This window comes from Lagenorhynchus albirostris, chromosome 11 (assembly GCF_949774975.1).
Source record: "Lagenorhynchus albirostris chromosome 11, mLagAlb1.1, whole genome shotgun sequence".
Classification (NCBI taxonomy): domain Eukaryota; kingdom Metazoa; phylum Chordata; class Mammalia; order Artiodactyla; family Delphinidae; genus Lagenorhynchus; species Lagenorhynchus albirostris.
This window is the reverse complement of record NC_083105.1, coordinates 63,808,357-63,930,252: the sequence shown is the minus strand read 5'-3', so window position 1 is coordinate 63,930,252 and position 121,896 is coordinate 63,808,357. Positions and strand designations below refer to the sequence as shown.

Below are 121,896 nucleotides of genomic sequence, written 5' to 3'. Positions count from 1 at the left end.
GGGCCCTTCTGTGGATCCACCTTCATGTCCCTGTAGCCTCCAGAGCTCTAGGGTATTAGGAGGCCCCATCCCATGCCAGGTGTACTTTAGGGGGGTCCCAGGGCTGGCAGAGTAGTGTGGGTATGATGGGGGAGGCGGGGAGAAAGAATAGGAAAGGGCTCGAGCGGGAGCTCAGGGGAAGAGGAAGAGGAGCCATCCCAGGAAGGAGCATCCAGGGCTCACGCTAATGTGGCCATGCACTAACCTTGGGGAGAAACTTGGATTTGAAGGGGTGAACAGTGTCAAAGAGTAGATTTCACATGGAGATGGCCTCCCAGGTCAAGGGGATTGGCCGTGGGGAACAGGTGTGTGTGTGTGTCTGTGTGTGTGTAAAAGAGAGAGATAGAGAAAGATAGCAAAGGAAGATTTGGACAGGACTGGATGGTGAGCTCCTGGAGGGCAGAGACTGTGTCTTTGTCACTGTTGTTTTCCGAGAGCCTGACATTGTACCTGGCACATAGTAGATCCTGTCAGATGAATGGATGGGTGAGGCCTGTCCTTTCATTGGGGTTAAGATCTGTCGACTCTTCTCTTCCATAGCTGCACGCAGACTCTTCATTCTGCCTCAGGACTTGCTGAAAAGAAGTTCTGACCATCCCCGGACAGTTCTTGAATGGGCACTTCACCAGCTGCCTGTGTCAAGGACCTTGGCAGAACTCGGTGCTACAGTTGGAACAGCGCCACCTTGTGGTGCCTCTTGGGAGAGCTCCTGCGAGACCCCAGCAAAGGAAGCCGGGTCATCCCTCCCAGCAGGGGGATGGGGGCAGGGGGTGGTCACATCAGGCAGCAGCCACCCCTCCCCCTATATGTTGACCCTGAATTGCTGTGCCAGTGTTCCTGTGACACAGTTTTATCATTTGTTCCTTCCTTCTGCCAGCATTTGCTGAGAACCTGCTCCAGGCCAAGCTTGTAGGTGATATGGAGCTAAATCAAAGGCGCTACTCTTGAGTAACTCATGTTCCAGTGGGGAATTCTACAAAAACTCTCTGCCCCTCACCTCTCCGTCAATTCCTCTCACTAAAGCTCAAACGTTTTATCCTTGCTTCCCAGGGACACTTCATGATCTGTCTCCCACACATCATTCCAGGATCCCATCCCTCTGCAGCTCTGCCTTCCCCAGTGCCTTTGCTCCCAGTGAAATCTGTGTGCGTTCCCACCTCTCTACCTTCACCCACATCCTGGAATGAACCTCTTCCCCATCTCCCGCTGCTGAAATCCACCTCAAAGCTTCCTTCCTCTTGGAGCTCTTCTAATTTCCCTTGGCAAAGGGGCCCCGCCTCCTGAAGCACCTCCTTGGCAGGGCTTTCATTAACAGCACATACTGGCTGTTCCATGGGTGGTGATCTGTGTATGTTATTCATGTTCCTATTGGCTTCTAGATTTCTGAGGACATGGACTCTGTGTTTTGTTCATCTTGGCATCTCTTGCAACACTGAGCTAGGCACATCATATGCCCTCATTAAGATAGATGGATGGATGGATAGATGAATGAATGGATAGATGGATAAATGGATGGAAGGATGACATGAGTTTGGTGGATGAATGGATAAATGGATGCGTGGGATGTATAGATGGACGCGTGCGTTCACGGATACATGAATGAATGAACAAAAGGATGGATGCATGCATGCATAGATAGATGGATGGAGGAAGCAAGTCTTCTCTAAAAAAGATTCACAAAAGGCTATGTAGTACCAGGGGCTTCAAGGGAGGGAGGCTACCCCATGCCAGGACACACAGAGGAGAGAAGAGTGTCCAGGCCGAGACTTCCTTCACTAACAGGTGCACCCTCAGTGACTGGTCTCCCAGAGGCCTGGGTATATTCTGACTCCCCAGTAGTTATAGTTTGGGAGCTGTTCCTTCCGTCATGCTCACGTAGACCCTCTGGAATGTCTTCATCAGCATATATTATATTGTACCGCCTGCACGGTGATGACTCTGTAGTTTCCTCTTCCACATCCCGTACCCTGTCTCACACACACCCTAGATTTGTGAGCTCCCTGAAGATAGGTAACATGTCTGAGTCTCTTGTGTGTCCCTAGGGCCTGGCATACAGGTTTAATGGGTGTGTGAACAAATGAATAACTGAGTGAAAGCCGACTCTCTTCCCCACAGACACATTTTGCACACTACCAGTACTATTCATGTTCAGCCATCTTTGCTTGTCCTCTCCTCCTCACACACTTCCACACACGCCAGAGTTATGGCCTGGTTCTTTGTGTCATTACCCATTTGTGGCTGATCTAGGGAAGTCCCAGGGCTCTCCTGAAAGTCTGAAGGGGGAGGGGGCTCTTAGCTCCTATAAGGTCATATTAACTGGGACCCGTTCAGAAAAGGGCTTCCCTGAGAAGAACCTGGCTATTGGGAGGGTAGGAGCATCCTGTGCTAACCTGAGGGCTTCTGCCCCTACCTGACCACACCCTCCAGCTTTGCCTTTCCCTACTCCTGACCTGTGAGGCTGTCCCAAGGTGGGGGTGGGAGGAGAGAGGTAGTTGTGGCCTCTGTCTTGAGGCTGGCTGGCTGGCAGACACAGCCAGATTTAGAAGTCATTTTCACAGCAGGGAGTCTCCAGCCTTCCACCCACAGGGCCCTGCAGGGCCAGTCTGAGATATGGCTCACCAAGGGCTGGCCCTGAGACCTGCACTAGCTCCTCCTCTTCTCCTCTCTCTGCCTTTCTCCCCAGATCTTTAGCAGCTGGTGCTGATTCCACCCTTAGGCAAAGATAAATGGAGTCTTGGTGGGGGGGGGGGGCGGCTAGTGCACTGGCATCTTAACCACCCAAATGATCCCAGTACACCATTCACCCGTTCAAGGGGCTGTTTGTCTCCACCCCTCTTCTCTCCGCCTCTGCTGCCTGTTCCTCCTCTTCCCTTACCTCTACTTCTCTCTTCCCATCTCCTAGCCCGATACCCCAACACTAATGACATAGCCCTAGAGAGGAATAATAATCAGAGCTTAACACTTATGTGTCACTTACTGTGTACCAGGCATTGTTCTAAGTGCTTTACATATTGAATCATTTCATCCTCCCAACAAGCCTATGAAAAAGCACTATTAATAACCTCATTTTATAACTCAGGATACCAAGGCACAGAGAGGTTGAGTAATTGCCCAAGGTCACACAGCTAGTATGAGGTAGGTACAAGATTTAAACGCAGGCTGCCAGGTCCCAGAGTCCGTGTTCTGAACACAACACTACCATAGTTCTCTAACAATGATAGCAGTGTGGGTAAGCTCTTAGAAACTGGCCTCCTGTGTGCTCACCCTCAAAGAGGCCCAGGCAGCATAGTGGAGCCCACCTCCACAAGGCCAGCCCCTCCACTTTCCCATGCAGCTCACCTCTCCTGCCAGCCCCAGAGCCCTGGAGCCCCTGGGCTACAGCAAAATCCAGGCAGATGCTCTCACCACTGCCCTGGTCTTCCTCAGTCTTCCTCCTAGCCTGAAGTCCATCCTCTTCTCAGGCCCAGAGGTCGGAGGCACACACCCCTCAGCTGGAGCAGGCTCACCCCAGCCTGGCCTCAGTTTTCACTCCTGCCTTTATCTTCCACAACTCCTCTGAACGTATCCTCAACTCCGGGCAAACCAGACCATTTGATAATTTCGTAAACATACCCTGTTTCCCTATATCCATGCCTCTATTTTTGCTCTCCCCTCTACCTGCAACCCCTTTCCCCGAATTCTATCTCAGATGCCACCTCCTCCATGCAGGCTTTCCTGGTCTCATAAAATCCATACATTCTGCCTTGTTTGATTCCTTAGAGTACTTAACACCCGCTGCTCAATCTATCATTATTTGTGTGTTTTCCTCTTCACCCCATTGTCAGGCAGGTCTTACTCATCTCTTTCCTGGAGCCCAGCTTAGTGCCTGGTTCCCCTCAGGTGCTCAGTAAATGCTCAGTAGTTATAATCGGTAGAAGTTAGAATTGTAGGTGGAAGGGAGACAGAACTCAGGAACCTTTGATCTCTGCCCAAGGTGAACCCCAATTACTTTACTTCCTCCAGTAAGAGCTAACTTGAAACCTGGCAGTGTGGGTTCCAGGCAGCTTCTGGGATGGAAGGACCTTCCCGGGTGACTGACCAAGGTTCTCCATTTAGGTTCAAAGCCCAAAGAGGACACCCCCCACCCCGTGCCCCATTCCACAGAACCAAGGCCCGGCTTAGGGTCCAGTCCAGCGGCCTCCCTACCCTGCCCCCTCCCCGTCCTGCCCAGCCTCTCCTGGTGCGGGTGGGGAGTGACACTGAGATAATTGGAGACCAAAACTATACGCGGTTTGAGAGCGGGCCTGGGGATCTGAACGCTGAGCCTGAGTTGGAGTTGGCAGGACTCCGTGGGGTTGGGGGGCAGAGGCGGGGCCGAGGGCCGGGCCAGGACTCGGAGACTGAGTCTGAGCGAAGCCCCCGCGCCTGCCGAGCCGGCGGCTAAATTTACCCAGGCTGACTCAGCCCTTGCCCGGAATGGGGGGTGGGGGGAGGGCATCGGGGCAATGGGAAGAGCCAGCGGGGGTGGGGTGGGGGGCAAGGAACAGAGAGTCCGGCCTGGGGGAGACAGGGGTGGGCAGGGAGTTTCCATCCAGTAAAGGAGTCTCCTCCACCGCCCACCAGGCGGGAAGGAGCGCCGGAGCCCTGGGGAAGGGACACTATGGGGAGTGGGTCGGTGAAAGGAAGAAGATGCCAAGGCTGGACAAAGGGAAGCTTAGATTTATTGAGCGCCTGCTGTGTACCAGGCACTGTGCAAGGCGCTTTACATACATTATCGCATTAAGTCCTCACAACAACCCTGCGAGGTAGGTGTTTATAAACCCCCATTTGACGGATGAGGAAACTGAGGCTCAGGGAGGTGAAGTGATTTGGCCAAGTTCACATGGCTAGTAAATAGAGACAGAAGAGGTGCCCGAGATCGAAGAAAAAAAAATACTTCAGTGTCTGGGTCCCAAGCCGTTTGGTGTGGATAGTAGTACAAAGAGGGGCTCCGCGCGCTCCAGAGGTCTGCAAGGCCAGAGGCCTGCTCCCGATCTCGCAAGACTGGAGACAGCAAGGCGGGGGACCCGCGCGCAGTAACTAGGGAGCAATTGATTAACTGGCAGTGCCGGGGTTGGAGGGACTCGCGGACTAGCTACCAGGGAAATCCGCGACCTGCGCGCGCCCCGTAGTGGCTACAGCGAGTATCACACCCCACACCTACAGGCTTTTGGGGACCAGCCTCCCTCTTCCTTCCCTGGCTGGTTTCTGGAAGAGGCAGACATGCAAGACATTCTCAGGGTTCTTTCAGATGGGTGATACCACCTGAGTGGGAAATCGTGGTAACTATTCAGAGCATCACTAAGGAACACTGGGGAGGAGGAAAAGGGGAAGGCCTAAAAAAGTCCCAAGCTGCTCAGCTCAGACCACCACAAACCAGGGACAGTGACAAGGCCACCACCCTGCACTGCCTTGGGGATCCTACGCCTAAACCTGAGACTGGAATAGGAGCCCTTGCCCACTTACTCGGCTCTTCTGCAAACACTGCACAGTCTCTTGAATTGAGAGTGAATGCAGGTGTCAAAGAAGCCACCCAGGGACGCTCAGACTCTGTTCACTTATTCCTAACTGTCTTGGCTTGGGCAGGGGAGGAGTAGATAAATGCCTCCCCAAGGACTCCAAAACATCAGGGATGGACGTTAGAACTCCCTTGTTTTACATATTACAGGGCCTGGAGAGGGGAGGCGACTTGCCGAAGGTCACCCAGCCAACCAGTGTCAGAGTTGGGATTGGAAGCCAAAACCTGTGACACCAAAGTGAGTCCTCTTCCTGCTTTGCTGGCGGCTTCTGCCAAGAGCCCCTCCTCTTCTGCCAAGGGCCTCCCCGTCACCTGGTCACCTCAGTCCGAAGCCTCTCCATCACCTTCCCCCTCCTGCCCAGAGGCCCTGCCCTGAAGTTGCCCTATGACTATCCCATCCCTGTCCTCCTGCCTTATCCTGCCTAGGCCTCTCTGCTCAGTTCCATGCCTAGTGCGTCGGCCCCTGCTGAGACCTTACCCGAGTGCCCTGAAGACCCTACCAAACGTTAAAGTCTACTGCGCACCCTCACCTCTCCTGAAAAAAAAAAAATCATGAATTGACATATGCTCCCTTTCCTTTCATCTGTGCGCCTTCTATTTTGAGTATGGGAACGGGTATAGGTAAGAGGTACAGGGAAGTCTGTGAGGAAGAAAGGGGACACAAATACAATAAAGGGCCTCTCACTGTCGCTCCCTATTTCCCTGTGGGGTCCCCTTAGTGTCCCTCGCCCCCGAAGAGGACCTCCTCGGTTCGGCTGATGACATCTAGAATCTCTCCGATATTGTCGCTCAGCTCGGCTGCCTTCCCGCCTTCCGGGGGCCCGGTCCGCTTGTTCCGCCAGGAGGCGCCCGAGGCTTCTGTGTCGCTTCCATCAGAAGAGCTGCTATGGACGCTGAGCTCCGCAGCTTCGTCCGAGTCGGAGTCCGGGGCGGTGTGGCGGCGGATGCGAGACACGGCTTCCCGCAGGGCCCCGGCATAGGGCCCCGGGGTCCGCGCCCAGCCCCGGCCTGCGCGCCGCAGGACCGCAGCCACTTCCTCCGAGCCCTCGGCACGGCGCGCGCCTCCCGAAGCCGCTGGGCCTAAGGCTGAGTGCTCTGGGCTACCTGGCTGCGTGGGGGCATCCTGCAGGTTTACTTCGCCGACCGGGAGCCCCAAGATGCGGGAGGCGCGCTCCTCCAGTGAGGAGTCCGCGGACGTCCCGCCCTCAGCTTCGAGCCCACGTCCCCCACCGGGCTGCTGTGAAGGGCGACTGCTCAACAGCAGCTTTCGGCAAGGGGAGGGAAGGACCGCGGCCCCCTCTCCCTCCTCCTTGTTGGGCTTCAGTTGGGTGGGGGCATTCCCCACAAGGCGCGGCACCCCAGCGGGCAAAAGCTGCACATGCTGGTTTCGAGGGGTCGGAACATACTGGGACCGTATCACCACGCAAGTGGCGTCAATGACAAAGACACCTTCCCCACGAGCCGGGCCACGGGAACTTCGTGGCAGGGTGTGGGGGCGGCGGGTCGCCTTCCAACCCTCCAAGGTCTCGGGTCCGGCCTCCTCTCTATGACCCAGGGACTCCCTCCATCCCGTGCCTCCCGGAGCCCAGGGTCTGGGGAGGGTCTGGCTATGTCGGGGAGGCTGCTTTTTAACGGAGGGCATCCAGCACTTGGGGAGCCAGCTCTGTTCTCTCCCTTCTCTCCCTTCCCCGGAGCCCTTGGGATGGGGCCTGGACCTGGGAGCAGGACGCGGGGGGCTGGGAGTGGCAGGTGCAGACCCCGCAGGAACTGTCTCCGTGCCTGGGTTCCCAGCAGCTTTGGCTTGGGGATGTCCGTCGCTACCACTCTTCAGGCCAGCAGCAGCCAGCCTCAGGCTTCTCTCCGCGGCCACCTTACCGGACTCCAGCCTTGGCCTGGCTGTTCCACAGCCTGGGGATCCCCCCAGGAGACCCCGGCCCTGACGGAGACCCCAGGCCCCTAGGACGTCCCGGTAGATCCGAGGATCTAGCCTCTTCTTTGTGCACCCTCCCTCTGTCCTGGTCGGAGCAGAGGTTGAAGAGGCGGGCGCCTGCGAGGGCTCGGGTCCTCGCTTAGTCCCCAGGGTCCTGTGGGGGCCTTCGTAAGAGGGTGGAGCCACGTAGGGTGGCGGCCGGTCCCAGCGGCGTCGCGGGGCCATTCCGGCAGCACCTCTCAGCAGCAGGTGAGCTTCGTAGCTGGGAGGCCCTGGCCGCCGACCTCCCCAGGGCCCCGCCCACGCCGCCCCTGGATTGCTCTGCGGCTGCGCGGATGGACGGGGCGGTCGCCCCACGGACCCCAGGCGCTCCGGCCGTGAGGGAGCTGGGAGCCCTGCAGGCTGGGCCACCCGAGGGGCGTTCCGAGGCTCCGGGCGGGGCCGACCAGGGGGACTCCTTCGGGCCCCACCAGCCTTGCGCCTTTTTCGCTCAGTCTCCTTGGCCTCCCGCTCCTGCGATGCCGCTTTCCTTTTCTCTTGCTCCCGGGCTCGGGCCTCGGCCGGGGGCCCCGCCCGCCAGTTGGTCGCCTCCTGCAGCACCCTGGAGGCCCAGGGCCGGCGGGGCGGCGGCTCAGGGGATCCCAGGCGCGGCCCACACCTGGGACAATGAGCAGGAACCCAGGTGAGCAGTTTGTGGGGGAAGGGAGCCGAGGTCCGGGGAGCTGGGAGCGTTGCAGCCCACTTGGGGCCGCCTTGTGGAGGGGAGTGTGTGAGTGTGTGCGCGTGTGCACGTGCGTATATGTTAGGGTTGAAGTCGAAGCGGGACTCCTCACCATCTCTCCATACACACTTTAATAGCGTCTGCCCCATCTCACCTGCCCTTTCTCACGCCCACTCCTGTCCCCCCAAACAAACGGGATGAGTCAAGCCCCAGCCCTCGGGATGGAGTGGGGGGAGGCGTGGGAAAGAGAAGGGGGAACAGCAGCCCTGGCTGGTGCCCACGGTAAGGTCCGGACCCCAATCCCTGCCCCACCACTCTCTTCCCCTTACCCCTCCTTCACTCACGTGCGGCTCTGGGGCCCGCGGGCCCAGTGGCTGGCCTGGAAGTCCATGAGCTGTCGAGGAGGGGCGCGGCGACTATAATGACAGGAAATAGTCTTCACTTCGATCACCAGCAGCTTTGATTTCTGCACCCAGAGGCAGCTGCCAGACTCCTCATCCTGGAGCTCCCGGGGGCTATCGGGCCCCTCGGAGAAGAGCTGGCCATCCAGCATCCTGCCCCACCCCACCCCGGCCCCCCACCCTCCCACCCGCCCCGAAAGCCCCCTCCCAGCCCGGGGAGCCGGCGCCCACTGCAGAGCGGCGGGCCCAGCGACTGGGGACTATATATACCCAGGCACACGTGTGTGCCTGTCTGTGTGTGTGCGCGCGCATGTGACACGGCGCGGACGGCTCCGCGCTGCTACCTCCCCCACGTGCACGACCGCCTCCTGGGGCCCGGGATTGGGCGCCCCTTCCCACTGCTCTTGTCCCCCAAGCCTGATGGGACCTGCACGAGTGGGCAGGGGATTTCTTATTCTTGCCAAGCTGACAGCGCCTGCACCCCCGCCCCCATTTCTTCAACCTTCCCGCCGTTTTAACCCTTCATTCTCCTGCTTGTCAGGGTGCCTGACCAGCAGCGTTCTGCCCCTGACTTCCTGCCTCGGACTTCGTTTTCTCCGACAGGGAGGTGATGGGAATGGAACTCAAGGTCCCCGCCTGCCACTCTCTGCTGGTTTCCATGGGGTTGGGGTGCAGGAGGGGCTGGCCCAGGCTGGGGGGGTTATTTTTAGCGGCAGTGGCGTTCGGGCGCAGAGAGGAGATGAGTAACCAGCTTCCACGCGGTGGAGGGAGGAGGCGGTGGCTTTCACGCAGCCTTTGTGCGACTCTGGGGGAGAGCTGCCTCCAAGCTCAAAAAGGGTCACCCCCCCCACACACACCCTTAACTCCTTACCCTCTCAGTGCTGTGCTCAGGGCTGCTGGTGCAGCAGGACGGGAGTCTGTCTTAGCCATCGAAGCTGCCCACACTCTCATTCTAAGATGTTTGTCCTTGGGCACCCGTGGAGCCCTCTCCCTGAGGCAGGCTCTCTCCCCTAGTCCAGAAGCGTGGATTTGGGGGGTCATAATGTTCTCAGCCTGAGCTCTGCTCAGCTTTATGGAGGACAGACTAGGGTGCGTACCCACTTGCACCCTCTCAGAGGGTACAGAGGAGGAATGGCGTGCTCCCTTGGCAAAACTAATCCCCTAGCAACTGAAATGATAAAAGTGGGCCCTATTTCCCAGCGTAGATCTCTCCATCACCACTACCACAATGCCTGGCTGACTCAACCCCCACCTGAAGTGGTGCTCAAGATCATCACCTTTTAGGCTCATTCTGTCCCGGGGGAGGGGGTCGTTGCTTACATCTACATGATCCCTCCCCCCAAGCCTATACCAGGTGTCCCCTGATTCACCATGGTAATGTTAGTGGCAGCACAGCCCACGCCAACCCTTCCATGCAGAGACTTAGCAACCATGCCTGGCAACCATGGCAGCAGTTCCAGTGGAGAGGAGGGGTGCGGGGAGGTGGGAGAAGAGTGTGTATGGCAGTGGTTCCTGAAGAAGGGAAAATTCGCCTCTCCTGAGAGGAACAGGTAAGAATAGAAAGCTTTGAGGCTCCCAAATTTTGTCCCTTGCCTTTCTTTCTGCTCCATCCTCAGACTCTGAGACTGACTGGTTGGGTTTTTAGGGGGCAACGGGAGACGCAGATCCCCATTTGTTTTCCACCAAAGCATATGCAGCCCTTAGGCACAGACCCTTCCTTTTAAGGTGATGAGCCAGGAGGGTTGTTTTAGGACAGAGACTGACTTACTGAGAACCAGAGAAACAAAACCCAGGCCTCCTGCTCCCTAACATGGACCTTTAGAGTGAACCCAAACATCCCCTATCCCATCCAGTCGACCCCACTTTACACCTACCAGGTGCACCGATGTCTCTTTGCTTGAAGGTGCTTCCTTCCACCCAGGTCCCAACAGAGCCCTAAGGCTTTAAAAGTCCTTGCCTCCTCCCTAGACACGATGGAATGTGACATAAGGAGACATCTGTCCTTTCCACCATTCACCCACCCCCACACAAACATACCCTAATTCTAATAACTTGGAAGCCTCCCTCCCTCAAGGCTGGGAATGTGCTATGAGAGCTGTGAAGGGATGAATGCAGAAGCAGGGGCTTCTCCAAAGCCATGATGCAGCACTGAAAGCTGACCTCTGACCAGTGCCCTGATGCTTCTCTGTGTTCCATCAAGAAGCCTGGTTTGGAGGAACAAGTATGGTATGGCTGGGTTCATCCGAGTTCTTAGGCACAGTGTGGGTAGGGATACACACAGGAGTTACTCTGAAGTTCTTTCAAATCTTGGATAGGAAATGGTTATCATACCTGTAAGGCAGTGGTGAGATGGTACCCAGAATTTGGTTCATAGCCAACAATCTAGCAGTCCTTACAGTGCTCGGTGCTGACTACTGTTTTGGTCCACATGGTTTCAGCACAGGGAAAGGGTCTGATGGGGTGACCATAATCCTGCTGCTCCCCACCCCCCACTCTCCGGCTCATATCTACCTTGGAAGAAAGGGATTTGTGAGTTCAAAGACAGTGCCAGCTCAGCAAAATCCAGAGTCCCACCTTCTCTAAGAAAAGTTGAGAGTGGCAGGTCTCTCTGCCTACCTAAAGGAGATCCTCAGTCTGTGATGGGATTTTCCTTGGTCCAGGCAGAGGAGAAAGTGAGGTGGTAAGGAGACTGCAGGGAATAGTTATGAAGAGTGAATTAGAAAGGCAGTAAATCTAGTGTAGTGGTGAAGTGCATGAGCTCTAAAGCAAGACTATTTCGGCTCAAATCCTAGCTCTACTTTTCATTAACGGTGTGGCCCTAGGCTAGTTACTTAGCCTCTCTGTGCCTCAGTTAAAAGAAAAAAAAATCTGTAAAACTGAAATAGTATCTACTATTGTTCTGAGGATTAGGTGAAGTAATATATGTAAAGCACTGAGAATGGTGCCTGGCACACAGCTTTATATATATGTGTGTGTGCTATTATTGTTGTTATTAATGATGAGCTGGAGAAGCCATATGAAGTAGGAAGGCTGGAGTAGTAGTGTCTATCAACTACAAAAATCAAACACTGAAATACCATGAAGAGGCTCCTGTCATTTTAATTAGGTTTGCCACAAAAAGCAATAACCTCAGCTAACCGCTCTGCCCTCCCCCTCCACCTGAGTCTCATCTCCCTTCATATGCATACAGCACAGGAACCCAAAGGCCCTCCTCCCCATGATCCTCCCCACTCCCATTATGGGAAGAAATGCCATTAAATGGACTCAGCCTCCTCCATACAGCGTGAAACAGGATGAATAAAAATATCTTTATGAAGAGTTTTGTTGTGTCCATTATCTTAGGGTGGAGTCAGGGACAGAGATAGAGGCAAAGGCTGGGTGAGGTCTGGGGATCTCTCAGAGATCAGAATTTGCCTGAGAAGCACAGAAAGGGGGCTATGTCTAAGTGGGCAGGGACCAGGCTGAAAGATTTCCTCAAGGGTGAGGAATAAGGACAGCTAAAAATCCATTCTCCTTCCTCCCCCACACCTTCCCTCACTCCCATGTAGAAGGGTAGGGAGCTCCCGGGCAGGGAACAGAGTCCCAATTCTCTAAAGTTCTCGTCTCTGGTTCCCAGAGCTTTGGGCAGGCAGTGAGTGGGGCATAACCCCCGGTGCAGCATGAGCCCTTCCCCCGGCTCAGGGCTTCTCTCCGCCTGTGAGCACCAGGGCCTGCAAGATGTCAGACAGTGATACAATTCCCTTGACCACATCATTCTCATCCACCACTACAAGTCGGTGAACCTGCACAGAGCAATAAGGAAGGGAGAAAGGGATGTTTAGTGTCAGCCTCAGTTAAGGTGAGCCCTTCAGCCCCTACCCTCCATGCCAAACCGAAGCTGCTACCCCCAGCACCTTTTGGGTTGCTGGCTCCCCTACCTCTGCTTCTACCAGCCTGTTGATGATGGTTTCCAGAGTCTCATGCAGGTAGCACTTGAGGACACCCTCAAAGTGATGCGATCGATGTTGCAGGGCTTTGGTCACTGACACATCTAGGTTGTTGTAGGTCTTTTCTGCTGCCAGATTCTGGGGAGAGAGAGAAACATTCATGCAGGGAAGCAAGGGAGCCGGCCCGCAAACTCCGAGCCCACCCAACCTCACCAGAGTGATTTAGGGTAGCTGTCAGCCATGCCCACAAGCCATACCCAGCTCATTCAATTCCTTTTCAAACAGGATTTGAAAGCTTGGAAGCTTCTAAAACCCTCAGGTCCCAGAAGAGACTCTCTTCTTCTCCCTCTCCACATCCAACACCCCACCCCTTTCCCTGCCTCCCAGCACCTCCACAATCACTCACGATAACATCAAACTTGGAGTAGATGTCCACCACACGCCCTAGGGGGACAGAGGCAGCTCAGCAAGGAGGATCTGGCATCCAAGGCTCCCCCTGCCTATAGGATCACCCTCCGGGCTGAGCTGAGGGGACAGCAGATTTTCCCACAGCCTCCCTGGCTTCCCTGGAGCCCTCCCTCTCCTTTTGCCCAATCTCTCACCTTTCTCATCCACCACTGGCAGGGCTGAGACTCGGTGCTGTACAAAGATGCCCAGAGCCACGTAGACGGGGGTAGTAGTGCGGACCATAGCAATGTTAGCATAGGTGCCAATCTGTAGCTCTTCCAGAGACTTAGACATGAACTCTGGCTTGGGGAACTCAGTGATCTGAGGAAATAACCATCATCTTGATTTTTTTCAAGGCCCCTCAAACCACCTTTGGAGACCCCTCCGACAAGCATGTAAGAAGTAAAAACTGGGCCGAGGAGCACTTACAAACAACTTGAGGAATTTGAGGATGCGCTTGTGGGTAAGGATGTACAAGGTGTTGCCTGATTCCGGGTCAATAACTGGCAGCCTGTGGATCTTGTTTCGAATTAATGAAGAGACAGCATCAAACAAGCTGTGGGAAGGTAGGGGATAATGATAAGTTCCACAGTGCTGGGCCTGAGGGTGGTTAAATAGCTCCTTAGAGGTTGTTTATAAACAGGTGGTTGGGGGAGAGGAGCAGTGTTCAGACTAGATCTAAATAAATATGTGTGTGTGTGTAGTGTCTTGCCTCTCTTCTGCCCTTGGATCTTTGGGTATCTACGGCCTTAGCTATGATGATGGCAAGGCTCTTTCCCCTCTGGACAAATGGTTAGCTGGAACTCACCTGGCATTAGGAGAAATGCAGACAAGTGGTTTAAAGGAGTCCTGTAGGTACACCTCTGAAGGGAAAAGGGAGGTTCACAAAATACCACCATGAAAAACTGTTTCCCAGGAAACTTTCCATTCCTTTATCCTTTTACAACCCCCAGTTCTCTACATACCTCTCCAAGTTTCTATCTTGTGTTCTTCTAGCTCATAGATCTGTACCTGAAAGCAGAAGCAACAGAACTTGAGACTTGATCTCCCTGCTTCACTAACCCCTTGTAGTTTGTTTGGAAGAAAGGAACTGAGAATGAGGGACTCTGGGCAGGGAAAGTGGTTTTGGTCATTGAGCTAAGGCTCCTTACCAGGGCTGATTTATAGTAGCGGTGCAGAATATTGATGAAATCAGTGATGGTCAGCATGCCTAGAGGCCAAGATAAGAGCCCTCAGCACTGCTCAAAGCTTCTCTCCCTGCCCAGCACAAGATGCCAGTAAAACTGTGTTCCAACAACTTCTGCTTACCCACAAAACTTTGCTTCTTACTATCCCACAAAGGGGCAGCTCGGACACCATTAGTCACCAAAGCAAAGAAAGCTTTCTTCACCTGTAGTGAAAGAGCAACAGTCACAAAGGAAAATTCCCAGGGGGCAGGATTTTAACAGAATAGGAATTGGGTATGCTGGGGAAAACATGAGCCCAACCCCATAGAAGGACAAGGGTATTAGCCTTGGGATGAGGTAGGATGAGAGGTATTGAACCAGAGGCTCCAAGGAAGGGGGAAGGGAAAAGAGGATTTCACCTACCTGAAGGGAAGTATCAAATACAACCAATTTTGAGCTTGTGGGAATCAGGTCATAGCAGCGATGAGACTTCATGAAGGAAGTATACACGCTATTGTTGGATTCTGGAGTCTCTGCATAGGGTGGGAAAGTTAGTAGCTTCCTTCCATGCAACAACTCACAATCAAAAGAGGCAGAAAATAAAAGTATTGTAGTTGCTCAAGTATTTACAGCATGATTTTATAAGGCCCCCTATTCTGTTTTGTTCCTATTGTTCCCACAAAACCTGGATAAACCCCTTCGAAACCATTTCATCCAACCCCACCCCCAGGTAGAACTATATAATCTACTGGCTCCTTAGCCAAAAGATGGCTGACTAAAACAGAAAGTCTGTAATACTTTCACTAACCTATTCTAGTCTAAAAGCTTTTTTTCTCATCCTTAACTCATTTTCCTTTTCATATATTTAGCACATTTTCACTTGTTCTCTTTTCTCAATTAAGATGTAATTAAGCTTCTTAAAATCCAAGTAAACTTCTTAAAATTCTTCTAAGACCCACAGATGAGAAAGTCATGGTCCAAGTTGGGCTATTTCAGAACAACACTAAGATAAAGCCCAGTGCTCAATCAACCTGGCCCAAAACAACCTGAGAGTCCATCTTGGGATGGCCGTGTGAATCAGAAATCATCCCACCTACTCTAGACAAATGAGAGACCCTGGCTGGGTTTACCTTTCCATTCCCCTGATTTTAACTGCTTGCTCTCAACTGGAGAAGCAAGCCCCAAAATAATAGCCCAAATGTGCTACATAGTATGCTATGTGTACTTAAAAATATTACACCATCTAATCTGCAAGGCAAATAAATATTGCCCTCATTTTTCAGCTGAGAAAACAGGTGGAAAGCAGCAAAAAAAAAAAAAAACTGCTCCAGGTCATACCATTAGTAACAAGAAAGACTCAAACATGGATCTACCTGATTCCAAAGTTCACGCTCTTAAATCCTATGCCAGTTGTTTGTTTTTAATTTTTTACGAAAGTTATACAGGTACACAGTTTAAAGAGTCAAATACTTCTACAAATTTTGTTAAGAAAAACTGCAGTCCCTAGCACCCACCTCCCTGTACGACCCCTCCCCAGAGATGAGGCGTCTTTTAGCTGAGTATTTTGGTACTTATTTCTACGTCTATAAATAACACGCTTATAGTGCTACTTTTTTTGTTCACTTTTAGGCATTAACTATTATCATGCAAGGAAGATGAGAGGCATTATCTATTATCATGCAAGGAAGATGAGAATTCTCAATTCTCTTTACTACCAGGACCCCATTATAAACATGCACCTCCCATCACTCCATTCTCCCAGAAGTTAAACTGTACGGTTGGTTACATCAGTATTTAAATAATTTTGACTAAATATTCATTATTCAGAGCTAAGTCAAGTAGTAAAGTCTGATTTTTTTTTTCTTTCACAACTTTTTGTTTTCCTTGGAGTTAATAACTGTCTTGTCTTTTTGTTTGCTTAGTTCTCTATGCATAATACTTATAACTAATTCAATCCCCAAACTCTTTACCAATTGTTTAAATCTCCTTTCAAGAAGTTCAGAAGCATGAGATAGTCTAACAATTTAAACTACCCAAAGAAGTCTCTCTGGAGCCTTCTGACCTGCTCAGATCTGGGCTGGTGTGCCTGGTGTGCACTGCTGTCATCCTTAGATCTTCCTTCATCACCATCCAGGGGAGCCAGCCCTTTCACGTCTCTCCTGTACTGGCACTCCTGTGTCCTGTATCCCATGTTTTCATCTTTTTTGATTACTCCCTTGTTTTGGTGGAGCACATCTTCCAGTAGCTTCCTGAGAAAGGGTGCATGGGAAGTAAATTTTTTGAGACCTTGTAGCCTGCAGATATCTTTATTTTACCCTCATCTTTGAATTATAATTTGGCTGGATATAGAATTCTAGGTTGGAATTTATTTTCCTGCAGAATATTGAAGGCACTGCTTCATTGCCTTCCAGCTTCTGGTGCTGTTGAGAGTCCGGAGTCCCAGGCAATTCTGATTCTTTGTGTGTGACTTGTTTTTTTCTCTTTGGAAACTCAGGATCTTCTCTTTGTTCCCAGTGTTCTGAAATCTCATGATGATTGTGCTTTGGGTGGGACAGTTTCACCCATTGTGCTGAATATTCAATGAGTCCTTTCAACATGAAAACTAATGTTCTGCAGTTCCAGGAAATGTTCTTGAATTGCTTCCTTGATTGTTTCCTTCCCTCTGTGTTGTCATTTTTCTCTTTCTGTAACTCCTATTATTTAGATATTGGACTTCCAAAAACTGATCCTTTAAGGTTTGTTTTTGTTGTTGTTGTTATTGTTTTTAAAATACAGTAGTCCCCCCCTTATCCAAGGTTTCACTTTCCACAGTCTCAGTTACCCGTGGTCAACCCTAGTCTGAATATTAAATGGGAAATTCCAGAAATAAACAATTCATAAGTTTTAAATTGCACGGCATTCTGAGCAACATGATGAAATCTCTTGCCATTAAGCTCAATTCCAGCCCTGGGCGTCAATCGTCCCTTTGTCCAGCATATCCCGCCCGTTAGTCACTTAGTAGCCATCTCAGTTATCAGATTGTCGCTGTATCACAGTGTTTGTGTTCAAGTAACCTTTATTTTACTTAATAATGGCCACAGAGCACAAGAATAGTGATGCTGGCAATTCGGATATGTAAAACTGAAGCCCCAAAGTGTTTCCTATAAGTGAAAAGGTGAAAGTTCTTGACTTAATAAGGGAAAGAAAAAAAATCATATGCTGAGATCTATGATAAAAATGAACCTTCTGGACTTCCCTGGTGGCGCAGTGGTTAAGAATCCGCCTGCCAAGGCAGGGACATGGGTTCAATCCCTGGTCTGGGAAGATCCCGCATGCCACAGAGCAACTAAGTCGGTGTGCCACAACTACTGAGCCTGCGCTCTACAGCCTGTGAGCCACAACTACCAAGCCCATGTACCACAACTACTGAAGCCCGCACGCCTAGAGCCTGTGCTCAGCACCAAGACAAGCCACCGCAATGAGAAGCCCGCATACTGCAACGAAGAGTAGCCCCCGCTCGCCGCAACTAGAGAAAGTCTGCGTGCAGCAACGAAGACCCAACGCAGCCAAAAATAAATAAATAAAGATAGAATGTTAAAAAAAAAAAAAAAGAATCAGCATAAACACAATTCACTGATAAAAAAAAAAAGGATGAATCTTCTATCTGTGAAACTGTGAAGAATGAAAAAGGAATTCATGCTAGTTTTGCTGTCGCACCTCCAACTGCAAAAGTTGTGGGGTCAGTGTGTGATAAGGGCTTAGTCAAGATGGAAAAGGCATTAAATTTGTACAGTAAGATATTTAGAGGCAGACAGACCGACCAACCCCATTCACATAACTCTTAATATATGTTATAACTGTTCTATTTGATTATTAGTTACTGTTGTTAATCTCTTACTGTGCCTAATTTGTAAATTAAACTTTCATAGGTATGTATGTATGTATAGGACAAAAACATAATATATACAGGGTTTCATAGTATCTGCTGTTTCAGGTATCCACTGGGAGTCCTGGAATGTATACCCCGAGGACAAGGAGGTACTAACTACTGTATCTTTTCTCTCCTACTTTCCTCTTCTTTGATTTTTTCTTTTCCTTTATAGTTTATTACAAGATATTGAATACAGTTCCTTGTGCTATACAGTAGAACTCTGTTGTTTATTTTATATATAGTAGTTTATATCTGTTAATCCCATACTCCTAATTTATCCCCCTCCTTTCTCCTTTGGTAACCATAAGTTTGTTTTCTATGTCTGTGAGTCCACTTCTTTGATTTCTAATTCTGCTTTATGAGAGATTTCTTCACCTTGATTTTCCACACCTCCTACTTAGTTTAAAATTTTTGCTATTGTATTTTTAATTTCCAAGAGCTCCTTTTTTGTTTTCTGAAAACTGCTTTTCTTAAAAAAATTACTTCCTATACTTGTTTCATGGTGGAAATATTCTTCATCTGAGTATGCATTAGTGTTAATTTTTTAAATTTATTTTTAATAAATTTATTTATTTACTTTTGGCTGCATTGGGTCTTTGTTGCTGCATGCGGGCTTTCTCTAGTCGTGGTGAGCAAGGGCTACTCTTCATTACGGTGCGCAGGCTTCTCATTGTAGTGGCTTCTCTTGTTGCGAAGCATGGACTCTAGACACGTGGACTTCAGTAGTTGTGGCACGCCGGCTCAGTAGTTGTGGCTCACAGGCTCTAGAGCGCAGGCTCAATAGTTGTGGTGCACGGGCTTATCTGCTCTGCAGCATGTGGGATCTTCCCGGACCAGGGATTGAACCCGTGTCCCCTGCACTGGCAGGCAGATTCGTAATCACTGTGCCACCAGGGAAGTCCATTAACATTAATTTTTAAAGTTCTCGTCTCTATGCATTGACTTTTCCCTTCTGTTGCTTTTTTTCCTGTTTGTTTGTTTTTTTCCATTTGTGGGGGGCAGTTTGGATCACTTTTTTCAAGTTACAGGGTTTCTTTAGATGTCTGGTAATCCTTGGTTTAAAGGAGGATTCAAACCATATTTTAAGAGTGGAGTCTTTTTTTTTTTTTTTTTTTTTTTTTTTTTGCGGTACGCGGGCCTCTCTACGCAGGCCTCTCACTGTTGTGGCCTCTCCCGTTGCGGAGCACAGGCTCCAGATGCGCAGGTTCAGCGGCCATGGCTCATGGGCCCAGCCACTCCGTGGCATGTGGGATCTTCCCGGACCGGGGCACGCACCCGTGTCCCCTGCATCAGCAGGCGGACTCTCAACCACTGCACCACCAGGGAAGCCCAAGAGTGGAGTCTTTAGAGCTGATTAAAAGCTCTATGTCTGTAAATGAACCTTGTTGACGGTGAACCATTTAGATGGGGAACACTCAATACTTACATTTATAGGGCTTTCCCCTCAATGGGATTCTGAAGAGAAGGATTATTCATGCAATTTTGTGCTTGGAGGATGAAGTCTTTTCTATTAGCACTCTGAAAACCGAATGGGGGAAAAGGGCTGGGGTCTCAGCATCCAGTATGGTTCACTTCATGCTCCTGTTTTCAGCGCAGTACCTCTGCCTTCAACTGGGCCGGCGCCCCTTTCCATACCTCCAGTCTTTGCCAAAGTTGGGATGGGAGTTTCCCAGCTGCACTCAGTGGGGGAGGGAGTCTTGGGATCTGACTGCTTCTCAGACCTTCAATGCTTTTGGGCTTTCCTCACTGCTAGTTTATAATTCAGTTTTCTCAGGTCTGCTAAGTCACTTACGACACTTCTGTCTGCTTTCCAGCTTCCAAAAATTCATTGCTATTATCTCCTCTCTTGTTCTCCCTATTCTGATGGTTTTGTACCTTTTAAAAAAAATTCCTTCATGGTTTTAGTGGCTTTTTGTGAAGGAGCAAAAGTAGATGCATGTATTCAATCCACCATCTTTAACTGGAAGGCCACCATTGTTCCTCAAATTTGAAAACTCACAGACTCCCAAGAAGACTCCCATGTCTTTTGACACCAGTTTAAGACATGCTACACTGACAGTTAAATACCACCATTCCAGGCTACAGGCCTACAAACATATTTGACTTGGTTTTCCCAGGATTTTTAAAATAATTTAAATCAGTTGCCCAATTTAAAAAAATCTGGAGATTTACATAAAAATCCAAACTCTCAGTTTCTTTTCATAATCAGAAGATCTTACAAAAGTAGGTTGTGAATTCCCAAATAGTAGCAATTGACCAGACCTGGATAGTTGCCGCCTCCTTTTAGATGCAACGAGATCTACAGGTTATTGTAGTCATACGCAGCTCACGTCACTGCTTGATCCATGGAGACAATTTGAGTGTCTTACCCCTGCCTCAGTTGGTGCTAATGTGAATGCACTCAGAAACACAAAATGAGCACTGATATCATGGGGCAGTACTCAATTATGAAGAATCATCTAGGTAATTCAAAATATGACTATATTAACTTTTTTGGATACCAACAACATGAAAACAGAACATTTAAAAAATTCTTGTGGAGAACTCACGGACCTTTAATAATATGTCCTAGGATCTCATCCCATATTTCAATCCTCTGAGAAAGTGTGTACTCCTAATGCCAATAAACATGTCCTAGGAAGACTAGGAGTGTTCCTGGGCAAAATTCTTTACCAGAGACGCCTATAAATTTTGCTTCTTTCTAGATGACCTAGGGTTGGACCATGCCATTCTAACCAAGTATTTGGGCAGGTGCTGGAATTGCCTTCTCCTGTGCCCTGAATTTTAGGGTTTAGTGCCTCTATTTCTAGATTAGTTCTAAGGGTTTCAAGTCCCTTCTATAATTTCTTGTGTATACTCAGTGGTTTTAGTGAGATCGCTGTATGATGAAATCCTAGTGGCTTTGTTTCTGGGCTACTCAGAACATACCAGGGACTTTTTTTTTTTTTTTTTTTTTGCAGTATCAAGTCATTTATTCATTCACTATTCTTTCTTTCTTTCTTTCTTTTTTGGCCGCACGGCATGTGGGACCTTAGTCCCCCAACCAGGGATGGAACCTGCACCCCCTGCATTGGAAGCACAGAGTCTTAATCACTGGAGCACCAGGGAAGTCCCTACCAGGGACTTCTAAACCATGGTTAGCCAGCCCAGAGTTGCCTATAGAGGTTTTCCCTGTACCTCAAAAGTTTCTCTCAGGTGGTATGCCAACTGAGGCTATTAATCATCCTCACCCTGCCCAAGATTTATTCCTAGGTGATCTTGCCAAATCATTGTTCCTGATTTATGTGGTTTGGCACATTATCTGGCCCAGCTTTGATCTTCCCAGGGAAGACTCCGGGAGAAATTCAAAAGCACTGCTGAAGACAAATTAGGATGGGGCTACTGGTATGAAACTGGTTCTCATACCAGTTTCCTTTCTTCAGTAAACTTACCTTGAGGATGCTCATTTTCCAGAGCTGAGTAGTTATCTGAAGAAGTGACCTGGAGAGACAGAGGAACAAAGATTCAGCGTATCTTAGGCTCCATCCATTTGAGCCTAGCAATATTAGGGAAACGGCTGGTTAACTAATGACTTCCTTGTCCTTCAGAAATATTATCTCATTTAGTCTTTATAATAACCCTGAGGTGAATACTATTATTAGCCTTATTTTCACAGATTAGGAAACTTAGGTTCAAGAAATATTAAGCAACCTGCCCAAGGTCGCATGGCTGGCAAAGGGTGGAATGGGGATTTGAATACAGATCTGTGCTGTTCCAAAGCTCATGCCCATATATACTACCTTGCCTAATGAAACATTAGGTCTTAAAAGCTGAGACTAGAAAATATGAGCTTAAGGTTGGCCCCACAACACTCTCACAGACCTATTTTATAAAAATATGGAAGCCAGAGAGACAATACTGCTTTCCCCCAAACAGTCACTAAGCGTAGTTGTGGGCACCTGAGTCACTGACGTACCCCTTACCATGAGAGGGGGCCACATCTGGGGAGGATCCCAGCAGCTGACTACCAGAGAGAGTCAAAGTTTGAATGACTGAGGGGTAGATAAGAAGGATAAACGTTCTGAGTCCTCTCAGCACCCTTGTGAGTCAAAGGCTGCTATAGCCCAGAGGGTGCTGGTTTTCCAAATTTCCTTGTTCATGACAGTCTGAGATTAGAAAGTGCTTTGAATATAGAGAAACCTTCAGAACCATCTCTGTGCTCCCTCAAGTGGGAACATTTGGAAATTTCATTGTTATCTAGGAACCGAGGAGAGATCATGATAATTTTTGTTGGCTGGAATCAACAGTTTTGCCTCTATTTTGCTCTGTCTGGGTAATATCCCCAAACTAACTTAAAGTCATACTTTACCTCCACAGCTGCTGTAGTGACATGAAGTTAAAGGCCTTGGCTTGAAGCTGGGAGGTTGGCTGGTAAACAGGGTCGAGTTGGCAGGACAGCCCTAAACTTCCCTCCTCTAATGGGCCAGGGTGTGGGCAGGGGATAATCTCCCTCTCTTCTGTCTGGGCAGCATAAGGCTATCAGCATGGCCCGGCATTTTGGCAAGACTGTCGGAACAACAGCCTCATCACTTCTAAGTGGGAAAGAGGTCTGTTTAGCAGTAAAGCAGTCTTACAAAGATCTATACAGAGACAGAGAAACAGCTACTTCTGTAGAAATTATTGTACCCAGCGTATGATACCTATTTACTGCACTGTGCTACAGTTATTTTGTTCGTTATCTATCCAAACAGACTGTAAATTCCTGGAAGCCTGGAACTATCATATAGTTCTTTGTATCACTCCCTCATACCACGTAGCATGGGGGTTTGCATATAACTCTCAACTGTTTTGTTTTTTAACTCTCAAATTGATAATGATACACACTGATATGAACAGAGAGACCTAAGATTAAGTTACAGAGAGAGAAAAGAGACATACAGCTAAACAGAGACACAGATACCTACATAAGAGAGTCAGACACAATTGAATATGACTTTATCTTTCTGCCTGTTTCTCCACACAGGAGTGGGATAATTATGTCCACTCTCTCTACATTTAATAACATAGGGGACTTGTGCAAAATACTATTTTCAGAGACACACCCTAGATCTGACACACAGACTCACAATTTCTTCCAAACTCCTGATCCACATTCTCAGTTGTTTGCTGGACCACCACAGATGTCACAGAGACTCCTCAAATGCTTCAATACAAAACAGAACAGCATCTGTCTCTCCAATCCTATTATTCTTACTGTGGGTCCCACCTTTGTTTTTGCACTGCTGTCTTCCCTGATGCCTAGAACTGTGGTCTTGATTCCTCCAAGAACAAGCTATGCCAACATGTCTGCTTAGAATGACAGAGCAGGGCAGGACCTAAACTCGTCCTTAACATCTATCAGCTAAGCTGCTATGTTAGAAATGCCTCAAAGCCATCTCTCTCCTTTCCACTTTCACAGCTTTAACTTAGCCTTTTACACCCCACTTCTATAGCATTCTCTAAGCTGGTCTCCCTGCCAGTTTAGAGAAGAGGAAGTCTATTTCCTCTTCAATTTGTCTTTCATGCTGTCACCAAGTTCTCTCACCAAGCATCTCAGGTTTGGAAGGGACTTTCAACTCCAGCAACCAAGAACTCACTACTTTCTGAAGCAGCTTCATCCATTTACAGAAAGCCGTTAGGAATATTCCTAAAGTACACTCACTACCTTGCTCATGAATCTTCCATGGGTCCTCTTATTACAAAATAAAGTTCAAACTTAATGTGGTATGCAATATCTTCAACCTGACCCCAGCCTACTTTTCCATTTTCCAGTCATTTCTCCAACTGTGACCAAAATCCAAAGCTCCGGCAACATCAAGCCACTGGCTCACCCCAATTAATCTCTACATGCCCCAGTTTCTATGCCCTTGCTCACACTGTTCTCTCAACCTGCAATGCCCTCTCGTGGGCTGACAGCAATTTCTCCCTCCTCTATGCTGCCACGGTCCTTTTTCTGCATCTTGATGCTAGCATTTATTACAGTCTACCTTAAATAACAGCTGTCACTGACTTGCCCTCACCCCCACTCCAGTTAGGCTAAGCATTTTCAAAGCAGGAGTTTTCCTTTTTCTTTATTTTATTCAATTAATTAATTTATTTATTGGCCAAGACACGTGGCCTGCGGTATCTTAGTCCCCCCACCAGGGATCAAACCCAGACCTGGCAGTGAAAAGGCTGAGTCCTAACCACTGGACTGCCAGGGAACTCCCTTTTTTTTTTTCTTTTCAAAACTATTTCTATTCCAAGAACCTAATCCAGTACATAAAGTATGAGGGCTAAATCAGAAAACCTATATTAAAATGCTTTGTAAACCATAATATATTTATAAGTAAGTAAAAAATAATGTTATTTTGAATTTAATGGAATCAGAACTTTCATTCTTGTTCAAAATTCTCTTAATCTGTAAGAACTTACTCCCTTGCCTGGGTGACCAGCTGCAAATCACTTTACCACTTTGGTCTGGTTTCTTCTTTATAACCTTAGGGACATGACCTCTCCGCAGGCAAACAAAGGGTACAGTAAGGGAATGACCCTGGGCGTGTAACTGATCTAAAGAAAGGTGAACCTGCAGCCCTCACACAACTACAGTAGCAGATGATAAAAACCAAGGTAGTTAGAGTTACTCTGCCTGACAAAGGATACATGGAGGGAAGTGAATGGGCAGGGTTCCAGAGTACTAGACAAAGGCTCCTGAGAGTGAGGATGGGTCCAAACAGGTAGTAGGCAACCTGCAGCAACTCTGGGAGGATGACAGGGACCTGCCACAATCCGTCAGTGCGTGCCTGCCAAGAAGGAGCTACGCCAACACACCTGCTTAGAATCGCAGAGCAGGGCGTGACCTAAACTAGATCAGGGACACAGTGGCCTCTAACACTGAAAGGGTCCCTCCTTCGGGGAAACCCCACTTTTCAGTCTCATTAAGGGTATGTTACCTCGCTGGACACCTCAATGCAGTATAAAAGTCTTTCAGACGTCCGTCCTGCCAAGGACTGCATGAATCACACTCACACAACTGGGGACCAGGTGCTACCTGCAAGCGGGGGTCCCTGGGAACCCCCTGCTTCACCCAGGAAAGCTGGCTCACAACCCTTCTCTCTCAGGCAAACCTCTGAAGGGCCCGAGGCGCTAAAAGGAAAGGAGGCCCGATATCGCCAAGGCGTGCGTAGGTTCCAAGGAGGGAGCTAGGAGTCACTGCCCGCGCGGGCTAAAAGTACCACGGACCGAAGGCAGGCACGGGCGCGGCCCAGTCCTAGGAGATGCACTCAGCGAAGGAGCGGAGGAGCAGGGTCACGGGATAGGACTGACACCCTGCTTCTCGGTTACTGGGCACCAGAGCCGGCCCCGGCCTCCCCGTCCCCTGACGGGGGGGTCTCAAGCTCCACGGCGCCCTCCCGCAGCCCTCCCGCGCTCCTCACCGCTTCCATCGCGACAGACGCCGGCTGGGTTCGTTCGCTTTAGGAAGCTTGCCCGGGGAGGGAGGCGGGGAAGGTCCCGCCCCACGTCCGGTACCGCGACGCCACTTCCGTCTACGTCAGGACTGACGCAAGCCAAGGGCGGAAGGCCAGGAGCTGACCCTTCCGGCGTGGCCTGGCCTCCGAAACCGCCCTCCCCCCAGTCCTCCCGCACCTCACGGATCCCATCGACGGCGAGGGTGACGGGACGGAGCCGCTTGTATTTAAAATGTTCTTTTTTTATTTGTCGTTTAAAAACAAACTTGGAAGAAGCAAAATCCAAAACTTGCCCTTTGCCTCTTGCAACATAAATTATGTACAGTTCAGAATGATCGCTGATACAAAACATGCCAAGGACAGGGGCGCTGGGGGTGGAGGGAGAGAGGGCGCTTTAAAAAAGGGAATCATTTCATCCGTTGTTACGAAGGACCAACCTTGCTGTACAGGATACACACAACACAAAATAAAGTCTTCACGGGATTCACACTTGTCAGAGATTTATTTTTTAAAAAGGGGGAGGGAGGGTCCTGGAGGTGAGGGGAGAAGACCGTAAAGGGGAAAAACTGAAAATTGAATATGTGCAAGTGTAAACCAACCCAAAATACAAACATGGGGCACGGGGAAGGGCGGGGCGGGGGAGAGGGAATTCTGATGCAATTATACAGGCGGGGTACTTTAAAAAAAAAAAAAAAAAAAAAAAAAAAAAAACCAACAACCAAAATTCCAACCTTGTAGCTTGGGTCTGAGTTAGTTTATATAAAAATTAAAAACTGTATAAGGTTTCTTCACTAAATTCTACAGGACTATCAGATACCTAGCATATGCTTACAAAGTCTGCCCCATCCCCTTTTCCCAATCCCAGGGCCCAAGCCCCAACCAGAGCCTGACTCGCAGGAGCCAATCTCCCCCTCCCTGTAGCCTAGACCTTCTTTGCTCTTGGAAAAGGAACATCCAATGGCTTTGGGGGCAGCAGCCCAGTCTCCCCACTGTCTGATTTAACTACAGTGGTTTCCGTGGGGGTAAGGGGATGTTATTCTCTTAAACATTTGCAGCTTGAAACAGTTGAGGAAGCAGCTTAAAAAAAAAAAAATCTCCCTACCCCCATCAATCCGCAACCCCCCAAATTCGAAAACAAACAAAAATAAACCTAAAATCACAACAGCAACCGTGCTCCCCCTCCAGCAGGCCCGCCCATACACCACCACCAAGCCCACCCCTACACTCCAGACATTTGATTCTTGAAAATATTAATTACAAAATGCCCTTTGCCCACAGCCCCTAGGAGAGAACTGCATATAAGCTTCATCTTCATCCCCATGGCTCCCTACCAGAGAGGGGTCTGGGGCCTCACCCGCCCCCTGACCTAACCCTACCCCCAGGAAGAGGTTCAACTGCAGCACAAGCTTGGGCAGAAAGGGGAAGGACAAGGGAGGAGGCAGGGGAACCCATTACCCTCTGGCTCCCCCTGGGGCCAGCTCACTTTTGTGCGTTATAACATAGTCCAACTATACAAAAGGGGGTGGGAATCGCCCAGCCTCTATACCCCCCCCTTACAGCAGTCACAGCCAGGGGGTGGGGAGGAGGGGGTGAGGAAAAGGGCGGTAGGTTGGGTAATGGAGGGGGCTCCCCCACAAGGGGAGCTCCATGTGTCCGCCCCACGCCCCCCTACCATTTATAAACTGGTTTTGTAAAAAGAAAATAGATATATTTATATAGAATATATAAAGCACAAAAATTAGTAGTTTTACATTTGCTCTCCCCGGGGGTGGGGGGAGAGGGGAGGGTTCTCACCTCCAGCCGGCTCCCCCATGCCCCACAAGACTATGTACAATCCCATGTATAAATAGATAAATACCCCCCACCCTCCCCGCGCTGACACTAAGCTCCCCCAGCCCCACATCACCACCCCTTCCCACCAGACCAGCAGCAGTTTGGTGACGGAGGGAAAGTGGGAGCTCCGGGCCACACCCTGCCTCACTGGGTATGGGCATGCCACTCAGGGATAGCCCTCACCCTACCACCCACCCACCCTATCCAGGGGCTGGAGGGCAAATGGGCTCATGATGGGGTTGGGAAAACCGGAGGGAGATATCCTGGTCCTAAGTTTAGCACACCCCTCCTGCCCCCATGTCCAGATGGAGAAGGAAGTCCTAGAGCAACTAGGGGCCAGTCATCCCCAATCTTCATCATCATTAGTCTCAACCACCATCCCATGCCCGTAATTAAAAACAAAGATGGATTTTTTGTTGTTGTTTTTTCTTCTTCCTCCTACCCCCCTTCCACCCACTCAGAAGAGGGCAGTGAGGTGGGGGAGAGGGTTGGGGCAGTAGGGGGCTTGGAGAGGGTCTCACATTTCAAAACAGCAAAAAATCCAACACTTAAATGAGGTAGGTGTGGGTGCGGGGTCTCCTTGCCCGGCTTGCCCGGCTTGCCCTCCTGGGCAGCGGGGCGCCTCTTTCCCGTTCATGTTGCATTTGTCAGAGTGGAAAACAAGGAAACACAACCCATAGAGAGACAGAAACACAGAGGAGAAGAGGGAGACAGAGACAGATTGAGAGGGAAGGGGATGGGGGTGAGGGTGGGGGCAGGACCCGGCAGGCAGGGCCAGGTGTGGGACCCGGCCTTTGGGATTGTCAAGCTTAGTCAAGTCTCTTTGCAGCCTCGAGTTGGGCCAGAGAGGTCGGTGGGAGCAGCAGGGCTGTGAGGCCCGGCCACACATCCTCCTCCCCCCTCCCTGCTGCCTCCCAGATGCTTCTGGGTAGTTCCCAGCCCATATCCCCCTCAAACCTGAGATGCCCAATGGCTGCTTCTGTCTGACCCCTCCTGGAGCTGGGGGCAGAGATGCCAGCCTGGGGGCCAGTGGCGGGGAAGAGGGTCATCCCTGGTGCCCAGGGTGGGCGTGGCCTAGGGCCCTCTGCCCCAGCCTCCTGCTCCAGGGGCTCCGGTCAGCCGGCAGCCCCAGCCCTGGGTCCTGGCTCTGGCTGCTACCTCTCTTCCCCCTCATCCCTTTCAGGGAAGAGGTTGGGGTGGGGGACTCCCCTGCCTGGTAGCCTCAAAGCTTCTTAGTTCATCCATTTCCGACAATTCCAGGCTCCACAGTGGCAGGGGATCTTGTGCTGATCGTCCTCAAAATCAAACTGATAGTCATATGTCAGCTGGAAAGAGAAGAGGGCAGAATCAATGCCAGTCCCCCAGAGGAAGTGGGGGAGGGCAGTGGCCTTGGATTTTGACTTGTGGCAAATGGCAGAGAAGAGGGAGCTGCTTTGTCACTCACTGAGGGATGCTTCCTCTTACCTCCTCTCCTTTGGGGATTCGCCGGCTGGAGATGATGATGATTTTGTCCTCCTTGTCAAATGTCACAACTTCCGCCACACAGTTAGGGGCACAGGAATGGTTAATGTACCTAGGCAGTGGGACAAAGTCAGAAACGCCGAGCAACTGGGTTGGATGGTTCTGGTTCCCTGTTGGCCCACCCCCAGAATGCCACCCCAGGGGACTCTTAAATCCCTTCTTACTCATCCCTCTCTCACCTGGCAGGGCCTCCGGTCAACGTAGCATCAATGACATGTTCGTTGTTTATTCGAAACATGTAGATGCCTCGATTCTAGAAAGGCAGAGGTTGCAGAGGAAGGGGCAAGAATATCAGAGAATGGCAGCGGCGGTGGCGAGATCAAGGAGTGGACTTGGGCAGTGGGCTTATCTTCATTTCCTATTCTTCCGTTCTCCTGCCTCTCCCCTCCTCTTCCCACAGCTTTCCACCTGCTCCTCTGGCCCCAATCCTGCCCCTTGCCCCTTGGCTAAGTGTGGACCACGCACCATGATGGCCCCTCTGCCAGCCCATACCTGCTCCTCATAGATTTTCTCCCGCCGGTTGGCCACCTCATTGCGAATGATGGTGCCAATGTACTCAATGACCATTGTGTGCTTTTCTAGGTCCTTGGCCGCATAGAGCCCCAGGCCCTGGATACGGGAGCGAGCCAGATATACATTGTTCTTCCACTCAGTGCGGAGCCGCCGGTACTGAGATGACTTCGAGTGCACAAACTGTTTGCTGTACGGGGTGTTGGTCTCGCCTGTGAAGGTGCTCTGATATGCCTTGGACATGCTGGTGCTGTTCAGAGTGTGGGGCCTGAGAGGTGATATAGTCCATGACAAGACAGCTCTCCCCCAGACCAGGCACACGCCACCCGCTTCCTCCCTGGGATGTGCAACGCTCCAGTTAGGGGCATGTGCTGCCTCGGGAATGGAGTAGAGGCATCTGAGTCTTGGCTTTGGTGAGGCAGCAACTAGCTATGGGGACCCTTCCAACAGCCTGGGTGGCAAAGAAAGCCCAGGATGGGGGGTGGGGTGGGGCATGGAGGAAGGGAAGGGGCACTGATTCCCCTACACTGAGCCCGCTCTCCCATCTCCCCACCTTCTACCACCCTCCTGCCAAACCAGACTCAAGGCCATGCTCAAGACCTCTGGGAGGTCTTCCCCAAGCAGCCCAGGCCTGGAATTTAAGCTCATCATTTGTTCAAATATCTGAGTCCTACTTCCTGCTCATACTGGAAGCTCTGAAAATGGGGGCCATGTCTACCACATTGGGCTGGATTTTAATTAAAATTGGCTCTGAATTCATAGCCAAAAGGTAGTATCCTTTCCTTTCTTTAGACTGTCCTCTTCTCTGATGTAACATTGGGCTCTGTGCAGATGGCTCAGTGCAGGGGAATGACTGCTGCCTAGGAGGATGCCTTTTCACCACCCTAGGGCACCAGCCAAATTCTTGCCCATCCCAGAGCAGTGGTTTTCAAACTGGTTCTTTTTTTATACAGAAGAAATCTTTTTTGTTTTTTTCTTTAACAAAACATTACCGGAACTCCCATACATAAACTAGATGGAAAAGGAACTCTTCTGGTTGAATCCAATTTGGGGAAGGGGGAGTTATGCATGGAGAGGGCCAAGTTCTGCCTACTCAGTTTATGTGTTCCAGGGCTTTCTGGAACACACACAGTTTGAAAACCACTGTTGTAGAGCATCAAGGACCAGGGCTGGCTGGGGTAGAGTTTGACGCTCTACGACAGCCTGAGGAGCAACCGAAGGCCTTCAAGAAAGCCCTCCTCGCGTGGATTTTGCCTCCCTCTACCCAGGGACCAAGGTCAGCCTACTGCGGTACACAGCAAGAACAGTGGACCACAAGTCAAGAGATAAGGCTCTGGTCCCAGCTGTGACCTTTGTCTAGTCACTTAATCTTTCTGGGTCTCAGTTTTCTCAGCTGTAAAATGGGGATCATACCACCTGCCCTACCTACCTCATAAGGTTGTTGTGAGGATCAAATGAGATAATGGATGTGAAAACGCTTTGAAAAAAAAAGTATAAAGTGCTATACAAATGTAAGGTTTTATTATTTTTCCTATTATATTCCTAATTATTTATTTTTGACACCAACTCAGTCTGGGGAAGGGAAGGTGAACCTAGCACTCAGGGGGCGTCTGTCTGAGGTTTGGGAGAATCACAGGCCCCCTGGAAGCAAAACAGGAAAGGAAGGTGGTGACTGGGTCGTTTATACATTTCATATGATTTCACCACTGTCTACCCAGAACCTCCCCAACGGCCATTCCCAGGGTGCCCAAGATAAGTCTATGTCTAGACTGCAGGTCAACCCAGAATACCTGAGCAGGCTCGGGGAGGAAATGGATACCCTAGTGATACCTGCGCACCCTCTAATCAGGAGGCCTAGAGTGAACCCCCAGTCTCTCCAAGGGAACTCTGATCTGTAACCCCAAACACTTGTAATTGGCCAGAGGGTCCCTACCAACCCCCCACAAGCTCACCGTTTGTAGTGTGTGAGGATTTTAGGCTCTGATCGAGCACAACCAGTGGGGTTGATCATGAGTGGCAGCTCCATCAGGGGGTGGCGTCCATAGCGGAATAAATAATTTTGACAGCTTTCCACTCCAGGCAGCTGTGGGCACAGGTCATGCTCACTCTAGCCCGAGCACTTCTGGGGCAGAACCAACCTTCCCCACGCCCACCTGCCCCCACCCCTGGCCCCTTCCTTACTGATTCAGCTATGCGCAGCACGGCGTGCACTGTCAGCCCAAAGAGCTCCTCGCCTTTCAGGTACTCGGGGAAGAGCCGCAGCATGTCAGCCTCTTTCCTCATGGCAGCCACAGGCTCAATGATGCGATTCCACACAGCTGAGAGGCAAGGAAAGAGAGCAGCCCTCAGAGGCAACTTCTGCTCACCGACCTCAGCCCTAACCTCCACCTGAAGCTACGTTTGTTTTCTGTAGCCTGCCCACCTTGCTGTCAGGAGGGTGCGTGGTTCTTCAGGAGCCCCTCTTGGCCTCCCAATCTCAGTCTCCCTCAACAAGCCAGGAGGCTTCCCACCCTGGAGGGGCATCCGAGAGCCTTGTGACACAGAAACATGAACCCAGGGCCCAGGATACCCAGCACAGGCATGTTTTGGAGTTGAGGAGACTTGGGTTCAAGTTCTCATACTGGCCGTGGGACCTTAAGGCAAATACTTAAATCTCTCCACTACTCAGTTTCTCTATGTGTAAAACTTGGCATAATAAGAGTACTCGGCTTGCAGGGTTTTGTGTGAACAAAATAACCTGTATAAATCACTCAGCTTAGTTTATGGCACACAGCACATGCTCACTACAATGTAACTCTTACTGTTACTTTTATCAGTAACACTGAAACTAAGATCAAGATCTTATCCAGCGAAAAGCAACCATAAGGAACTCAAGGCTAGAATCAGATTGGGTGAGCTGGAAGACGGAGTCTCAGAACTGTATCCTTTAGATCCACTGAGTTAGGAGAAGGAGCTGACATACGTGTAGTCAGACAAGCAAAATACCCTCTATCACAGGGGAATTCAAGGTGACTGAGCGGTCAAAACACTTTCTCTGGAGATCTTCAAGAGACCTCTGCCTGCCCTAAGTGGGGGAGAAAGATCACTCATGAGGAGCCTGCAGGTGTCTTCTCAACACCGTAAAGGGGACGCTGGGAGACACTTGCCCAATTCCGTATTACCACTTCAAGGGCCCCGTGCTCACCCTGGGGAGAGGCGTCAGTGAAGACCAGGTCCTCCAGGCCCTGCTCCATGACTTTGATCACAAACTCCGGCCGCCCGTTGTTCTCGCCGATGGAGCAGCGGTAGCAGCAGCGGCGATTGTTAGTACGGAGGCTCCAGTAGATGCGTGTGGCCTCGTAGCCCACGGGATAGAGGGCGGTGGCACTGTGGAAGTCGGCCATCTGGTGGGGCAGCAGCTGTCCGATGGCGTGGAACACAAGGCCCCCTACACGGAACATGTGCAGCCGCTCCCCCCGCTGGATGATGCTGGCGATTTGCTTCACCTCATCTCGCTCAATGTAGACCCGCCGGAAGACAGCAAAAGAGCTCAGCTCCTGCTCGCAGGGCCCCTTGATCTTATGCATCGGACACAGCATGGTCTTGTCCTTGAAGAACATGCACTTGGCGCGGATGGCGCAGGCAAAATGGTAGACGTTGGGGCAACGCATGCGATTGCAGCTGCTGGTGGCCCCAGTGCGCTGGCACAGGGAGCACTTGGTGAGCAGTCCTCGGTGCAGGGCAACCTCCACGTTCATCAGTGCCCCACCCTGGGTCTCATATACCTCCGTGGACCACAGGGCACAGTTGAGGTGCACCCACAAGTCCAGGTCCAGGTTCAGCAGGCGAGCGGGCCCATCTGTGGCCCCATCCCCCTCCTCATGACAGAAGCAGCAGCGCCGCATGTCTCGAGGCACCTTGTCAGGACGCAGGGCTGTGCCAAGCTGCTCCATGAACTCTGCCACTTCCCGCTCGTCCTCCTGCCGCACACCACCCTTCTGGATGGTCAGCAGCAGCCGGAGACGCTTCCAGCGCACCCCCTTCCACTTCTTGAGGCGAGGGGGCCGGGAATCTTCGCCTTCCTCAGACGGCCGGGCTCGGGGCTTGGGCCGGGCTGATTCAGGGGACGAGGCAAGTGGCAGAGGCGAGGGGACTGGCGGCTCAGCTGAGGGCTCAGCTGGAAGTTCAGCCAAGGGTTCAGCAGGGGGGCTGGCAGGGGAGGGTGCCAAAGGGGACGGGGGTGGCGAGGGCGCTTCAGGAGGCGGGGCCGAGAGCTGCCGCACGTCCAGGTTGGAGACGTTGTAGGTGTAGCTGTGCTGGGTGGGTGGCTCTGGGGCAGGGCTCTCCTATATGGGAAGACACCCTGTACCATTAGTGCCAGCTCCTCGCTGAACCAGTCACCTCTCTCCTCCCACCCAGATTCCACTCGCCCAAAAGCCCTGTGCCTTCTCGGTCCTAGCCAGACACCCACCCCTTTCCCGTCAACAGACCCACCTGTTTGAGGAGGCTCAAGATGTCTAACTGGCTCTTGAGGGTATAGCCGGGCAACACAGCATCAAACTGCTTCAGCCAATCAGGGCCAGCTTCTGGGCTCTTGCCTCCCAGACCCTTTTCTTTCCCACCTGCAGGAAGGAAGGGGTCAGAGCCTCCCACCAGAATCATTCCCTGCAGGTCCCAAGGAGTTTTCCTGCCAAACTCACCAGGGCCCTCAGCTTCCCCCTTCTTAGGCTCAATGCCTGCCCGGGCAGGGCTCTCTGGGAACAGCACCTCATAGGAGTTGGGGATCTTCATGCTTAGTAGCTCTGCCACTGCCACCATCACACCATTCAGGTTCTGCCAGGGCAGGAAAGGGGATGGGACAGCCGTGTCAGCAGAGTGCGTGGAGTGAGAACTACCACCAGCTTGGTAGGGACAAGGACACTCAGAAGGCAGCTCCCCAGGTGGCCATGTGCCATCAGTCTTGCCCCTGTGCCATCCAGCTCTTCTCATACGTTTCCTTTATGGGCAGCCTCTCCCTAACCGCTGTGGGTACTAACGGGAGCTCCACAGAAAGAGACCTGTGTCTGCTGGGTTTGGGAAATGACACACACTACATCCACTACCTGGAAATTCACAATACACACTAGCAAAGTAAAGGATCTGAAGAGTCTTGTAATAAAGAAACCCGTTTTGCTATTTTAACTGGGATTTCCAGTTTCCTTTGACCACAAAACCCTGATAACATTTTCAAAAAACCAGAATTCCACCCAGTGTGACTGGGGACACGCCGTTTTGTAGCACTCGTCGCATTATACACACTCTCCTATTTGTTGACTTGTGTCTTTACCACTGAACTGTGAGCCCCTTGAGGGCAGGGACCCCTTGTGCTACATTTTTCCTAATCCCACAGTCCAGCTCAGGCTTTCATACACAGTAGGTCCTCAATACAGTTTTAAATGATTGCATTTATCCAGAGAAGCTCCCGGGACTGCCCACTGACCAGCATCCCCTTGGCCTCCGAGGCACCCCCAGGAACATACCTTGGCAGCAGCGGCAGAAACTGTCAGCATGACTGACACCTCGCTTCCTTTGCCCTTCTCCCAAGTTGTGGCAGGCAGCTTCCCAGGGGCCTCCAGGTCCAGGGCCCCATAAGGTTTGCTGTCTGGGAAGACTGAAGGAGAAAGAGGGACCTGTGTAAGCTCCTGCTGCCTCTCTCCCCAACCTCTGACAATGCAGCCCGGCCTGGCCAGGACCGGTCCATGCCCAGAGCAACCTCTACCTGGGATGCTGGCCCGAGGAATGATGGGGATGACGGGGGAGAGAGCCCGGTCGTCCTGCTCCCACCGGCCTGAGCCCAGCTGAGGGAAACGAGGGGCTTCCTCCCCCAGGATGCTCTCGGGGGACGAAGCTGGCACAATGCTGTCAGGAGAATCGCTGTCCTCGTCACTCTCCATCCTGTGGGCCAAAAGCAGACATCCATTGCTAAGGCCCTACAGATGCCACCTCCCAAATCTAGAGATTAGTAGATGTCACAGCCCTGCTTGAAATCTGCCACTGTCCAAGGGAAAAATAAGGCGACCTGCCCGCACCCCCATTCCTCACCCCCATTTCTGGTCCCGCCCGCACCTGACATCCTCGGTCTGATTGTGAGGGGGCGTAGGCAAGGCGGCCAGCAGGTCTAGACTCTTCACCTCTGAAGCATCTGAGGGGTAGGTGGGAGAAGAAAAGTCAGGCTGAGGGTGGCCAGAGCCCATGGTGCTTTCTCCCACATGGTTCAGGCCTAACTAGTACAAGACCTAGCTTAGCTATCATGACCACTGTCTACCCATCCACCCACCTACCAGTTTAGGGCAGACAACCTATATTTACTGAGCCTTTCTAAAGAGGTACTCTGTAAGTACCTTCTTTGTTTGTAGTCTTTTAGCGACTCCATTAGGCGAGCACTATTTTTATTCCATAGTGAGAAAACTGAGCCTCACACAAGTCAATCAATTTGGCTGCAGTAACACAGCTAAATCGATGCAGGAGCCAGGATTCAAATCCAGATCTGACTGTAGTTCGTACCCACTGGGTAAGGAAGCTGGGCTATTCCCTGTAAGTGAAAGCCTCATAAATACGCTCCCTGTCCTGTTGCCTCTGCTCTAGACTCCAGAAACCAGCCACTGCCTCCAACAAATCAGTCCTGAAGAGGCCCTTCTTATCTCAAGGACCCTGTAGTGTAGGCACACAGAGCAACACACAGCCCACTCCTATCTTCAACTGTACCACATGACCCCAGCCACCCAGACCCAGCAGAGAAGGAGAAGCTCACTCCGTTCCTGACTTACCCCTCAGCGTCCCTTCAGTATCCCGGGCAGAGGTGGCATCCTTGGGGTGCTCCCCCAGCTCTTCAGATGGAGTGACGCCATTCACCATCTTCTGCTGCACCGATGGGGGTGGGGTGGGGGGCAGCGACGAGGGTGGTGTCGGCGGGTTACTCAGGTTATTCTGGGGGTGGGGGTGGGGTGTTGTGTGCAAGATGGCATAGGGAGACTGACATGATCTCCTGGCCCTACACTATACCAGCAATTTCCACAAGTCTGCCATCCCCATCTCCACCTCCCCAGGAACCTCACCGTCCCCAAAAGGTATTGCCATTTTTCTGACCTTGGTAAGCAGCTGGGAATAGTAGTCAGGGCCTGTGGGCAGCGTCCCACTTCCAAAGGCCCCCCTCAGCTGGCACTGCCCGTTGACTGGGCAGCCGCTGCCGAAGGGAGCAAAGAGGCTAAAATTGGCGGTGATGGCGGGCTCCGCGAGGGGCAGCAGGGACAGCTCCTAGGAGGGGCGAGACGACAAGGCTGGAAACCTGCAGCGTGTACATCTCTGCTACTGCACAGGTGGGGGCCAGGCTGCCCCCTATCCTGGGACGGGACCAGGGGACTGGCTCCTGGGGGTCACCTGTTTCAGCTGTTTCAGCAGGGCCTCGCTGGCCCTGACCCCGTCCTCCTTCCGCAGCTTCTTTCGGGAGCTCACCAACCTGTCGCTTGCCTTCTGTACCCTCTTGGGCTTCGGTGTCAAAGGCTTCCTTGCTGCTGTATCCTAAGCCAGATAAACCCACAGTGAAGGCCGCCGTCCCCCTCGGAGCCCTCACCTCATTCCACCCAGACCTGTTCACTCTGCCCCCCGGCTCCAGGCCCCGCACCGTCTGCTCCACTCCAGCTAGAGTACTCACCTCCTTGTTGCTGGGGGTACCCTGTAGTTTCTGCTCCAGCCCAGCCAGCTTGCTGTCAATGTGCCCGTTGATCTCAGCTCGCAGCCCCTCGGGCCCCCGCCCAGTGCTGAGTTGCACATTCTTTGCTCGTAGAAGCTTCTGCAAGAGCAGATGCCCGGCCTCTGAGCGAGGGCCTGCCAGCAGGAGGTGGTTGCTGGTACCTGGTGCCCCTATTGGCTCTCCGTTGGCCTCCCTCTTCACTGCCTGGGCTCCCAGGGCACATGGCTCTTCCCGAGGCTCCTGCTTGATGCTGAGATGGGGTGGCTCGGGTACCACCTGCCCATTCACCTGCTCCAGATGCCCAGGTACCAGGCTGCTTTGGTCCGGCTTCTGGGCTTCCGCTAGGTTGTCTGGGGGGTCCCAAGGTCCCAGCCCCTTGCCAAAGAAGGTATCTGCAAGCTGGGCAGCAGCAGGTGAGACTCTCCCAGGAGGCAGCTCCAAGGGTGGCCCCTGGGGTTTTGGGGTTCCTGGTTGGGTGGTAGGGAGCTGGGCCTCAGAGGGAAGCTGGGAGCTGGGGGAAGGTAACTGTGAGGAAGGTCTCTTTGGCTCTTGGGGGCTGGACGGTGGAGGCGTGGGAAGGACAGGGCCAAGGACTGGTCCTGTGGATAAGGCTCCTTGTGGGGCGGGGAGCCGGGGTGGGCCCTGAGGTCGAAGCCCTGCCCCCAGCTCCTGAAGAGGGCCTGTCTGGGATCCAGGGAAGCCCCCAAGTTGGGGTTGGCGGCCCAGGAGGCCCTGGAGGGGAGAAGGCTGGGTCCCAGGCTCCTGGTAGGGCAGGGCCTGGCGTACTGCCTGACTCTGCTGTAGCTGCCGCTGCATGAGGAGTGCCTGTAGCTGCTGCTGCTGCTGAGGACTCAAGTGCCGCAGCTGCGGGTTTTTGGCCAGGACTCCTTGAAGCTGTGCTCGAAGCTGACCCACTGTAGGCATGACCCCAGCCCCAGGCAGGCTCTGCCCAGGCTGGGGGACAGATCCTGGTTTGGCAGGCTGTGGCCCTGCATTATTTTGCATGGGCCGCTCTAGTCCAAGGGGCTGCTGGGAGCTCAGAAGGTTCTGGGTCATGGGTCCAGGCTGTTCCCCTAAGGAAACAGAGGATTGGGCCAGCACGTGGGGCATAGATGAGGCCTCAGAAGATGATCCACTGCCTGGTTGCCCGTGGCTTCCCACACCCGCTGTGTGGAGCAAGTTAACTTGCTGCTGCTGTTGTCCTGGGAGCCTCAGAGGTGGCTGCAGCTGCACAGAGTTGGGCTGAGGCTGGGCCTGGGGCTGGACAAGGAGGAGTTGTGAGTCCCCGGAGAGTGAGGGCTTTACCTCCCCTGGTTCAGTGGCCACTGACTCTGGTACAGTCCCTACTGCTAACGGCCCTCCCTGATGCGTGGAGGGCCCCTCAGTGGCCTCCGGAGGAAGAGCCGCCTCTACAATGTTTTGTTCCTTGCCCGTTAGGATGAGGGTTGGGCCCAGGGCTCCGGGGCTAGAAAAGTGTTGCAGAGGCTTGGCTGGCAGGCCAGGGCCGAGTGTCACTTGCTGCTGCTGCTGCTGCTGCTGCTGCTGCTGCTGCTGCTGCTGTTGAGGGGACAGTAAAGTTCGACTCTGGCTCAAGAGGCCCATCTGCTGCTGCTGCTGTTGTAGCTGCTGCTGCTGCTGCTGCTGCTGCTGCTGCTGCTGCTGTTGTAGCTGCTGCTGCTGCTGCTGCTGCTGTAGCTGCTGCTGCTGCTGCTGCTGCTGTAGCTGCTGCTGCTGCTGTAGCTGCTGCTGCTGCTGCTGCTGCTGCTGTAGCTGCTGCTGCTGTAGCTGCTGCTGCTGCAGCTGTTGCTGTTGCAAGGAGGCCATGGGCTGAGCACTCAGTTTGGGCTGCCCACTGTGTGGCATCAGACCCTGCTGAAGATGGGAAAGCCCCGCCATGGATCCCTGCTGTTGGTGCTGCTGCTGCTGCTGCTGCTGCTGCTGGGATGTGACCAGCCGGTGTCCCATAAGGCCCTGACCCTGCTGTGCCAGCTGGGGGGAACTTAGCACCCGGGGCTGGGTCAGGATCACCTGTCTGTGAGGGCCCTGGGGGCCCAGAGCTCCAGGGTGCTGTTGCTGCTGCTGCTGCTGCAACACTGCCACCTGCGCAGGGCCCAGCATGCCCTGGGGCCCCTGGGGTGGCTGCGGGGACAGCTGCTGGACCAGGAGGCCCTGATGGCTGCTGGGAGGCAGAAGCCCTTGGGGCTTGGGACCCAGACCCTGGTTTGCCGGTACCCCTGGGCCCTGCTGCTGTTGCTGCTGGATTGCCACCTGTCCTAAGAGGTGCTGCTGCTGCTGTTGCAGTTTCTGGGCAAGCTGCAGGCGTTGCTGCTGTAGCTGCAGCTGCCTCTCCTGTAAAAGTCTCGAGTCAGGTCCTAGGCCTCGAAGAGCAAGGTTGCCAGGGAAAAAGCCCCCTGAGGGGCCGGCGAGGGCCCCAGCCCCACCAGAATGTTGCTGTTGCTGCTGCTGGGCCAGGGTGGTGTTGAGGAAGGGGCCACCAGGCTGTCCAGGTAGTGCCATGCCCCCGGGGGGCAGGCGAAGACCTGCAGCTTGCCCACCGGGGGGCCCCTGCGGTGGCTGCAGCCCATGGCCAGGGAGCAGCTGACCAGGAAGCTTGGTGAGCAGCCGGGGACTCTGGGAAGGGCTAAGGGCCAATACAGCCGAGTGCTGCTGCTGCTGCTGCTGCTGCTGCTGCTGCTGCTGCTGCTGCTGCTTATTCCGATATTCTGCCATGAGGTTAGTGTGCTCCTTCTGCTGCTTCCGGACCTAACACGGGAGGGTCAGGAAGGTCAGCCTGGAGCCTGCCCACCCATGCCACCCCTCTTCCCAGGCTCCCGGTTGCTAGGCCGAAGTCTGCCTTCCCCACCTGATCCAGCTGTTTCTGGATCTTGCTCTGTTGTTCTGTAACCAGCTTGAGCTTCTCAGCATCAGCCTCTGGGAACTCACGGCCGGCCTTTTTGGCAGTGCGCTGCTTGGCGCACAGAGCTTTCCGGGACTTGCGGTGCACCCCAATCTGCTCCTCTAGCACCTTCAGTTGCATCTGTAGGAGCTGCTGGGTATGGAACAGCCACTCCTCATACTGCCGCTGGTCAGCCTCATCTGGGAAAGGATGCGGGCGGGTGTCAGGTGATCCAAGTCCCTCTTTCCCCACATAGCCCAAGCCCCTTCCTTGCACTCTCCTCCCCAGCCCCATACTCACTGATCACTCCCTGGGCAAAAGTGGGTGGATTGGGACGAGGCTGGGAGGGGTCACCGGCACTCCGCTCCTGTGACGAGAGAGACAGCTAAAGGGTCACTGTTCTGTACCAGGCCCTAAGAAGGGTGGCCTGATGGCACAGGACCCAAGCTCCCATTCCCACCTGACCATTTATTTACCTGGCCACTCCCAGCTGCCACGTGGTTCTGCAGGTCACTGCCGGGCCCCCCTGAGAGTCTCTGGGCTAGCAGGGACACTTGCTGCCTGGAGTCCGCCAAAGCAAAGAGGATGTGTCGGTGATGGGGAAAGTTGAAGGGCAAAGAGGTGGGACAAGAAGGAAGCAGGATCAGGAAGAACAGGGGAAGGACTGGAAAAAGGAAGGGCCAACACTCCCACCCTGCAAGCCTTACCTGTTCATACCAGGTGCCACTCCAATGCTGCCCTGAGCCATCACCTTCTTGATGCCTTTCAAAGCAACCATCTTGGCCTTTGCAATAGGATCAATGATATCTTCTGCAGCAAATTTGTCCAGGTCTGGAGAGGGAGGAGCCAAGTGAGCTGGGCACTGAGGTCAATGCCCCATTCCATGTCTGCTGTTCCAACACCTTGACCTCACTAAGCCAACCAGAACAACGGCACAGCATGGTGGAAAGACCACTGGACTAGGAGCCCGGCAGCATAGGTGACTCAGTTCTATTATTCACAGAACATGTGGCTCCATTTTTACGCGCACAATGCTAGGAAAAAGTACTCAGTAAATATCTGTTGAGCCAATATATCAATGTCATTTCACCTCTTTGGGCCTCAGTTTACTCTTCTATTTTGTAGAAATCATGATTCCTTATTCTGCTCACCTCATAGAGCTACTGAGAGGATCAAATGTGACCAGAATACGAGTACACTTTATGACCTAGAAAGCATTCTTCAAAAGTAGTGTTCTTAGGGCAACTAAGCGCAGCCCAAGAACCCAAGATGCGGGCACTGTGCCAAAGCCCAACGCCAGAGCTGTTTTGGGCACAACACGCATCACCTACAGACCACTCTTCTGCCTGTCCAGGATGCTGGGCAGGAAAAGAGAAACCAGCAGCCACCAAAAACTTAAATCTTCCTGAAATCCTGTACATTATGTATTTCTCCACTGCTCAGAGAGCTTAACTGACTCCCTACTTTTTTTTTTCTTTTTTTGGCCCCGCCGCGCGGCATGTGGGGTCTTAGTTCCCCCATCAGGGATCGAACCCTCGCGCCCTGTATTGGAAGCACAGTCTTAACCACTGGACTGCCAGGGAAGTCCCCTGACCCCCTACTTTTAAGAGGACTAACCCAACCCCCTCTCCTGGTTATTTTGAGGCAGTAAAACAGTTAAGGGGATATGAGGGCCAGGGTTCAAATTCCAGTTCTGTTAGTTGTGTGACCTTGGGCAAGTTAACTTAACCTCTCTGCCTCAGTTTCCTTTTCTACACTCCAAGGTAATAATAGTACCTACTTAACGTGTTTGTTGTGATGATTAAATTACACAATGAATGTAAAGCGCTCAGCACAGTGTTTGGCATGGCAAACCACCATTATTCAATAGATGCTATTATAATTTGAGGTCTTCTTCAATCTGGGCCCTCTTCTTACCTCTCCATAGCTACGGTAGCGCCCCCTCACTTCCCTCCGCAAAGCCGGCTCCAGGCTAACCATTGTCTCCACTCGTTGTCTCCAAATATACCCCATCGGCTTTCCTGCTGCTAAGTCTCACTAAGTCTTTTCACCAACCCGGTTGCTTTTTCTTGCACCACTCCTCTCCAAGTCCTAATCTTTGGGTCTCACCCCAGCTACAAAGCCTTTGCTAATCAGACGTCATGTGTCTGTTCCATTCATTCATTCCACATCTGAATGCCTGCTGTGCGCCGGGCACTATTCTCCCTTAAAAGCTACAGTGCTTCTGCTTACACCACTCGTATGGGATTTGGCCAAAGCTCTTTGTGTCCCATCCCCTTTAACTAGGGAGGCTCTTGGGTCTGCAGCCTCAGTGAGCATTTAGTGGTAACGGCGATAAGCCAGCGCCCCCACATGAGGTTACCTGTATCCGGGAAGAAGCTGTTAGCCAGCTGCTGCTGCATCGCCAGCTGCTGCGGTTTCATGCACATGGAAGGTGGCATACTACCCATGGGCTTCTGTGCCAGCACTGGCTGTGGGCTCTGCTGGGGCACCAAGCCTGCCTGTCCCCCATGCTGCCCACTTAGCATATGCCCTTGGTTGGACACCATGGTCATGGATGGGGCCAGGCGCTGCTGGAGGGCGTGAGCTGGTGGCTGGGTGGGCATCAGTGGCTGGGCCAAGCCCGGCTGTCGGGAACCTCCAAGTCCCAGGGCAAGCTGCTGCTGGGCGCCAGCCAAACTGGGAGAAGAGCCCTCATGTGACAAAGACACAGCCTGGGCAGGGCCCGGGGTGGACAGTAGGGAATGCTGCTGTTGCTGCTGCTGCTGGGCAGGCTGCAGCTGTGCTGAGAGCTGCTGCTTCTTCTGCAGCTCCTTCTTCTCATGTTCCAACAGGTCCTCGATGAGCAGGGGCAACTCACTGGCTACCAGTGAGCTCTCCATCTTGTCCAGCTCATCCCCAGATGCATGTCCACCGGGCAAGGTCAGGGCCCCACTCTCTAGCTCAAACTTCTCCAGCAGGGAGGACCCTCCTGGGCCACTCAGTGGGCTGGGGGTCAGCAGGTGAGCTGGTGGTCCTCCTGTGGTCCCAAAGGGGACCTTCTCAGCTGGGTGCCCACTACTGGAAAAAGGTCCTGTGCCCATTCGAGTGTCCCGGCTGCCCACCACACTCTGTCCTGGCTTCAGCCCCAGGCCTAGGGAAGTGGTGGCTGGAGATGGCTCTACCTTGGGGGTGGTAATGGTAAACTGGCAAGGGGAAGGGTGGCGCCCACCCTCCTCCAACTTGGGCTTCACCTCGGGGAGCACTGACGCCAGACGGGGCTCAGAGGCATCAGCAGCGGGGGGAGGGCGCTCCTCAGGGCCCAAGGGTCCTGGCTCCACCCCCCGCAACAGAGCCTCCCGCTCAGCCTTTTCATTGGCCGACTCCACCAGTCTCAGATGCTCATTGAAGATGTCCTTCTTGTCCCCGGTGTCCAGCTCAGGGTCAGTGTAGGCCAACAGGTCAAACTCATCCCCGTTGAGCAGGTCGTCCAGGTGGGGATCATTGGTCTCCAGGTTTTCCAGGGTGCCCAGCTCATCATCTCCCTTGGCCACGTCCACACCCAGGCCCAGGTGAGCAAGCTCCTCATCATCCTCCAGGGCCTTGTGGGCATCAAAGTCGTCATCCAACTCAGGATCCTCACAGGGTAACTTCCCCGCTTCCAGGGCCAGAGGAGGGCGGCCAAGCTCAGCGCCTGAGGGGGGCCGGCTGACTAGCTCCAAGCCAGCAGGCGCGTTGGGACCCTTGGTATGGGGCGTTGGATGGAGGCCGTTGTTCAGTTCAGGGGCCGGCGGGGCTGAGGGTTTCTGAGGCGGAAGGCCTGACACTGCTAGGCCACGAAGCCCTTCAGGGGCCAGTCGGTGAGAATCCTCAGTTACAGGGAAAAAACGGGGTCTCTGAGGGGGGCCCTGACCAGGAAACGGAGGCACCCCCGGTCCGAGTCCTTTCTGTACATTGTGCCGCAACTCAATGAACTGGGCAGGACCAGCCGGACCAGGCACTGGCTCACCAGGGCCAGGCAGGCGGGTGGGAATTCCCGCCAAGGGGGAACCTATGGCTTGGCGGCCAAGTTCAGGCCCAGGAGTTGACGGAAAGCGTGTCGACATGGCAAGTCGCATGGAAGTTGCTGCTGTTGCCTGTTGTTGCTGCTGCTGCCACAGTTGCTGCTGCTGCTGCTGCTGCTGCTGCTGCAAGGGCAGGGACCCAGGATACGGTGCTCGCTGATAGAAGGCTTGGGAGCCTCCCACCAATTGCCTGGAAGAATATGCAGTAGCCAGTGAGACAGAAGCAGGATGAAAAAGAGCTAGAACACGGGCTGCCCTAAGGAAGGAAGGATGGAGTTAATGCAGTGAGGGGGAAGGAATGGGGAAGCGAAGTTAAGTGATGCTGAAGAAGGATTAGAGAGACGGGAAAATCAGAGGCAGCACACAATGGAGGTACAATATGTTCCCTTGATTTTCCCCCAGGGCACCCCCTGGAGCCTCACCGGCTGTTCACATCCATAGAGGAAGGGGTGGCTGGTGGAGGTGGCCGGGAGAGTCGGTCATCACTGGGGAAAGCCCCTGGCCCCAGGATGGGGCCACCCAGCTTGCTTGGGGGCAGCCCCACAAGGCTGCTCTTGTCCTAGGAGAGATGAGGGTAGATGAAGGTGGGGGCCACCTTCAGCATCTTGGATCCACTACCCCTTGCCACTCTACCTACCTGGGTGCCGGCAAAGGGGGTCTGGCCTCGACCCAGCTGCTCAAAGGCAGGGCTACTAGGCTCAGCACCCCAGCTGCCCGGGGGCCCCACTGCTCCGGCAGCTGCCGCGGTTTCCTTCTCCTGCCGAAGGGTGTTGCGCTGGATCTGCTGCCGAATCAGCAGCTCCCGTAGTCGTTGGCGCTGCGCAGGGAACAGAGAAGAGGGGTGAGTCCATTCTACTCAAACCAAAGGGCTGGCACAGAAACAGAGGAGACGTGGAGGGTGCTCAGGTCCAGGATGTCGACTCACCTGTCGCTGCTTCTCCAGCTCGGTCTGACTGAGGCTGGACATGCCTGGGTCCTGGGTACCTGGAAGTTCAGGTGCCGCCAAAGAGCTGCCCATCCCAGCCCCTGGGTCTTCTCGCTTCTCAACTGGAGAGGTGATACCTGCCCGCTGTGAGGCTCCATGGGACAGGTAGGGGAGGGATCCATCGGGTGCAGGTGGTGGAAGGACTGATGGGGGGCGTAGTGGGGACAGCCCATAGCCCTCTCCTGTGGACCCACTGCTGGGTCCCAGAGGGCTGCCCGATGGGTGGAAGTTCCCTGTGGCTACTGTGTAGTTTGTGCTTTGAGGCTTGCCCAAGGTAGGGCCGGGCCCAAAATGGCTGTTGATCCCATGGGGTGGAGGGAGACCAGGCTGAGGGACAGGGGGCTTTAGCGAAGGCTCCCCTACTGCCTGAGGGAAAGTGAAACGCATGGGAGAAGGGGTGCCTACAAATGCACCAGTCCCAGGGGACCGGGCAAAATTGGGGGGCTGCACACTTGGGACCTTGGCATGGAGCTCACCTGCCGGCCCTGAGGGCAGGGCTGCTGGGAAACCCCCAGCCCCCAACGGAGTGTGGGCTAGAGGCCCAGCCTTGAAGGCAACTTCAGGGGGCTGGGGGCGGGGCGGCTTATGCAGTGGGGCAAACGGGTCCCGGGACTGAGGGCGTGAGGGTGGGCGGGAATAAGGGTCAGGGGACTGGAAGCGAGGGGTAACAGGGGATGGGCAGAAAGCCTCAGCAGACAGAGGACGGGGTGTCAACGGGGACTGGGAGCTGGACTGGGACTGGGGACTGGCGGGCACTCGGGAGAAAGGGTCAGAAGGCAGTGAGCGAGGAGGCAGGGCACAGCAGCTCTCAGGGGGTGGGGGTGGGGGCCGAGGGGTCAACGGGGGTTGGGCATAGGGGTCAGGGTAGGGGCCAGGGCGAAAGATGTCCGAGTGGCTGGGAGGAGAAGGGGCCAAAGCCTGGGCAGGGGGCGGCTCCTGGGGCCTTAGGCCCAAGCCTGGGCTCTGGGGCTCTACCTGAGATGCCCGAGGGGTCAGGGGGGCTTTGAAGACATCGGGTGCCTTTAACTCCAGGCCACCCAGATGGGGGCCTGAGGAGGGTGAGTCAACAAAGCCCAGGTTTGGGGGCCCATAGCTGGGAGACGATGCCCCAAGCTCTTCCTTCTTCACCTCTAGGGCCTTCCGAGACTCCACGAAAGGCAGGGGCGACAGCAGAGGCTCAGAAGCCTTGCCTCCCCCTACCCCTGGGCTCTCAGGCACAGCCAGGTTGTCCAGTGAGGGGCAGCGGGGTTTGAGGAAGGGGTCAGGTGTGGAGGGCTGGTGTCGGGGGGTGCCAGGTGGGGTGGTGTGGAACTCCCCTGGCTGGCCGGTCCCAGGACGAGATGAGGCGCCCAGCGTCGCGGGCTGCGCGGGGGCCCCGGTCGGACTAGGATAGGGAGGATAGGTGGGTGGTGCCGTGGGGAAGCGGGGCTCCAGAGCGTAGGCGGGGGCCAGTCCAAAGGGGTCCTGCGAAGGCACTTGGGCGGGCACCTGGGGTGGGAGCTTGAGGAAGAGCTCACCGGGCGAGTCGGGGCCGGGCACCGTGCCCGCCGGCGGCTTCAGAAACCCATCCGCAGAGGTAGACAAGCCGGCGGGGGGAGTGGGGCTGCCAATGAAAATGGTGGGGGCAGCAGCAGGAGGCGGGCTGCCCAGTGCCCCTGGCTGGGGGGGAATGCGGAGATGTAGGGCCGGTCGGTCAGTCTTACGGGCCATGTCGCCCACCTTGGTCTGCTTGTTGATCTGGCTCTCAGCCTGCTACAGGGGGAGACCAGGCACAGAGCAGTCAGTCAGGCTGCTGTAGGCAGGTCCTACGTCCCCCCTACCCTTAGAGAGCCCGCCCCACTACAGGCCTTGGACGGCACGGCCCAGCCTGGCCCCCACTCACCTTTTGCACCTTGTTGATGCGGTGAGCTGCCCGGTTATCTTTGGCCTTTTGCTGAGGAATAGAGGACACAACCTTAGGCTAGGACGCAATCTCACGCTGAGCCCCCAGCCCTCGCAATGTCACTCACACTGCCTACCCAGAAGCTGATCCCTACTGGCCCAGCTGCTTTGGGAGTGGGGAATGGAAAAAACTGAGGCGACCTTCCCAAAGTCACCCCACACCCTCAGTTCCCACGCTGACCCAGGCTCCCTCTGTCTCACCAGGTAGGGGGCTTTATCAGCAGCTGGAACTTTTCTCCAGAGCTTCATGATTTGTTTGCAGCGGCTAGACCAGTCTGGAGGGCAGACAGAATGTGTTAGAGGAGACCTGGCAGGTGACCCCCTGCACGTGCCATGTTACAGGTTGTCTCCCTTGCCCTCATCCCACGGGTACCTGGGTAATCTTGCTTGAGATTGGGAAAGTTAATGTTGGCATAGAGCACAGGTGAGATGGTAGAGAGCTGGCCCAACTCCTCGTCCTTCTCCCAGCGCTGAAGACTCCGCTGGTTGTAGGAGAGCCCGTCGCCCTCACCCTCTGTGGTGGGCGTGGTCGGGGTGGAGGGCGTGGTGCCCCCCGAGCCTGTCCAGGGGCTGTCTGGCTCACCGGGCTCCGGGCTAAAGAAGCCCCCGCGCTCCCTGGGGCGCAGGGGCGGAGAGTCACAGAGGGCAGGGACGCCAAGTCCCACCCCAGACAAACTGCCCAGAGTCCCCAGGCCACTGCCCTGCCCCAACAGAGGACAGTCACTAACAAAGGAGCAGAGGGAGGTGTTGCTACAGCAGCACCCAAGAGTCCAAGGTTCCCTCCCTTGGCATGGCCCCAGTTGGAAGGAAGAGACTGCCCACGGGGGTTAAGCATAAATACCAACCTAGAATCCAGGAATGGGGACTGGCAAAGGCCCGGGTAGGAGTCCATTGGGCTGCTGGAGGGGAGATTGCCCAAAGGGAGTCCACCTACAAGAGGCACAGGATCAGCGAAAGGAGTAAGTGGCCCATCCTGGAGGCAGGCTTGGCCACACCTGCCCACCCAGTTTTCAAACCACTCCTATCCAGATCACCTTGAAGAAAGGGCCTCTGTAGCGGTGTACGGCTGCCGTCGAGGCCAGGGGTTCCACAACCCAGATGTTGCTCTCGCTCAGAACCCAGAACATCCTTGAAAAGCTGCTGCAGGTCCTTGGATTCCATCTTGGGCAGTTCTGTGAGGGATCGATGAAGGATGCTGCTGAGGAAGACTGGGGAGTTGAAGGGACACCACAGGGCTACAAATGGTCACGGCCAGGGAAGGTGCCCACGACTCCCCACTAGAGAAGCTGTAGAGATGAGAGTCTCACAGGTAGGATGCTCTCCTTCTCCCACAGAGGACCCTTATAGGCAAGGAGTGTGGGTCACAGCCTCACCTTCTGTGGGAATCCTGTCTAAGTCAGAGCTAAGCATCCCTTCCCCCGGGGTGCCTGGCTTCTCAGGGTCACTAGGCACTGGGGATGCCTTTACGCCGCCATCCTCAGGTCCTGCAATTGCCAGGAGAAACCCATCAGCCAAGGCCAGTATGGAGGTACCACACTGGCCACCCTGAACCGCAGAAGGCATGGAACACTTTCCAGCCTCCATCCCTGATAGTGCTCAGCGGCAGAACAGACTGACATAAGCAAAACCAAGATGGCACACAGTCCTCCCAGCAGCCCTCACCTGATGTGTCAGCCTTGCCCTCAGGACCACGGGATTCTTCATCTGCAACATCGGGACCATCATCTCCTATGAGCAACAGTCGCCATTCCAATCAGAGATGCCCTACATGTGATGCCCCGAATAGGACCCCAGCTCCAAGGCCAGGGCCCTTGGCCCACCCTCAACTCCTGGAGACCAGCCCATTTCCCACTAAAATCTCTTACCAGCTTCTAAGCACAGAGCGAAATTGGACCCCTTCAGACCACCTTACCCCCACACAACTGACCTTTCTGTGAGGTCGGGAGCTCCTTCCTATCTGAGCCTCCATCCCCCTTGGCTTTTGGGGTTCCTAGTCCAAAGCTTGGCCGGCCCACCCCAACTGCAAAAAGGGCCTTCCGGCTCAGGTCCAGCAGCTCCTTCCCAAAGAAGGCTTCCTGTGGGAGGAGTCAGGGAGAAACAGGCTTCTTCATGCCCTGCAGGACCGACACTGCCCTTGCCCCTCGGAGCCTAAGACCCACCTGCAGATAAGCAGGGAACATGTCCTCTAGTTTGCTCTTCTTGCGCCCTCGCCGCTGCTGCTTCTTCTTCTCATCCCCATCAGCTAAGCTCTGGTCCACAGAGCCCTCTGCAGGCAGGTCGGCAGGCAACACTGGGGACCGAATGGGAGGTGTCTGCCTCTCTGGGGACAGCGGGCATGCTGCTCCCAACTTGGCCTGGGGACGCTTTCTGCCTACTCTCTCCCCAGCGCCAGTAGTGGGCCCACTACTCCCCTGGCCCTCTGAGTGAACTCCCCTGCCCCAGGCCTCCCTGGCAGTGTCCCACAGGTCCTGTGATCCCCACCTTCTCCCAGGCCCCACTGGAGCCCTCACCCGTCTCACCCTCGTCGGGCTGCCCATCCCCACTCAACACCTCCGCCTGTGCAGCAGGCCCCTTTTTCACACGTGTGTGGGATTTCCGCTGTCGCACCATGAAACCACCGATGCCTATAAGGAGACAGAGCTGAGGCTGAGAAGCCGCTGGGGACCTGGTGAGCTGCCCCTCACCACCCCCACCTCTGCATCGCAGGGCCTCACCAGGCCGATAGGGTTTGCGTTTGCGTTTTTTGCTTTCCTCGGTCTCCTCTTTGCCAGGCTCTCCATCAGGGCTGACGGGGCCCTCTAGTTTAATTTCGCATTCCATGTGTTCCACACCACCTGTGTACGGGGACAGACGAGATGGAAGCAGGTCAGAGGCATGGACCCTTTTAACCCTGTCATCCTGCCACCTAAGAACAGAGCTGAGTGCCCTGCCACAGAGCCATCTGGGCAAGACCAACAGTGCCTTGAGGGTGACTGGGAGTGATAATGCAGCTCCTACCCAACATTCAACTCTCACAGGCATGCTCCCATTACTTTGGCACTCCCTGAGACTCCCCAGCCTGACCTTCACCCTTGAGCAGCTCATCAGTGTCCAGGTCTCCATCCTTCTTGTCATCAGGGCCAAGGGCATCAGAAGGCTCAGGACCCTCCAGCCCTGCCTCGCCTGGGAGGCCAAGCCGTCCTCGCCGCTGGCGCCGCTTGTGCAGGGGCGACATGGTCAGGTTACGCAGCACAGCCATGCCAGTTTCTGTCAGCCACACACCCTCGAAGCGGAAGTACTGGGGCTCTGCACAAGGGGGAAGAGCGTGTGACCCCTGATGGAGGCCCCAAGGAGCGCAGAACTCCAAGTTTCGGCCTAAGTCCCTAGCTGGGACAAAAGCAGCGAGAGAGAGACAGACTGAAGTCCAGACTGGGGTCTGAGGGCTGGAGAGGAGAGACCACCAGCGGGCGCCAGCTGAGGCCTGGGCGCTCCCTCAGGTAACCAGGGGGATCAGAGAGACCGCTCCTGCTGAAGCCGGACTTTGCTCAAGATTCACCCTCAGTTCACCCAATATATTCTCCAGTTGTCTGAGGCCAGGAGGGCCCCTCCTTGCCGAATGCCAGCTCACAGTGCCCCAGATGCCAGGAGCAGTGCCCACATCACGATGGAGGTGGGAGAGCCCCAGCTCCTTCATTAAGGAGAAAGCTGTGTTCCGTGCTCTCTGGAGGTGAGATTCTAGCCGTACAAAGGCCGCGTTGCCTGGTGGAAGGAACTCTGTCTGGGAAACTGGATGCCTTGGTTCTCGTCATAACTTCACCACTGACCTATGGAGTGACCTTGGGCAGGCCACTCAACCCCCCTGGGTCTTAGTTTCCTTCTCCGAAAAATAACGAGATAAAGTTGGGGGGCTGGAGCTGGACTAAGTGCCTAAGGTCTCCTCTGGCTTTGGCATTCAGAATTTCTGTGACTCACCCGGCTCTTTCACCTTCATAGGCACCAGCTCTGGAGGCGCAACAGGCACTGTGGAGAGGACAAAGCAAGGCAGCTAGAGGCCCTGTCCCAAAGCAAGGCACCCCTGCCCGACCCCTCCTCCCCCCTCCCCCGCCCCTGGTACTCACCAGCAGGCTTTACCACGTAAGGCTGGCAAGAGACACAGTCAAAGCCCTCATCGGCCGCCTGCTCCACGTCATCCTCTGTGAAGAGGCTCTCGCAACCAGCATGCATCCACCTGGGAGAAGGGAGACAGGAGGGGATAAACTGAGACAACGCCAGGCTGAGAACAGGGAAGAGGGGGCTTATATGAGGAGAAAGGGGCACCCTCACCGTTCACAGTGACGGCACTGGATCAGGAGGTCCTCTTCCACATACGGGGCATGACAGATCGGGCAGGTCACCAGGCTGGCGCAGGGCCCGCAGTGCGTGTAACTATTCTGCCATTCACAGTGGAAGCCAGGGGAGGCGGCCCCACACTGCATACAGGACACACACCTGGTGGGGGCAGAAAGACAGACCCTCAGCACCTAACCTACCCAAGCACCCAAAGCCGCCCGGCCTTCTAAACCCCGCCTCTGCCATGTAGTCAACACCACACCCACTCAAACACTTGAGGCCCCTCTGAAGCTCCCAGTCTCCTTACCACTTGCACTTCCAGCCACCCTTGGGCACGGTGAGCAGTGGCGGGTCCAGGCAGTACGTGTGGTAGCTAATGTCACAGTCATCACAGAGCAGCAGGCGGGAGGGGTCTGAGGCCTGGCCGCATACCTCACACACGATGCACTCCACGCAACGCCAGCCCTTCAGCAGCATCACCTTGGTGATCTGGTGCAGAAGATGGCAATTCCTCAGGAGGTGATGCGGAGGGCAGGGCAGACCTCTCAGGGGAGGGGGGGACTTACACAGGTGAGGCTGGAGGACCCCAGTACCCAGGCCAGACCTCCATTTGAGCACAGGGAAGCTACACAGAGCACCCTCACCCCAAAAATAGTGGATCTTAAACTTAGGCTTCCAGGGGTCTCTGCTGATCAGAGAACAGCCTCACCCGGCCACTGCCTCATTAGGATCTTTCACTAGCGAAGTCTCCAAAAAGACTGTGGATAGAATTAGGTTGTATTTCCCCCGGTTTTTCTTGAACATGTAGAACCTGCTACTGCTGCAAGTTAGTGAGTGTTAGCAGTAGACAAATTCTAAATTAACATTAGTGAAAACCCCAAAATGACTGATCATACTTGAGTCAAAAACACTGCTTTCTCTTTGTGAACATGTGTTTGATTCTGATTTTACATTTTATATCCAGACCATATCATGTTTTCTACTAGTAAAGTTCTCACAGTTTATATGATGGACTGAATTATACCAGCAAGTCATGGTCTACCACAAAGAAACTCGTAAAGACCACTACGGTTTCCAAAGTATTTTTTCCCAAGATGAATTTGACAACCACTGGAAACTGATGAACAACTTCCATGACCAATGGCCACTTTAAGTAGAGTGGCCAGGACAGGGAACTAGGATAAGCAGTAACGACCCCATCCCTCAGGCCAGACCTCTTGGGCCCTGAACTCACCTTGCTGTTGACACAGTAAGGGTGATAGCACTGAGAGCACTGGGAACAGGCAAGAAGGTGGCCCTCTGCCCCCCGGCCAAAGCTGCCACATACCACACACATGTCCTGGGGAAACACACAGAAACCCAAATGTCCAACCTCACATCCTCAATACCACTCAGTCCCAGTAATGACTACACCACTAATCTGAGAAGAGGGAGTCAAAGAACCAGAAGCCTATCCCCAGCACTAGGACACGGTGAGCCATCACGAGACCCCGTCCCTTCCTAGCATGCCTTGCCCATCTGATCAGGTAATTTGAAATGATACAGCCTGACATGGGTAACGCTAAGGAGAAGTGAAAGATAAGCCGGGTAAAGACTGGTCAGGATGAGACAGTAATACATGCGACAAAATTCTACAGCTTCGAGATTACTCGTGTTCCCTAGACTCTAAGCTTCAACAGGGCAGAAACCATTTCTGCCTTTTTCACTGCTACATTCCTAGCTGCTAGCTCAGTGTCAAGCTCATTCTCTGGAATGCCAGGAGTAGGTCCCTGGTTCTCCCCATTTACCCTCCCACCGAAACACACATATCCAACTGTTCAGGCTGCCAGGTCTCACTGCTGAAGATGGGACTACAAAAGTCAAGTATGGTACCTGCATTAGGACAAACTTGTCTGTGTTGGAGAAGAGAACCACAGTATTTTGCATGGTGTCATCATCATCATCTTCTTCCTCCTTGCTGGGAGAGCTATCGATATCAGCAACCTTATAGGCAGAGAGTTGTGGAAAGTGAGGCAGCTAAATCCGCCCCAGCTAAGCTGCTTCCTCTTTGGTGTTGGGGCAAGGCGGCATAAACCCCTGGCTCAGATGAAAGCCAGGAGCCAGGACTAAGAAGCAGAAGAACACCCCAGCTCCCACACTGGGCCTCAGCCCAACATCAGATTTCAGAGAAGCCTGGGGGCCAAGAGCACAGAAGGAGCACAGACATAGCTGGACGGGCCCTAGGCTAGCAGGCAGGCAGGTGAGCGTGCAGGGGACTGGCAAGATTTAAAGGGTGTTTAATCTTGAAGGGGCCAGCTGAAGCATGTTTGGGGGATGGGAGGCCTCTCCTTACTACCAGAGTCTCAATGGAAGAAGTAGTTGATTTTAGCCGGGCCCGTCCTCTCCCGCGTCCTCCATGTGCTCCTCCACGTGGCCGGCGTCTTCCTGGGAAACTACTGCTGCGACCCTGAGTGAGGAAAGGGGATGATTACAGGAAAAGTCGAGGGCTAATATGCTGCATCCACAGGCTTGGAGGGAAGAGAAGAGACGAAGGGACAGAGTATGGCAGGTAACAAGGCCCAAAAGTCCCAGTCAGGGCCAGGGAAAAAGCCAAGCTCTCAGATAGCAACAGGTAGGTAACTCTGGTCCAAACCACTCCACATCTTCCAAGAAGAGTGGTCAACGTGGTACCACAAGAAACAATACTGGCCTGAGAGACCCGAGTTTCTAGTCCCGATTCTATGGCTGAGTTACCATGAACCTGGGCAAGTCGCGTCCCCTGTGTATCAGCATTCTCCTTGATAAAATAAGAAGGTGCGCTCAAGGATCTCTGACAGTCCAGGATTCAATAAGCCAGGCAGGAAGGTATCAGTGACACAGGACTACACCTCTGACAGTGGCATGACATCAAGCACATCCAGTGGCTGGACAGCCCCTTACCTGCTTGATGCGGGAACGAGCGGGGGAGCTGCGCCGCCTCCCCTTGTCCCCCTCCGCTTTGCCTCCTCCGATAGCTGTCCCAGCATCACACAACAGCGAGTCATCAGTCTCTGGCAGCGAATCCGTACAAAGTCGCAGGGAGCCCTCATCTCGGGCTGGACTAACGTCTGTAGATGCCCCCAGCTCCATGGACAAGGAGCCACCCCCCTCGGGGTCGGGAGAGCCCAGCAGGGGCTCTGAGCCAGGAAAGCTGGCACTGGCATCGCCCTGGCTCAGATTGGAGATCTCATTAACGATGTCAGATTTGATGAGAGTAGGTGGGGTGGGGGCCACTGGTGCACGTGGCTCCTCTTGCTCTTCGCAGGGCGAGCCCTGCCCTGCCTGCTTGCATTCTGGGCCATAGACCTCCATAGGGGTCACAGGGGCCAGCTCCTCGGGGTCCAGGAGCACAGGGGAACCCTTAAGTTCACTAGCCAAACTGCCGGGGGTCTGTCCGGCCTCTGGATGTGATCCAGGAGTGTCAGTCCCATCCAGAGGGGCTGTATCTTCCCCCAGGCCAGAGAAGTCATCCAGGGCTGGGGCAGGGCTGGGTGCAGGGCAGGAAAGGTTCCCCATGGGAGAGGGGAGAGGACTAGTAGGGCTGGGTTCCAAGGCTGGGCACTCAGGTTCTGGGGCTTTCTCAGTCTCCATCTCATGTGGCTCAGCCTCATCTGAGACCTGCACTGCCTTCTGCATGGGACTCAGTGGGGAAGGAACAGACAGTGGCAGAGCAGGGGGAGAGCACTGGGAAGGAGGGGAGTTTGGGGGAGGCAGGGAATGCTGGAGGAGTGGGGAACAACGAGGGGCAAGGGGCTCCATCAGCATGGGAGAGGCCGGTCCTACCGGGGAGCCTGGAGATGGGGGAAGGATCATAGGGGGTACAGGCTCAGGGTCAGTGCAGTTAGCTTCTGGTGGAGGGCTGATAGGTGTCTCTAGGATGGGGGCAGCCAATGGCGACTCAGGGTCACTGTCCCCTTTGGCACCAAAGGGGTACTCTAACTCTCCCAAAGGAGACAGGGCCGGCGGGGCCACAGCTGTGATAATGGGTGAGAGCGGAGGAGGAAGAGGATCTGGAGAGAAAGAAGAAAAGAGAGGCTCTTAGATTGGATGCGCCATAAAGAGTTAAGACTGTCCCAGAGTCAGAGGGTTAACATCCCCGTACCTGGTGGCATCAGCTGAGGTGACAAAGATGGCTCCCCAGATGGGGACAACGGCAGCTCCTCAGGCAGAGGGGACAGAGGTGGCTCCCCAGGCTCAGACAGGGCCAGCTCTCCAAGCAAAGGGGGTAAGGGTGGCTCCCCAGGTGGGAGGAACGAGGGCAATTCCTCAGGTGCAGGGCATAGGCCTGGCTCCTCAGGGGGCTCTTCAGGTCGAGGGGACAGGCGCGGCTCCTCGGGCACTGGGGACAACTGCGGCTCCTCAGGTGCGGGGGACAGGCACAGCTCCTCAGGGCGAGGGGACAGGCGCGGCTCCTCAGGCTGGGAGGACAGATGCAGCTCCTCAGGTGCAGGGGACAGACGCGGCTCCTCGGACGCAGGGGATGGGCGCGGCTCCTGGGGCGCAGGGGACAGACGCGGCTCCTCGGACGCAGGGGACGGGCGCGGCTCCTGGGGCGCAGGGGACAGATGCGACTCCTCGGGCGCAGGGGACGGGCGCGGCTCCCCGGGCCGGGGGCAGAGTCGCAGTTCCTCAGGCAGTGGCGATAGGGGTGACTCCTCCAGGGGTAGGGACATAAGCAAGTCCTCCGGTGGCGGGGAAGCAGGTGAGTCCTCAGGCGGTGGGGACAGGCGTGAAGCCTCAGGTGGCGGGGATGTGGGAGACTCCTCAGGTGGTGGGGACAGAGGAGATTCCTCGGGTGGTGGGGACAGGCGTGACACCTCAGGCAGGGGAGACAGGCGTGATACCTCAGGCGGGGGGGACATAGGCGAGTCTTCAGGTGGCGGGGACATGGGTGAGTCCTCAGGTGGTGGCGACAGGCGTGATGCCTCAGGTGGTGGGGAGAGAGGAGACTCCTCTGGTGGAGGGGACAGGGGCGATTCTTCAAATGGTGGGAACAGACAAGATGCCTCAGGTGGTGGAGACATGGGTGACTCTTCAGGTGGAGGGGACATGGGTGACTCCTCAGGTGGTGGGAACAGGCGTGACGCTTCGGGTGGTGGGGAGGTAGGCAGTTCCTCCGGAGGGGGGGACAGGGGAGACTCCTCAAATGGTGGTGACAGAGGTGATGCTTCAGGCGGTGGGGATAAGGGTGTCTCAAGCAGGGGAGACGGGGGGGACTCCTCTGGGGGAGAGAAGGGTGACTCCTCCAGTGGAGAAAAAGGTGATGCCTCAGGTGGGGGAGACAGAGGAGACTCCTCAGGCGGTGGAGAGAGGGGTGAGTCCTCAGGCGGTGGGGACAGGCGCGATGCCTCAGGCGGCGGGGATGTGGGTGATTCCTCAGGTGGTGGGGACAGGGGCGACTCCTCAGGTGGGGGCAGCAGTGGCATCTCCTCATTTAGGGAGGCCTCCAACTGGGGCTCAAGTTGGGCCCCTTCTCTACCTGCAGACATAACACACTATGTTCCTACCTAGTTCAGCTGCACTCCACAGAAAGTACAGGGTCTGGGGCAAAGCAGAACTGTCCCTCGCCACACGATAGAAGGGGATTACTTTCAGGGACCCTCAAACCCTACTCACCTAGTGGTTTGGCTTCACATTGCAGGGGCCCCGGTTCCTTGGGTTGCATAGAGGTCACGTGCCCACCCTTTGGCTGCCCTTGGCATGCAACGTACAGAGCATCGGGCTCATCAGTGGGGGTATCGCCAGGCTCTGGGGGTGAGAATCTGCAGAGGGTACAGGGGAGCAGGCCCCATGGCTCTCATCAGCTATCGGCTCCTCACGAGAGCACACTGGGGCGAGGCACGAATGCTATGGATTGCACTGCCCACCTGAGGGCCCTCCTCTCAACGTCAGCTTGCTTTAACACGAGCCCTGCCAATCTCAGCCCTTCCGATCCCTCAGCCTGATCTCTGCCAGTCCACACCACTTACCTGCTACAGACCGGGGGGTGCTGCTCAGCAACAGAACTGACAGGCTGTCCTCCCTGGGTTTTGTGACAGCGGTGACAGAGTGAGTAGTTCTCAAACCACTCAGAGTTGGGGTTCAGCTCTGCTGAGCCTGTCCCACAGGCCCGGCATACCCGGCATGCCTAGGGGAAGGGAACGGGCAAAACGGGCACTTGTCAGACAGCCAGAGACTGGAGGAGAACACGGGACTCGTCACAACAGAGAAACTCGGGGTGCTGTAGGAGGCAGACTTAGGGAGAGTAAGGCAGGAGGATCAGGGGGCACTTGCCTTGCACTTCCAGGAGTGAGCGGGCAGCTCCTCCATAGGCGGTTCCAGGCAGAAGGTATGGAATCCTTTGTCACACGTCTCACAGACCAACATCTTAGAGTCATTCCCAGGCTTCCTGCAGGGGCACAGGGCACATAACAGGGTCCTCCTTGCCCTCATTCTCAACCTTAACCTGTGCCCCGCCTAAGGTTCTCTCCTGCCCTCCCACTCTTACCTGCAAGCTTGGCACACTTTGCATTCAGGGCACTGCCAGCCAGCACGCTTGCGGGCAGTCAGAGCAGTGTCCAGGCAGGCCCCGTGATAGTGATGCCCACAGCTGGTACAGAAGAACAAGTCACACAATTCCCCTGGCCCCTCACATACGGCACAGCGAGCCTCCTCTGCAGTGGGAAGGGACAGAGGACACGGGTCACCTATGGATTCCTTACGGGACTCGGCACGGTGCTGTCTACATAACAGGCATTCCACAGACACAGAATGAACGAACAAAAAGTTACTAAGTGTCTGCCTAATATATGCCAGGCACTGCTCTAGGCACTGCAGACACCGTGCTAAACGAGACAGGCAAAGCCCCTGCACTCACAAAGGCCACACGTATTTTAGTGGGGCAGACGGACAGTATGTAACTGTAGACTTCTGAGTGCTCTGCAGGGTACGGAGCCCCCAGCACCCTTGGACCCTCATCTGCCCACCGTCCAAAGGGCAGGACTTCTCACCCAGATGTGTGGCCCCCTCACTGTGCTCCGGGCATAGCAGCTGCAGTGTTTTCATGGATAAGAAGGAACCGCTGGCAGTTGCACAGGGGAAGTGGTAAAGGCGTGGACATCCAGGCGAGCGGCAAGGGATGGAGGCACCGAGTCTGGTGCAGTGGGAACAGCGCTGCCAGGGTGGAGACAAAGCCTTAGTGCTAGCCAGCTCTCTCCAGAGCAACATGTCAGGCACTGCCTCTGTCCCAGTATGCCCCCTGCCCTTCTCATTCCACCCTGACTCTCGGAAGCCCACCAGCCCTGCCCACCCTGCCCTGGGCCTACGCAATCCCCTGGCCCGGCCCCACCTGTGAGATCCCTGAGAAGATGGCCTTGTCCACACCACATAGTTCTGGGCCCTCCTGCCCCCACACGCCTGCCGACCACGCAGCACACCAGTGGTGAGCCCAGCAGGACCCTTCATAGGGGGAAAGGGGGAAAGAGGTAACAAGAACGTCATCACTGCTTCAGGGCCACTCAGCCCCTTCCCTGTTTCCTGCCCAAGTCAGCTACCCCACTTCCCTCCACTTACCTCCAGGTTCTCCTAGGTGGGCAGGTGTCAGGCCCTCAGGGAAACCAATCTGTGATAGGTCCTCACTGAGCAGCGCTGCCTCACTGGGCCCTGGGCTCCCCCCAGGGGACACCACTGAACACCGGGGCCAGTCAAATGGCAACTCAAAGCGCCGTAGCTCCCGCTGCCCATGTAGACTGGGCTCCCCGCAGTTACAGAGAGCACAACGCCGCATTGGACCCCCACTGTGAACACACAAGCATCAGCACCACGCTGGCCCCTGCCCACAGGTACCCCTAAACAACCCCATGACTTGCACACCTATGCTTCCCGCTCATTTTCCTAAATTTTCCACCTTGAAAGCCCCAGACTCTCAAATCAAATCCTCGTATGTCCTTACATCCTCATTTCCCCAAACTAGTTACCTGCAGTCCTGGGGAGGCTCCTGAAGCCTGGGACCCCCAGAACTGGGCACAGAGCCCTCCCCCACATGTGGTTTGGGAAGGTCTGGCTCAGTGGCACCTGACTCCTCGGAGGCTGCAGGTCCATCAGCTGAATGAACAGACAGAGAAGTGTGCATCAGCCATTATCCTCTATTTAGCACGAGTCCACTCATCAGACCCATGAGATTATCCAAAACCCTTGGTGGATAACAGTGATGGCATTTCAACTTTTGTCCCAAAGAACAAAGTCCTTCAATTACCTGTCTATTAGATGGACTTAGCTCCTGTCCTTGTGCTAGGACCAGAAATCTAAGATTGTCTGGGTAGAACAGAAAGCTGCCAGGCAAACCCAGAATGCGCCCTACTCACCTGCTGGTTCTGAATCTTTATCCTCACCAGGCGGCTTCGGGCTGTCCATCCCTCTCTCCGACTGGGCAGGGCCCTCTCGGGGAGACCTGTCAGACCCAAGAGATATCTATTTGTCTAGTAAGTCTTCCCACTAAACACTTTCCCCCAAATCCTAGGGAGAAGGCATCTAATGTTATCTAGACCCTACAGAAATCAGAGCAAAGCCATACCTACAAATTCCTGCACTAATGACAAGGAAAGTCCCTCTCCCCAACCGTTGTCCCACTGCCTACCTCCTCCCCAGATAAACACATACCATCTTCTCCTACTCTGAATTCTGAGAGGATCCAGTCCCCTTTCCCACTTCCCACCTCCTGTCTAAGAGTTCCCAGGACAACAGCATCCAACTAGAAGCACATACAATCTACATCCAGTATCACTCTTTGCCTCATGACTGAGTTCTTGGCTTCTGGTGGGCCCTATCCCTTGGACTTTTTTCCTCAGGTCTTAAGTCAGCTACCATCCTAGAGGCCTTTCAGTGGCAACCCAGGGGCAGTCATAACAAGAAGTCTGAGTCCAGCCGAAGTCCCTCTCCCTGGGGTCTCGCAGGACGTAGAACACATTACTGGAACTAAAGCCTATCTCTGAATGGATCTCCCCCATCTCCACTGGTTTCAACCAGAACATCCCAATCACAACAGAAGAAACTCCCCAATTTCCACCACTGCCCATCTAAATCCAACCCAGGCCCACCCCCCTGGCCCTTGCCATGACTGAGCTCAGGATCTCATCCAGCCTGAAGGCCTGAGGTCGTTGCCCTTAGCAACACCAACAGCCCTTCCTCCTCAGATGTCCCTAGTAGTTAACAGAAGTGTGCCTTAAGAGTTACTGAGCATGTGTAGCCAGGCCTGAGGCTAGGCATGCTGGGAGTTGTAGTCTCAGGAAGCACACCACCACTTGGAGCTGTTCTAAACGGGGCAGGACAGAGCAAAGTAGCTTCCTTCCTCTTCCGTCAAGCAGGGTTTCGACACACACTATGGGGGTGGCGGGTAACGGTCCCCTCTTCTAAGATATGCCTGCCTATCCCAGAGCCAAATGAAACACGTTAAAGTTATACCTAAGAAGGTCAAGACCCACACCTTTGGGTATATTTTCCTAAACCTCAGATAAAACTAAACACAGTACCAAAAAGAGAGAAGTAAAGAATAAGAATTACAGAGCTGAGGAAGAGGAAAGAGGTCCTATAGAAGAAGGGAGAAAAGGACAGGTATAAACAGCTCTTAGTGGGAAGGGTAGGGGCTTAAGCAGAGAAACAGAGTATAGTTTTCCTACAGAAGGTAGAGGGGAATCCCTAAAACAAAACTCTAAATAAAAGTTTGAGAACTGTATCTCTCACCTTCTCCACTCCTCTTGTTTAACCAGAAGAACCACACCGACCTTAGTAAGGACAAGCCTCTCTTCCCAAACCAAATACCCCAGTCAGCCACTGGGGGTTGAGTGACTGGGGCAGATGAGACAGTGGGGAACCCTCAAAGGTGCCCAGGATCCATAAATCAATTACCTAAGAACCACATTATCAGTCCTCTTTCCCTGAGCTAACACTCCATTTCCAGACACTGGCAGTGGGCCTCATGTAACATGTCACAGGAAGGGAAATTTTACTTTACTTTTTTCCCCTCACACTATTAGATTCTACTAGATTGGGAAAGTGAAATATCACCTGATACCTGTTACCTCTATTCCCAGATCACCTCTTTACCAAAGAGGTAAAGAGAGGATCCAGTGCCCTTTCCCACTTCCCACCTCCTGTCTAAGAGTTCCCAGGACAATAGCATCCCACACAATCACCCACACAATCACACCCACACAATCACACCTGAAAGGAAAGCAGGGTGGTCATCTAGCCAGCCCACAGAAAAGCTGCCACCCACACAATCACACCTGAAAGGAAAGCAGGGTGGTCATCTAGCCAGCCCACAGAAAAGCTGCTCTGGAACTTCAAGGGGCCGCCTAGAAGCCTCCTATGTGAATTAGGGGTTGGAGGTCAGGGCACCAGCCAGGCTCCTCTTCCTATTCAGTTATCCAAGGCCTGACCACACCCGGAAGGCTTCAAAGTTTCCTAAATGTGTGCAACTTTTGCTGTACCTTACCACTAAATGCCGCCAAGATCTTCCAACTGTTGTGCTCTCAAAGTTAAGGCTAAAGGAGTCACAAACATCAAGAAATGAAAAGCAACAGTGATAGTGCAGTGGGTGGGAGGAGGACTGCCTCACACAAGGCCAGAGGGACAAATTCCTCCGCCCTCCCCCAAGCGCAGCCCTCTCAAGCTGGTAATGCTGGCACTGCTCGGGGAGCTACAGAAACCACCTTCGTCTAGCCTTGGGAATCAGTACCAACATCCTCCAAAGCGGCAGCCTCATTCATGGCACCATGGAAGATGAGAGACAAGCAAAGGGTTGAGTGTCCTCCAAGCTGAGGAAAAAGAATCTAGAGGCACTTCCAAGAAGCCCTATTTCACTACCCTGCAGTCTAGCGCCTGCACCCCAATGCTGAGTAGCAGTTGTCAGGCCCCTCCTTAAACAGATCTAAACAAATAAAGACCACAGGTTCCCCTGTCCCATCATTCACAGCCAGAAACCACACATCCACACCAAGGGTTTTTTCCCTGGATCTACACTGGGGTAACGCCTGGCCAGGCTTCCTCAGGGGAACTAGGGATCCCAGAGAAATACAGATCTAGGGAGTAAAACCATGGTGGGTCCCCTTAATCCTAGGCCAAAGAGGCCCAGAACAGCAAGGAAAAAAGCAGGGATTCATCTCAACCCACTTTCCTCCCTGCCTCCATCCCAGACCAAGAGCTTTAACTCCATTTTCCCAGCCAAAGGGGAAATGGAGGCTTGGAGAGGTGAAAGGCTGAAGCAGGCCCTTGAGTGAACAGCTCTTCTCTAGGACTCAGGACTTCCTGGTTCCCAGCCTGAGACTCAAACCACACCTCTCCCCACCCCCATTTTGGGTTGGCCTTCCAGGGAAGAATCCAAATGGCAACAGTGGCCCTGTAGACCCTCCGGACTGCCCCCTGGGTCATCCTAGGGTCAGCCACAGCTAATAAGGAGAGGTATCTCCTAAGGAAGTTCTTCAGGGACAGACAACAGGAGAGGCCCTCCACAGGAGGCAAGGGCAGACAGCATGGGCGACAGCTAGCCTCATTCCGGCACCCCTGTGCCACCTCTCACCTCAGGATTACCACCCAGAAATCTTCCAAGGGCAAATCCCTATTTTCTCCTTTCCAAGACCAGGCTCAAAGAGGTCTAGCCCTCATATGGTGGAGGGAGTAGAGTGAGGGAGCAAAATACACCAGCCAAATCCCTGCTGGGCAGCATGACAGCTGTGAGAGGGGCTGTCCCAGCCCAGGGTCAGAGGCATGAGGCTCACGCTGCACCCTTCGTGCAGTCACATACACACCACTTCTCCCCAACACCTCCTGCCAGGGCTGAAAACACTGGCTTCAGCAGACACAGCTCTGCTCAGGTCACTTCTCCTCCAAAGAGATATAGGCCCCCCTATTCTGCAGAGTTGGGACAGGATCAGAGGACCAGTTAACATTCCCTGATTTAAAAAGGTTGGAGAGGTCTGGGAGGGGCCTGCAAGACCGGCCAGGGACTTATGGGCAACCAGCTCTCCACACCAGGCCCAGAGAAAGCGGGAGACAAAAGCCATTTTTTTGCAGCCCACATTCGCAGGGAGCAAATCTCAACGGCCTCCTCTATAATCCCCTAGAGATTATGTCCATCCGGAGAGGAGGGGAGGCAAAGCAGGCTAAGACAGCACTAGGCCTCGCTAGGGTCACTCTGCCAGGCAGGGGTAGTTGAAAGTTGAACAGCAAGGCCACAGCTGCCCCCAGCCCCGCCTCCTTCTTGCCCCAGCCACCCCTTCATCACAATGGTCAGTTTCCACACACTCTCCTCGTTGCACAGTGAAATAAGGCCCAGTGAAGGATCTAGGGCTCCCTGAGTCTCCCAAAGACTGCTCTGAGTGCCCGGATGGGCAAGAGCAACCTTAAAGTCCAACCTGGCAGTAAATCGGACCTGGCAGTGCCACCCTACCCCCGCTCCCAAGTTGTTCTATTCCCAAGGCCCACAAGGAACCCTGAAGGAGAAGCAGCTGACTGGGATTGGTGCTGGCATCGGGGCTTGGGTCCTAGTTTGGTAGAGCTCCCCCCAACACAAAAATAAACAGGCAGAGAGGCTTTCTGGCCAGGTTCCCAAACTCCCGTGGTTCCCTGAACCCCCCAGTCTTTAAAGAGGCACACCCCAGGACACCAGGCCTCGGTTGTGCTCTGGCGACTGGCTCGGGTTCCCTTGACAGACCCTGCCAAAGGAACCCTCTTCAGCTCTGGCACCCCTTTCTCCAACCTACAGGCCAGCTCCGGCCAAGATAGTCCATCTGGCTATGCCCCCAGTCCAACCCTTTCTGGGCCCTGGCCGGGCGGACTTCACTCACCTCTTCACAGGGCGATCCAGAAATCCTCATCCGAGAACATGGCCAGAGCCCGGGCCGCTCCCCGACCTCCAACCGCCAGAGCGATCACAGCCGCCCCCCGCACGGGGGGGCTTAGGGGGGCCAAGAACGGTAAATCCAGGTCGGAGTGGCCACCCTCCCCCGCCCCAAAAAAGCAAGAAGCCAAAGAAGGGTTCTCTGCCTCGGGTTCCAGCAGTTTAGGTTTCCATGGACAGCCCCTGGGCGGCGAATCCCGAGCGGACACAAAGAGAGCACCGGTGGCTTTGATCTTGGGCGAGCAGGATCCGCATCCGCGTCGCCGGGCGGCCTCTCAGTCCTAGGGCTGGGCCAGCGCCCCGGCCGCCCGCACCGGGCTCGGGCGGAACGTCGAGGCTCTCCAGATGGAACGTCGAGGCGCCTCCCCAGCAGCCCGGAAGGAATGCCGCGCCGCCCCGCGCCGGGCCCGGATGGAACGTGAGACCCTCGCAGGAGCGCCGAGCCCCTCTCCCCGCTCGGGCCGGCGCCCCGGGGCCGCGCGAGCTACGGCGACACGGAGCCGGCGGGGCCGCGGAGCTGAACCTGACACACACCCCAGCGCCGGGCTCCTCGACCCCGAGCGCTCGCCCTCGGCGGCTTCGAGCCCCCCACCTTCTGCTCCCCCCGGGGAAGGGAGGAGGGTAGGTGGGCGAGGAAGAGGAAGGGGCGGGCGGTGCGAGCCCTCTGCCCGCTCCCCTCCGGCCGCTCCGGGCCCTGCGCTCGCCTCCCTTCCCCTCTGGCCTCGGGAGCTGCCCCGCCCCCGGCCTGGCCGGCTCTGATCGGCGGCACCCCCTCGACCCCCGGCTGGCTGCGATCGCGGGGGGCCTAGAGCTGCATGGCCCAACCCCGGCTCCCGGCGCCGGGGGGTCAGGAAACTGAGCGGAAAGTGGGGAACGAGGCAGCCATTTGCAACCGGAGAGGAAAGTAGTGCAGCGCGGCGCCGCTCCGCCTCCCCCCCCCTCCGCCTCCTGTTCGGCCGGTAGGGTGGTTCCTGCGAAGGGGCTATTTCCTGGCCCGAGATCTCGGCAATGGTCGTGGAGATTCAGGAAGCCTCCGGCGCGAGATCCGGGTGGCCCTTTTGCCTGGTGAACCCCACTCCAGAAGGGGGAGAAAGGAGAAGACGCGGCCCTATTTTGTGTTGGAGCGGAGCGGCGGAGGGATCCGGCCCTCTCGGAGGAAAAGCTGTGACTCTGCAGTTCTACGCACACGCTAAGGGATCCCTCCGCCACGGGTTAACCCCGACTGCGCCGGGCCAGCCGCTGTGCAGACACGTGGGAAAGAAGCCCCCTTCCTCTTCGCCCCGGCCCTAGAACTGCCTCCTTTACCGCCCGGCTAGTAGAACTAGGACTCCGTGCACTTTCTAATTCCGTTTCCCTGGAGTTATCGGCCCCTGAAACTCCAGCTGCCGCTTGCCTTGACCAGGAGCAATCTTTCCCGGGAGGGGGATGGAAGAAGAGCCAGGAGGTTGGCCGCTGCTCTGCATCCTGGGAACTGGAGTCCGCAAATGGAGAAAGTGAGGCACGGCGCCTGGCGCTGCAAAGGGTGGGTTCCTGCCACGTTCGGGGGCCTGAAGAAAAACGGAACGAGTCCCTAGTCGTTCCTTCTGACTCTCAAATCCCCTCGAGAGGAAAGAGGACTGTTAGTGCCCCCACAATCACCTCCCCCATCAAAACATAAATGTAGAGTTTCCCCTCCTTTGCCGGGTGCTCCCACCCCCAGACCCAGTCCTTCTTTCCTAATCTTCAGGGCCTGTGTCCCCCTTCTTAGTAAACATGTAACCCCTTTTTAGAGAGCATGTAACTTGTAGCCTTGCTGCTACCTGGCCGGAGTACTGTTATTCTGGACAAGATCCCAGTATACAGACACCCCCCCCCATTAGTCTGGATGAGAAGGGATTGGAAATGACTTCTCTGCATTAACTCTATCCACGGGATGGACAGGAGGAGACAAATTAACAAATGTGCTAGATACTTTATATATTCTTAGTTATTACTCACCCTCGTTATGAATTACATGTAATTATGTCCATGTTACAGATGAAGAGATTGAGACTGAAATAGGTAAAATTGCTCAACAAACCACATGAAGTGAGAAGTTGAGCCATGCATGATGCAAAACAATGGCCATGTTTTTCCTGGGACATGTGTGTGTATTCATATATATTTATTTTATTATTATTTTTTTTAAGATTTGGAGAAAGAGGCAGGCAAATCAGGTGCAGGGCTGGTTTTGTGGGAAAGGGTTTTTACAGTGCTGCCCAATAGAACTTTCTGCAATGATGGAAATGCACTACACACTATCTAATATGGTTTAGCCACATGTAGCTATTGAGCACTTTGAAATGTAGGTGGTGCAACTGAGGAACTTTTAATTTTAGTTGATTTTAAAACTAAATTAAATAGTAATATGTGACTTGCGGCTTTCATATTGGACAGTGCAGGAGACCTAAATCCCTACTGGCCAGAGTCATAGGAGGGATCAGATATGTCCTGTGCTAGCCACACACTGACATATGCTCTTCACTGACCATTCAGGTCTATTTCAGCAAAAAAGTCCAGCACTGACCCCACACCTGTCCCAGCTATAGTGGAATAAGTTCACCAAGAGTCAGAAGTTGGAAAATAGAAGGCCTCTCCCTACTCTGCACCCAGAGGCAGACCCTCACCAGAAAGACCTCAAATAACACAATAGCCACTATTTCTTAAGGGTTTATTATGTATGAGGACCTATGCTAAGTATTTCATAAATCACTTCAGTTTAATTCTCACATCAGTCCTATGAAGAAGGTTTAACTACACTTCATAAATGAGAAACTGAGAGAGGTTCAGAGAGGTTAAGTGTCTGCCCAAGGTCACACAGCTAAGTGGAAGAGTAACTCTTTTACTCTTTTAACCCAGCCATTAACCACTATTCTTTACTACTATCAGGCCTTGAGATTGTTTGATACACTTCTAGAAAACCTCAGACATTTGTTATTCTATCTCAGACCTCATGGAAATAACAGCAGGAGTGTAGGTACCCTTATTGAGAATTCCAAGTCAGATGCATAAAAGGACCTAATTTTAGTGTAGGGAGAGAGGGTGTTTACAACCCTAAAGAGACTCCTAAGCCCCCAGAGAGATTGCTCTTTGGAATATGCTCCTTCCTGCAGCCCTTAATTCTTTTTAGATTCTAGATCAGAGATGCAAAAGCAGCTGGCAGGACTTTTGAAAACCAGCATGACAAACCATCATCCCCAACTGTAAGCCCAACTAGCCTGGAGCCAGGCAATAACAAGGTCACAGCTAAAAATCACACCTAAATTTTGTCCATTTTCCCCAACTAAGTGCATTGACAGAGTTGGCAGGAGTGCATCCCCAGCTGGCAGGAGAACTCTACGCCCTTCCTGTGAAGGATACCATTCAGGTAACCCTTATAAGTCCTTGGAGGAGGTATTAGGCCAGTTAGGCCCTAGGGCCACTGGGGAGGGGTCGCGGGTAGAGGCAGGTAGGACCAAATTTTCCTAGCCAAACCCATCCTCCTACCGAGCTGGCCGGTCAATAAGAAAGAGCAGAAGCAATAGCCTTTGAAACCAAAAAAGGCAGCACAACTCCAAAGGTGTGAAAGGTATGAAAGGAGCAAAGAACATCCATTTTAATGAAAGGCACTTGAGGAGATGGAGAGCGGGGAGTGGGGATTGAGCAGGGGCATTATTTCTTACTTTATTCAACTCTTAAAAAGCTGAAATCATCATAACACTTTAGTCCCTGCCTTCACACTACTTCACAATTCTTACATCATTAGGAACAAGGGTCTTTCTTCCTCCACCCAAACCCTATCCTCTCTGAGTTCCAGCAAATGCCAAGGCCCCGCAAGGGAAGCTATGTCAGCATGTGGCAGCCGGCCACTAGAGGGTGGTGTTTCTGTAGTTAAGGGGATTGTGAGAGCCTACAAATTTGGATGGGAGTGGCAGTCAATAGGTTACCTGTATAGGAGAGGAGTCGAAAATAAAGGTGGGAAAGATAAGTAGTAAGTCTTAGGGTAATGGTCCTGAATGAGTGAGGGGTAAGGAATAGGAACAAGGTAGGAGGAAAGATTCTCTACCAAAGGCCATAGTCATCACTCCTTAGAAAAGGAGACATTGGCCCTGAGCTCTCCCCAGATACAGAGAAGCCAACTACAAAAAGATTAATCAGTTTATTTGCATATATACATTGTCACTCCAGGAAGCCGGCTCCACTTCAGGAGTCCCCAGCTCCCCTCACCCAGCCGACACCCAAAACCTACATAGGAGACTGGGTCCTGAATAAACAATGCCCAGGACTCATATCCCAACTCCATAGGTTATAACAATTCATTTATTTAGCAAAAACAGAGCTAGAGGACAGTGCCCATGAGACATCCTTGCCTCTTTGTAAACATCGACAACCAGGCCACTGGAGCCCAGGTAAGTGTGCAAACATGAGGGTACCACACTGTGTGCCCAGAGGGCAAGGGACACAGCTGGCAACCGAACAAACCCGTGAAGTCCTGAGGGCCTGCCCCCCCCAAGCCCCCACTGGAGCCTGGCAAGTGCCAGGGGCAGAATCAAGGCAGCTACCCCATGCTCAAGGGCTCACATGAGATGGCAGCGGCGCTCTTGCCCATATGAATTCTCTACCCGAGCAATCTCCTGGATGACTTTGGTGAAGATGCCTTGAGTCAGCTGCAAGGGATAAGGATTCAGGGCAAAAAAAAATCGTTTAGTTCACTGCCAATACCACCCAACTCTGAGGTGAACACCCCATTCCCCCACCATCCCCACCACCAAGCAGTGCCATAACACTGCTACCGCCACCACTTTCCTAATCTTCAGGCCCAGCACCTGCTTATCTCGAGCAGATGACTCCATAAATGTCGCACCCCAGGACTCTGCCAGCTTCTTCCCCTCAACAGCCTGGACCTCCCTAGAAGCAAATTTGGGACATGAAAATGAAGGACAGCAATGGCCCCATGTTCTCTGCAAAATCTTTACAGGAGCCTAGGACTGAGACTTGAAATATGAAATGATAGTTTTTGAAATAGAAGGGTTGTTTTGTCTTACCCTTCAAGTTAGAAATGAAGAGGTAAAATGACTGGTTCGAATCAGTGGCAGAGCCACGACAAGACCCTGGCGCATTCCTAGTCCAGCTCACTTTCCTTCGCCTTAAGCTACAGAGATTTCCATACCTGTCTGGAGAGAGATCTGCCTTGTTCCCCACCAGCACCACTGGCAGCCTGGGAGGAAACAGCAGTTACTACAGGAGCCCCTCTGTTCCCCATGGACCCCAACCTCCTTCAAATCAGAGCTGGACAACTCCCCATCAAACCAGACAGGATCTATGTCCTGACTTTCTCCTTAATTTGGATCAATACGCCCCTGTCCTCCCTCTCCCCTCGGGTCCACACTATGTCTTTATCCCCCAGAGCCACATACCGGGTTTTCCCGTGGCCTTCATGTAGCTTTTGGTACAGACTCTCAATGACTTGGAAACTTTAAACACAAGAAATGAATCTGTAACTTTATTCTGGGACAGCCCTCAGATCCTCCCAAGTCTCCCACTCACAACCTTGGTCACTTACCTATGCAGAGAGGTGACAGAATACACAAGCACATAACCATGGACCCCAATGATGAATGAATAGGGCAGAATGCTGTACTCATCCTGACAAGAAATAGAAACATCAATACCTAGATCCACAGCACTCAGATAGCCAAGGTTGGTGGGCTGTATCCTGGGGACCCTCCCTGTGGCACTCCCTACTCCAGTCACTTCTGTTCAACAAGTATTAACAGAGTAGCTCCAATCAGCGCTGCACACTGAAATGCTGCTAAAATGCTTTTCTTTTAATCCTACTTTACAGATGAGCCTCAGAGGCTACCAGACTTCATCTCCCAGGACTGAACTGCACATTTAGATACCCTACCCCAAACTGGTACCTGCCCTGCTGTGTCCACCAGGTGTAGGTGAAACTCATCTTTGCCAAGAGTCACTATCTTGCTGTAAGCTGAAAAGAAAAGAAAACTTGACTGTGAGGTGCCTTGTAGGACTAGCAATCTGTGCCCCTATATATTGACATAGATGGGCCAGGTCTAGAGAGCTCTCCAGGAACCTGGAGAGACAATGTTAGGCTTCTTATTGTCTACATATACACCATCCTGGACTCAGTATCTTGGAAAATCCACACTCTAGCTCCACTCAGAACAGGATTGCTAGAGGAGATTAGATTTAATGTCTAATTAAATCATCCCTCTGGCACCAGGAAAATCCCAAACTGTGGACTTGGATGGGGCACCCAAGCCTTCCCTACCCAATCCCTAGGGGAGAAGTCTACTCACTATTCTCCACAGTAGGATCATAGCCTTCCAGGAACTCGCCCTCCACAAATTGATGTGCTAAAGATGTCTTCCCTGTGGGAAGCAGAGGTAATTTTATCCAAATCACCCTTCCATATTCACATCCTCTGTCCTTTCGGGCTGTGTGGCCCTGGACTAAAGGGGACCCCAAATTAGCATCCTAGCCTGGGAATGCCCCATGCAATGCTTCCCCTTAGGCTACCTTCACCCTCTTTTCGCCCTGGGTCGCTGCACCTTGGCCACCGGATGCATACAGTAGCGCCGCAGGAAGCCTTTCCCGCCGCCTTTCCCCACCCCACCCCACCCCTGGGAAGATCCGGGATTCCTTAGGACCCAGTCAGTCCTGCACCGGGCACCTGAGACTTGCCCCACCCAGACCGCGCCCCCGCCATCAAATCCTAACCCCACCTCCACCCCCCAGAGTAACGCTGAGGACCACCGCGGTGATCCAGCAGTAAAGCCCACGTTAACTCTTACATGCTCCAGCTTCCTGCAGCCTTCTACACTACCACCACCCCAGCCTTTTCAACTCCAGCCTTTCAATCCTCGCTCTACAAGCTGGTTCTAAGGATGCCACCATTTCTCCCTGGGTCGCGTACCCGCGGCAGTGCGCCTCCTCTGGCCAAAAAGCCGCGGTGCATCCGTGCTCTGCCCAAGACCGAGACTCACCTACGGAGCGGTATCCGAGGATGACCACCTTCCTGTAGCGAACTAACGGCATGGCAGGAACCGGCCCCGAGGGGCTTGCAGAACTTGGGGCTGAGAGAGCCCCAAGAAGAGAAAGTCGAGTGCAGGCAGGTGTAGCAACCGGCACAGGAAAGCCGCTCACCCTGAAGCTGCCAGGGGCAAGATAGAGGGAAACCAAAACAAGCGCCGCGCCCGGAGCTGGCCACGTGATCACAACACAGCAAGACTAAGGCGAGGGAGCCGGGCGACCGGGGAACTACACTGCCGCGCCGCTCAGGGCTCCGCCCCCCAGGCCGCTCGCCATTGGTCCACTAGAAAGGATAGGGGCGGAGCCGTTGGCAGAAGCAAAGGGCGGGCCTCACGTGGAGCGGGAGAACCAGGAGCTGCGCGTGCGCAGACTAGAACCGGTTCATTCATAAAGAAACAGAAAGGAACCCGGGGTCCTAGAGGTGTTTGCGCCTTTGCAACCTAGTAAAAGCGGCTGCAAAGAATCATGGATGGATAATATCCGTTGTGGCTGGGCTGGATTTTCTGGTCAAAAGATTCTAGGCCTCCCTTTTGCAAGGTCTCCGGCGTCCTTGGATAGGTTAAAAAAGGCCAAAGTTGCAATATATTCCCTCCGATTCCCCCAGACTTCAGCCCCAGATATTTTATTGTCGGGTTTCCACAGTCTTCCAGGATTTAACTTCGGAACTGCAAATCTTATTCCTGGGAAAATTGTTAGAATTTGTGGCCAAGTCCTCTGAGGTTTAGCTGTCACCATTATCACAGTGTTTTATTTATTCAACAAATATTTATTAAGCGTATACTATATGTTTTAGGCATTTCTCTAGCTTTGAAGATAGAGCGAAGAACATGACAGGTGAGGTCTTGGAACTCACAAAGCTTAAAACCTAGTTGGGAAGAAACAAACTTAAACAAGTAAGCATTAGATAGTATTAAGTGCTATATAGAGCAGTGTGAGAAGAAATAACCAGTTTAGATCAGTGACACTTCCTTTCAAAAGAAGCCCCATTTAAGCTGAAATCTGAATGACAGTAAGGAGCCAGCTAGCAAAAGATTCAGACAGAAGAATCCATCAGTGCTATGGCGCTAGGGTGGAAATAAATTTGTTAAAATCCAGAAAAGAGAGAGAGAGAAAGCCAGTTAGCCTAAAGCAGATGAAATCTAAGAGGATGGCAGGGGCCAGGCTATGTAGAGTAGTTTGGACTAATTCTAAGTACCTAGAAAGCTATTGATTATGTTACTAAGTAAGTTGGGTCATGACATGATCTGAATTGTGTTTCTAAAAGATCTCCCTGGCTGTAGAGAATGGATTGGGGTTTGAGAGAAACAGGAGCAAGTGGAGCAAGCAGGAAGATCAGCTAGGAGACTGTTACTTGTAGTCCAGGTGAGAGGTGAGGGTGGCTTGACTAGAGTAGTAGAGATGAATGAAGCTGAGAATTCAGTGTATGTTTTGAGGCTGAGGTTAAGCTGGCTTGCTTGCTGAAGGATTGGATACAGGAGGTGAGGGAGGATAAAGAGGAAAGAAACCTAGATTTAGAGTGCTACTTTGTGCCAGGTGTATTTCATTGTCATCTCATTTAATATTCTCCACAGCCTGAGGTTGTTAATTTGCATTATTCATTCATTCATGAACAAATATTTATCGCACAACCACCATGTCCCAGGCACCCTTCCAGGTGCTTAAAATAGAGCCATGAACAACAGGGACAAGGTCTTTGCTTACAAGGAGCAAGTATTTTGGGGGAGAAGACCAACAATCTACAAGCAAACAATAAATGAGTTACAGTTAAAAAGTAATAACTGCAGGGACCTCCGTGGTGGTCCAGTGGTTAAGACTCCATGCTCCCAATGCAGGGGGCCCCAGTTTGATCCCTGGTCAGGGAACTAGATCCCTCATGCCGCAACTAAAAAAGACCCCATATGCCGCAATGAAGATCCTGCATGCTGCAACTAAGACCCAAAGTAGCGAAAGAGAGAGAGAAAGAAAGAAAAAAGTAATTACTGCAATGAGAAAAAATAAACAAGACATGAGTGGGCTAACCCACTGAGAGTAACCTGGGGTGTTACTCCTCTTTTTTTATATGATATCCTAGGAAGCTGAGGAGGTAACATTTGTGCCTGAGACTTGAGTAATGGGTAGCTATTATCACTGTTCTCTCAGTTGTAGAAACTGAGAGTCATACAGGTAGCACACAGAAGTTGTTTCTTTTGCAAGGCCCTGATGAGGTGGGTGTGTAGGAGTTAGACTGGATTAGAGGACAGGCTTTATAAAACTATAGAACCATCTCATGCTTTAAAATGTCCAGATTGGGGCTTCCCTGGTGGTGCAGTGGTTGAGAACCTGCCTGCCATTGCAGGCGACACAGGTTGGAGCCCTGGTCCGGGAAGATCCCACATGCTGTAGAGCAACTAAGCCCAGGCGCCCCAACTACTGAGCCTGCGCTCTAGAGCCCATGAGCCACAACTACTGAGCCCACGTGCCACAACTACTGAAGCCCGCGCGCTTAGAGCCCATGCTCCACAACAAGAGAAGCCACCATAGTGAGAAGCCTGCGCACGACAACAAAGAGTAGCCCCTGCTCGTCGCAGCTAGAGAAAGCCCACGCACAGCAACGAAGACCCAACACAGCCAAAATAAAATTATTTAAAAATGTCCAGATCTACAAAAGTTGTTTCAAAGAGCCACCTTTTTAAAAAATTTTTATTTATTTATTTATTTTTGGCTGCATTGGGTCTTCCTTGCTGCGCGCAGGCTTTCTCTAGTTGTGGCAAGCTGGGGCTACTCTTCCTTGGTGCGTGGGCTTCTAATTGCGGAGGCTTCTCTTGCTGCGGAGCCAGGCTCTAGGTACACGGGCTTCAGTAGTTGTGGCTCACAGGCTCAGTAGTTGTGGAACGCGGGCTCTAGAGCGCAGGCTCAGTAGTTGTGGCTCACACACTTATTTGCTCCACAGCACGGGGGATCTTCCCAGACCAGGGCTCGAACCCATGTCCCCTGCATTGGCAGGTAGATTCTTAATCACTGTGCCACCAGTGAAGTCCCCAAAGAGCCACTTCTTCTTTTTTTTTTTTTTTTTTTAGATGTTGGGGGTAGGAGTTTATTAATTTGTTTATTTATTTTTGCTGTGTTGGGTCTTTGTTTCTGTGCGAGGGCTTTCTCTAGTTGTGGCAAGTGGGGGCCACTCTTCGTGGTGCGCGGGCCTCTCACCATCGCGGCCTCTCGTTGCGGAGCACAGGCTCCAGACGCGCAGGCTCAGTAGTTGTGGCTCACAGGCCTAGTTGCTCCACGGCATGTGGGATCCTCCCAGACCAGGGCTCGAACCCATGTCCCTTGCATTAGCAGGCAGATTCTCAACCACTGCGCCACCAGGGAAGCCCCAAAGAGCCACTTCTTAATCTGGCCTCAGAAAGGAACCCAAATACCTTTTCTACTGGGTAAAGGAAGTTCCTTGCAGACCAGCAATTTTATGCTGGATTATTGGGCTTGAATGAGGTTGGCGGTAGTTCCAGGTTAGGTTGTAAGCACTGTAGGATAAAACAAAGAACTGGATTCAATTCAATAAAAGTTTATTCATCTCCTACTTTGTACCAGGCAGTCTTACCATGTTTTGCACACTAAGGATATAAAGATAAATAATATTGATAGATGCCTTTTATGCTGTTTGTCTTTCCACATTAACTCTCTACTCTTTTCCACCCAGATCTGTGTCCAGGAGGTAGACTTTGCTCCTTGGATTCCAGGGGGGTTCAGCCAAAGAGGAGTACTCACAGAAGATCAAATGGAAGGAAGAGAAGGTCTGTTCCCACACTGAAGGTCACAGCACCTCTCCAAGCACTCCCCCAACCCTAACACAGACAGCTCTCAGTGTTCTGTTTCCAGTAATTCCCTTCCCTTACCCTTCAGGCCTACAGTAATAACAGCCTCTCTGATACTAACCCGGAGGTGTTGTTCTATCCCTTTTGCTTCCCTACACCTTGCCCACACCTTTGTAAATAATCTCTTTATTAAATCATCCTCAAACTCTCTTGTTTGCAATCAAGAAGAAGGCAAAAGGACTAAGGCAAAGGGCTTTCTCTTGTAGTTTTTTCTGGATGAGAAGATCTCACAGAAGATTTTCACCTATGTCTTCTTGAACAGAACTGTATCATGTGGCCATCTCTACCTGCAAAAGAGCCTGGAAATTTTAGCATTTTCTTTTCCACCCTCTATAGTATAGAAAGGTAAAAGAGAATAGGAACAAATTTTTACAGAGCCATTCTACAAGACCTGCATATCTTGGGACCAAGATATTTGTTTGTTAAATATGTCACCGTAAAAGGTAGGGCATAAATGGTTACTTTGTAAAGATCAGAGGTAGGGACTTCCCTGATGGTGCAGTGGTTAAGAATCCCCCTGTCAATGCAAGGGACACGGGTTGGAGCCCTGGTCTGGGAAGATCCCACATGCCACAGAGCAACTAAGCCCGTGAGCCACAACTACTGAGCCCGTGTGCCACAACTAATGAAGCCTGTGAGCCTAGAGGCCGTGCTCCACAGCAAGAGAAGCCACCGCAATGAGAAGCCCGCGCACCGCAACGAAGAGTAGCCCCCGTTAGCCACAACTAGAGAAAGCCTGCATGCAGCAACGAAGAACCAACGCAGCCAAAAATAAATAAATAAATAATAAATTAATTTTTAAAAATCACAGATATGCAAAGATCACCAATATAGGATAAAATAAAGGAAGCAAACTATCCTAATGTTAGGTAAATAAGCTTACAATAAAATTTCTAATGACAGCATCATACATTGCTCTGTCTCAAACAACTGAGATAAAATAAAGATGAAATGCTCCCAGAAAACTGTTTTAATTATCTCTATGAAAAGTGAAAACATTTTCCATTGAAATGATGGGTTCCATTTTACAGGTCTTCAGAGATTCTTGGTTTTCCACAGTTTTGGTAGAGAAAGGCTTCACCTCCCTGCTGATGTATGTTATCGACTGTTGCATAACAAACTATATCAAAACTTGGTGGTTTAAAACAATAACAATGTATTATTTCTCATGATTTTGTGGATTAAATTGGCAGTTCTTCTGTCGTCTCTCTTGGACTCACTCATGGGGCTACCAGAGGCCACAGACCCTGTTGGGTAGCCCTCTCTTTCAACTAGACACAGTTGCAGCTCCCTTGAATTCTTGTAATCCTTCCTTCCCTTGCCCCTTCAGGCCTAGGAGTTAGCACCTCTGATGACTCCCCACTGATGCCAGACTGAATGCTTCACCACACTTGTAGATACTTCATTACTCTGTCCACACCTTTATGAATATCCCTTTCATTATATTATCTTCAGTTTCCCATTTGAGTATGCAATCTGTTTCCTCCAAGGATTCTGAATGATACACCTCTGAATGTTATAGTAGGGAAAATTATCAGGCAAAAGATTAGAAGGCAGGGCTTCCTGGTGGCGCGGTGGTTGGGAGTCCGCCTGCCGATGCCGGGCACGCGGGTCCCGGTCCGGGAAGATCCCACATGCCGCGGAGCGGCTGGGCCCGTGAGCCATGGCCGCTGAGCCTGCGCGTCCGGAGCCTGTGCTCCGCAAGGGGAGAGGCCACGGCAGTGAGAGGCTCGCGTAACGCGCAAAAAAAAAAAAGATTAGAAGGCAAAATTATATCACCTCACATTACAGTATAAGTAGCTAGAAGCATGGAAGAAATTTTTCTTCAAAAAAGAAGAGAGAGGGAGGAAGGAAGAAAGGAAGGAAGGAAGAAAGAAAAGAAAAGTTGATTGATTCTGTCTGGAAGGATCAGAGATTCCACATGATAACTGAGCTGAGCCTTAAAGCTCAAGAAGACTCTAAGCAAAAAGGCAAAATGCTGGGATAGTGAGGAATAAATTAGGAGTTTGGGATTAAAATATACACACTACTATATATAAAATAGATAACCAACAAGGACCTACAGTATAGCACAGGGAACTATACTCAATGACTTGTGTATTTCTTTTTATAAATTTATGTATTTATTTTTTGGCTGTGTTGGGTCTTCACTGCTGCCTGCGGGCTTTCTCTATTTGTGGCGAGCGGGGGCTACTCTTCCTTGTGGTGCGCGGGCTTCTCATTGCAGTGGCTTCTCTTGTGGTGGAGCATGGGCTCTAGGCGCGTGGGTTTCAGTAGTTGTGGTGCATGGGCTCAGTAGTTTTCGCTCATGGGCTCTAGAGCGCAGGCTCAGTAGTTGTGGTGCTCAGTAGTCTGGCTTAGTTGCTCTGCAGCATGTGGGATCTTCCCGGACCAGGGCTCGAGCCCGTGTCCCCTGCATTGGCAGGGAGATTCTTAACCACTGTGCCACCAGGGAAGTCCCGATACTCAATATCTTGTAGTAACCTATAATGGAAAAGAATCTGAAAAAGTGAATCAGTATATATATATATATATATATATATATATATATATATATATGTATGTGTATATATATGTATGTATATACACACACAACTGAATCACTTTGCTGTGATTTCCTGAAACTAACACAACATTGTAAATCAACTATACTTCAATAAAAAAAAATTTTTTAAGGCAAAATGCTCAGAGAAGAGTGAAAGCACAGTGTGTCTGGAAATACAGAGTGAACCCTGTACCTGGAGCATTCTGTGAGGGGGAGCTACGTGTGGAAATTCAGGCTGGAAATTTGACTGGGATCAGATCAGGGAGGGCTATGAATGCCAGCTTTAAGAATTTGGTCTTGGGACTTCCCTGGTGGCGAAGTGGTTAAGAATCTGCCTGCCAGTGCAGGGAACACAGGTTCGAGCCCTGGTCCAGGAAGATCCCACATGCCGAGGAGCGGCTAAGCCCGTGTGCCGCAACTACTGAGCCTGTGTGCTCTGGAGCCCACGAACCACAACTACTGAGCCCACGTGCCACAACTACTGAAGCCCGCGTGCCTAGAGCCCGTGCTCCACAACAAGAGAAGCCACCACAATGAGAAGCCCGCGCACTGCAACGAAGAGTAGCCCGCACTCACCGCGACTAGAGAAAGCCTGCGCGCAGCAATGAAGACCCGACAAAGCCAAAAATAAATAAATAAATAATTTAAAATTAAGAAAAAAGAATTTGGTTTTTATTCTGTACCCCAGGGTTTTCAAAATATACAACTAGTGCCATGTAAGATGACTTAGGTAATACACAAAAGAAATTTTTTTTGCTATGTAATTTTTAATGTGTGGTAGGAAAAACAAGAGCTATAATGCCAAAACTCTGACTTCACAAATATTGTTGCTTAGAAGAGGTTGAAATTGGTAGAAAGAGAAGCCCGTGAAATTAGAGAAAAATATTAAACAATTATATGGGTGGAATGGGTCTATGGACATAGTCATGAAAATAGTACAAGGTTTGGGAAGCACTGCAATGAGCAAAGGGACCTTTGATGTTGCCTTGGTGGGAGTGTTATGGGGAGGGCAGTACCGTGAAGACAGCTGTGCTTTGTAAGGATCATGCTGGCGACCCTGTGGAGGAGGATGTACCGAGAGAGACTGGTGCTGGAGGCAGGAGCACTGTTAGGAAGCTGATACTCAGGAGGAGAAAGATGAGGGCCTGGACCACAGTAGCAACAGAGAGGATGGTGAGGACTCACACAAAGTGCACTCCAGATTCAAGTTAAAAAGTTTATGACCTGATTAATAGAGACAAAATTCCATTTATAGATTTAGAGGACAGGGGAAGAACGGGAATTGCTTAGTGGGGGCATGGGGAGAGTATTGAATTAATGCACTTTTTTTTTTTTTTTTTTTTTTGCGGTACGCGGGCCTCTCACTGTTGTGGCCTCTCCTACCGCGGAGCACAGGCTCCAGACGCACAGGCTCAGCGGCCATGGCTCACGGGCCCAGCCGCTCCGCGGCATGTGGGATCTTCCCAGACCGGGGCACGAACCCGCGTCCCCTGCATCGGCAGGCTGACTCCCAACCACTGCACCACCAGGGAAGCCCAATGCACTTATTTTTGACATGTGGATTTTGGGGCACCTCCCAGATGTTCACATGTCCATGGGCCACTTAAGGATATGTGTCTCTAGGCACTGCCCAGAAAAATAGCCAGGATACATGTGCAGGCATGTTCCCTACATGTTCCATATGTCTGGTTCTTTCCTCACTCTTACACCTATTCTTGAATTCTGTTATCATGGAGTTTGATAAACACCAACCCATTTCAGGAAAATGAGAAGTACTTAGGTCCTCTCAGGGGACCTTGCTCGATCCACGGATCACAACCAGCAACTTCCAAAATAAGTGAATTAGAACATATTAGAGCTGGAGGACCTTAGTGATCATCTGGTACAGTTATTCTGAGGACACATAAGAGTCACCTGGAGGGTTTGTTAATGCACAGATTGCTGGGACCTACACCAGAGTTTTTGATTCAGTAGTTCTGGGTAGGGCCCAAGAATTTGCATTTTGAGCAAGTTTCCAGGTGATACTGAGGTTGCTGGTCTGGGGACTACACTTTGAGAACCACTGATGTAACACAACTTCTCCAGACTACAGGCTGAGAAACTGCAACCTGGAGAGGTAAAGTGCATCATAGCAGCAAAACATTTTGGAAAGAACATGGACTTTGCAGTCAATCAGACCTGGTTTCAAATCCTGGCTGACTCACTATGTGATCTCAGGCAGGTACTTAACTGCTCTGAGCCTCAGTTTCTCTTCTATGAAATGGTTAGAACAACAAGATAGTAGATGTTTGTCATTCTTTCTGGCTGCCACAGAAAGATCGAGTTCCCGGGTGGATAGTGGCCGTGGTGTCAGCAGTGCCTTCCAGCACCCAGTCAGGGCATTGGTCTGCAAATTGCACTGTCTAGTGTTTAGTGGCAGTTGCCACAGTGCCCCTGTTGGCTTGGTTCTATGATTTGAGGCATTGTTTCTGGCTGTACAACCTTGGAACCCAGACCCCCAGCCCTCCTGTGACCTGCTTAAATCTTTCTGGAATCAAATACTTATTTTGCACAACTGTTGTGAGAGGTAAATGAGATAATGTATGCGATATTCCTATCACTCTGTTAAAAAATACTTGGTACTCATTACATTGAAGCCATCATAGTAATTATCGTTATTAGTTTGAAAATGAATTCGCAGTTTGGCCAGAGAGGTATGCCCCGAGGCAGATGGTCTGGATCCCTCCCTGGACATCACTGGGAAAGATGCTGCTGGGAAGAGCACTCAGTCTAGCCAACTTGGGAACTGGACTTGCTCAGGACCTCCAAATGCTCATGTGCTAGGGAAGCCTCACAATAATTCATGAACGCATGATTTGGGTTCCCAAATCAGGGAACCAATTTGCCAATGTATGTATCTGTTGCTTTCCCTTTCCACTACCGAGGAAGTCTGCACATCCTCTATCTAGGGCACCCCCTTTTCAGCGAGGTACCAATGTGGTGCCTGATGAGCAGAACATTAGGATAAAAGAAGAGGACTAACTCTGTGAAGGTATTTTGGCCAGGACACGTGGAGGCCCAAAGAACCATCCCTGCCCCACCAGTGACCACATTTCGGCACTTCTCTCCCCAAGATAATTCTGGGCACGTGGTAACAATTCTGATTGACTGAGTTGCCCATTTGCCACATTCCATTTTGGATCAATAGATTGATATTGGTTGATCAATGACTTTTTCTTTCATTTTAGATACATTAATATCAAGCCGATAAAGTTGAAAGAAATCTTTTTCTTCTTCTACCTTACTCTTCACTTCCTCTTTGTCCAATCAACCACCAAGTCCTATCAATCCCGCAACTACAAATATGTCCTGAAACTGTCCTTTCCATCTCCATTGCCACCTCTTTATCTCAACCAACATCATCTCTCATTATCTCATTATCATTTTGCTTGCTCTCCTCCCTGGGCCCACTCCCTTCTAACTCCATTCTCCACTTAGGAGCTAGAGTGATCTTTTTAAAACCCAGATTTGATCAGGCCACTCCTCTAAGCTAAAACCTAATTAATTTAATCCATTAAAATGACTGCCTGTTTCTCTAGAAAACTGTCAAAAATCCCCAGCAGAGTACAATGCCTAATAGTATTTGCAGGGGATTTAATAAATATTTGTTGAAGGGAGGGAGTCAAGTCTCTGGACCTGAGAGGAACTGCCTTGTCCCTTTGTGTGTTAATTTGACTTGTTTAAATCTCAGAGTACCTCCTTGTTTCCAGCCTCTTGGAAACACCTCATTGTAGTAGCCTCTGGCATCTCTTACAAAGTGATTTTCCTCAAGGTCACACAGCTGGTGCATAGGCACCAAATAGAATATACAGCCCTATTATTCTTCACTGTGGAGCCACCGTTATGTGAGAAGCAATCACAGTTGAAAAGTGACAACCACCAGTAGGATGCTTGATCCTCCTGCAACACTCCCACCAAGTTTCCAGGCCTCTGTACAGAGTCTTTCGAAGATAAAGGAAATCCACCTTCTTACCCCACCAAAGAAGCCCCTTCATCTTTAGACAATTCTACAAGTTATTGAAAATGAGACTTTTCAGAGAAGACTCCAACCTAGCCAGTTTATCAAAGGATAGAGATAAGGAGGGAAAGGAGGTTGTGTGTGAGAGAGAGACCCACATCCTCCCTCATGTGGTGGTGCTAAGGTGCTTTGGGCCAGCTGCCTCCAAGAGAAGAGGAAGGTGGGTGACTTTGACTCCAGCTTGGTTCAGGGAGAGATTCATGATATCTAGCCTCAAAGATTCTACGAGCTACTATAGACTAGCCAGGGACTAGAACAAGGAAAGGATGTGTGTGGAGGAAATGGGATTAATCCCAGCTCACATGTTGGGTGGAATCCCAGCTGCTGCAGCTGCTGAGGGCTTAACCAGCTGTTCCCTGGGCAGCTGCAATGTTCAGCCCAGACCTGGCTCTCAGGGTGGCAGCTCTGTCTCAGCTTAGGGCCATCAGCTCCAAGCAAAGTCAAGGCTCCGTGGAAAGAATCGCTGGAAAGCAAAAGAGAATAGCAGAAAAAGAGTCCCTAGTTCCAATAAATCCTTTTTTGACACCATGTGGTTTGAAAGCAGACCACTGTGTTCTTAGGTTATGTGGTCTCAAGGAGGGAAGTTGAGAGACAGTTGGGGTTCAGGTTTCAGAGAGAAGCAAAGCCAGGGCTTGAGGTACCACCTTCAGTTCTGTTTCTATCTTATCCTGTCCTGCTCCAGTTTCCCTATGCTGCCCCCACCTCCATCTGTTCCCATAACACGCTCTCTGTAGGGACGGGGGCATTTCCTACTTGTGGTCAGAATTAGTGATACTCATATGCTCAGATGAGAACCAACCTACTTAGGGATAAAGATGACCCAAAAAGCCCATCCAATTGGCAATTTCCTTTTTTATTTATTTATGGCATGTGGGATCTTAGTTCCCCGACCATGGATGGAACCCTTGCCCTCTGCCGTGGAAGTGCGGAGTCCTAACCGCTGGGCCACCAGGGAAATCCCGGCAATTTCCTTTTTTTTTTTTTTTTTTTTTGCGGTACGTGGGCCTCTCACTGCCACGGCCTCTCCCGTTGCGGAGCACAGGCTCCGGACGCGCAGGCTCAGCAGCCATGGCTCACGGGCCCAGCCGCTCCGCGGCATGTGGGATCTTCCCGGACCGGGGCACGAACCCGTGTCCCCTGCATCGGCAGGTGGACTCTCAACCACTGTGCCACCAGGGAAGCCCCAATTTCCTTATTTTAAAATGCAAGTTTGACTTTTCCCCTCACCTGCTTCAACTCCTGCAATTGCTTTCAACTTCCAGACAGGATTGAAAATCCTTAAAGTCGACCCCATCTCCCGCTCACTATACTGAACTTGTCGATGCTCCTCAGATTCATCTTACTGTTGCTCCCCAACTCCAGGCCTTTGCACATGCTGTTCCCTTGGCTTGAACAACTCTTACCTACCGTACAGGTCTCAGCTTAAATGCCACTTCTCATCTCTTTACCACACTCAACAACCTTCTAACCACTTATGCCTGTCTCACCAGATGACCCGTAGGAGCGATGCCTGACTTTATTGTCCTATGCCCAAGGCACAACACAATATCTGACACAGAGTAGGCACTCAGTAAACCCTTATTAAAGATACCGCTTTCTCATGGGAGATGTTCATCATTAACCAAGTCACATACAGAGACAATAACAGGGAGAGGAAGGTTTGAATATGATAATTGGCCACAAAATCCCCCACAGGAAACTACCCTAACCAGCCATAAGCTGCTTCCCATAGACAGCTGCCTCAGTTACCCAGACAGGGAAGAATGCTTCCTCCAATATAGCAGGGACCACAAAAGCACAGTCAGGGATACACATCTCAAGGCTCTAGGTCAGAAATGCTAATTTTTCAAGCAGAGTTGTTTCTCTTCACTAAGGACCCCATCTTAGCACTGGCCTCTTCTTATTTCAAACATTTCTGGAAGCTTATATTATTCTGCTAGAGCTGTCATAACAAAATATCACAGACTGGGCGGCTTAGACATCAAACATTTATTTGCTCATAGTTTTAGAAGCTAGAAAAATCCAAGATCAAGGTTCCAGCCAATTTGGTTTCTGGTGAGAGCTCTCTTCCTGGCCTGCAGACGGCTGCCTTCTCACTATGGCCTCACATGGCCTTTCGTTGCACATGTGAAGAGAAAGAAAGCAAGCTCTCTCCTATGTCTTCTTGTAAGGACACTAATTCTGTCAGATCAAGGCCCACTCCTATGACCTCATTTAACCTTAATTACTTCTTTAGAGACCCCATCTCCAGATACAGCCACATGGGCATGAGGGCTTCAACATATGAATCTGGGGGGAGACACATGCATTCAGTCCATAACAAAGTGCAACATTCCCCTCCTCTAATTCAAAAAGAGCTGAGAGTCTTCTCATGCTTTCTGGCTTGGTGTACCAACCTGCCATGGATGACTGCCAGAGAGTTGCAGCCACATCTGTATTTCCTTAACTGGTAGCTAGGTTGCTTTAGTTAAGGAAGCCAGTCATCCAGGCAGGAGGAAGAAGAGCCAATGAAAACGAGAGAGAAATAACTGTCAGAAAGCTAGACTTATTAGTGACCCAATGGAGGGAATGAGGAAGAGTCAAAACCAGCTTAAGGTCCCATAGGATGTAGCCCCACCCATCAAGGCATTCTTTTTTTTTTTTTTTGCGGTACGCAGGCCTCTCACTGTTGTGGCCTCTCCCGTTGCGGAGCACAGGCTCCGGACGCGCAGGCTCAGCAGCCATGGCTCACGGGCCCAGCTGCTCTGCGGCATGTGGGATCTTCCCGGACCGGGGCACGAACCCGTGTCCCCTGCATCGGCAGGCGGACTCTCAACCACTGTGCCACCAGGGAAGCCCCCATCAAGGCATTCTTATTTCGTTATGCCTGCCCCAATTTTCCTTATCTGTAATACAATCTCATAGGGTTGTTGTGAGGGCCAAATGAGAAAGTATGTAAAGTGCTAAAACAGGGCCTGGCCTGCAGTAAGTTCTCAGGAAATTTTAGCTACATATAGTTACATTTCCCAATTTGCTACTCTAACCAGCCTGCACATCTTCATCCCAGATTCCAAGTCCTCGCTCATGTTGGTACTTCTGTCTGGAATGGCCTTTCTAGTCTCCTCCACTTACACAGGCTACAACATCCTATTCAGGCCCTACTTTCTCCACAAGGCCTCCTATGTACAAATATGACATTTAGCACCCGTTCAACTCATCTTGATTAAGTAACAATGTTGCTTTGGCAGCTAACAATCTTATACCTTTAAGAAGCTATTTCTTAATTTTGGTGTGTTTTTCAGTGCCTAATACGGTGCTACACTGTAGATGTTCAGTAACTCCTGCTTGAAGAAAGGAAGAGAAGAAAAATCTGGATTCTGGGCAATAAAAAGGTCACCTGAACCTTAAAGCAGGGCTTCTCAACTCCGGTTTCCCAGTATGTGGAGAGGTCTTGCCAGGATGATCACAAAATTCTCTGCAATTCTCAAAACAAGATTACTTTTAATCATACTTTAGTTCTAAAGCAAACCTAAATCTGTCACACAGCACCTTCTGAAGAATGGAGTGTTATGAAATCAAACAATTATAGGGACAACACAATCCCCAAAGGTCTGGGAACCATTAATAATGCTGCCTCTGGTATAGAGTGGTGAGGACAGAAGCAGACAGACAGCAGACAGCAGCAAAGGGAGTGAAAAACGGGTGCAGAGCATATAAAACTCAACGGTATCTATTCCACATTGGGCACATACACTGATATTGTCAACAATCCTGTCAGGGAGGGATCATTATCTCCAGATCTGCCTGACTTCCTAGCCATGCCCTTTCTTTCCCTAATCCTCCTTGCCAATTCTGTTAATGAGAAGGGGTGCTGCATTTGGAGATGTTGTGTGGCCAAGTAAATATGCCTTCCTGGCCATCTTCATAGAGACGGTACTCTTTGCTGCTTGAGGGAAGGGAATGGACTTTATTTTAGGAAGCTGGGAGGGCGTCAAGGGGACAAGAATAAGGAGGGATGGAAGTTGAGGGTGAGAGGTGAGCCTCAGGCCTGGGGAGTAATCTACAGGATGTAGTTTAAGGGAAACCAATTAGTTCTCCTTGTCCCCAGATATCTCCTGCCCAACATATTAAGGTGCTAGGAATCAGCACCATTATGGTCTCATGGTTTAAGGCCTTATTTTCAGCAGGCCTTTAAGATATATGCATTACATGATCTTTTGATCATGTAATAGGCCTGTGAAAACAGCCCTACCAACGTAGAAATACTAATTAGTTTATCAGATTAGTCATCACCTGGAGTGACATGACAGTAGGGCATCAGGATCTGATAGAATGAGACAAGAGCAGGTTTAGAAAGTAGGAAGGAAAGGTCCACAGCTTGGACTGTGTTTCTGAAATCCCTCTGAAAGGGGGAGGGTGGTGGTAATGGGTACCTGGTGTGGACTGAGGGAAATGGGAGGTGGAAAGATACTAAAGGTAAACTTGGCCTGCTTCCAAATGTCGGCTTTATCAAGCACTACCTGGAACCCTAAGTATGCTTTCACCTCCAGACACTGAACTCAAAGTGTCACAGGGTGAGGGAGGTGAGTGGGCAACTTGGACGCACATGGAAATCTGGAATACTACAGGCTACAACCATACCTCCAGCTTCCAGGAGCCACAGAGCTAAACCAGGTGCAAGGGATACAAAAGTGCCACTTTCCAAATGAGAGGCAGGTGGGTTCCTCGCCAGCCCCTGATACCTGTGGCTAAGCCCTGGCAGCTTAACAAGTACCATCCACCATCTCTTGCATCCTGGGGGAAGGCTCCTCTGCACAAATCCAGTCCACCCTCTGCGCAGCATTTTTCCTTTGGCCGGGAAGGGAACCGATCCTGAAGGCCACTAGAGGGCAGTATATAGCAGGGACCCTGTGCAGGAAGAGCATAGCCGCTACAGGGAAGGGTGGGCTCCTGGTGGTACCGCCAACCCCTACCATCCCCCGGGCCCTGACACTCTCTTTCCAGTGCAGTCCAAGTTCCTCGGAGCTTCCATTCCTAACTCAGGGGCACTTGCCTGCCTGGATTCCAGGTGTCTGCTGCGTTGGACCCAGAGGTTCCAGAAACACCCAGGCCAGGAAAGCAGAGCTAGAAATAATGGGAGAGGGGAGAGGGGAAAGGTGGAGGAAGCCAGTAGAAACAACAACCAGGACAGGTGATCAGGAAGGGGGCTCAGGTTTTAATTCCTATGTGCCCTTGCTTGGAGAGCCTATGCCCCCTCTACCCCCATACATCTGGGCTCAGCCCATCAGGAGGGATAGGTTCTAGCCCTCTGTCCAGGTTCTTTCTCTTGATCAAGAGTGTGTGGGGACTATTAGTTATGAATTAGCTAGGGATTCCCATGAGTCATCAGTTGGTCCAGTTACATCCCCCCAAAAAACATCAGCCCCATGTAGACCCCTTACACCAGAGTAGGATGGGGATTACGGTGATTCTTGAGGGAGGGACCAGGACTGCAGGCTAACAATTGGGGGCCAGAATTCTTTAAGTATCAGTACCCACAGTGGCCTGAGCCACCTCTGGAGCCCCTATGAACAGAAAAAGGACGTTTTGGGGTTTTCTTGTTCCTTGGGTAACCCTGGTCCCTCCAACAGTCGGTATGCAAACATGTGGGCAGAATGCTAGTCCTCTCTGGGTGGGAAAAAGAACTAGCAGCCTAGAAAAGGGCAGACTCTTCTGGTCTCTGTTGCTGATCGATTGGGATGCCTCCTCTGAGAGGAGGAAGCAGGGTGGGACGATCTGCTGGGGAAGGAGAGGGGAATGGGAAGTAAAGTATGGTTCCCTTTCTCCGTACCCCCCTCCCCCAATCTGGAGGTAAATCACCATCTGAATAGAGATATGTCCCAATAAGCTCCTGGAAGCCTTCCCTTTATTAGCCCACTTGTAGGAAAATGTCAGATGTCAGATTGGCTCCATGTCAGATAACTGTTAACGCTGTGCCCCAGCCCCTCATCTTGCCAGGCGGGGCAAGCAGATTATTATATTACAATTTATAAATAGAAAATAAAATAAAATAATCGGGTGGGGCTGAGGCACTGGGGAAGAAGAGGAGAAATAGTCCTCGTCGACGAGTACCCATCATCAACCCCATCTACTTAGGACCCAACCTCTCAGTTAGAGGTTGCCCCTAAACCATCGCGTCCATTTTTCTCCCTATCCCTCCCTCCCTCCCAATCAGCATCGTCTGCTGCCCACATCTCCAGATCTCAGCCCGCACACTCCCGTTTAGGCGGATGCCACGAGGTTTCTATGCCTGGAGCGCTCAGTCCAGCAGCTCCTCCGCCAAGCGATAGAGGAACCGAGAGTACCAATGCATGCCAGTTGGCTGGACGGCCCCGCCCGGAAGCAGCGCCCCCAGCGCGTGCAGCAGGCGCAGAGGAGCAAAGGCGCGGTGCGCCCACTGGTGACTCTCCAGAACCGCGTAGCACGAGGCCAGGACATCGTTGACCAGCAGCGTCCCGTGCGCTGTGAGCGGTGCGAACACGCCAACGGCTTCCTCCCGCGCCACTCGGGCCACGCGCGCAGGCCGAAGGGCGTCCCCGCCTGGCGCCAGCACCGAGTCCCCCGCGCGCAGCCGGCGCGCGAACACCGGTGCAAAGTCGCCTGGCTCGGGCGCAGGCCCTCGAGCGGCGAACACCAGGTGCCAGGGAGTGAGCAACAGCTTGCGCGGGGGCCGCTCGGTCTCCACAGCCACGAAAGAGGCCCGGCGCTGCAAGTCCCGGTCCAGGAAGAGCAGCACGGGTGTGGGCACCACCCGGCCTGCCGCGTCTGCCGCCAGCACCCAGTCACCGCGGTGCAGTTCCCGCAGCCCCTTCCGCTCGCCGCTTCGCAGGCGCACGGTGGCATTTCCCGGAAAGCAGCCGCCTGCCCTGACCGCCAGTGAGTTATCTGGAGGGGACAAGCAGAGAGAGGATTGCGTGGAGACCAGTTCCAGAATGTTAGTACATATTGTCAAAGACGTGGGTCAAGCCCAGCGCAGACCTCACCAGTCCCGGAACAACATGCAAGTTCCCACGGATCTGGTCCTAACCTGGGCAGAAATGGAAGGGGGTTTACAACACTAACGCCCGCCTGGGGTCCCCTAGAGTCGCAACAGGGCTGCGTACCCTCAGTTTCCCGGAGGGACCTCACCACCCACCCCGTACTGTACCGGCTTTGACAGACACGTGGACGTGGTTGCGGGACTCGTAATAGACCCAGTCGAAGCCGGCTTCCACTGCCAGACGCGCCAGCAACCCATACTTATTGCGGTCGCGGTCGGACGTGGTGATATCCAGGGCACGTCCTTCGTAGTGAAGTGAGTCCTGAGCGTGGTGGCCGTCCTCGTCCCAGCCCTCGGTCACCCGTAGGCGCACTCCGGGCCACATGTTCATCACCGCAATAGCCAGCGCGTTCACCCGCTCTTTACAACGCTGGCGGGGAATAAAGGAGTCAGTCTCCTCAGTACCACTACCACCAGCATGGGGGCTAAAGCGACCTGGACGGGCGGGTTAATTCTTCTTTGTTTTCCCGACACCCCTCCAGTCCCTCCCAGATTTTGAGTGTCCTGAGGAAGTGAGAATCTGAATGGGTGTAGTCGCTAATCTATGCTCTCCAGAACGTCGTTGGCGAACTGTGGGGTCACCCCTGATATTGAGAGGGAGCGCCCAAACCTAGTTCTTTCCCCCACTTTTAATTTCCGCCCCTCATCCCTAGTTGTTCTGGGACCTCAGTTCAACCTGGGAGAGGGCAAGAGTGGAGAGAGCGGGTGTAAGCTTGGTCAGGGAGGGGTTGAGCAGCCCGGCTCCGCGAGAGGAGCCCCTGTTTTGGCCTGGCCCCCGCCCCAAGCCCCGGCTGCCCTCCCTCCGCCTGATTCATCTTTTGTTTCGTTGCCTTCCCTGGCACCGGGCATCGCTTCCTTCCTTCCTTCCTCCTCCTCCTTTCAGCCCCTAGCATTAACCCTTTCGTGGTGCGAGTGCCCCCCCACAGAGGTGCCCAAGCGGAGCCGTGCGGGATCTAGGCTGCTGGAAAAAGGGTTGGGGCGGCGGGGGCTGCGCGAAGTACAATGGCCATTCTCCCGGATGACTTAACCGAGCGAGAATCCCGGGCCGAGGCCGGGGACGCGCCGGGAGAAGCGGACTCAGCAGCTCCATCCACAAAGGCGCTTTTCAGCCGCCCCGGCTCAGAGAGAGGAAAGGGCAGAAAGCCGCGCCCCCCATCCCTGCTCCGGCCCGCCGGGTCCCCTCCCCCAGCGCGGCCAGCCCTCCCAGTTCCAGCTCGGGCTCCGCCAGCCCTGAGAGCCCCCAGTCTCTCCATCTCTGCTCCGGAGGCAGCGCAGAAAGGCGTGGGAGTAACACCTGAGAATAACGCGAGCAGCCCTTGCGCGGATCTGGGGGGCCCCCTGCAGGGTGGGAGTGGAGAGGAGGAAAAGCAGCAGCGGCTGGAAGCCTGCGCCGGGGGAGTGAGACCACGGTTATCTCGGCCGCTCCAGTCTGGGAGCCGGAGACCTTGGCGCGCACCACAGCACGGACCTCGCGGGAGGAGGCACAGAGAGGACAGCTTCCTTTTCTTCTCCCCGCTCTGACCTCTCCTCGGACTTGGTTTTCTCCTAACTGCCAGAGGGACGTTTCCCCCCTGCCCTTCTTCCCGAGTCTTCTACACCTCCGCAGGGTTGGAAAGGAGGGGAGGGGGAAGACAGGAAAAGTGGTAACTCCTTCCAACTTTTTGTCGTTTTGTCCCCTAAGGAGGCCCTGAGGCCTTGACCTGCGGGGGCAGCAGCCCAGTGCAGAGCCAACTCAATGGAGGCCTTTTGCAGCCAGGGTGTGGGAGATAAGCAGGACCGAGGGGGGTTCCCAGGCCTGTCAGAGCCTCTCCTGGGCCTATCCCTTGTTCTGCCCCCTCTGCTGCAGGTGGAAACCAGAGGAAAGGGCCAGGATATTCCATCCCTGGCCAGGAGGGAAGGAGTATCCCCTTCCCAATCTCTGGGGAGGAGGAATGCTTCAGGGCAAGAGCAAGAAGGAATTCTTTCTCCCCTGGACAGGTTTTCCTAACAAAGTAACCTGGAAAACTATGGCAGTTAATCAGAGGAAATCCGTACCCCTCCCTCTCCCCCCACCTCCCCACTCCATACACAATTAGGTGGTGTAATGGAAAGTGTATAGGACTTAGAATCAGGAGTCCTGAATTCTAGTCCCAGGCATGCCACTAATTAGTTTCAAGATTTTGATTAAATCACTTTTCCTCCTGGGGCCCAGCTCTCATGTAAAAATGGGAGGTGGGGGTGGGGGTGGGGTGGGGGGGGTGGAAGAATGTGACCTCCAAGTTTCCTTCCAGCTCTGACATTTGAGATCACAGGGCAGAGGTGGTCCTTCACACCTCACCATAGGTTGGTTAGGTTCTGGTCTGCAGCAGATGCTTAATACATGGTAGTTGAATTCATTTTAACCCTTTAATTCCAAGGAAGGTCCCTGAGCTACACTGAGTTTGAGGGACACAGGAACCCTTTGATTCTCAGGTGGGCCCATCTGTTCTTCCCATCAAAGATCACTTTTCACTCCAGGACAGTCGTTTAGACTCTAGAATAGCTTTACCTTGGTTCTGAGATGCCTCCCCCATGCCAAAGACAATTCTTACCCAGCCCCTCCTCAGGTAGATGGCCTGATGACCTGACCCTTGGTCACCCCTTTCCCAGCCCCTTCAGTCTCTTTAGCCCACAGAGCTTTAACACAATCAGGTCAGGAGCCAGGCTAAGGGTAGAGCTTTCTGTCTGCTGCCTAGCCAGCTCCTGGCCCCCAGCTCACCCCAGCCCTTCCTGCCTGGCTCGGTAGCTGACCCCCGGTCCACGCCTCAGCCATTTCCCGTCTCGCCTGCCGCCATCCTCCTTTCCCCGCCCTCCCTGTCTCTCCCAGCTTCACTCTCACTAGTCCCTTCTCCCCCTCCCCATGCAGCCTCTCCCTGGATCCCTCCTGATCACTCAGTACAGCCAGCAGAGGTGTGAGAGTGTGTGTGTGTGTGTGTGTGTGTGTGTGTGTGTGTGTGTGTGTGTGGGGTGGGAGGCGGGTGAGGGGTGAGGAGTGTAGGTAGATCCTTGAGATCAAGGTCCCTATAGATGAAGTCCAGCTCACACCATCCCCCGTCCCCTCCGCCAGCTGCCAGAGAAGAGCAGAGAAATTGGCGGTGCCCTCGAGCAGGTGGGGAGAGGCCCTCCTTACCTCGGTCATCAAGCGGTCTGCACCACTGTTCTCCTCATCCTTGAAGATGATGTCGGGGTTGTAGTTAGGCACCAGGTCCCGGAAGCGCTCAGAGCCTCTTGTCACCCTCCCCTCGGCCGGCCCACTGGCGCCCAGGGTCCGCTCGGGCACGCTGGGCACAAATTGCTTGTAGAGCAGCGGCACGAGCTGCTTGCGCACGTAGCGGCGCCGGCCAACCGGCCCCCGGCCCGGCCCGCAGCTCTGGGCCGGCAGCGCCAGAAGTGCCAAGCAGCACAGGGGCACCAGACTGGCCGGCAGCGCCATGGATGCAGCGGACTCGGGCCAAAAGGGAACGTTCTTGTCCTCACCAGCTCGCTCGTCAGTTAGGCATCTCCCCCTGCACCAGAGAGCGCAGCAGGCAGAGCTGCCCCCAGAGTGCCCTAGAGCTCTTGTGGCTCAGCACACCTGGCTGCCGCTAGCTCTGCCTACATACCCCCGGGGGGTCTGGAACCCGCTACTGACCGGCCATCATAGCAGGGAAGGGGGGTCGTGGGTAAGTGCCAATCCTGCCGGGCTCTGCCGTCAGGCTCCGGCTCTGCCAGAACGCCGGGGCTCCGCCTTAAGTGGCCCCTGGCCCCGCCCCCCGCCCTTCTCCCAGGACCGTCCCGCCCCCTACCACCGGGGCGGGGGCTCTAGTCGGCCACCGCTGGTCCACTTCGTTTCCACCCTGGAAACCAGGCAGGCACCTGCCTAGGAAATTCTAACAGCTGTACAGTCCTTGGCTGCCTGGATAAGCATCCCTCTACCTCTAAGCCTATGTGTGGCACCGAACCACCCTGATACTCGAATCGGATCTTTGCTCTCCCCAAGCCTACCTGGCAAGCCATGTCCCCCCGCTACCATCTAGGAGCTATGGGATCCGATTCCTGCCCAAGGCCAGCCAAGCCCTTTGGGCACACAACCAGAGCCTCCCTTCTGTGGTCCTCCCCCACTTCCATCTCTCCTCCTTAGCCGTAACCAAGACTGGAAGGGCTGGATACCAGGGGACCATTTTCCCAGGTAGCTTTGCAGCCTTCTGCTGGGAGCTCCCCCAGAATCAGGAACAGAGCTTCATACCTATAGTCTGGTTTAGGACTTCAAACTTTTGTCCCCTCTTATCCTTGCCAAACACCCAACTTGTGGATTGAAAACTGCTGGAGGGCAGTGGGTACTTAAAGTCATAGTCTCTAACAGTCTGATGATCTCTTCCCTTTACCCTCCATCTAGTCACCTCTTTATCTTTCTCCTTCTCTGCCCCCGCTGGAGCCATTTGGGTCTCATCTCAGAGGCTCTGAGCCTGCAACACTTCACCCATTAATCTACTATCATTTAGAAATCTTTCTCTTGGGCTTCCCTGGTGGCGCAGTGGTTGGGAGTCCACCTGCCAATGCAGGGGACGCGGGTTCGTGCCCCGGTCCGGGAAGATCCCACATGCCGCGGAGCGGCTGGGCCCACGAGCCATGGCCGCTGAGCCTGCGCTCCGCAACGGGAGAGGCCACAACAGTGAGAGGCCCGCGTACTGCAAAAAAAAAAAAAAAAAACTTTCTCTAAGAAGCCTTCCCTGATGTTCTGACACTGGACCTCTATGTTTCCTTGAGAACCAGTGATTAACTGCCATCCACTGTGGTATGGTATTAAAATGTCACCCTTACTACACACAGCAGTTCTTAAGCACAAACTTAAACACAATCTCAGCTGAGCACCTGGCCTATAGTAGGGTGCTCAGCAAGTATTTGTGGCACACTTTTTTTTTTTTTTGGTATTCCATACTCACTCCTCACTCAGCTCTATGGCTAACATTCACAGTAACTGTGTACATTAGAAAAAAGCAGCCCTTCCTCAAGCCACCTGATTGCCATTTGCAAGAAAAGTCATAGTAACTATACATACAGTGACTGTGAGGTGAATGGTGCCTCTAGCAGTTGTGCAATGTACAAGCTACATAACCATGAGCGGAAACTTTGCCTCTACCCCCAACATAACAGGGGGGCTTGTAGAGTATTCAAGACACTGATAGCCTCGGGAAAGATGGAGTTAGGTTCTTCTCTGAGAATCATAAACCCTTGTCAGGCAGCCACTTCTTTTACTCTACATCCAATAGGCAGGTCAAGGAGGAAAGGGCTTGTGTAGGGGGGAAGGGGATATTATATAGGGGGATGTTATCCCATTCCTACACTGATGCCCACCTACCCCCAATAACCAAGGCACAGAAATAAGGTCTGGGCATAGGGAAAAGTCAGGTGACCAGCCAGCTTTAAGGAAGGCTAAGGGAAGAGGAGCTTCCCACTGCCTAATTGTATGGTCTAACACCAGACCCAAGTCCCCAAAGGTCACTGAGGATGCGGATGGAGGGGAAGGGGAAGGGAAAGGATGGTGGGAAGGACCCCTCTGTTTCTCTCTGCAGACTCAGGACTGGTGGGAGCAAAGCTGTTCAAATAGACACAGAGACAGGCCCTTTAAAAAAACCAAAGCAGACCCTGGGATCAACTTTATTGCTGATGGTTGTGGCCTCTCCTCCCTATGACCCCGTCTCTCCAGTGGTCCATAGCTCCTCCAGGATAGCACAGGGCTTAGCCTCTGCTGGGCCAGAGGCAAGGGAGACAATCTGCCTTCCAAGTCTGCCCCCAGCTCAGTCCCTCCCCTGCGCCCATCCCACCCTATTGCACATCAAATCATGTAAACATGGCTATGGGCATGGCCCGGAACAGCAGTGAGGCAGATTGATGTGTAAACGAATTTGGGACGGGGAGCCAGACCCAGTCACCCAGCCCCACCTCACGCTGGGGCCCACAGTTAAATCTGGAAAAGCTGGGGGGCCCGGTCCCAAACTCTGGCTCAGATGATGCAACAGTGCAGACAGCTCAGCTCCCCTCTGCCACCCACCCTCTCAGATTCCAGGTCCTGAGGTCCACCCACCCCTGGGCACCCCTCCAGGCCTGGGCAGCAGATGGCAGTGTCCAGTTTTCTCCCTCCCACCCCCAGCTGGAGGTCACTGGTGCTGGGTCTTCCTAGATGCCCGGGGGAAACCGGAAACCGGCAATGGCAGTCTGTCCAGCCCTGTGGAAGAGGCAGGGTGGGCAGTCAAAAGCAGGATATAGGTTCAGTCCTCAGGGATAAGACAACCAAGCCACAGAATGGGTGGATGAGATATGCTGCAAAGCAGACAGCATGCCATCTCCCCTGCTTGGGATGACCACTGTTCCAGAGGGCTCCATCCCACAACCCCACCAGCCTCACCGCCACTCCCTCTCACCAAAGGCCCGGATCAGCTCTGCCCGCACAGCTGCGGTGAAGGTTTTCACCAAACAGAGAGTGGTGAGGCCCGCGAAGGCTGCATTGTAGAGGAACACGATGTAGAAATTGCCCAGCCAGTTGAAGCGTCCGAAGTCACCCAGAAGGTCCAAACGAGTGAGCCCTGAAGTACAAAGGCCAGGATGGGAGGTAGGCTCCCCAACCCTTCCCTGGCTCAGAGCCCAGCTTTCTGCTGCCTCCTGGTGGCCACATCTCAACACTGCAACTAATAGGTTGGCTTCTATTCATTCGTTATTCCTATCTCCCAAGCTCTGTCTCAGGGACAGTTCAGGGCTATTGAAGAAAGTGTCAGCAGCTAGGCTTGCTTTAACTTCCCTTCCAGAGTCTGGCATCTTCTCCTCCCATGGGGGGTGCCCTCTGGCTCCAGGAGTCCTGAGGAGCATCCTGGGCCTGCTACTTGTTCCTGGGCCAGGAGCCTACAAGCCAAATGTTCTTTTTAGTAGACAGAGCAGTGTGGAGGCTAAGAGCTCTGACTCTGGTCATGGCTGCTTTGGTTCATATCCGAACCCCGCCCTATCTAACTGTGTGATCTGGGGCAAATTCATTAAATATCTGTGCCTCCGTTTCTTCAACTATAGAGAAAATAATGGGACTGTGAGAATTAAATGAGACAACACACATAAAGCACTATATGTGCCAGGCACTATTCCAACACTTACCAAGCCCCTAACAATAATAATATAATCATCATAAATTAAAATTCTGGAGGGCTTCTCTGGTGGCGCAGTGGTTGAGAGTCCGCCTGCCGATGCAGGGGACATGGGTTCGTGCCCCGGTCCGGGAAGATCCCACATGCCGCAGAGCGGCTGCGCCCGTGAGCCACGGCTGCTGAGCCTGCACGTCCGGAGCCTGTTGCTCCGCGGCGGGAGAGGCCCGCGTACCGCAAAAAAAAAAAAAATTCTGGAGGCCCGCCCCCCCCACTTAAAAAATATTCCTACCAGCATCCAACCTTAAAGGAACTAACTGGTGGACCCACAGGCCAAGTTTCCTAAATCGCCATGGCATAAGTACAAATGGTAGAGTAGAGAGAATATGAACTTAAGAATCAAATAGAACTGACGTAAATACTAAATCATGTACAGTATATAGATGACGATGGTGGGGAGGTGGGGAACCTATGCAACTCCCCTACTACCTTGGGTGAAGCAGTTACAGTTTTGAACATTTTTACCAGGTAATGCTAGATCATAGGTAAAGATGGGAGAAGAATTGAGCATGTTATTTCATGCCCAGCGTGTAGAAAAAGCACTGGACACTGGACTGGGGTTCAGGAGACAGAGGTTCTAGCCTGGCTTGGCCTTGCTTCAAACAAGCTGTATAACTCTGGGTAAATCAGTTAGCTTTTCTGTTTCTCTCTTTTTTTTTTTTTAATCTTAGTTTGGCCATGCAGCGCGGCAAGCCAGGATCTTATTTCCCCGACCAGGGATGGAACCCACGCACCCTGGAGTGTAAGTACGGAGTCTTAACCGCTGGACCGCCGGTAAAGTCCCTGTTTTTCATCTTTTAAATGAGAATGTTGGGACTTCCCTGGCGGTCCAGTGGTTAAGACTCCGTGCTTCCACTGCAGGGGGCAAGGGTTGATCCCTCATGCCGCAGAAAAAGAAAGAACTGTTTATCAGATGATCCACCGCAAAAGAAGATTTGGGGGAAAGTGGTGCTTCTCCACCAAAAAAAAAAATGGAAGTAAGTAGGGGAGGCTGTGGGATGGATGTAGCAAATGGAAAAAGTATGAGCTTTGAAGCAACACTACTCTGAAGCTCAGCATAGCATTTTATAGAGCCTCTGTTTCTCCATCTGTAAAATGGAGATGATCCCTCCTCATAGGTTTGTTGTGGGAATTAGAGAGAGCATGAATATAATGTGTCTGCTTAGTACCAGTAGGTACTCAAAAAAAGCCAATTCTCTTACCTCCTTTTGCTACTTACCCAGGGTTCGAGAGAAGACAGGAAGTGCTGAGCTTAGGACCAGGAGACAGACACAGTTCCCAATTATCTGGGTGGGATTAAGGAAAGGGCAGGTCAGGGTAGCAGAGCTGCCAGCACCTAGTGCCCAGGCACGCCCCCCAGGCCAGCTACCTGCGTCATGGCTGTGTCATGCCACCTGGGCCGCAGTCCCCAGAAGAGTGGAGAGCTGTAGAATCCCACGACCGAGGAAACCATCAGGTAACTGTCACTGGGTTAGGGAAGAACTGGTCTGCTCCCAGGGATTAATGCCTCATCTCAAAGGGAACAGACCTCTCTCCCCCAGCGCTCCTTTCAAATCAAGTCTTTTCCTTCTTTCTGAACCCCGGGTTGGCCAAGTCTTGCCCCCTTCCCTATCACTCCCACTGTAGCTCTGCCCAGCAACCCAGAGGAGACAGGTTTGGTGAAGAGAGGCAACGGTGGGTTTCCAGAAAGATACAAGATGAGTACGACCTGAACGACGGCACCAAAGGAGCCCAGCTTGGAGAAGGAGACCTGGCCCAGGGAGGCACCCTGAGAGATGGAGCAGTGTCACTGTGCAGCACGCCCCACCATCATCAATGCCACCCGCACCCAGCCTACCCTCTGGCCTCAGCTTCTGCCCCCTCACCCAGCCTTTCTTAGGCCCTCCCCAAAAGATACGGTGGGAGGGCAGCCCAGTACCTGCATGCCCCGGGGCATGGCAGCCTCATCGATGAGCAGCTCCAGGATGTGGATGGCCACAATGAGCACAGACAGACCCTGTGTGAGGCAAGGTCATGGACTCCCATCCCTGTCCCAGCCCACAGTTGTATCCAGAGTTGAATGTTAAGAGCAGACACTCTGGTCCAACATTTTCAGTTTCCAGTTAGCTGTGTGGGACCTCCTGAAGGCTGATGCTAGCAAGAGAGCACCTTTGAGGGTATTATAAGATGCACCCTCTCCAGATGGGAGGGATTGCAAAAAGGCCAAATAGAAAAATATACCTCTTCCTCCAGACAAATAAGACTTATTCCCAAGTCCAGGATGTAGCAAATGGGGGGATGGACTGGATTTCGACCCTTATTTTCACCCCAGAGCAAACCTGCATAACTGCTTAGGCCCTGCGCGGCCTTGGGCAAACTCCTTAACTTCTCAGTTTCGTCATCTACAAAATGGGGACTGATGTGCTCAGCACAAGGCGGGACACAAAGTAGATACTCGCTGAGAGGCAACTACTATTACTGATGATAACCAGGTCCTTGCATCTCCTCCCTGCTCCCTGAGAAGGTCTAAGGTACTCAAGGGCCTACTACCTCCCACCCCCACCAAGGCTGGTATCCGTACCGTCAGTACCAGCAAGCACAGCATGGCCAGTGGGTAGCCCAGGTTCCGCTGCCAGGCTGAAGCCTTCCGCCGCTTCTCTGTGCAGGGATGGGAAGCAGTTAGCAAGGGCCTAGAATGAGGCTCTCTTCTCCTTGGGGAAAGCAGGCATCCCAGTGCCTACCAACCCACATACCCAGCAGGACCCTCTGTGTCTGCAGAGCCAGGACCCGTCTGTGCAGCAGTTCCATGTCCAAGGGCAGCCAGCAGGAAGTGGGATCTGAGGGCAGAGAAGATGGTGCTGTCCCCGAGTCCTGCACAGGCCCTGCCCAAGCCACGCTCACCATCCCAACTGGGAAGAGCTGCGTCTCACTGCAAATCCTGCGGGTCAAAGCTGCCTCCTCAAAGGCTGAGCAGTGCAGCTGCTCCTCCAGGTCCTCCAGCAGCTGTGGGCGGGGGAAAGGGAGGGATGGGCTGTCAGAGGCTCCCTGATCCCAAAGGCCCCAGGAGAAGCCTGCTCATCTCAGGCCTCCTTTGTCCTATCCCTTCCCCTTCCCTCATTCACCGCCCTGCGGCCAGGCACTTTATGCAGTCCCTCCCAGCTGCCATGTCTTCTGCTTTGTATGCCTGGTGACCAGCTCCAGGTGATGAGGGTCAAGGATACAGGAGCCAGCAAAGGCTGTGGCCCTCTGCAAGGTGTGCACTGCACAACTGTAGGGTTGCTTCATTGTTTGGCTCCAGCTTTGCAGGAAGCCCGCCCTGCAGGATCAAAGGACAAGGGGCACTACATACCCGGGGCTTGACCAGCAGCTTCCCAGTGACCGAGAACATGCGGGCGAGACCTAGCGGAGTACACACTGTGGGGACAGGAGCCAGTCACCTACCAGACCCTTCTCTCTACCGCTTCCCCTACCCACCCTTCCATTCCGTCCTCCACCCTGGTTGCGCTGGCCTGAGGACCTTACCCATTCCCTCTCAGGTCCTGAACACTCACCCAGGAGCATCAGGACCCCGAGAAAGGAGATGCAGGAGTAGAGGTAGGGGAGGTAGTACTCCCAGAAGTCTAAGGGTAAAAAAAAATACGTCAGCCCATCTCTCTCCTCCTGCTTACTGGGGGATGACAGGCCTCAGAGTCTAGGCAAAGGCACAAGACAAAAGCCTATAGGGGTTAGGAAAGTAATGTAAATGAGGAAAGCTGGCCAGAAGAAGGAGCGACAGAGACTATAGCAAACTGGAGATCCTGTCTAAAGGGCACAACCACTATTTGGCCCAAGTCACTGGGGCCTAGTGTGGCCAGATCCTCAACCTCGTCAAGCAAAGCCAGAAACCTGGATATTAATGTGAAATCTCCCCGTTTCAACGGACTCACATTTTTTTTAATCATTGTATGGGCCCAATGGAACACTTCTACAGGTTGGATTTGGCCTGAAATCCATCCGTTTGAAACTTCAGTCTAAGAGGGAAGGTCCCAAACTGCTCCACTTTAGAGGGATACAGTTGGTCCGGGCAAGGGAACATCGGCAGCTGAAGAGTCAGCCGGCCTGGAGGGTGGGGAGGAAGCTGGCCTTCTCACCATACAGGGACTCCGTGCTGGCCTTACTGTTGTCCACAATGGCTGACGCCACCCACACCATTCCCAGCACCAGCAGAGTGAGGAACATCAGCATCACCACCGTCTCGTAGACCCGGGCCAGGACACCCTACAGGAGGAGGCAGTAGGTGGGGGGCGGGCAGTGTGGGGAAGGAAGGAGACGGCAGAGATGGCAGCTTGGCTGGGGACCCGAGAGGACCGGATTCAGGAGGCAGCGGAGGGCATTTCCCGCTTACTCTGCTAAGTCACTCTGTCCTCCTGCCCCACAGTCCGGGATCATTCCCTCTACTGGATATCCTTCATTTGCAATCCCCCTCCCCAGATCCCTTCTCCATCCCTGTCTTGCCCTGGGAGGCTGACCCCGAGGTCTGTGTCACATAAGCTCTTTGCCCTCTGGTTTCCTGTTCACCTTGCCCAATGGGAAGGGCTGGCAGGAGAGTGGAAGGTAGGAAGAGAAAGAGTCCAGGGTAATTTTTTGTGTTTCCTCCCACCTTGGGCACCTTGGACACTATCTCCTCTCCTGGGTGGCCACACCTCCCCAGTTTCCACTATCAGTGGCTTCCAGAAATTATTTCTTCCTTTGGCTCGGACAGGCTTAGGGGTGGTAATGACCTCCTGTTGTCACTAGCGCCTCAAGCTCCTTAGTGCTGATTAAACCTCTGCAAATAGTCTCTTCATTAAAATCTCTTCAGTTGAAACATCTCAGTGGAATCCTGTCTCCTGTCTGCACAGATTGATTGATACATTCCCCCACTCACCTTTCTGGAGCCAGCGAAGCCCTCAGACTCAGTGAAGAAATATGCAAAGGGCATGAGGAAGATGAGGGACAAGTTGGAGAAGAGGAAAACGAAGTTCCAGAGGCCTAGAGCAAAAAAGGAGAAGCAGAGATGGTCATTAAGGGGGGACCCCAGCCCACTGGGGACTGACCATGTGGCAGGGAAGGCGGGAGGGATGGGGTGCTCTATGACTGATTAGCCCAGGCTGTCTGTGTCTGCCCTACCCTATCTGCTCTCCATCCCCACCCTCAGCTGCAACCAGGAGCGATGTACCATGGATGAGGGAGCCGTTGAGCCACTGGATGTAGTAGTTCCGAGGCAGTGAGAGCAGCACCTCGTTGCTGATGATGGAGAAGGGCAGGAGCAGGACAGCACCCAGGGCGACTGCCAGGGTGAAGGTGCACAGCTCGAGCCTGGGCAGAGAAGGGGAAGTGCCTCTGATTAGCTCAGACACTCACTTCCCTGGGCCCAAGAAGCCCCATTCGTCCCCACAGGCACTTGTGACTTCTCCTAGAACCAGCTGTAGCAGTGACAGACCTAGGGAAAGAGCTGTCTAGCTGGGGCTCTACCCACTGCCTCCCCACCGTAGCCCTTACCTCCAGGAAAGCCTTGGCATGTGGGATGGGAACAGCTCAGGCATTTATGGGAAACTGGTCGCCTGCCATATCACTTGCCCAGACCGTCCCCAGGAATGAGGTCCTCCCGCACTTGCCTATAGGGTGTGCCGGGCATGATGCCAAGCTAAAGGGCCTGACTTCTCTGCTCAGCTCAGGGAAGTGGATTTCTGAGCTTGCCTTCTTCAGCCTGGACAGAGCAGGGTCACTCCATATGGCTATGCCCTATGGGAAGGTACTAAGGCAAAGCGGGGACAAAGGGAGTTGAAACCCAGCTTCATAGCCAAGGCCTGTGCCCTGGGCTGCATCAGCTGAAAAGAAGGGACAATTATCTAGTTGGTCCGTGGGAGGTGAGAGAGGGAGGTTGCCTTTTAATCTGTTGCCTGTTGAATCAGAGGGGTCATCTCTATATTTTTCTCTTTAGGTGCTAGTGAATAATAACTGCCTAGAGTAAGGGCCATCCTCTCAGAAATAAGCATGCCCCGCCTTTGGGGGTTCCACCTTCCCCACCCCCTGCCGTTTCCATCAGTCTGTATCCCCGCCCCACACCCTCTCCAGTGGCTGCTGGAAGGTGACGCCAAGCTGGAGCCACTTCTGGTGACTTAGGCCCGCAGAGGAGGTTTCAGAGTTCCTGGCCAAGAGGCTGCTTGAAGCTCCCGGCCCAACCTGGGAGACAGGAACAGCAGCTTTTCCAAGCATCCCTAGGATAGCGTAAAGCCAGAAGAAGCCAGAAAGGGGGCGGAAGCAGAAACTCTCTCTTCTGACACCTTACTCTCCCCCAGCTCCAGGGGCCTCAGATCCCAGCTTCTAAAGGCTACTAGTGCCAGGTACTGAGGCAATGACACTTACGCAATCTTGTTGACTGTAGCATCTTCATCATCCGCTACAAAAGACAGAGGCATGGGGAAGAGGCAGGCCATCAGTGTGCAGCTCTGGGAGCCATCTGTGTTGCAGTGTGCTCTCCTGCTCCCTCCTGTCTCCTGGAAGAAGGGCCTGGGCCCACTGAGGCAGAGCTGGGCAGGAGGCCCTGGGAGAGCTCACACTATGAACCCCACAACCTATTCTCTGGCCAGGGTGGCAGCTAAAAAATCAGTGGTCTCAGGGGCTTCCCTGGTGGCGCAGTGGTTGAGAGTCTGCCTGCCGATGCAGGGGACACAGGTTCATGCCCCGGTCCGGGAAGATCCCACATGCCACGGAGCGGCTGGGCCCGTGAACCATGGCCGCTGAGCCTGCACATCTGGAGCCTGTGCTCCGCAACGGGAGAGGCCACAACAGTGAGAGGCCCGCATACCGCAAAAAAAAAAAAAAAAAAAATCAGTGGTCCCAGGTGGAGATAGTATGGACCAGAAAGTCCCCCACTTCCCTCCTTCCCCAGCTCTCCTCCATCATAGGTTCCTCTTTGTAAGCTGCAAATACAATGAATGACTGGTCTGTGAAGTTGGCTACATCAGTGGCTAGGTAGAGCAAAGGGAAATGGCGGGGGCGCAGGGCGGGGAGGGAGAAGCATGGAGAAAGTCCCCAGGGAAATCACACTGAGGACTAGCTGCCTTCTTGTCTGAGGGTGCATAAAGCCGTCTGGAGGGGAGGAAAGCTTCAGGCCAGGACAGGAAGATCTGGACAGGCTGGAGCTAGGAACTGTGGTAAGTGTGTCCCTCCCCTTAACCACACAATGCCTACAGAATGCTTTAATCTGAACTCTCTACCAAGAGAAAGGTCACCATCACCAGGTCCTGGGGCCCCAGTGGTCAGGGAGGTCTCTGGTCCTGGGTATAGGAGCACTAGGAGAGGAGATGACAGAGCTTGTGCCCATGATAACATTCACCCTGCAGCTGCCTGCTTTAGGTTCACAGAGAGCTTTCACATTAGCCATCATATCTGCTCTACACAATGACAGTGGACTGGGTAGAGACTGTTAGGCTCATTTTGTAGAGGATGCAACTGAGGGTCACAAGAGTTGCATTACTTGCCCTGTGGCTCTGTTAGTTGAGGGACTTCCATCTAGACTTTCCACTCTACCACCTTGTCTCTGCCTGTGGAGGGAGGGAGGCAGAAGAGGCAGAGGCTCCAGAACGGCCACCCCTCCTTTCCCAGCAGGCACCATAGGCTGCTTCCCCTGAGGCTGGTGCCATGGCAACGGGAACACTGGCAGAGGGCAGGCAGAAGGGAGGGAAGTCACAGGTACCTGTGGTGAACTCAGCAGGCTTCTTGAAGCGGGTCAGGGCGATGTGGCAGAGGATGTAGAGTGTCGCAAACAGAAGTGTTGAGATCTGTGGCAGAGTGTGAGCGAGATGAGAAGCTCTAAGCCCCACACATTTCACAGCCCCAATGGCCTCTCTTAATTCCACAGGGACACGTTCCCAAAACTAGGCTCCATACTTCCAGGGGTTCCATCTTTCTCCCCAGTACTTCCTTCTAGTCAAGGCCTCAGGGGCCTACAAGAAGCATCAGACAGGGGCTGTCCCATGCACTTGGGAAAACAGTACCATGCCCAGCTCTACAAGGGTTTTTTCCCAGGAAAAAAATAGTTCCAACTGAACCCTGGTTGGTAAATTGTCAGAGAAGACGCCTAGAGATGCACATATCCGCACACCTGAAACAGGCCACAGAACCAGAGGGAATTTACTCCTAGCACATTATTGGAAAAGGAAGCAGGTTTGAGGGGAAGAAGGGGATGTCTGCATTGTCCTGGTGCTGCACCCCCCTCTTCCTCCACTCCCACCTTGATCCAAGCTCTAGGAGAAAATAAATAGGAATCATGTTCCTAGACCAACTCAGAGCTTCCACTCTGTTTATTCAGGGGCCCTGAAAGATCAGGTCTGCTCTGGGCCAAACTAGAGCCTCTTTGATGCCCTGTCCTTAATAGTAGGCTTTAATTGGGGCCCCACATCTATAAAGTTTCTAGAGCTGGCATCAGCCCCTTTAAAAGCTATCAATCCCTGGTCCCTACCTAAGGTGATTTGCAACTGCAGGGTAGGCCTCAAAGGGTCTGTCCCATGCCCCTGGGGGACTACTCCTCCAATGGACAGTTAAGGCAGGACTTGGCCAGGTTATTCTACACATGCATGCATCCCTACTCTACCGCAAGTAAGCTGCTATTGCCCAGGGAAGGAGCCACTAGACAGCTTGGCTCCACAACCAGGGCCAGAGAATCTTGAGATGTTATTGCGTTTGAAGTAGGCAGGATCAGGGACTTCCCTGGTGGCGCAGTGGTTAAGAATCCGCCTGCCAATGCAGGAGACACGAGTTTGAGCCCTGCTCCAGGAAGATCCCACGTGCCACGGAGCACCTAAGCCCGTGCACCACAACTACTGAGCCTGCGCTCTAGAGTCTGAGAGCCACAACTACTGAGCCCACCTGCCACAGCTACTGAAGCCCGCACATCTAGAGCCCATGCTCCGAAACAAGAGAAGCTGCTGCAATGAGAAGCCCATGCACCGCAACAAAGAGTAGCCCCCACTCGCCGCAACTAGAGAAAGCCCGCACGCAGCAACGAAGACCCAACGGAGCCAAAAATAAATAAATTTAAAAAAAGAAGGCAGAATCAGTCTCATAGGCGCTCCAGTCCCCAAGAGGAGCTGACCCTACAGGGAATCTGCATACAGCTCTCTATGCAAAGAGAGAAGTTATAGACCCCAGGAGAACCAAGGGTCCAGGACAAAACTGTAGCTTTTAATATCAGGGAAGTAGGGTAGAATGAGCCACTCAGATTGTAACTGCAAGATTTTTACTGCCTAGTGCTCTGCCCTGGGCTTGCTTAATAAGCAGGAAGGTGGGAGGGCTCAAAAGGTCAGACTGGAGTTCCACGCAGTTCCATGCAGTTCCAGCAGAGGCTAGGTCATTTTCTAGAGCAGGGGATTGGAGCCAGGTGGGGGAGGTACTAGAAGCCTTCAGGCTGCCCTTGGCCAGCACTGATGTCCTCAGCTAATGGGACTAAAGGATGGGGGAGACATCCAGGAGGCTGCTTCTCTGTCCAAGGTCTCATCCCTCCCTGTTCTCTAGGAATGTGGGTCTCTGGCTCTACACTGTCTCAAGGCCTGGGTGTGCCTCCACGATATGCCCAACCCTGTCATGTGGAACTATCCACTAAGAAACACACAAGGAAAGCTTCCTGAAAGCAGATCTGGAGCTCTACACATGGACAGATATACTCCCTACTTCTCAGTCCTCACATATAAGGGCAGACCTAGTTATGCCATGGCTCACTTTAGCCCTCCTCCAATCTGAGGCTGCCCAGGGCAGACTAGGGCCAAGTCTGAGAAAAATGAAGGATGACCCCATCAGTGGGTTCTCCACTCACTAACTTCTATTCTTCTAAACCCTTCCCTTTCCCTTTAGTATTTGTGGGTGAGGGCTACCCAGGGGAGCTCCAAGGGAGGAGACAGAGAAGAAAGGAGAGAGATGAGAGTTCAGAGCCGGCCTGAGAAAGATGCGATCCCCTAAACTCCACTGGGTGTCCCTGGCCCAGAAGTGAGGAGTCCCTTGCTGTGTGGCAGTTTCAGCTGTTACTCTAGGTGGCAGTGAGGCAGTAAGGAAAGCAGCCAGGTGCCCTCTGTAGCACCGGGGGAAACCACTCACAGGAAATCCCTGAATGGCTGGGAAGCTAGGAAACTCGGCTTGCAGGATTTCTAACAAACACCAATAAGGGGGAGGAAAAGAAGGGGAAACTTTACTTGTTCCCCATCTCTACACAGTAGAATCCACCTCAGCAAGAGTACTTTCTTCTAAAGTGGGAAACCCACCAAAGTCCACGGTTCGTCTCCCCTTCGTCAAACATTATTTGGGTTTGAGGGGTAAGTGCAAATAAGCCTCCCCCCAGCCAAACCCATCCCTCTCCAACCATCTGACTAAAACCGGCAGGCTCACCAGGCTCCCAGACACACGAAGACCTGCACTCCGAACATGGGCGGGGGTGGGGGACAGGAGGGGGGGAGGGGCGTGTCGAGTGGGAGGAACGGAAACCGATCGGCTTTGTTTATCGCGCAGCTACCCAGCTGACCCGATCTAGGGATTCGCCAGCCCGAGCACTGGTCGGACCAGGGCCCTTCGTCATTAGCCCCTGGACCAAGCATTGTCTGCCGGCACTCTGAGCCCAGGTGGTCTCACTCCGACCCGGACTCTCCCTCTCCCGCGACTCCCGTTCCCCACTTGGTCCTACCCTTCCTGCCCGGGTCCCGCACTCACAATGCACTCGCGGACCTTCTCGTGGAATAGCTGCTCTCGCACGGATAGCACTTCGTAGTCAGCTGCTTCCATACTCTGCTCAGCATGACTGGGGCGGGGGTGTCTCCGGGCCCGGGGAGGACCAGCGGGGATGAAACCGCCGCCGCCAAGCACCCGGACCCAGCGAAGGAGCCGTTTCTTGCAGCCTGTGACGAAGACTCGGGGTAATCTGGGGCTCAGGTTCTGTCGTCTGGACGCCCTTCCCTTAAAGGGGCAGGCACCCGCGGGCCTCGTTTTAAAGGGCCCCAGCCCCCCGCTGCTCCCTCCCCTTTAAGGTCAGGCTTCCGTAGAGTTTCAACGCAGACACCAGCCGATAGGCACGCTAAGAGGAAGCGCAAGTCCCGGTTCTATTTTACAAGAGGCAGAGCGAACACAAAACGGATGGGCGGGATCATTCCAGGGAGCGGAACTCATTGGTTCCTACTGAGCTGCCGCTCTTCGCTAGAGGAACGCTGATAGGCTCGCCCCGTGGAAGGCGGGATCTTTGGGGCTTACGGGTGCTCGTTCTAAAACTAAGCAACTGTCTTTTTCACCTCCCGTAGTTGATGAGCAACGAGTGTGACCTTGCTTAAATAAGCCATTTGGATCAGGCCATCCAGGTGGAATGTGAGAGCACCATAGGGTTCTGAAAGGTACGGCTTTCAGTAACAAAAGGCCCGTAGTAGCATTTTCTTTTTTTTTTAATTTATTTTTTTATACAGCAGGTTCTTATTAGTTATCTATTTTATACATATTAGTGTATATATGTCAATCCCAATCTCCCAATTCATACCACCAGCACCACCACCATCCCCTCCCGCTTTCCCCCCTTGGTGTCCATACGTTTGTTCTCTACATCTGTGTCTTTATTTTTGCCCTGAAAACAGGTTCATCTGTACCATTTTTCTAGGTTCCACATATATACGTTAATACAGGATATTTGTTTTTCTCTTTCTGACTTACTTCACTCTGTATGACAGTCTCTAGATCCATCCACGTCTCTACAAATGACCCAATTTCGTTCCTTTTTATGGCTGAGTAATATTCCATTGCATAGTAGCATTTTCTGAAAGTGTTTATTGTGGGGTGAGGAACCCACTGCCGCCAAGTTTTCAGTCAGTCACTTTTGTGGGAGCCCTAGTGTGTGCTAGAACAAATACCAAAGAAAAGTGGATAAGAAACTACAGAAATATCCATCTGAAACTTTGTGAGAAAATGCCCACAGGGGATCATGGGCTGAGTCAAACATTAGCTGACCACCTACTATGTGCCACTCACTTTATAGATTTTATCTCATTTTACCCAGGGAAGGTATGATTAGCATTTTAGAGATTAGAAAATGGTGAGATATTGTCACAAGGGATGCAAGTTACCTTCCTATGACCTTGATACATGTACTGTTTGGGAAGTCCCACCTTCATGGAGTTAAACCCTTCCTCTAAAATGGAGGGAGTAGTACAGGGGAAGTTAAAAGAAGGGATGAGTTTTGCAAAACCCCCCACTGAAGAATAAGAGCGCAATTCTAAAGGACTAGACTGTGTCCCGTTACTATCTGAGCAAGAGTCAGGGGCCAGAATGAACAAATGAATTCTGTACTCTTGAAACAGGGCATGTACCTTTATCTCTATTCTGTTTCCCCAGTGATTTGAAGTAGAACCTTGGGAAATAAAAAGCATATACTTGTATATACATACATATTTGTGTGTATGTTATATATAATATACTCCATATGTGTATGTATGTATGTATGTATGTATGTATGTATGTATATATATATGTCTTTGGTAGTAGCAAGATAATGAGAGGACGTGAATAGCTGATTTCCCTTTTAGCAACCAAGCTTGGAGTGAAGAGAATCCAATGAGAAGAGTGGGCAGAGATAGAAAGAGAAGATAGCCGGCTGGGTCCTTGGCTCTGTTGCAGGGAAGGAAAGGAGAGCACAGGAAGGTGGCTTGGGCCTATTGCGTGACCTTGGTGCTTAACTCTTATCTTTATCTCAAGCCAAAGTACTTTAACGATCTTGTTAAAACACAAATAAGATCTGCCCCTGCTCAAAATCCCTCAAAAGCAATCCATTTGCACTTAGAAATTCACCTGCCTTATAGTAAGAATACCAAGCCCTGGGAATTCCCTGGCGGTCCAAGTGGTTAGAACTTTCACTGCCGAGGGCCCAGATTCAATCCCTGGTCTGGAAACTAAGATTCCACAAGCCTCGAGGCGCTGCCAAAAAAAAAAAAAAAAGGCCCTCAGGGGTTACCAAATGGTGACCTCTGGGCTGCATTAGACATGCTGTGTTTTGTTTGGCTCACAGAATCTTTAATAAATTTGAACAAACATGCCCTTGTCAGCCCAGCTGTGCATTTGAGTTTGTGACCTGTGAGCTAGCACCTCTCTACTGCTTCAACTTGGCATCATCTTCGCCCTGACCTTTGGTCAGTTCCTGGTGGACCCTGCGAAGCTCTTTTCTTCCCCAGGGCTCTGCACTTGCTGTTTCCTCTGCCTGGAAGAGCGCTCCCCTTCCCCCTGCTTCTTCCCAATTCACTTTTGGTTGGCTCTGGTCTCCTTCAGGTTTGAGCTTAAATGTTACCCCACTGCCTTATCTAAAGCAACCTATTTTTGTAATTTCATTTATCACAAGTTGCCATAATTTAATTTGTTTGCATTTGTTTGTTTCCCCCGTATAGACTCCTAAAGGGAAATAATCATATTTGTTTTGAATGTGGTTATTTCCTTAGCTCTTAGCACCATGCCTAATTCATGTAGGTGCTCAAATATTGGTAAATGTAGTGAGAAAGATGGCAGGCATTGCTAATTATCAGAAGAGCTGGGTTCTGGTTCTAGCACTGTCATCCTGGGCTATGCTTGATCTCATTTGCAAAACTGGAAGACCCTTAAGATTACTTCCAAATCTATGAATCTAATGCTCACAGTCCTTTACAGTTTACAAGGTGCTGTGACATCACCCAAGTCACAGACTATTACAGCTGATTCTTTCAACAGCTGGCTAACATAAACTCTGCTTAGAGACTTATCATCATCCAGAATGTACAACTGAAGTGAACTTTAAGAGGCAAAATATCAATAAACAAATAAACTGGAGACCTTATAGTATAAGACAAACTTGAGCTCAGAACTGAGAGAAAGAATCTAGAAGACTTCCCTTGAGAAAGTAGTTTTGAGCCCAGCAGCAATCTGATTTATTTGCCCACAGGTCCTTGAGTCCTTGTTTACAAATCCATGGGAAGCACAATAACTTTTTTCCATTGCCTATGTCTAGAATTGGTGAAAGCTTTTGTTTACTAAATTACCACTCAGAACACTATGCAAAAAGACACTACACATTCTCTTTTTAAACTTACCAAATCTCGTAAAGTTGCAGGATACAAAATTAATGCACAGAAATCTCTTGCATTCCTATACACTAACAACGAAAGATCAGAAAGAGAAATTAAGGAAACAATCCCATTCACCACTGCAACAAAAAGAATAAAATACCTAGGAAAAAACCTACCTAAGGAGGTAAAAGACCTGTACTCAGAAAACTATAAGACCCTGATGAAAGAAATCAAAGATGACACAAACAGATGGAGAGATATACCATGTTCTTGCATTGGAAGAATAAATATTGTGAAAATGACTATACTACCCAAAGCAATCTACAAATTCAATGCAATCCCTATCAAATGGCATTTTTTACAGAACTAGAACAAAAAAATCTTAAAATTTGTATGGAGACACAAAAGACCCCAAATAGCAAAAGCAATCTTGAGGGAAAAAAATGGAGCTGGAGGAATCAGACTCCCTGACTTCAGACTATACTACAAAGCTACAGTAATCAAGACAATATGGTACTGGCACAAAAACAGAAATATAGATCAATGGAACAGGATAGAAAGCCCAGAGATAAACCCACACACCTATGGTCAACTAATCTATGACAAAGGAGGCAAGGATATATTATGGAGAAAAGACAGTCTCTTCAATAAGTGGTGCTGGGAAAACTGGACAGCTACATGCGAAAGAATGAAATTAGAACACTCCCTAACACCATACACAAAAATAAACTCAAAATGGATTAAAGACCTAAATGTAAGACTGGACACTATAAAACTCTTAGAGGAAAACATAGGAAGAACACTCTTTGACATAAATCACAGCAAGATCTTTTTTGACCCACCTCCTAGAGTAATGGAAATAAAAACAAAAATAAACAAATGGGACCTAATGAAACTTAAAAGCTTTTGCACAGCAAAGGAAACTATAAACAAGATGAAAAGACAACCCTAAGAATGGGAGAAAATATTTGCAAATGAATCAACAGACAAAGGATTAATCTCCAAAATATATAAACAGCTCATGCAGCTCAATATTAAAAAAACAAACAACCCTATCCAAAAATGGGCAGAAGACCTAAATAGACATTTCTCCAAAGAAGACATACAGATGGCCAAGAGGCACATGAAAAGCTGCTCAACATCACTAATTATTAAAGAAATGCAAATCAAAACTACAATGAGGTATCACCTCACACCAGTTAGAATGGGCATCTTCAGAAAATCTACAAACAAAATGCTGGAGAGGGTGTGGAGAAAAGGGAACCCTCTTGCACTGTTGGTGGGAATGTAAATTGATACAGCCACTATGGAGAACAGTATGGAGGTTCCTTAAAAAACTAAAAATAGAATTACCATATAATCCAGCAATCCCACTACTGGGCATATATCCAGAGAAAACCATAATTCAAAAAGACACATGCACCCCAATGTTCACTGCAGCACTATTTTCAATAGCCAGGTTATGGAAGCAACCTAAATGCCCATCAACAGATGAATGGATAAAGAAGATGTAGTACATATATATACAATGAAATATTACTCAGCCATAAAAAGGAACAAAATTGGGTCATTTGTAGAGATGTGGATGGACCTAGAGACTGTCATACAGAGTGCAGTAAGTCAGAAATAGAAAAACAAATATTGCATATTAACGCATATATGTGGAATCTAGAAAAACAGTACAGATGAACCGGTTTGCAAGGCAGAAATAGAGACACAGATGTAGAGAACAAACGTATGGACGCTAAGGGGGATGGTGGTGGTGGTGGTGGTAGTGGGATGAATTGGGAGATTGGGATTGACATGTATACACTAATATGTATAAAATAGGTAACTAATAACCTGCTGTATAAAAAATAAATAAAATTAAATTTCAAAAAAAGACAATCTGGTTAACAAAATAGATTGAAATCAATCTGAATAAGTAAATAATAATAATAATAAACTTACCAAATCTCCCTTTGTCCAAATCCTATCTACTTCCAAGCCTCAACCCAAATATCTTTTCTTCCAACTTTTCTTGAAGGGATTTCCTCCTTATCTAAACTCCCAAAGCAACATCCAGTTGTATAGTTCAGTGACCAGTTAGACATATATGCACTGTCTCGGACCATTCATTACCTTGAGGTGTTATTTAAATCTTTTGTGTTGTTTAACTTTACCTCCATTTATGTGTTTTCTCCTTTCCTCTCCCCTTAGAGAGTTGGAAACCTGTATTTGGCATCTAATTCACCCCTTTCATTCCAACACCAGTTCTTAACCCAGTGCAGTTCTCCCAGTGAACACTTGAAAGAATGTTTGTGGATTTGATCTGTCCAGGAGATAAATTACCTATTCTTAGTAGGAAAGGGGCCATCTTGACTGTAGAGAGTAAATTTCAATGTCCTCAAGCAACACAGGGAAGGGAACTAATCCAGACTGAGCCTCCTCTAAGTGCTAAGCATTAACAGATACTTTACAAAGATTAGTTTATTTGGTGTCACAAGGATCCTACAAAATAGACTTTATTTTTTTTTTAATAGATGAGGAAACAGTTCAAAGAGATTAAGTATCTTGTACAAGGACCTACAATAGTAAGTGGTGTAACTGGGATTTGAACTTGATCTCTCTGACTCCAAAGCCTCCTTTTTTCCCAGTATTCTGCAGTTGCCTCTTAGTAGATATACCCCCCTAGTTCTGTATTCCCTTCATTACTCTACTGCTTAGATACTTAGTGTAATAGAAGGCTAAAACTTGAACTTCAGTATCCTCAATAACCCTGGTACCTTCCATTTGTATCTAGAGGGCTCACTGTTCTGCTCCTTCCTGTGGGGCTACCTTTGAGCTTCCAAATGATGAAGACTTATTGCTGAACAGCACTTTGAGAGGAGCAGACAGAAGGTCCAGGGCCACCCATCCCACAGGTGACTGGGATGGGAGAGGGACAGAAAGGGGCATTAGGAAAAGTTGCTCTTTTCTTTAAATGAAAACTTCAAAAACTTTTCATTCAGATTATAGGTTATTTTCATTTTCTCTTTGCTTACCTACATGTCCTAATTTTCCCACAGAAAACACAATAAATACGGAAAAATTCCTGCTCACTCTAAGAATACCATGGACTGAATATGTCCCCCCAAAATTTATATGTTAAAACTGTAACCCTCAATGTGATGTATTAGGAGGTGAGGCCTTTGGGAGGTAATCAGGTTTAGATGAGGTCAAGAGGTACAGCCCTCATGATGGGATTATCTTTTTTTGGGGGGGGCAGCCACTGCTGCAAGATCTCCCACCAGGGCTTGAACCCGTGCCCCCTGCATTGGGAGTGTGGAGTCTTAACCACTGGATCATGAGGGAAGTCCTGGGATTATCATCTTTATAAGAAGAGGAAGGGAGTAAAGTTTTTTCTCTTCTCCACATGAGGACGCAGCAAGAAGACCGCCAGCCATCTGTAAGCCAGGAAGAGGGCTCTCACTTGACACTGAATCTGCTAGCACCTTGATCTTGAATTTACCAGTCTCCAAGTCTTTGAGAAATAAATGTTTGTTGTTTACACTATCTGATCTATGGTGTTTTGTTATAGCAGTCCAAACTAAGACAGGCTATAAACCTTCTTCCTTATCTCTGATGGAAATTGGACTAATTCCTAGAAATAGACCAGCAACTTTGGAATTGCCCTCTTGTCTAGGTTGCCAGGGAAGCCAGAAAACCAGAGGTTCCCATTAGGCAAGGCCTCTCTGGGTCTGAGAACTTTTGTTGTTTTTGTTGTTGGCAGGGGTGAGGGAAAGGGTTTAAGAAACATGTTTTGAGAGATTCTGTTCCTTTGTTCCTACCTATCTCTGACTTCTCCAAAAATACTTGAGAAAATAGTCATAATTAAAGATTGGCTTGAGACACCAGGAAAATTTGTGAAATCTTAGACTCTGGGAATCTTAGAAGGATACTAGAAGTCTTCAGTTCTGCCTGTTTGTCCTTCATGACGTGGATGGCGCTGTGGTCCATTGTTGGGCCTAGCTAATTGTTACAAAGTGAGCTGCAACGTTCTTCCTCATCCTTTACTGTGCTTTCTGGGTTTTAAGGAATGAGTCTGCTGCCATTTCTGGACAACAGCTCTTCATGGGTTTCTCTTGTAATCTAAACATCCTCATTTCTCTGAGTTGCTTTACCCAGTACCCCTTGCCATTCTACTTACCCCTTGGAGGAAACTCGCTTGTCTGTCCATATCCTTCTTGAGGTGCCCAGAACCGGGTAACAATTTGCATAGTAGGGTGACCAGTGAAGAGGATAGTGGGAACGCTCACTTGCCTAGCTTTACACAGTGTTGTATAGAAGGAATGTCTAAGGTGACATCAGCCTGTTCTGGCAGCTGGGTCACACCTTCACTCATGGCACACATGCATTTGATCAATGTGAGCCAGTAGCAGTTCCTGCATGCTAGTACCATGAGACATTAGAGCTGAGACCTTAAAGCTGGGCCAGAGACAGGCTGAAGAACTTTTTTTAAAAAATATTTATTTGGCTGCCCTGGGTCTAGGTTGCGTCTTGTGGGATCTTTGTTGAAGCATGTGGGGTCTTTTAGTTGCGGCACACAAACTCTTATTTGTGGCATGTGGGATCTACTTCTCTGACCAGGGATCAAACCCGGGCCCCCTGCATTGGGAGCATGCTGTCTTAGCCACTGGACCACCAGGGAAGTCCCTGAAGGATATTATTTATGAAGAATCTTTAGAACAGAACAGCAGCTTTCCCTTCTACCTCCATTTGATATCACTGTCCACCCTATAGTGTCTTCCTGAGGCATCTTAAATCTTTGGGTCTGGGGAAAAAAGGAAGGTAGCATAGGGACAGTCACCTCTAGCCTTCAGAGTTAAAAGTATGAATCTGCTTTTGCTCAAAATTAATTCTTAGACTATGAAAATATATAATCGAGAATCTGACCTAGTCTTACCTAGCCTTCAAGGCCTTGAATAGGAGACACTTGGGTTTTCATCATCAAAGGAAGAGAGTATGAGTTAACTGGGCAAAAGTGGTGGGATCAGTTACGGTTGTAAAAGGTATTATAGGCAGAGAGAAGAGAAGAGTGTTCGAAGGCCCCAGGAATGAGGTGATGGGCTTAATTCCATCACTGCTGGACACAGTAACATACAGCAGGCTGTCAGTTGGGAGATGGGTTGGTCAGTTGAGGGATGGATGGGTGGGGTAGGGTATTTATTTTGGCAGAGAGGAAGAAGCTGGCCCCTGAAACAGTGATATCAGTATCTACATGATGATGTCCACATCATCAGGTGGTTATTAATTTTGTATCAGTATTGAGTTCAGTTTGATCTGGCAACATGCTCCTCCATTATTACATGTTGACCCCAAGGCCATATTTTTAAACTCATTCCACCCTGGGAAGCACCCTAGAGGCAGGAGCTGAAGTCAAGAGCTCCAGCAGTGTGGGGATTCCTGTGGCTGACTGATTCACAGTGACCTAGCAGGAGACTCAGCTGCCTCCAGGAATGGACAGAACAAAAAAGTGACAAGCCCTTGAATGCCAGGAATGCCAGGTCAGTCACTTCCTGTTTGTGGTGTATCTTTTAGGCTCAGCTCCAAAGTGACAGGGAGAGCAGAGTTCACAAATCTGAGCTTGACTTTTCTGGGCAGAGAACTCCTTGTCGGTGGTGCCATCTGCAGGGCATTAAGGAATTTGCCAGGAATTTGATGGGACTGGGAGGGGAAAATGGCATCTCTCTCCTCCCTCCCTCAAACTCTTAATCTGAGCATGTCCCTAAATCATAGCCCTGGTCCTCCACAGGGCTAAAAGACCCCTATTTCTTGTGACTTTTTGGCAGGTAATATTTAAGGAAACTGGTCCTACAAGGTAGGACCAGGGCTGTGGTATCACTTCCCTTCTTCCCCGCCAACTGAATCTGTCCTCTGTAAAAAACGAAGTGGGCTCCTCCCATTTTAAGGTCACCTCAGTGAGGTTGAGAATGGTGGGTTGTGAAGGCACTTAAGCATTATATTATGGTGTTAAAATTTTGTAAAATGTGGACTTCCCTGGTGGCACGGTGGTTAAGAATCTGCCTGCCAGTGCAGGCGACATGGGTTCGAGCCCTGGTCTGGGAAGATCCCACATGCCGTAGAGCAACTAAGCCTGTGTACCACACCTACTGAGCCTGTGCTCTAGAGCCTGCGAGCCACAACTACTGAGCCTGCATGCCACAACTACTGAAGCCCACGCGCCTAGAGCCTGTGCTCCGCAACGAGAAGCCACCGCAATGAGAAGCCCGCGTACCACAACGAAGAGCAGCCCCTGCTCGACACAACTAGAGAAAGCCCACACGTAGCTATGAAGACCCAATGCAACCAAAAATAAATAATTATAAGTTAATTAAAAAAACTTTTTAAATGTGGGTGGGTGTAAATTGAAGCTGTTGATGTTGTTAAGGTTAATAATCTTTATTATCAGTATCATCACCCTCACCACCTCTAAGTAAATCCTTCTTGGGCTTTACTTCTATTTCTTTTCTAAATAAATGGTTCATTCTTCCTTGGCAGTAGCTCTGGTGTCCTGCTGAGCAGAGCTGTCAGGTCCTGAGGTACCCCTGCCCCTCACTTCCCAAGCTTGGACACACAACTCTAAGCTTACAAGTCCTTCCAGACTTGATTGCCCTATTTGCCACCCCTCAACTCCCCACACACCTGGAGAAAGACAGGATGGAACTCTATAGTGCAAAAGGGGAAATAGGCCCAGAAGGTTCAGAGAGCCTGACTAGTGACAGAACAAGGAATCAAGTGTCTCAGTCAATCTGTTTCCAAGGCCTCTCTACCCTGAGGCTCAATTTCTGAGGGTGCTAAAAGACTTGGGCCTGGAAAGAAAGTGAATGTGTTTTACAAAACCCCAGTTTGCTGTTTATATTAAAGAGAGCAATAAAGAATCTGGCTTGAGTGAAATAATCATTATTTATTTTTACTTCCATTACTCTGTGAGCCCTAAACCTTACCAGGCACTGCGATTGCTGCTGGGGCGACTCCCAATCCCCCCACCAAAGGAATGCTTGATGGCATTTCCTGGTTGCCTCAGCATTTCAATATAACCATTTCCCACCCCCATGTCCCACACTTAGTATCTCATATTACCAAAGGCTTTGACTACTAGTACCTGCTAGTTATCATCTTGACCTATAAGATTGGGAACAGAGGGGACAGAGGGAAATACTGAATTTGAGCAGCAAGTCAAATCAACAACCAAATAACTAGGGTATAAAGGGGACTGGATAGTTTCGGAGTGTAGGTAGGTGTCTGTTCTAAAAAACAAGCAAAGACACTGAAATTGGAGTTTGAATTGTAGAAAATGGAAAATCCCTTCCCTCTATAGGTTTCCTCTCTTTTAAAAAAATGAAATATTTCAAGCATACAGGAAAAAAGGATAATATAATTGGTATTCTATTTGATAGAAACATTAACCCTTAGGGTTTTGTATATAACTCCCATTGATCCTTGCCTCCTATCATTGTGTAGTTTCCTCCCACACTGAACAGGACTGACATGTGTTACAAATAGGATATTGTAGAAATGAGTGTGACTTTCGAGGTCAGGTCATAAGACTTTGTGGTATTCAACTTACCTTCTCTTAGCTCACTCTGGGGGAACACTGCTACCATGTCATGAGGACACTCAAGCAGTCCTATGGAGAGGTCCATGTGGTGAACTAAGGCGACCTGCCAACAACCAGCACCAACTTGCCTGGCATGTGAACCAAACCTCCAGCTCCAATCAAGCATTCAGATAACTGTACCCTCAGTCAACATCTTTACTGAAACCTTACGAGAAATCCTGAGTCACGACCATCCAGCTAAGGTGCTCCTGAATTCCTGACCCTCAGCAACTGCATGAGGTTTTATATATAGTTTTTTCTTTTTTAAACATACATTAAGCCACAAAGTTTTGGGGCAATAGATAACGGCATTGAAAACACCTATGTACCTACCACCCAAGCAGTCATAACGCTTTATTTACTACAGATCTTTTCTTAAAAATACAAACACCCCTCCCCCCAAACAAAAACAAAGAAATAAAAATAAAACATTAGATATAGTTGAAACCCTGGCTTCTTCTCTATCCTGCCCCTGCCTTGCGCCTCAGAACTCCTAAAAAAAAAAAAAGCACCATGGCACACTGGATACCTAGTGTGCTTTTCCTGAAAAGCTCTTCTCTGTAATTTCATTTCCCAGGCTCCAGCCTAGTTATCTTTCCTTCTTGTATTGCAGAAAAGAACAGAACGACTTCCCAAAGGTTCTCTAGTCATCTCTCAAGATGGTCTGAGAGTTTAACAATAACTCAAAATCCTAACCGCATTTGGTCACTAATTCCGTTAGGATTTCCCTCAGTGCTTTAAAGCCCTGGGATCTGCCGTATCTGGCTATATGGGTGTTGCTGTGCCACCCAACTGAGCTTTCTCTCTGAAATGTCTATAGACTGATTTTTTCAGTTGAGGACAGCTATTTTTAAGTCTATAGGATTTATGGACTAGGGAAAAAACTGATAAAATTTTGGTCTTCTCTACTCTTAAACCAAAACATCAATGTCTTCAGACCTTAGTAATCCCTGTGCTTCCTGAATTTGAAATGTACATCTTCTTGGAAGCAAATGAGATGCAGAGGATTTAACCTATCTCTATAGTCAACGTTAGATGTAGCCAAACTATATACTGGAAAGAATGTAAACTATGCCAAGTGCTATAATTTGTAAACTTTTATCCTAACCTTTGCGAATGTTGCCATTTCATCCCTTGTAAAGCCCCCACTCAGCCGCTTTCCCACACGTGCACATAGCTTACTCCCTTTTTTCTACACTAGGATTTTTGATCACCAGCATTCTGATCCTGCAACTTTTCTTCTCCCATCCTCCCTACAGGCGGGAAACAGCTTTTACATCTTCCTGCTCAAATATTCTCCAGCCTGATGTTTACCTGTTCAAGGGTCACTAAGATTTTTTTGTTCCACTGATAGGTTAGCAGGCCTCTTTAAACAGCAGTATTTGTAGCATATTAAAAATTACTTCCCATACCTAACTTGTAATTACCCAGTAACTTCAAGATCTAGATTAGCAAAACCACTCTCATCTGAATTTACATCTTCCCAAGTCCCCTGACCTTGATTTCAACACTGGTTGATCCAAGAGTGGATGTATGTATAAGTGATTCACTGTGCTATACACCTGAAACACAACATTGTAAATAAACTATACTCCAATAAAAATTTTTTTAAAAATTAGGTGTACATCTGAAAACAAAGAATCTTGGTTAAGGTGGTTAAGATGAAGTTAACAGACCAGTTTCAGAATCCAGCTCTTCTGTTTTTCCAGACCAATGTGCTCCTTCCCCCCATAGAGATTTCTAGAGTGAAATCCTTGATATTAATCACCCTGTTGCAGAGACTTTCAGGTGTAGCAGTGGTAGCACATCTTGAATTGGAGAAACCAATTTAGAAGAACAGAACTTTCTTTCTTAAAGCCTTTACTTTTCACACATGACAGAAAAATCTTACAGGTACACATGGAAAAGCAATACATGATCACAGCTGAAAGTTAAGACAATCTAGTCAGAAAGCTTTTACTCCCGTCAGCTAATGCTGAAGCTGAAGTTCTGCATATGACATGCTGCAGGGCTGAAAGCAACGGTAATTAGTATTCCTCTCCTTCTTCCTCTCCCTCTCCTTCAACAGAATCCACACCAACCTCCTCATAATCCTTCTCAAGGGCAGCCATGTCCTCACGGGCCTCAGAAAACTCTCCTTCCTCCATGCCCTCACCCACGTACCAGTGAACAAAGGCACGCTTGGCATACATCAGGTCAAACTTATGGTCCAGGCGAGCCCAGGCCTCAGCGATGGCTGTGGTGTTGCTCAGCATGCACACAGCTCGCTGTACTTTGGCCAGGTCTCCACCAGGTACCACAGTGGGAGGCTGGTAATTAATGCCAACCTTGAAGCCAGTGGGGCACCAGTCCACAAACTGGATGCTGCGCTTGGTCTTGATGGTGGCAATGGCAGCATTGACATCTTTGGGAACCACATCGCCACGGTACAACAGGCAGCAAGCCATGTATTTACCATGGCGAGGGTCGCATTTCACCATCTGGTTGGCTGGCTCAAAGCAAGCATTGGTGATCTCTGCTACAGAAAGCTGTTCATGGTAGGCTTTCTCAGCAGAGATGACAGGGGCATATGTGGCCAGAGGGAAGTGGATGCGAGGATAGGGCACCAGGTTGGTCTGGAATTCTGTCAGATCAACATTCAGGGCTCCATCAAATCGCAGGGAAGCGGTGATGGAGGACACAATCTGGCTAATAAGGCGGTTAAGATTTGTGTAGGTTGGGCGCTCAATATCGAGGTTTCTACGACAGATGTCATAGATGGCCTCATTGTCTACCATGAAGGCACAATCAGAGTGCTCCAGGGTGGTGTGGGTGGTGAGAATGGAGTTGTAGGGCTCAACTACAGCTGTGGAAACCTGAGGGGCTGGGTAAATGGAGAACTCCAGCTTGGACTTCTTGCCATAATCGACAGAGAGACGTTCCATCAGCAGGGAGGTGAACCCGGAACCAGTTCCCCCACCAAAGCTGTGGAAAACCAAGAAGCCCTGAAGACCTGTGCACTGGTCAGCCTGTTACAAAAGAAGAATAGAAAAAACATAGTTATTGCTCTTTGTGATACCCTCACAGTAATCATAGTAAGTATTTTCACTTTTCATATTAACTCCAAAGACTTAGGTTGTATTCTGACAAGAAACACTTTTTTAAAAATGTAGACCTTCCTTAAATTACTCAGCATTTCTTTATTAAAATATCTCCATTAATGTTTATAAAATGACATCAATAGTTCATATTTTGGGCTTCCCTGGTGGCACGGTGGTTCAGAGTCCGCCTGCCGAGGCAGGGGACACGGGTTCGTGCCCTGGTCCGGGAAGATCCCACATGCCGCGGAGCGGCTGGGCCCGTGAGCCATGGCCGCTGAGCCTGCGCGTCCGGAGCCTGTGCTCCGCAATGGGAGAGGCCACAGCAGTGAGAGGCCCGCGTACCACAAAAAAAAAAAAAAAAAAAAAAAAAAAAAAAAAGTTCATATTTTAATTGAACTTAAAAAAAACTTTAAAGGATTAACCTCACTCTTTATTACATTTCAATTCTGTATTTGAAAAAAAGAGCACACTTCAAATATCTCCCTTAGATTCATTAATTTACTTTATTCTTGAGAATAAACATACCAGTTTCCGAATTCGGTCCAAGACGAGGTCAATGATCTCCTTGCCAATGGTGTAGTGACCTCGGGCATAGTTATTGGCAGCATCTTCCTTGCCTGTGATGAGCTGCTCGGGGTGGAAGAGCTGGCGGTAGGTGCCAGTGCGAACTTCATCTGGAAAAGGAAAACGAAGCAGCCACCCATCACTAACAACCTGCACAAGTCTGCTCGACCGCAGGGCATCAAAGGAGCCCCCAGGACACACCTTCTGTCCCAGACCCCCAGGATCTCATTGGGGTTACTGAGGTCAACTCACCAATGACCGTGGGTTCCAGGTCTACAAACACTGCCCTGGGCACATGTTTGCCAGCGCCTGTCTCACTGAAGAAGGTGTTGAAGGAGTCATCTCCTCCCCCAATAGTCTTGTCACTTGGCATTTGGCCATCAGGCTGGATGCCGTGTTCCAGGCAGTAGAGCTCCCAGCAGGCATTGCCGATCTGGACACCAGCCTGGCCAACGTGGATGGAGATGCACTCACGCTGTGAGAGGGAGAAAAAAGAAACATTAAAAACCAATTTGTGGGGCTTCCCTGGTGGCGCAGTGGTTGAGAGTCCGCCTGCGATGCAGGGTACACGGGTTCGTATCCTGGTCCGGGAAGATCCCACATGCCGCGGAGCGGCTGGGCCCGTGAGCCATGGCCACTGACCCTGCGTGTCCGGAGCCT

The 121,896-nt window shown here is 51.7% G+C and overlaps 7 protein-coding genes across 32 annotated transcripts in view; all 7 read right to left on the bottom strand.

Moving 5' to 3' along the window:
* Positions 1-4,731: 4,731 nt before the first annotated feature.
* DDN (dendrin) lies at positions 4,732-11,423 on the bottom strand. Of its 4 annotated transcripts, XM_060164985.1 has the most exons (4): positions 10,788-11,423; positions 10,502-10,591; positions 8,571-8,642; positions 4,732-8,163 (listed from the first exon to the last, which is right to left on the bottom strand). In XM_060164985.1, exons 3-4 carry the CDS (start codon positions 8,615-8,617, stop codon positions 6,291-6,293), a joined length of 1,920 nt encoding a protein of 639 aa, XP_060020968.1. In that variant the 5' UTR covers positions 8,618-8,642; positions 10,502-10,591; positions 10,788-11,423; the 3' UTR covers positions 4,732-6,290. The 4 variants fall into 4 exon arrangements, with proteins under 4 accessions (XP_060020968.1, XP_060020969.1, XP_060020967.1 ...); XM_060164986.1 differs by lacking the exon at positions 10,502-10,591; XM_060164984.1 differs by lacking the exon at positions 10,788-11,423 and having other exon boundaries at positions 10,502-10,654.
* Positions 11,424-11,706: 283 nt separating this feature from the next.
* On the bottom strand, positions 11,707-25,616 carry PRKAG1 (protein kinase AMP-activated non-catalytic subunit gamma 1). Of its 8 annotated transcripts, none has more exons than XM_060166345.1 (13): positions 25,510-25,592; positions 21,508-21,556; positions 16,229-16,415; positions 14,590-14,699; positions 14,309-14,390; positions 14,152-14,210; positions 13,966-14,011; positions 13,809-13,863; positions 13,430-13,556; positions 13,156-13,321; positions 12,960-12,997; positions 12,545-12,691; positions 11,707-12,409 (listed from the first exon to the last, which is right to left on the bottom strand). In XM_060166345.1, the coding sequence occupies exons 4-13, from the start codon at positions 14,659-14,661 to the stop codon at positions 12,305-12,307; spliced, it is 897 nt and encodes a 298-aa protein (XP_060022328.1). In that variant the 5' UTR covers positions 14,662-14,699; positions 16,229-16,415; positions 21,508-21,556; positions 25,510-25,592; the 3' UTR covers positions 11,707-12,304. The 8 variants fall into 8 exon arrangements, 7 of the variants coding, with proteins under 7 accessions (XP_060022328.1, XP_060022331.1, XP_060022329.1 ...); XM_060166348.1 differs by lacking the exons at positions 16,229-16,415; positions 25,510-25,592 and adding exons at positions 19,503-19,594; positions 22,425-22,600; XM_060166346.1 differs by lacking the exon at positions 25,510-25,592 and adding an exon at positions 22,425-22,600.
* A 147-nt stretch (positions 25,617-25,763) lies between these two features.
* On the bottom strand, positions 25,764-64,742 carry KMT2D (lysine methyltransferase 2D). Of its 10 annotated transcripts, none has more exons than XM_060166335.1 (56): positions 64,127-64,742; positions 59,648-59,733; positions 59,261-59,387; positions 58,857-59,080; positions 58,633-58,742; positions 58,295-58,457; positions 57,793-57,958; positions 57,579-57,693; positions 57,275-57,432; positions 56,922-57,067; positions 55,408-56,784; positions 54,207-55,315; positions 53,620-53,733; positions 53,160-53,270; positions 52,522-52,626; positions 51,595-51,776; positions 51,282-51,446; positions 51,077-51,186; positions 50,931-50,978; positions 50,043-50,264; positions 49,694-49,813; positions 49,490-49,603; positions 49,139-49,269; positions 48,907-49,054; positions 48,642-48,707; positions 48,353-48,463; positions 48,014-48,151; positions 47,825-47,909; positions 47,353-47,573; positions 47,181-47,254; positions 46,921-46,971; positions 44,979-46,790; positions 44,691-44,870; positions 44,476-44,612; positions 42,373-44,243; positions 40,718-40,841; positions 40,487-40,571; positions 40,311-40,377; positions 39,978-40,210; positions 37,076-39,877; positions 36,802-36,942; positions 36,511-36,678; positions 36,192-36,351; positions 35,491-35,566; positions 35,144-35,319; positions 34,905-35,035; positions 34,086-34,218; positions 33,880-34,007; positions 32,591-33,731; positions 31,588-31,724; positions 31,359-31,489; positions 30,836-30,883; positions 29,389-29,674; positions 29,076-29,149; positions 28,840-28,948; positions 25,764-28,700 (listed from the first exon to the last, which is right to left on the bottom strand). In XM_060166335.1, exons 2-56 carry the CDS (start codon positions 59,694-59,696, stop codon positions 28,608-28,610), a joined length of 16,503 nt encoding a protein of 5,500 aa, XP_060022318.1. In that variant the 5' UTR covers positions 59,697-59,733; positions 64,127-64,742; the 3' UTR covers positions 25,764-28,607. The 10 variants fall into 10 exon arrangements, with proteins under 10 accessions (XP_060022318.1, XP_060022314.1, XP_060022316.1 ...); XM_060166331.1 differs by having other exon boundaries at positions 47,353-47,594; positions 64,127-64,741; XM_060166333.1 differs by having other exon boundaries at positions 47,353-47,594; positions 49,499-49,603; positions 64,127-64,741.
* A 3,605-nt stretch (positions 64,743-68,347) lies between these two features.
* On the bottom strand, positions 68,348-71,407 carry RHEBL1 (RHEB like 1). Of its 4 annotated transcripts, none has more exons than XM_060164979.1 (8): positions 71,184-71,407; positions 70,497-70,568; positions 70,098-70,165; positions 69,740-69,822; positions 69,594-69,650; positions 69,222-69,394; positions 69,003-69,084; positions 68,348-68,843 (listed from the first exon to the last, which is right to left on the bottom strand). In XM_060164979.1, exons 1-8 carry the CDS (start codon positions 71,233-71,235, stop codon positions 68,840-68,842), a joined length of 591 nt encoding a protein of 196 aa, XP_060020962.1. In that variant the 5' UTR covers positions 71,236-71,407; the 3' UTR covers positions 68,348-68,839. The 4 variants fall into 4 exon arrangements, with proteins under 4 accessions (XP_060020962.1, XP_060020963.1, XP_060020964.1 ...); XM_060164980.1 differs by having other exon boundaries at positions 69,347-69,394; XM_060164981.1 differs by lacking the exon at positions 69,594-69,650 and having other exon boundaries at positions 69,347-69,394.
* A 16,485-nt stretch (positions 71,408-87,892) lies between these two features.
* On the bottom strand, positions 87,893-92,420 carry DHH (desert hedgehog signaling molecule). Of its 2 annotated transcripts, none has more exons than XM_060164977.1 (3): positions 91,888-92,420; positions 88,836-89,109; positions 87,893-88,585 (listed from the first exon to the last, which is right to left on the bottom strand). In XM_060164977.1, exons 1-3 carry the CDS (start codon positions 92,188-92,190, stop codon positions 87,960-87,962), a joined length of 1,203 nt encoding a protein of 400 aa, XP_060020960.1. In that variant the 5' UTR covers positions 92,191-92,420; the 3' UTR covers positions 87,893-87,959. The 2 variants fall into 2 exon arrangements, with proteins under 2 accessions (XP_060020960.1, XP_060020961.1); XM_060164978.1 differs by having other exon boundaries at positions 88,848-89,109.
* Positions 92,421-94,360: 1,940 nt separating this feature from the next.
* LMBR1L (limb development membrane protein 1 like) lies at positions 94,361-106,989 on the bottom strand. 3 transcript variants are annotated; one of them, XM_060166330.1, is made up of 17 exons: positions 106,622-106,989; positions 103,623-103,707; positions 102,290-102,323; positions 101,100-101,239; positions 100,809-100,912; positions 100,033-100,159; positions 99,454-99,522; positions 99,252-99,316; positions 98,833-98,905; positions 98,656-98,739; positions 98,484-98,560; positions 97,842-97,919; positions 97,618-97,691; positions 97,293-97,383; positions 97,143-97,209; positions 95,159-95,320; positions 94,361-94,962 (listed from the first exon to the last, which is right to left on the bottom strand). In XM_060166330.1, exons 1-17 carry the CDS (start codon positions 106,691-106,693, stop codon positions 94,895-94,897), a joined length of 1,470 nt encoding a protein of 489 aa, XP_060022313.1. In that variant the 5' UTR covers positions 106,694-106,989; the 3' UTR covers positions 94,361-94,894. The 3 variants fall into 3 exon arrangements, with proteins under 3 accessions (XP_060022313.1, XP_060022311.1, XP_060022312.1); XM_060166328.1 differs by having other exon boundaries at positions 98,656-98,905; XM_060166329.1 differs by having other exon boundaries at positions 98,656-98,905; positions 100,060-100,159.
* A 12,446-nt stretch (positions 106,990-119,435) lies between these two features.
* Positions 119,436-121,896, bottom strand: part of LOC132529605 (tubulin alpha-1B chain) — a 4,057-nt gene continuing 1,596 nt past the window's right edge. The window contains exons 2-4 of the mRNA XM_060166326.1: positions 121,489-121,711; positions 121,198-121,346; positions 119,436-120,600 (exon numbers count right to left, since the gene is read on the bottom strand). Of these exons, the coding sequence (XP_060022309.1) occupies positions 119,620-120,600; positions 121,198-121,346; positions 121,489-121,711 (1,353 nt within the window). The 3' untranslated portion in view covers positions 119,436-119,619. The remainder of the gene's footprint in view (positions 120,601-121,197; positions 121,347-121,488; positions 121,712-121,896) is intronic.

What these genes read in the sequence shown, in the direction of transcription:
- RHEBL1 (XM_060164979.1), bottom strand. Translation starts at nt 71,235, where the DNA reads ATGCCGTTAGTTCGCTACAGGAAGGTGGTCATCCTCGGATACCGCTCC. An exon ending in TGATCCTACTGTGGAGAATA is followed by an intron (nt 70,166 to 70,496) that starts GTGAGTAGACTT and finishes TTTTCTTTTCAG; the next exon opens with CTTACAGCAAGATAGTGACT. An exon ending in CTTCATTTCTAACTTGAAGG is followed by an intron (nt 69,085 to 69,221) that starts GTAAGACAAAAC and finishes ATTTGCTTCTAG; the next exon opens with GGAGGTCCAGGCTGTTGAGG.
- DDN (XM_060164983.1), bottom strand. Translation starts at nt 8,779, where the DNA reads ATGCTGGATGGCCAGCTCTTCTCCGAGGGGCCCGATAGCCCCCGGGAG. An exon ending in CGCGGGCCCCAGAGCCGCAC is followed by an intron (nt 8,164 to 8,570) that starts GTGAGTGAAGGA and finishes TCATTGTCCCAG; the next exon opens with GTGTGGGCCGCGCCTGGGAT.
- DHH (XM_060164977.1), bottom strand. Translation starts at nt 92,190, where the DNA reads ATGGCGCTGCCGGCCAGTCTGGTGCCCCTGTGCTGCTTGGCACTTCTG. An exon ending in CAGACCGCTTGATGACCGAG is followed by an intron (nt 89,110 to 91,887) that starts GTAAGGAGGGCC and finishes ATTCCCCGCCAG; the next exon opens with CGTTGTAAAGAGCGGGTGAA. An exon ending in CAAAGCCGGTACAGTACGGG is followed by an intron (nt 88,586 to 88,835) that starts GTGGGTGGTGAG and finishes TGTCCCCTCCAG; the next exon opens with ATAACTCACTGGCGGTCAGG.
- KMT2D (XM_060166331.1), bottom strand. Translation starts at nt 59,696, where the DNA reads ATGGACAGCCCGAAGCCGCCTGGTGAGGATAAAGATTCAGAACCAGCA. An exon ending in CCCCCTTTGCCGGCACCCAG is followed by an intron (nt 44,613 to 44,690) that starts GTAGGTAGAGTG and finishes CATCTCTCCTAG; the next exon opens with GACAAGAGCAGCCTTGTGGG. An exon ending in TTTCTGCCGCTGCTGCCAAG is followed by an intron (nt 34,219 to 34,904) that starts GTATGTTCCTGG and finishes CTGCCCTGGCAG; the next exon opens with AACCTGAATGGTGTGATGGT.
- LMBR1L (XM_060166328.1), bottom strand. Translation starts at nt 106,693, where the DNA reads ATGGAAGCAGCTGACTACGAAGTGCTATCCGTGCGAGAGCAGCTATTC. An exon ending in GTTCAGGTCGTACTCATCTT is followed by an intron (nt 97,384 to 97,617) that starts GTATCTTTCTGG and finishes ACCCAGTGACAG; the next exon opens with TTACCTGATGGTTTCCTCGG. An exon ending in TGTCTTCTCTCGAACCCTGG is followed by an intron (nt 95,321 to 97,142) that starts GTAAGTAGCAAA and finishes TTTGTACTTCAG; the next exon opens with GGCTCACTCGTTTGGACCTT.
- PRKAG1 (XM_060166341.1), bottom strand. Translation starts at nt 23,208, where the DNA reads ATGTGGATCAGGAGTTTGGAAGAAATT. An exon ending in TCAGGAGTTTGGAAGAAATT is followed by an intron (nt 21,557 to 23,181) that starts GTGAGTCTGTGT and finishes CTGTCTCTCCAG; the next exon opens with GTCACTTCTTCAGATAACTA. An exon ending in TATTTGATACTTCCCTTCAG is followed by an intron (nt 14,391 to 14,589) that starts GTAGGTGAAATC and finishes CTTTCACTACAG; the next exon opens with GTGAAGAAAGCTTTCTTTGC.